Source organism: Scomber japonicus, chromosome 4, assembly GCF_027409825.1.
Source record: "Scomber japonicus isolate fScoJap1 chromosome 4, fScoJap1.pri, whole genome shotgun sequence".
Classification (NCBI taxonomy): domain Eukaryota; kingdom Metazoa; phylum Chordata; class Actinopteri; order Scombriformes; family Scombridae; genus Scomber; species Scomber japonicus.
The window spans coordinates 6,172,926-6,295,731 of NC_070581.1; the positions used below are offsets into that span (position 1 = coordinate 6,172,926).

Genomic DNA, 122,806 nt, shown 5'->3' on the forward strand with positions numbered 1-122,806 from the left:
ACCACTGCACTGGTTTGCTCCAATCGTGATAGTAATAAGTACATCTATCAAGTTCAAGATGTTTTAATGTTTTCTGGAAGGTTTCTTTTCTAAACATCAACAACAAAACGACATTAACGACATTAACGACACAAAATTCAACCAATTCTTCTACAGGCCACTTTATGTCATGGTCGAGGTAAAAAAGGATCAGCTCCAGTTCCTTCTATTCCAGATGTAATAATGATAAAGATGCTGAGTGATTATTTTTCCCCTTCACTGGATAACTAACTAAGATTACGACCTCTCAGATTTACAATGCCTGTAGAGGTTTTGGCGCTGCTGAAATAACTGATCCAGCAAATCATTTCTGCTGATTATGAAAACTATGAATAAACATCTGATCTGCAGATATGGAGAAACGAGTGCAAGTTTAAATGTGTGTGTGTTTGGATCAGTGGCTGGAGGCATCTCAGCTGGAGCGTCCCATGTTAGATAATACACACACGCACACACACGCACACGCACACACACCCTTAGGGGCATATGGGCACATGCACACTAACACAACTTGGCAGCTGCAAACCTAAAAGACATACAACTGAGGGGGGAAACAAAAAAATTCAAGGAGAGAGTAAGAGAAAAAGAAAAAGAGGAAAAAATGCCCCCCCCATCAGCGTAGTGATGAACACATTCCAGAGACACGCAGGCGTGGATGCAATCACACACTGTTGTCTTCAGTCAACTACAGAGCTACCACATGGGGTGGGAGGGAGAGTGGTCACTGTGGAGTCGCCTCTATGGCTAGGCCTCATTGTTGGCTTGGCTACTGGAACTGTTTTTACACACACACACACACACACACGCACACACACACTCGGTTGGTCTCACATGTACAAACACAGTCGCAACACAGGACTCATTCTCCAACTGTTAACCCTTTACGAGTCCTGCTTACCTTTCCACTAACAGAGAGAGAGAGAGGTGCTTAGGGGGAAAAAAGCATGACTCACTCTACCAAAAACACACCTTAAAACTAAAAATCATCCATCATAGAAAGAAGAGCTCATCAGTTTGATCTTTATCAACACAAGTCAGTGAGATGAGCCTGGGTACCTCTGGCGCGATATCACTCTTGGAAGCGCTTTCTCTTTATGCTTGAAATAAAACGTCAACATCAGACTTGTTAGGAGGTGCAGTGCATCAGCTCTGCCAGGCACGCCGCGCCGTTTCTCAGCCCGCTATGACCAGAGAGGGCTGAGAGAGTGAAAATAGTCCTCGGGAGCAAAGCAGAGCTGCCAAATGTTATAATCAAAACCAGTATTTTTAGAGTTTGGCATTTAGTCTCAAGGACGAGGAAGCTACAAGCAAGGGGACACAGAAAGAGACAATAGCTGCTGTTCATTATAATAAACTTTGTTCTGAAAGCTTCTCCAAACTGCCACATAAAGATTTTCTACAATAAGATAAATAGCATTAGCGGCAAATTATTAAAAGTCTTTTTATGAGCAATAGATTATAAGAAATGATGGGGGGAAAAAAAAAAAAAACACACATACACAATTGAGTAAGTGTTGCTGTCAATACATACTGCTAGTGCCCCCCCCCCCCCCCTTTATACACACACACACACACACACACACACGTGTACACACTGCAGCCGTTCTGATGCTCAAACAGGACAGAGGGTAAAGTTTACTTACATCATATCTTGGGTCCTTGTAAAGCAGGAAAACCAGAATGCATCAACAGTTGAGAACAGCAGTCACCAGTCAGTATCAGCAGTGAAAGAAGAAGCAGACAGCAGCTCTAAACCTGAACTGCTTTCAGCTCCTACCAGCGCTAAAGTTGCCGTTATGTAGCGTGTGTGTGTGTGTGTAGTGTGTTCCCTGCAAGCCAAACAAGCACTAACCTGAGTCTCCTCTGCTTAGGCTCATATATTCTCCCCTGCGCTTCTCCTCCCACTGCTCAGGCTGACTCCACCCCCCTGTGTCTGTGAAGCAGGAAGGAGAGTTTATGGAGAGCAGGAAGCAGGAGCTTTTTCCCCACACAGCCACATGATCCTCCCCAAACACTTTCTCAGTCACCTGCGCTTTTCTTTTGAAGTGTTATTTCCACTAGCGGGGGAACTGGCACCAGTGATGCAGGAAATGGCCTACATCTTTTTTCTTTTCTTTTTTTGTGGGTATTGTATTAACTGTATGGATACATATCAAAGATCAGTTATATCACAGTTTCTGCAATGCACATTTGCGTGTGATTTCACAGCAATAATTGTAATGACATGTCATGATAACTTTTTCTGCTTATTCCAAATAAACAAAGAGCTGCTGAAAATAAACAACACGTCCTTCCTGTTCTCTAAAGACTTTTCCTGAGAAAGGTCTGGCAGCAGGTGCAGTTAAAGGGACATTAATTTAAAGAGGAACTCCACCAACTTCACCTGTCAAAGTGTGTTTACAGGAGTCTGAGAGTTCTACTGCGTGTGGAAAAAAAAAAAAAAAATATGAAAGGATTTTGTGTTTCCAGAGAAAGCAGTGGGAATTCTGATAAAGCCTCCAGTGATGTCGCTTGAGTCAGTGTCACTTGGGGCGGAAAACCACACGTTTGAAAATGAATGAATAAATGGTGGGATGAAGTAAAAAGGAGTGAGATTACCAGACCTCTGCAGCACACTCCTCATCAACATGGCTAGATCTATATGTGCAATCTGGGTAAGTGCCCAGGGCTCAACAGAAATACAACACAAGATTTGACTCTTTCTCTTGATGTTGAGAACTATCATCGCTGTAGATAACCAAGTATGTCCAAAATGAAGTATAGAGTTACAAATTTTCCACTGACAGCAGCATTGTCCGTTATAGCTGGCGTAAAAGGAAAGTTGTTTACAAGAAAATGAAGTGTTTTATTTGTCATCTGACAGCTGAGCAAGTGATGACTGGTCAGCAGACTGCAATTCTCTCTCTGTGGTTAGGTTGCAGCAATGAGTGTGTGAGAAAAATCAGTATCTCAGTTCAGTATCTTGCCCAAGGACACATCGACATGTGGACTGGAGGAGCAGGGAATTGAACCACAAGTCGTCTGATTGGAGGACGACTGCTCTACCTCGTAAGTCACAGCCGCCTTTACATCATGATGATGTCACAGACTTTTTAAATTGCTTTCCTCAGTTCAAGGAAAGTTATACAAATATAAACCCTCAATGGATCAAAAACTCAGAAATAGAAAGAGTCGTAATTGACCTTATTTGCTGTTTGGGGTGTCCTGTTTGCAATTTTACATACGTCCCTTATACAATGGTGGTCTGTGGGGAAATGTTTTGGGTTAGGGTTAGGGTTAGGGTTAGATCTGCAAGTGACCACTGGAAAAAATCTACTGCAAAGCTGAGCGGCAGCAACCTATCCAGCTCTTATATTACATCTGTGACCAGAATCTGTACAATCAGGGGGAATCAATTTGCATTGTGGGTAATGTAGGCACTAATTTTTGACAAGGTAGAAGTTTGCATAGAATAAAAATGATGATAAATCTGGTTCTGGTGCATCAATTTCTGCATTTTTGTAAAACTGTCAAGCGTCTGACAATCTTATGTGAGTGCAATATTAAAATCAGTGAATCAAGTTTTGCACTACTTCCCATGAATAAGAGCAGACGCATGACCTTATAAAACATTTACAGCACTATAAGAAAAGAGCAGTTATTGACTGACTGAGTTTAGGTATATTTACCATCTACTTCATCCCTGACAACGTCCAAATAAAACACCGGTAATGTTCCACAAGTAATTCCAGTGAACATTAGCCTTTCTCTTTCAAGGTAATAAACAATGCATTCTAGTAAGTGAGAAAAGACAGGGAAGGGAAGTGTGATAACATAGATGGCAGGCCATTGGGAGAAAAAAAAGAATATCATTATAAAAGGAGGTGTGGTTAAGGATATCCTGTTATTAGGGGCTACAAAGCGGTGGTTGAGGAGAGCCGTGACTACTGGAATACCTCTGTGACTTTTTATATAAAGGTTTGGGTGTAGTTAATAAAAAAATAAAAAAAGTCAGTGAGTGCACTTGTCTTCATTTCTGAGAGTAGTTTTTTTTTCGCTTCCTGCACTCCATGGCTGAGCTGCCCTTGCCCTTTACAGTCCAAACACCCAAACACACACACACGTATGTATACACACACACAGCAGTGCTTATTTAAAGGAGTCAGCAGGGCGGGGTGCCCCAGACAAACCTCCCTGTGGTACACACACACACACACACATTAAAACACATGTATACAAACCTGCACGCAGGTTCAGGCGATCACACCCATAGTATAAAGACACACACACACACACACACACACACACACACACACACACACACACACACAGTGGTCAGTGGCAGCAGGGAGCGGACTTCCACTCAGACTCCTGGCTGTAGAGGAACGCTACAGGTAGCTGTGGAGTTAAAAACATACACAGCTGAAGCGGACGGGATGGGACGGTAAATATTTCAGCCAGGTCAACAAAAATGCCAACACCTCCGTTAACACTGTGACCCACACTCCTCCTCCCTTCCTTCCTCCCTTCCTTCCTTAAAAACCTGACTGATAATCATAAATTGATCCCCTCAGAGTTCCCCCCTTTTCATTTTCTTCCAAATTCCGCCTTTCATGTTTTCTTTTCCACCTTTGCTCTCATTCTTTCTCGGCTACACGATCTGTGTGCCAGAGGGAAATATTCTCAACATAATACACTGAGAGCATCCTGGCCGGCCCTCTGGCAGCAGTAACGTGGCCCCATGAGAACACACACACACACACACACACAAACACACACACAAACACACACACACACACCTTCACTCTGAGACACAGAGGAGGCAGGTGGATTAAGAGCATTAGAGTGAGTGTGTGGTGGCGTCTCATTTAGCCAAATACTCAGTGATCCATAAGACACACACACACACACATACACTCATTTATCCACAATATGATGAGTCTCTATGGATACCCACTAGCACTATTCACAAATCTCTCTCTTTTTTTTTTTTGAGTCAGTCTTTTTATAGCGGCCGTTGGGTGTAAAGTTACGGCAGCTCCAGCTCCAAAATCATAAGCTCCGTGACTGGACGCACACAAATACACACACACACACACATTCACATACACATTCCACGAATGCAGCAACTCAACTCCGTCTTAACATCTCGCATTACTGCTCAAATTACACATCAGCGAGTCCGAGCAGGCCCTCGTCTGTGTCGCGCGGAAGATTTTAAAAAGGGGTAAGTGTCGTGAGAAAAAATAAAAAAAATCTAACTGAGCTGAACGAGAAGAAATGTCTTGAGAAAATGAGCTGAACTTCATGCCTGTGGTGCGAAAAATCTGCTCAAATTTGCAATTCATGTCTTGACTGTGGTTATGGAAATTGGATTAAGTGCAGATGATAATAGATGATAGTTCAAAATTCTAATTTCTAGAGGAGAGAGGAGGCTTCCTTCTTATCATTGGATTCATGTTGACGTTCACGTACTCGAACGTGCTGCGAACAGGCAGAGCAAATATTTTGGGCTTGTTTAAATATTAAGAGTTCTTAAGGGCAACATGTGACTTGTTTCAAAAGCCCCTGACCCCCCCCCCCCCCCTTTTTTAAATAAGTATGGTAGATAAACAAACTGCACAGCCCCGCAGCGCAGACAACTCAATGCAAATAAGGCGTGTTAATGTTTTAAAGAGAGAGAATGTGTCCCTGCTGGCCCCCTCGAAATGAACTTGATACCATGCAGAGTCCTCCAAGGGACGATGGGCTGCTATAAGCTCAAAAGATATTGTTGGCACAGTGAAGGACACCACAGAGTATCAGGATCACATCCTGTAGAGTTGGCAACGACTGAGACAAAGCTCTTCAACATGCTGTTTGTCCTTTTCTTTCCTCTGGTCTTCTTGATGGAGAGTAATCTCCACAAACTATTATTTTCATTATGGGTTCATCTGTTAATAACAAGGTTAACGTTTTATAATGTGAACATCTACCAGTCAGGCGGATACATGTTCAAATCCACCTGTCTGTCAATAGTAAATCATTATTTTGTGTGTGAAATCTATCAGCTCCTCTTATACTTAACCTGCATTTGGATAGTAGCTGGTGCTAATTTCACACCCTGGTCAATCAGTTTTGTTGTTTGTTCTATAAGGTGTTAAAAAATGTCACATGACAGATTACACTGATTACACTGCAACCTTAAGTTATTCACACCCCTGTCCAGTTGGTGGCAAGTGCACGTATCAATTATTCATTATCTAATCTTGTCTTAGGTCTCACGTGCATGACCTTGTTTAACCGTCACTACATGCGATAACAAAATGACCAGCTGAGTATCTGCAGTTTCCGATAATTGTGATGGCTGATAAACCAGGTGAAAAAAAAGGAGAGACTGATGCAGTGGAGGATGCAAGCGATAACAAGACCTGATGAATGTTGCAGGTGAGGCAGAAATGACATTCAGTGAGGCGTCACATGATGGCAAGTTCTGTGACATCACGCAGGAAGATGTGCCAACCTTCACGGAGGTAACTCAATCTATCAAAATCAGATCAGAACCCTGACCTTTATGTCATGCATATCTGATTCTTTGTCTTAACTCAAGTTTAACATGCATATTCAATTCTCAGTGAAGTTTACTCTTTCAGTGCAATGTCATTTTATAAAATTAGGTTTATTATTTAAAATAAATAAATAAAGTGTATTTATTTATATATTATGTATATGGGTCAATGACGTTATTTTGTGGACCTAGCAAAAAATGTCTGCTTTTAAACCATTTTGAGAGAATATATTAGAGGATTACGGCAAAAATGTATAAGTGGTGTAACCATAAAAAACTTTGTACCAAATAATTGATTTTATCTGGAGAATCATGTCAATCAGAAACCATTTACATTTTTATTTAATTTTATGAAGTCATTATTAGTATAAGTCCACTTAAATACACTGTAGGTGGAAAAAATATGTAATATTTATCATTCTTTTGTGGTTACACCATTTGACAACCAGTCTTACTTTTGGTAAAAAATGGTGCAAATGTCATTTCAAATGATATAAAAGCAACAAAAATACTAAATGTACATTTTAACAAACCTGATGTAGCTTCTAAAACTATTGTTTAAGATATTTTTGAATTGCTCATCTTGCCAACCCTTATTTGTGACCCATACATAAGATTATCAGCTGATATTTCAATATCGGAATTTATTTACTCCCCAATATCGGTGTCGTTCATACACACACCATATCTTGACCTTCTCCTGTCAGTTCAGCTGAAGTGTGACACCCTCACATGTACATAAAGATAGTATTGTACACATGATTCTGCAGGCAGCAGGGATCCATAACACACAGACATGTTAAAGTCAGTTTGTTTGAGCTCTCTGGTTAGTAGGTCAGGGAAGAGGGGGGCAGGGCAAATAATGGTTAAATCAGAAGCATGTTGCCTAACAGTGACCTCAAAAATAGCTAAAGGCACAGCTGACAGCAAGCAAAGGGCAGAGGGTGTCTCACGTGCAGGGAAGAAACATGGCCCTCTGGGAGGGGAAAAAAGAGAGTGAGAGAAGAGTTGGCAACTGCACTTTCATTTGTCTGGAAAAATGTTTTTTACATGATGAAACAGAGCCGTGTGTATTGACACAAACTTCCTAACACACAGTGTGGGTGTGTAAGGATTCACAAAGACAAACTGATGACTGCGCATTAAAACGACACACTAAAGCTCATCAAACCAGAAAGTCTATGTGTGTAGTCACTGTTGATTCACTCTTTAAGTGTCTGGTTCCCAGCCTAAGTCCCAATTATGATTAATGGCTCTATCTGTGTGGGAGCTGTTAGAGCAGAAACACAGCCAGCCTGATGACAAAACACCACATTTAGTTAGATCAGTGCAGGACTTATCTACTTCAATGTTTTCATCTCTACATCTCTACATTACCTCTCGTGAAGCTAAGTTAGTTTTCTCGCCAACTCATGACTTCCCAGAGTCGCACAAGATGAGCCGTTCACATGTGAGGAGTCTGCATGTGAGTCGTGGGTCGCTGACCTCCAGAGTTCAAAATAAAAAAAGTGAGAGAGAGAGAGAGAGAGAGAGAGAGAGAGAGAGAGAGAGAGAGAGAGAGACACAGCTCTGCAGAATGAGGAGCGAGGAGGCACACTGACCTCATTCCTCGGGGGGGCGGGACGACTCCAGCCACAGGACTCCTGCTGCCTGCTGTCGAGGATATTTGGGCCACAGAGAGCTTAACCTGAAGGCACTGGCAGGACTGCAAAGTGCTCTCTGTAAAAGTGAGACATCACATCTTTGAGGAAAGTTTGTTTTGCAGAATAAAGTCAGAATAAAACAGTCGGGTGACATTATGCATTAAAGTAAACACTCAATTTTATACTACTTTAAACTTCTACTTCACTGTATTTTATAATATAAGTACAAGCATGGTACTTTTTACTACTTTTACTTTTAACAGCTGCAGTTACTGGTTACTTTGAAAGTAGATTTGACATAGATAACATGAATCTAATATGAGGCTATCCAGCAGTATATACAGTAGTTAAAGTTAGCTCCACCCCCAGCAGCTACAATACTAAAGTCATTCTAACACATTGATTATTCTGAGTTTTTACATTTTTATCCTACCTCTACTTCTTTATCTGAGTTTTTAATTGATTAATTCATTATTTTTTTACTATGTAAAGCACAATATTACTATGCATGAAAAGTGCCATACAAATAAAGTCTGATTGATTGGTTACGTCACAGAGGAGAGGGAGTCACTCTCTTTGTCTCATTACAGTACATTGTGTGTTACTAGTACTAATCAGTCTTATTTAGTCTTTTTTTGCCAATATTCTTATTTTATTTTTCATCATCATTTTGCTGCTTCTATGTTGCTTAATGATATTATCATTGTGGGATTAGCACTTCTCATTAAAGATCTACTTCAGACATGTTTTATTATTTATATAAAATACTCAGATATACAGGGAATACTCAGTTTTGTTCGATTTGGTAAAACAAATAAAACATTTTTTTAAAAGTTCAATTATCTCATTAAAATCCTTAAATTGACTTCTTGTGTAAGATGTACACTGGATCACGATTGGCTCTAAATGAGTTGTGATGTCGCAAATCATGCTCATAGGCCCGCCCCCTTCAGATTGCACAAAGACACTTTCAACTTTCAGATGAATGCGTGTCAAACTCTGCACAGACATCATTTTGTACTGTGAAGCTCACAAACATCCAACTGAAGGAACAAGAAGTCTCAGTACTTGTTTCACCAATGTTCATGTACATATGTATTCAAAAAGTGTATCTCATTTAAATCAATAAATGTGGCAGCTGTGCAGAAAACATGAAGAATCTGTTACACTCACACTAAAATGAGTGCTTGAAACAGGGTTGCATAATGGGAGCATTGGCTCTGTGGCTCTTTCTGTGTGTGTGTGTGTGTGTGTGTGTGTGTGTAGTGTGTGTGTGCGTGTGCGTGTGTGTGCGCGCATGTGTGGTTGCGTGTTGCGTACTCCGGCCAAGTGGAGCAGATTACTTTGCCCGCTCTGAAAAAGGATTGGCAACATAAGATGACTTCATCATCACACAGCAGCGCAGGATAAAAACCTGCAGAGAAAGCTCCTTCAGAGGAGAGAGATGAAGGCCCGAAATAAAAGGTAGCAGAGGAGAACTGATGACAGGAAAACAGAGACAGATAAACAGACGAGACAGACGGGAAAATAGAGGAAGAGAGAGACGGGAAGAGAAACACAGAGAGACAGACAACAGCGAGACTTGGCACTGTCGGCAAAACAACTCAGCAGTCAGACAGCAAGTGTGAGAACTGAGTCAACATGATAATTAATAATACTTATCTCTGCAACACAACACACCGACCACTTTACTGGAAACATTAAATAACACTGTGTGCATTCTATACTAAAAAAAAGGGATACATTTATGTGTTAAATATGTGTAAAAAAAACACACTTTCCTATGTTGTTCTGCGACAATTACTATGATATTATATGCCACAGCCTGTAGAGCATAATCTAGTTTAGGCTACACTGTTATTAGCTGGCTATTCATTGTGATGGATAGTATGGAGGTTTTGAGGGAAAAAATGATATTTTCTAGTTAATCACAGGCTTGCTGTCATGTAAAACAGAGAGCATCACCAGCATTAGCCACACAGTGGTTAGTTACTGTGTTATGTGTGCCGTGTGTGTGTGTTGCAGCTATGTAAGGCACCGACTGTAAATATTACCGCCGCTGACATCTACCGAAGTCCTTCATTAGTAAAGGATTCCCTCTTTTTTATTTTTTAGCAGCCAAATTCACGACGAGGCATCATCACCGCCGGTGGGATGAAAATACTGAAAAGTAAACAACAGGAATGAGAGACTAAAAAGAAAAAGAAAAAAAGATACTCAAGAGACAGCAGACCTCTGGAACCAAACCTCAGACTTACAGGAGAATAGCTTCAGTCTACAATACAAAAGACTGAACAAGTACACACACACACACACACACACACACACACACATATATTATAATGTTATGTGTTTGTTTGCTTTAAAAGATGCAAACAAACACAGGGTGTAGAATTTAGTGGCATTTAAAGGGACAGACATGGCAGAAATAGACTATTCAAAAAGGATGTTTTAATTAGAGTATAAGTCCACAAAAATAAGAATTATGGTGGTTTTGTTACTTTAGAATGAGCCCTTTTTTGATCCACCATGTTTTTACAGTAGCCCAGAACAAACAAACCAAACTGTGGCTCTAGAGAGGGACTTTAACATTTTATTGAGAGTTTAGCATAGAGAGGCTACAGTAGGTTCTCCTACACGATTGGAAGGGGAGGGGCAGGGGGTATTCACTACAGGGCAATAAATCATATACACTGCACCTTTAAAGTTATTCATATCTGACTTCTACTTTTGAGCCCTAACATGTAAGAAGTGTTACCTCTTACTACACAAGTCAGCAACATGTGTTCATGTTAATTTTCTCCTTAAGCTGTTGGTTAGTTGTCATTGTTTCCTACACTTACTACTGGCTGCTAAGAGGCGTAAGTGTTAATGAGTCACAGTAATTCACATGTACTGCACTGATTTTCTTACTGATGTCCACCTAATATATTATAGATCACTTTTCATTCAGCTTCAGCAGGAAAACAAACACAGCCCAACATTAGACCTGTCACAATAACTTATTTGTTGGAGGATATATTGTCTCAGAAATAATGATAAATGATATTATTGTTATTTGAAGATCATTTTATACCACTGATATAATAATAATATAATAGCATAATTATGCAAGAGGGGCAGGGGGTGGGATTGTGCACTACACTTCAGTAAAAACACAGACTGTCATTATGGTTGGGGACAGAGTTATTTACCTTTAATTCTTCTACAGTCTCCACTCAGGACGTACACAGTGAGGAATGGAGGACACTACTTGTTTAGCCAATGTGTCATGAATAGCCTCTTAGCTGCTAATGTGAAGCGTGGGAAATCTGCCCTTGATTTGGAGGCTGAGGAAGAGTGGGCTTAAGGCGCCATCTTCCCCCTTTTTTAAATTTTAACAGCAGGAGTGAAAACTTTTTTTAGACAGATGTGAACACAGTGGGCAATATCAAGGTAAAAAAAAAAAAAGATATGATAAGTCCATATATAGACATGATGATGTTGATAATTACATTATTGTCTGATTAGTTGATAATGTAATTATTGTGACAGGCCTAACCAATGTCCATGTTAGGTACTGTCTGTCCCTTTTTATTAACCTTTCCACTTAAAACTAAAACAAATGCAGCACAGTCAAAAACTGTTTGCCTTCTTCAGACTCAATGCCATGAACTTAAATCACCTGAATCCAGCCGAGCCTTTAACATGCACCCCCTATTGTTTGGGGGGAATATTACACTTAACCCAAATTAAATAGACAGGTCATACAATCTTAAAAGTGTCTTGTTTTGTTTGATCAAACATTCCAAACTCCCCCAAAATATTCAACTGATGGTGATTTTTAAAAACTGAGAAAAGCAGCAAAGACTAGTGAAGATGGATTATTAAAAAGTTTTGCGTTTGCCTGGAAAAAACCTGCTCCAATCGATCATCAGAACAGTTACAGATAGATTTTGCTGTGCTGTTAACGACAAGTCAAGACGGATCAAGACATGGAGGCAACAGAACTGACAGGAAACTGAACAGATATAGAAATGAAATCAGGTACTAATCAGTGAATGAATAATCAATCAGTTGCAAAGAAATGAAATTGATTTAAAAATAATCCCTCTCTTACATTTCCTTTTTCACTGTAATATTAAAATAAAGGAGTAAAGCACATCCATGAGACCATAGTGGTAGATATAAAAAAGAACTAGATAGAAAAAGTACCAGCGCTCCTTTTATATGTTAGTAATGTTTCAACCAGCTACAGGTCCTCCTCGAGCAAATCACTGTAACATTAATCAGGAGTAGTTCAACGTAACTTGAATTTCGTGCCCACCGGCGCTGTGAAGCTGCTGATCGAGCCAATTTCAGCTCTTGAATTAGACAAAAGGCTCTGCTGGAGTATAATCAGCCAACATTACATAAGCAGAAGAAGTTCAGTTCAGCACGGATAGCACTGATGTAAAAGCAACCCCCCCCCCCGACCCTCCCCCCAAAACCCCTTTAGACAGCACACTAGCGGGTTGTGGTGGGCCCTCTGTCTTCAGTTCAAACCCCCATAATCTTCTTTCCAGACATCACCAAGCCATGCTCTCTTCCTCCCATCTGATGGATCCCCTCGTCTGAACGGAGGAAACCAAGTCTCACTGCTGCATGCAATCTGACACAAGCTGTTATTAACATTTTGAAAAGCGGTGTGTTTTTTCCATTAAGACATAAGAAACAGAGTCAGAGTTCCTGTCAGAGTGAGGCTAACTGTTATTCTTGTTTTCCCCCCCAAGATGAACGCTAGCTGACTGAGGGGGCCCGTAAAAATAATACAAAAAAAAAAAAAAAAGACTCCACGCCATAACAAGCAAACTGACTTCTCTAAGCTGGAGGATGCACATTCCTGGACTGGGAATGATTAAGAATGGAAATTACAAGGTGGTGTTTTTTGTTGTTGTTGCCCAAGGTGAACAGCTTTTGCACATCAAGTACACTCTTTGGCGAGTATGAGCCAATTATCAAACCAATATATTGCTGTTGTTCTCATGCTATACTCAGCAGTGGGAGAAATTAGAACACGAGTACAGAACAAGCAAAAGCCAGACGTTAGACTGATATATTAGTCAGCTGATTTTATTGGCCGATATTGACCTATAACAGATATATCGGTGCCGATATTTTCTAAATGTTTTATTCATAGCTAATTCTAATGATTACATTTCCAGTGTAGTTTACTGTTTAAGAGCACTGATGTCATTTTATACAATTAAGTTTATTGTCTCCAAGTAAATCAAGTGTTTGGTTATCAAGTGTTTGATAACCACATTTGAGGGATCATTGCAAAAAAAAAAAAAAGTGTGTTCATGTATATATTCTGTATATATAATGTTATCAGCCAATATATGGATATGCAAATTATTTTACTCCCTTGTATCATTATCAGCCCTAAAAATGCAGTAATAGTCAGGCCCTAATGTATAAGGTAGGGTAGGTTAAGGTATTTTTATTGATACCAAGGAGAATTTCAAAATTGACACAACAGTAGCGGTATACCCTAACGCATAATGGTGAAAGTGATAAAAATAGTAAATAGTAAAAAGTAAATAGAATAAAATACTATATACAATAAACAATCTCTATGTAAAATAATCTGCAATTATATAAATATACAATATACATACATTCCTGATGTTCATATAGCATGTTTTGTATAGTATCCTAATAAAAATAGTAATTCTGCAGAAATACAGCTCCCGTGACATTATTTAGAATGGGAAAGCAAACCCTAACGAAAACAGACAGTCCTGCTATATTAATTTGTTTTTATTGTTTGGAATTTTCTCAATTTATGAAATAATTCGACTTCTTTGGACTTCAAACTGTTATTTAAATGAAACCATCTCACACGTTTTGAGGGGAAATCAAATGCAACAAGTAACTCCAAGTAAACACTGTTTCTTTCTGTTTTTTTGAAAGGGTGCCAAAAAGGTTGGAAGTCAGTGGTTTATCCTTAACAATGAATTGTATTTTATAGGCTGATCCAATATAATTGTAGCTGTCAATTAAATGTAATATTTCCCTCTGAAATGTAGGGAAGTACAAATATAAAGACGAAGAAAAATAGCAGAATTATACTCAAGTATTGTATTTGTGTTAATGTACTTAGTTACAGTATATCCAATGGGGGGGTATCTTATAATAAGATGAAAGGATGGAGAAGTGACTCAGACAGCAGAATGACCAAGGCACCATGGTCAACTAAATGACAATGTCTGATAATCATGAGGAGCAAAAGAACTACAGATCTTTCCTGCAGAATTCAGCTGTTTTAAAATATATATAATTGACCGGTGTAATCAGCTGCTCAAAGAACAACATTTTGAAGCAGACAATGGACTTAGACTCAACCCCCTGACTCAAAGAGAAAGCAGCCAGGCCAATACAGGAAGGACATCCAGTCTGACAGCAGTGCATTTGAGGTCCGAACTTCCTCCTCTGGAAAAAAAGGAACTGCTATGTCCCCCTCTGATAAAAACTTGAGTGTAAATATATCATCAGCCAAAGAGTGTGAAGCCTTGTGTGACCTTTAAACCAGACTAGACTCATATCCTCTGATGCCCAAGCGCTCTGCTGATTTCTTTTTATGCAACAGGCCTAACAATGTTACCTCACAGCTTTTTAACACTCTTCTGGGAATCAGTCCAGCTCAAACAAGCCTAATTTCCCAACATTACTACCCCAGTAAAATCATGAACAGGGGATTACAGAAGAACTGAGGTGGTCCCAGAGAGATTACAGACCCACTGGGGCCTGAATGGGACATGAATGAACATTTCTGAGCACGTTTGAGTCACTAACCTTACAGTAGTCTATTTATCATAGGTTCCTTCCACAGTAGTCACTGGCCTAACAATAGTCATGTTGTACACCTTGGAGCAATAAAGCAGAAAACAAACTATATAATAGTATAATATTTACCAGAATATTTCGTCAAAAGAAACTTTACCAATATTCAAGCTAGTTTCTCTGAACTGTTGCGTCCAAAGACACATGTACAAGGAGCCAGTTCAACCCCGTTTCTTTTAATTTTGTCGTTCAGCTTGCGTTATATTTTTCGTTATGCTTACTGTTATTGTTTTTAAAAAAAATCCTTACCTGTAAACACTGATATTTATCACGGTCAAACGAAGAAGGCCTGTTTAAATGTCGTATAAGTTGTGTCGAGTCCAGTATTTCTGGATACAAGTAAACGTTAATCAATAACCAGCATTCACTTTCACAGAAACATTCAATGTTGGCGCGGTTGATACCATAAAATAGCTTCAACCACGCTGTAATAATTAGGGTTTTTTAAAGTACACTTAAAGCGTTATAGTCTTGCACGTGGTGAATACATGAATGAGCTCACGTAAATGTCGATTCAGTGGTTGTAAAATGTTAAATTCTTTCACATTACGTAGTTTCTTTAAGAAAGCTAGTCAGCGCACCCCTAAAATGATCCCCCACTTTGGTACGGTCGCGGTTCCCCTCATTGGTCAGTGTGGGCCATTTACACTTTTGAAGGGACGCTGCGTGCCCCGTTCCTTGGCAACCACTTTTTCTCGCGAGAACAAAGGTGGGGGACGGGATAGTCCAAAATTTGAACCTGAAGAAAACAGACTCTTTTGTCAGACTTTCACTCATGCTCATGATGATTTAATTGGTAGATAAAATTGGTTATTTGCAGAATATATTAGTGTAATGTAAACATTCAAAAACATAAAATAATTTGAGGAGTTCACTGGAATAGTAAAACTCAAAACAAATGCATTACAGCACATTTTGTGGACCAAAATGAGGATGAAATAGTTCTATTCAGGGCCCAAGAACAAGAGAGTTTAATTTAATAGGTTTTACACATTAACAGATCATATACAGACCAAATATTTATCATTTCCCATTATGACTAAATGCAAAGACACTTCGCACAAATGAATGAAATATACCCTATCCCTCAGAACAATATATATAGACATAGATTTAGTGTAGATGTAAATAATGTGATGTTATGTTATGTTATGTTGTTATACTAAATTAACATGACATTGTGGTAGACGAAAGCTAGTTTTTTATATATAAATTTACTACTTTATCTGTTTTTATGAACATTATATTTCATCTTAAGGTTTGATGCTTGGACTCAGTTTGTTAGAAATTGTTTGTTAGAAATGCTGTACATCAATAAAGCTGTTTTGTCCTCTGAATGTTGAAAATCAAGTGGGTCTTATCAAACAACAATCGTTTTACCACAGTATAGATGTATTCTGAAACAGTCAATCAACTGAATTTAGTGAGTAAAAGTCTGTTCATCTGTAATCTTCTATACTACTTCTATACTCTTACCATAATATTGTAATACCTGTAGGGATAATATTCTTAATCCCTATAGTATATGAATAGGGAAGCAAACTGACTCACACCAATAGGCCTCAATGAGTGAAAACTCATTTGGATATACAGGAGAAAAAACAGCCTATAATAAAGCGAATAAAAACAACAAAATTTATAGCTGAATGATGGGCAGGAAAGGTTACAGCTCTACCGCAGTTATTCTTAAATGAAGGCATGCTCTGCCTCCTTCATGTTCTCCTCCTCTAAAAAGAGGGGGCCAGTGGAGGGGCTTGGGCTTCAGCTAATGACAAAACAAGCTGGGGGATGATCTAATGTTTTGGCAACAACCTGCTTTAATTAACTAATTCAGGATGACCTCAGCTCTAAGAGGAGAAGGAGTGTTTTTCTCTCTTTCTCCACGTGCGTGCAGAGGAGGATGCAACACTTACCGCACTGTTCCCATGAGGACAATAATTGTTTTCTTCTCCACAGAAAACCCTCCACACATCCTCATTTGAGTTAAAGAGGAGTGCCTAAATGTCTGGATAAGTGTCGATAAGAGTAAGAGTGATGCAATGAGAATAGTTACCGCACATCAAAGAGCAGCCAATAGCAGCGTGTGAGGCACACATAGCACAATCACATTAAAACTGCGGGTGTTGTTTAGTTTCCATGGATTTAACAGGAATATGGTTAAGTGTGAACAGAATTTTGTTCACTTTATATAAAAAGAAAAACAAAACTATTGACCTGTGAACGGTAATCCTTTATCCTGTCATGCTATCTTGAGAAAACAAGCATGTATAGTGCTGGAAAGATTTAAGAGAGGAGGGAGACAGACTCTCAGATGATAAGCAGTATCAGCTGCACAGTATCACTTTTCCTTTCCTGGAGCTAAGTATTCTTGTTAGGATGGAAAGAACATTATACCAGATTCATTAAAAAGGTATCATTCTTACACACATATGTTTTTATGAATCCATCTTATGTACCAGTGGATTTGGCACACACAGATCCACCAAACATTACTTATTTCGGTCGACTTTCGGAGTTGGTATGCACTGTCCGCTATTGCCCACAACAACTACTGTGTGTATGATAAAGAAAGGGCAGGTGGAACGATAAGGTACAATGGTCAAAGTACCTGACCACCCACCACCTTCACCCCCTTCTTTAAAGTTCAAATGCACCCAATCCAAACCATGGTTAAGTTAAAGATCAAGTGTTTATATGCAAAATATGACAGGACATTGGAAATCAGGCCTGCTGCTTACATATACATTACATATGTCATTAATGAAAATTGTGGAAAATATCCATCATAATTTCCCAGAGTCCAAGGTGGCATCTTCACATATTTTGCCCAACCAAAAACAGGGCCAAAGTAGTTAACCCTTGGCCAACCTACTCCAACATTGAAACGCTGATTACATGTCAATGCATCATTAATAATAACCAGTCCATTCTGCCTTCATAACAATTTATTTTATTGGTGATATGAGTACTTTTACGATGGTAAGACTTCAGGCTTCTACTTGTAGAGGAGAGTTTTTACATTGTAGTATTGCTACCTTTAAATTGGTAAAGGATCAGGTTATTTCTTCAACCATTCTTCAACAACAGTGTAATTATACTGTTATTAGAGGTGTGAAATCTCTCTATTATTCAGAATGGACTTGCTGGATCTGATTTCCTCCTGTCATCTCCACCTGAAACAACATGTTGACAACATTATTTAATAGAGCAGATGTTCATAATGTCAACATATTTGATTGCCTTCACTGGATATCGTCCAATTGCATTACAACAAAAGTTGAGCCAGCTTCAAGGTTCAATGTTTTTTGCCATATGTGTTTAATTATGTCAGCACCTGTACTAAGCCAACACAATGGTCCATTTCAAATGAATGAGGGGGCAACGTTTTTCAGTATTTTTTGCAGTGCTGTTGCGTGTCTGAACGCTGCCTAAGGTATGGTCACATTACACCTGCGAATATTTCCCTCAGCTCCAACTCATTTCTAATTAAATCTTCCACCCCACTTTTTTTGGTGAGTCTCTGGCAGACTCAGTTCACAGTTCACAGTTATTCAACTTTGAGTGTGCACAGTTGGACTATAGAACACTGATATAGCCTACTGTTTTGTAAATAGAGGAGTCATTATTTTAGCCTATGCCATCAGACTGTTTAGTACAATATTACTCTACTAACTGCAACATTGCTGTCACACATTTATAGTCTGTGGTTATTTTGGTCAATATGTATTTATTATCCATGTGTCTGAACGTTTTTCAGGCTTGGATAAAAGTTGTAGTGTTATGACAGGCAAACACTCTCAAGTGACAGTCAGGCCACAAAGAGTCATACCATGAACCAAGCAGATAGTTCTGGGTCTGAGGCCAATGCAGAAGATCCTTAAACCTGCATTCTTTTCAATGGCCATCAGGGGGCCAAGAAGTCTAATTATATGGAAGTCTATGAGAAAATCCTACTCACTTGATTTATTTATCTCAGTATACAGTTTCCTAATGAGTTTATTGTCTAAATGGCTAGTTTCATGTCTTGTATGATGTTTATTTGGAAAATGATGGTCTTCAATTTAATTTGACAATAGAGTATGCTTTAGGCTGCAGCTGCATTATGATAGACAAGCTGCTACTACAGCAACAACGCTGGTTAGCTAACATAACCATGATGTAACCCCAGGTTAAAAGACTATAGGCATAGCCATAGTCATTACTACTGCAGTGTGTTTCTGTTCATGAAAGCCAACCAAATTTTGCAGTATCACCCCACTCCTGTTAAACTGTTGTAGCAGTCGAGTTAGTTTCTAACTCATTAGCCAGTCTAGCGGGCCTAGTAATCCACAGTATGTCCCAGAGCTTCTATCTATTTTTCTCTAATGTTCTGGATTATTTTTCACTATTGCACACCAGTTTGTTCAAAAAATAGAAGGGATTGAAAAGGGACAATAAAGCTTTCCAAGTTTACACGTTCGTTAAAGGTCAGTTATCAAACACATTAGCTTACCTCGGTTGTTAACAAACAATAAGTTCACACAGTATTCAATAGACATGTTATACCATCAACTTATGTCTCATAACTTTCTGCAAACAGTGAACATTGAACTCAGACAGAGGAGGTTAAGAATGGTGCAACACAGCTAAAGCTACCTCCACTTTGCTCTCCATCCACTTTATCCAGTGCACTGTTAAGACGGTTTGCTATTGGTCAATGGCCCATGTGTCCACGCCTTGTGATTAATGTATTACGCAAAAATTACTCCTACACTCCTACACAAATATGATTTGGAAACATACTGCTTTGTCGTTCTTTTCTGCATAAAGCTGGCTGTGTAATTCTGAAAAAAAAACTTTTTAGCACTTAATTCTAAAGTTATTACCAGGATCCAATCAAGATATCAGACATAAAAAGAAGTGAAATTAATACAAATAAGATAAAGCAGTCTTTTATATTTCTGTTTTATACACACAGTCTATGGTACTTAAACTGAGGCCTCAGAAATGAAAAAGCTTTGGCATCTAACTACAAGACTGTGCCTTTTTTTAGTAAATCTGGAGCAGGGGGATGCACTTCCTTCTGCTTTGCACACTTTGGGGGCTGGCAGGTCCTCATTTCTCAGATTGCATAACTGTCTTATCTCTTTTATCTGCTACCTGAGCCCTGGGTATCAAAACACACCTCTACCCACCACACCTTAAACACAAACTCTCAAAGTGCATCTATTTAAAAAGTGAAACTGCTCTGAGCACTTGGCTTATCTATTAATGTTTATTTTACTTGAGCATTTGCCAGAACGCCATTACATTCATAAACATTGCTATTGCCGTCCTTATGTAACATAACAAACATTTCCCTTGCTGAGTAACATATTTTCCACAGCTTCACATTTAATAGTGTCTATCAAGTAGCAGACTGCCGTTGTTTACAGCACCTGTGCTGCTTGATTGTCCTTTCACTTCCAGTTAAGGAGGAGGAAGTTCATGAAGGCTCAGACTATGACCTCAATTCGAACCACTGGACTTCAGAGCAGAGGAAATCATTCAGGGGGCCCCTGGAAGACACAATGTCATTAGTTGCTTGATTGTTTTTGGTTACATAGGGTGTAACATACAGTAAAGCAGGACGTAGACCAGATGAGAAACCTTTTACAATTAATGCTACATCATTAATACACATGAGTTGTGAACTATAATTTCCATTTCCTTCAAGGAGGATTCTTGGGGTCCCTCAGTAATGATGCTTTCATTGCAGTGGGACTCAAATGTAAAGATTGGATGAAAACAATGGTTAACCTCATAGTTTAGAGTATTAAATCAGTGATTCACAACCTTGGTGGTTTCAAGGACCCCCAAATTCATACGCAGCAGGCCACAGACCTAAATTCGATTAGATGTAGTCTCAGGGATCCCCATCTGATCCCAGTCAATAAAATGATAATGATTTGAAAACATTCTCTATTTTTGTGTTCCTATTTTTGTGTTCCTATTCAGAGTGTCAGTCACTAGGTTCAATTATGTAGCTAATTATTTTAATCAATCAAAACTAATGGTGCTTTTCCACTACACAGTTCCAGCACGACTCGACTCGCCTCGGCTCACCTCGACTCGGGTCGGTTCCAGGAACGACCTTTTCCATTACAAAAACGTACCTACTAAACGTGGGCAGGGTCGTCATAGCACGGCTCCGCGAAACTGCCATGACTTCATTTTATACGCGACACAAACACATAAACAATGGAGGACATGGAGGCAGTGGTGTACTTGCTGCTGTATGTGGCTTTCTGTCACACACAAAGCAAGAAAATTGAGCCGTATGGCTGTAACGCTGTTGCCGGTATTTAAAAATGCCGGGTTTGATTCTTGTGTGGGACGGCTCATGACTCTTCCAGCGACAACTTTTCTGACCAATCAGCGGCCGACAGTCTGTTGACGTCACATTTAGTATGGGCTCGGCTCGCTTGGAACCTCAGCAGAGCAGGTACTAAAAAAGTACTAGGTACCAGGTACTATCCCTAGTGGAAACGCAAAAAAAGAGTCGAGGCAAGCCGAGCCGAGGCGAGTCGAGTCGTGCTGGAACTGTGTAGTGGAAAAGCCCCATAATACATTCCAAAGCTATATTAAACCTGCAATAACTGATTTTTTGACCACTTATCAGATATTATCATTTAGTAAAGTTGCTACAGTATAAACTTCTTAGCAAATAATTGCCCATTATTGTTAATTAAGAGTGATGTTTGTAAATCCAATATTTGCTCTGGTTTGCTTTCCATCATTAAAAATATCTGGCTTTTTAGCTGCTTTTGCTTCACTTAGTTCACCAGCTAGTTGCTGGCCTGGTAGTGTATAGCCGCCTTTTAGAGCTTTTTTCATTGAAAACAGCTGATGAGAGCTGTGAGAGTCAATTGAAAACCAAAACAATGAGCTGAAAGACCTAAATACTTTGTAGAGCTGAAAAGAACTGCAAAGTCGGCCGATAATTCTCTGTGTCACTACAAGCAACACCTTTCACATAATGCATATTTGAAACATTAACATAAACATCTTGATTACAGCAGCTTTAAAATATCATTATAAAGCACAGAAAGACCTAAGAATTGAAGCAGAGAGCATTACGACAGTTATTCATATTGATTCGTATCAGTTTTTATCCTCATCTTCATCCCAGTTCAGTTCAGGTTAAACATGTTTTCTTTAAATTGAGGTCTGTTAAAAGGGAGCTGTCTCCTAGAACACCAATGGAAAAATTGACAAAGGTTTGTGTAATTCAAGGAAGTCAACAGAGTAAACTTGCGTTTTCCTCTAAGAGTTCTTCCTCATTTCTCAGAACTGCGAGGGAGGAGTACACCATCAAGTGACACCCAACTTGCCCTGGTAGTTCCTTGCAAGGTCTCCGGGACAATTATTAACAGCCAATCAACAGCACTAAGATTTGTATTAGTGAGGTGAAAAACAATATTTTACGGTGTCACAGCGGTCTAAATAAGACTGCTCAGACGCTGGTTTGTTTTTATATTCAGTGCACCTCGGAAAATAAAAAGTTAGCTCTGCTGATGTGTTGGAAATGTCCAGCCAGCTACTTTTATGGCAACATAGAACATTTCCTTCATGGCTTGACCATATATGTTGATTTGTGTTGTGTTTATCGGCTTTCTCCATCAGCCATAGAGCTATTTATATGGCTGGTTTCCTGCTATTCAGAGGCAGCAAGGCTGCTGTTTGAGAAAAGGCTGGCCTGGATACAGGTAGTCTATCACAGTTGACAGCTCCACTCTTCCACTTGGATCATCCAACTGGTTGGCTAACTCCTCATCAACACTCTGCAGTTTCCTTCACTATTTGTGGAACTTGACAGGAAGTTAGGAGTTCAAAAATAGCACCACGCTGCTTTTGTTGATCTCTTATTTGAATTCATGTAATCATGTTATTTAAACAGCGTGAGGGAATTTTTCCTTCATATTGTTCTGTTGTTGTTGTTCATTTGACGCATGATAAATCAAGCGCAGACAAGAGCTATATTATATACACACAGAACTTATAATGCAATCAGTGTAAGGCAAAACCAAACCAGTGCACCAAAAGAGAAGTGGAGAAAGTCATGAACCGCTGGGGAGAAGTAGTCACAGAAACAGGATCGGGTGAAGTCTCCAGCAGCAGGATAAGTCTGGTTTGCCTTGGCGCTCCAGTTAAAACGTGAGCTGCGGACAGAGCAAACGCCCGGGCAGCAGACGTGACTTCCAGCGAAGCCAACCACAGCGTTCCTCTGGGTTTTATAATGGTAGTGTACAGCTGTGTTACCTCCACTCCCTGGAATGTGAGAAAAACGGAAAAACTGACACACGCATATAAAAAGGCAGTTGCTAAATAACCACATTCAGCTCCTCGGTGAGCTCGTGATAAAGTCGACAAGTTTCTACTCACATGTGGCAACAACCACCAAGGTCACTCTGGATACGCTCACGTGGTTCTTATTATTTACTGGGTATAAAACTCATTTTATTTGAAGACTTGATTACAATGGAATATACTGCAAGATAAATATAAACTATTAACACAAACACACAACACATTTCTGTCCCTTTTAACTTGCTTCATTTTCCCTAAATGTTTCCTTTAGAAAGGTCCTATAAAGGGTTATTTCACACAAATCACACCAAAAACAGGTAAAATTTATAGATGAAGACAACGGGTGTGCAGCCACAATGGCAGCACTATGAGGCTATAATGACCTTTGTAAATAAAACAGAACAATGTAACAATTGGTAAGAGGGTGGTCTCAGAATAATGTGCTCTAATTTTGCATAAATCTCTAAAGATAGAGCCTAGTCCTTAAATACTTACATACTTACAGTTATGACATAATTTTTTTTAATGGTTCATGTGTCATTTATTATGAAATTCCGTGTTTCTGTTTAGCATGTAACCATTTGCTAACAAGCAAAGTGGCACTCAACCCTAAATACAGCTACGCTGATGGTAATGTCATTGGTTTTGTTGATATTTGGTATTAAACCAAAGTTTTGAAATTTTGATGCACAAGTTCACAAAAACCATGAATATCACCATCCAATAGTTGTCAAGACATTCCACACTGAACAACAGATGTCAACCTGGTTGTGGTATTAGAGGAATAGTCAGGGGATCACCGAACTCAGTAGGTTTCATCTACTCTGGACCATGAGTGTTTGCACAAAATTTAATGCAACCTATCCACTTTGCATTTGGACATTTCAGTCTGCATCAAAGTGGTTGACTGACCAAACATTGCCATACGTGGCCCTGCATGCAAATGGGAACAATGTCCCAGTTACTTAGACTAATCTATAGATCAAAATGACAGCTTGAAGTTTTAATTGGGGTTATTTCTTAGGAAGGAAGTAGTTCCAGTGAAATGTATTGATAGCAAGCTCCAGGGACTAATTTGTAACCAGGACATAGTTTAGAGCGAGAAATATCGCTGTTGAGTTTTTCAAATATAATGATTTGCTGATTTTAGCTCAATTTTCTTCCATTGTGTTAGAATTTTGGCAGAAGTCTTGTGGTGAGTATCTCTAAACCTCTGCATGGCTAGATATCATTAGTGGTAAGGGAGAACATTTCTTTAGTTTTCTTTTTTTTATTATTATTATAGAAATTCGGGTGAACCAAACATTTCAACTTAATGGGAAAGGAGGAAGGATATATATGTGTCTATGTCTGTTTATTAGAGGCAGTGAAATGTAACTGGTGGCAGATGTCTTGCTGCCAAAGCTGTTAATGAAAAAACACACCCAGTGTCCTAAAGAGCACTCAGCATAGAGATAGAGAGATTGGCTTTGAAGTTCATATGATTATGTATACGATTAGTCTTCGTGTATAGGCTTATGTGTTCAATATGTTGTGCATTTGTGTGTGTGTGTGTGTGTGTGTTAGCGTAGCGTAACAGGCCAGCAGGCACGTGTGGGGGTGGAGGGCTAAAGGTCAAGGTTGACAATTTCAGGTCAGGTGATCACACAGTTGAGACAGATGGTGATTTACCACCGTTAGGCAGCAGGTTCCCTCTGGGACTCCACAGACACCCTTAGAGGGGGCCAGGTGCAAGACAATAGGCATAAAGACATGAGGGAAAAAGAGCAAAATTGAGAAGCTCAGGAAGACATAGGGGCTAAGAAAACAAAAAACGTAGCAAAATAAGAGGAAAAGGAAGTTCTACTCTTTGTTTCTCTTTTGTTGGCATGTCTCCTTTATATGACTCATCTATATTAGTAGACCCTGAGTATTGCACTCCTTACAATTGGTTACGTGTGATGGTCATGGTGTTTTTAACTGTGTCATGGTTAGGAAAGTGTGTGTCACCATTGAATGAACAGTTTAGAGACATTTTAGGGAAATATGTTTTCTTCCTGAACATCAGATGAATAGTTTGATACTGTGTAGCACAAAGACTGGAAAGAGAAACAGCTAGCTTGGCATTTTACAAAGATAAACAAACATTGCAGATACTAACACCTAAAGCTCTGTAATTAACATGTTACATAATAATAACAGAAATGTAAAAAACACAAGTGGGGTTTTTTAATCTGTGTTGTGGTTCTGCACTGTCAGGCTAGTTAGCTTGTTTGGTCTCGTTAAAAAAAATAGTACCACAGCAGATAAACAAGATGTAATGTGTTAATTACTGAGCTTTAGAGGCAATATGTATTATTTTTGATTGGGATGTTTACAGAGCCATGCTTGCAGTTTCACCCTTTTCTATAATCTTTTGGCTAGGCTTAGCTAACTGGTTGTAGCTTCATACAGAGCCATGCTAGCAGTTTCACTTCTTTCTAGTCTTTGTGCTAAGCTAACTGCCTGTGGCGTCATATAGAGCCATGCTAGCAGTTTCGCCTCTTTCTAGTCTTTGTGCTAGGCTAAGCTAACTGCCTGTGGCTTCATACAGAGCCATGTTAGCAGTTTCACCTCTATCTAGTCTTCGTGCTAGGCTAAGCTAACTGGCTGTAGCTTCATATTTAACAGACAGATATGAGAGTGAAAGTGATCCTCTCATCTAGCTCTCTGCAGGAGAGCGAATACGTTTATTCCTCAAAATGTCAAATTATGTAATAAATCTACAACTAATTTGCCAAAACTGCTGCTGATGTCAAAGACATCTGACGATAATGCAAATCTGTGCCAAAGGTTACAGATAACTCATAAATAAAAATCAATTTTGCTTTTTTTCTATGCTTTCCTCCCTCTTCTCTTTATTCACGCCTTTACCAACTCCACTTCCCTTCTTTGCAGACAACCAGCTGCTGCTCCACACCTCCATCTGAGAGAGGGATGATCCCCAGAGAGGAAAAGAGGGGATAGAGGTAGATGAGAGGTGGAGGAAGAAGGGCTGGCAGGATGGAGGGAGGGAGCGGATGGGCGCGACTAGACGTTTGGGGTCGTAGGTCAGGCCTGCATGTGCCGGGATCTTTTGTGTTGAATCCTCCTCCGTCACCACCACCGCTGTTGTTATAATGCAAGCTCATGGTTTGGCGTGAGCGCACACACATTTTCTAATGGTCTCTGGAGGTCTCTGTCACACACCCAACCCTCTAACTGCCTTTGGGGGTCCCAGTTCAACAGACCCCCACCCATACACTCATTATAGGGTTTAACTGCGGACGTATGATATAAGGTTTGAGTTTAACAGCGGAGTTTGGGTCAGAGCCCAGGGGAAAAAGTCTCTGACCTCAACCTCCACCCTCAAAACACACAGGCCCATGTCAGATGATAAGTCATAAGCACTCCACTCCATCAACCCCTTTTTCTCCAAACGCACCCCCCAGCACCTGAAATATTCCTCCATTCCAACTATCTCTTCTCCTTCATCCCTTTTAAGGTTGTAAGGCTTTTTCTTTTCTAGAAAAGCACTGCTTCAAACACATTTTTGTTTCTACATAGGAGTCAAGCTGCTGCCATTAATGGTAATAATGTAAAAAACTGCTGAAACACTTACAGCAGTTTCCAGGACACTGCACTTGGATAATGCTACTGTTAGGTGCATTAAAAAGAAACAGACCTTGTAAATATATTCTTTTGGGAGAAAGAAAGATTACAAATTCAAATTGTTGTTTAGTGGGAGTGAAAGAGATTTTAATGGTTTGATAATAGTGTAGTATTGTGAACGCACCCTTTCTGAAGAAGAGGGCAGGGCAGGTGTCATGGGAACTGAAATGGCTGGCGATGGAGACACTGCATGAATCAAATTTGTGATATTTGGGACAGTAAAGGACCATTCTATTATTTTATAATATTGTTCAGTCCATCCCTCCTGCTGCTTTTACAGACATGTCCAAACTAATAATGGAACCTCAACTCGCTCTCATGGATTTGCCTATTTTGATGAGTTGTTATTGTTCAACCGGCAATGGTCTGAGGCTTACAGGAAAATGCTGTTGGTTAAAGGCAGCTATAAAAAGAAACACGGAGTAAACAACAACATCCAATTGTTATTTTTTATTACTGTCCTCATCTAAAACACATGGATTGAACAACACAACTATTGAGAAAGGTTCCGTTCCAAACCTGAACTTTTAGTTATTTGAATCATTACAAATGTCAAATGCTTTCTTACTTGTGGAGCAGAACCAAGAACTTCTGGTTTAACTTCATCTGAACAATCCAGCAAATTCAACTTGTCATGTTTACACGTTGGTTTCTGTATGAATTAAACATATGAGATATAATGTGTTACTCAGTGAGCTTTACCGGTGCCAGTATGGAGATTTTTTTTTTTTTAACTTTAGACCAAGGCAGGCTAAGTGTTTCCCCTTACTTCCAGTCTTTATGTTAAGGTACCAGCTCCGGGCTGTAGCTTAATTTTTAATGTGGTCTCAATCTTCTCACCTAACTCTTGGCAAGAAACCATATGAACTACTCCTTTAATTTTTAATCATGTATTTAGTTGATTTTTGGGCATTTTTGCTTTTATTGGCCAGTGGGCAGCAAAGAGACAGACATGAAAGAAGGATGTTACTGTTATGTGGCATGCACAGTCACCATTCAGCTAATTGGTTGCTCCAAATCTTTATTGTTGACATTATCAGCTTTTGTTCCTCTAGTCTGTACCTCATCAATAATGCTCTATCTCATTATGTTTCACAGCTCTGCAAAAGTCACCCTCGCCCACCAGTAAATCAGCCCACTCATTGCTTACTCCTCACCCCCAACCCCATCTATCTTCACTTCCTTCCATGTTCTATACCCACACTTCCCCTCCCAAAACACACACGCACACACACACACACACACACCTCCTCTTCCCTCATAATCTGGGACAGATGATCCAGAGTGTGTGGCACGAGTCAGACTGCAGAAGCGGCAGTGTGGAAGCCCCCGTGGACTCTCTCAGCTGTACGCATATAGAGGCACTTCACCAAAGTATGAATTATGGATCATACGGAAATGAATAATGAAAGGAAGATAATAAACCTAGCTGCTGGTGGAAATTGTGCAACCAGGAATAAGAAAGGAAGACATGAATCATCCCAGAGAGGTAGTCGTTAGATTCGACAAAGCGTTTGCGATGTCGACGTGTTACCCAACTTTAGCATTAAGAGTGCAAAATTATAATAATTTAAACGTCTGTGGTTTGATAGTCTTTACTGTGATGTTGCATGTCTACTGAGGCAGGCAATGATGATGAATCACATGCTGTTACGTGACATATAATATACTGTAATATCATCATTGTCAAATTAAAATGATTTCAATATCAATTTAAAATGTCTTTTCAATATTTTGCACAGAACATTTTTTTGTCTTTAAACAAAGGTGTCTTTGGCATAAAGAAGTGCACTACAGAAGACTGGATGCATAAGAGAAATACACTATATTCTGAGAATGAACTTTCTCTTACCTTACATATGGTGATTACAATGTCTGAGCTGTCTGCACCTTGGGAAAAAAGGGAATGTGAAGTAAGATAAAAGGATGTAGGAGACAGAAGAATGCAGTGAACAAAAGCATGAATAAAAAATTAACTAAACGCTCGCAAAGTTGTCAAAGTTCACATCACGAGAGTCAAATCACCAGAGGTCAAAGAAAGTTTATCGGGTTATTTGTGAGAAAGCAGAACAGTGTCACTTCTATGTCAAGCCCCACAGTGCTCAATAGTACTTAAATAGAGAGACATTATGAAGCAATTATTACATGCAGAGCTGCTGTTCAGTCTTTTGGATCAAATCCAAGTCTATGAGTTGTGACTTGCAAGTCAAAAAGCAGATCTTTCCACTCTATTACTGCTAATTATGTCACAATGGGCAAAATTACACCAAATACTTGCTAATTGAAACTGTGCATTTGAACTTTCAGTTGCATGAAGTGAATCAAAGCATCTATCCGTATCAAATAATTCAATGAGATCTCTTGCAGAGAAGGTATAAACATGTTTACTTGTGCGATGCCCTGCGGATGAGTTTCTGTCTTGTTGGAACAATGTCATGTTGTTTATACATCACTGCTCCTAGTTTTTTTTTTTTTTTTTTTGTATCTCTAGTCATTTCTGCTTCACTTTACAACCAGGATCAGTGTTGTGACAAAAGCTGTAATTATTAAGGAGGGATCAGACTTAAAACTGTTTTACTAGTGAAAAGATCAACATAGCTCAACTAGAAGAAACATTTATTCAACTAATGAACAAATTGGTGTGGTGGTAATTCAATTAACTTAAAAACATCTGGTCTGAATTCATCAAACTGCTAAAGTAACATTTTACATCTAATCACAATCTTAAGAACTAGTTATGAAACTTATAACAATGTAATTTTGTTTATTTACATCTTCTGTCAGCTGAGACAGTCATTCACTATAAAAACAGTGATACACAGAGAGCTGTGGTAACTGCACCCCATTAACAATATATGTACAGTATGTAGATTAGTATCTACATCTGTTAGTGAGGACGTCCATGCTAATCCAGTGATCTTCTAGTATGACGTGTTTCATCATGGGAGTTTTGATATGAAGCAAGAGCACTGCAACATGTTGAAGGAGGTGAAATCTATCTGCTCTCACACAGCAGAAACAACATCAGGCAGCTCCGTCATTCACTTCTGGCTCTCTACAGGTCACCTGATTGGATACCAGGATATGAAGGCATTCCTTTAGAGAAATCCTGCTCTTTTCCGAGGGTGGGTTTGGAGTGTGTGTGTGTGTGTGTGTGTGTGTGCTGAGTGCCAACACGTGTCTGGCTGCGTTGAGAACTGTGGATTACAGTTTTTTTTTTCTGACTCATGTTGCTGCATTCGCTGCGATGGTGCAATGTAAACATGTACAACATCAACAGTGAAGTCCTCGCATGCGGAGATGTTGTAATGTGTGACAGTAACAACAACCCTTTTCAGTGAGATTTACTTCAGAAACACACACTGACTGATAATCGGAGGTTCTACCCTACAGCAGAGGTTACTTCAAACTGACAAAGTGTGCAGTTAGCGTACATGTCCTCTCCGTCTCCACAGGGTTGTGTTTGTAATTGAATCCAACCATATTATTCCAGCTGTGACCTGTCGCCTGATGCTGGGCAGGGGTTTCCTTTCAAATTTCCCCCCGAAGAAGTTTTAATCTTATGTAAACACGTCAATGCTTCTATATGTCAAAAGCTCATTGTTTGGGGTTTTTATAGATTACTTTTTTTATAGGAAAGGCAGTTCATAGTAGTTTACTTGTGTAAGAATAATGCTGATTAGGCACAACAGTCCCAAAATAAGTATATTTATCGACTATTAAAATGTTAACACAAATATTTCTTTTAGATTTTTAAAACTTCTGATCTAAAAACGCAATATTTTTGACAGTTAACACATTATTAAAACTTGAAAAATGTACATTTTGCTTCTTTGTGTCTTTAATACCAAACTATAGTTTCAGGGTGAATCAATTGTTATTGTTCTCATCATTTGTTATGTTGGTTTCTTTAAAAGGTATCTGCCATATTACCTCCATCAGTCTTCGCCTGAGTGATCACATTAAGTTGCCATGACGCTCTGACCTCATCCACCTCTACAAATGAATTGTTCAGAGAAACACACAGAAACACGCATAGCCTGGATCCAGCCATGAGCACGACTGAAACAACTAATGACTAACCAACATTCCCCTGTTTGCGTGTTGTCTATAGAAGAAAAACCATTAGCACCAATTACATAGAATAGGATCTGATTCATTCCTGTCACGTTTGCTGGGGGCCCCTGGCGATTTGAGCCCCTAAACAAAATAGACAGAGGTGATGGAGGAGAGCACAGTTTTGTAGATAAATTGGTATAAAGTTAATTAGAGTGTCTCTGGGAGCCCTATTGGGTTGGGGACCCCGGTATTATGTCTACAGGTGATCCATCATGGGAACTAAGGCCTTCCTGACAGACAGAGGAAGGCTCACAGCTTTCAGGGAATAGACAAAACCAACCCCTCGCTACCACGGTAACCAACCAACACAACAGAGCCCAAACAACCCCACAAGAATATTAACAGAGCAAAGAGAAACAGAGGAAACCAGCTAGTTTAGAGTCTAACTAAGATGTATAGGTACTTCAGTTCCTGTCTTCCACCAGTGTGCCAGCTTAAATGGATTTTTAAAGTGTTTCCTATTCATGTCAGCTGCATCAGAACATTTAAATGAGAAACCTTGATGAAAAGAGAGGCCGTTAACACAATTACTACTTACTATTGGCATATTAAAAGAAAATCCTGAATAAATGAGAAATGCAGATTCCTCCATATAGGGCAGAAGGTCAGTGAACATTTTAATGAGAGTGAAAAAGATGTGAAGCATTTTGCTGTGGCCTTCGCAGTCACCACATCTCAACCCAGTTTAACGTTTATAAGATATTTTAGAGCCTCTTGTTAAACAGCTCTACCACAAACATTAAAAAACACAAAAGAGAGAGTATATTTTAGAGGAACACTGATGTTTCGCAAACTATTTTATATATTAGTCATACCTGTCATTATCACTAGTCTGTAATTGAATGGCTGTGTTAGTATACACTGACCTGGATTCTGACAATGTAACACTGTGACAGCGTTGAGGGATGAAGAAAGGATCATGAATTGTAACAGTATGTTCTTCTCCAAAAACAAAAAGTCGAAGACTGAAAACAAAATGAATTCAACAATTAACCCTGCTTTCCTAGATGATACTAAAACTGCAAACTGGGGGCGAGACATCTTTCCTACTGAAAACATGACAGTGGCAAGTGTACAAAAACATACAATCTTATCACACCTCACCAGACCTCTACTTCAGAAACTTACTATCAGTAGAGGAACTGAGAGGAGACAAGGGAGGGAGAGAGAGAAAAAGTGAGTAGGACAAAACAAAGAGGAGAAGCCTCAGTGCTGATTGGGCACATATTATCCAGGTCAGCAAAAGAAAAACAAACAGTGGATGTCTTTCCCCGGGTGAATGGACATATGGAATATGACTTGATAATTATGTGTGCCACTGGGTGTTAGTGAACAACCTACTGATGAACACGATTTCTAATCTGGAGAGTTGAACCCGAAGTTTTCCAAAGTTTATGCAAAGGAAATTCCAGAGAATGTTTTTTTATTCCAAAACTCAACCAAAGGTTCACGTGATGAATATGCTGAAGGACGTTAAAACTAGGATGAACGACCACATGTGATATATATATATATATAATTATTCTGTGAAAGCTCATGCCAGGGGGGTAGAAAGGAGAAGCAGTTGGAGGACAGTTGTGAGGATACTTGAAGGGTCACAAGAGTTTGCCCATCCAGTCAACATGTGTTTTGTGAAATCAGAGAAGGTTTATATCCATGTCCCCTGGGGTATTTTGTGAGGAGCACTAAGGAAGTATTGGGTACTGGGGAGGGTTACTAGGAGTCATGGTCCTCATATAACCTCACCAATCCTGTGGGATTTTTGGGAGAGCACGGTGGCCTCAGGATTGGATCACCTCTTTTTTGCGGATAACACGATCCTGCTGGCTTCACCAGAACTCCTCCAGTGCACATTGGAACAGTTTGCAGTCAAGTGTGAAGCTGCAGAGATGAGAGTCAGAACCTCCATGTCTGAAGCCATGGTACCCTGCCAAAAAATGGTGGATTGTTCCATTTGGATTGGGAATGAGTCACTGCCCCAACTGAAGAAGTTGAGGGAGGGTAAGAAGGAGGTTGATATAATATACTAATGTGGACCATGTACCAGACTGGAGGCTCTCAATTTACCAATTGGCCTACGTTCTAACCCCTAGCTATGGTCATAAACTATGCATAACGACTGAAGGAGTGAGATCAGGGTTACAAGTGACCAAAATGGGGTTTTCACCCCCATTTGACTGGGCTGACACTTCAACAGAGGGTAGGAGCTCAGACACCGAAAAGGAGCTCAGAATAGAACCAGTACTCCTTCACGTTGTAGGAGTCATTAGAGGTAGTTCGGGCATTTGATTAGCATGCCTCCTGGACACCTCCTTGTGGAGTTATTCCAGGCATGTCCAACTGGAAGGAAACCAAAGGCCAGACCCAGAACCCGACAGAGGGGTTACATCTCCAATCTGGCCCGGGATCAGGATACCTCAAAACAGTTGGAGGGTGTGGTTAGGGAGAGGAACGTATGAGATACTTTAGTTGGCCTGCTGCTACTGTGACCCAAACCCAATTAGGCAGCAAAAAAATCAATGGATGCATTATACATGTAGAATTAAGCATGCTGAAATGATGAGTATTCTCTACGCACTGCAGTAAAAGATCAAATAATGACATGTAGGCTGTATGTTTGGCTACTATTATGGATTATGCATGCAGGGTGAGCTCTCAAATCACAGCCACTTCCCGATCCCTTTCATCCTTAGTTATGCATCGGTGTTCTCTTTGAGGGGATGCCAATAAAGGGGGAGAGGGCAGAGGGCCCACCGATACAACACAAAGCAACAGAGCAGATATGGCAGCAGCGATTGGGAAGAGGATGAGGGAATGATGAGGAGTAGAGGAGGAGGAGCAACGTCGTTAAGCATGGGAGTGATGGGAGCATGACCCAGTTACACACAATGCCTCAAGGGTGGAAGTGGAGGGGACAGACAATTGGGCAAACTAACATGCCAACACACACGCACACGCACACACACACACTACACACACTCATATTGTGCCAAGCTGCAGACAAGATCTACTGGAGGTACCAGGCCAAGGACTACAAGCCCGTACATGTAGAGGTTAGGCAGCGACAGGCACAAGCTTTTCACACATAGAAAATACACAAGAGCACGAGGCCAAGCGGTGACAGAAAGATCTGAGGCCACACATCATCCGGCTGGGTTTTTGCTTTCCGTGACCTACATTTGCCATGTTAGAGGAATTAAGGGTTTGTTGCAGATGCTTTCTCGTGACTGACAAGCAGACGCTCGGTCCCGTCTCCTTCTGTTTCTCTGCCCTGCGGTTTCCCCACAGCTGAATAAGCTGTAGCTCTGTTATATATGCTGTATATGAAGAGATGAAAGAGAAACTTGAGAGTAGAAAACTTGCAAAGCACAAGCGGACTCAAAGGAAACCGAGCCACCCTCAGAATCACTTTCCTGCAGGGTTCGCTAAATTTATTAAAACGATGTGACGAAGCATTCATCTCGACAAATGAAGATGGTGAGGGATGACAAAGCACTCTCCCAGGCACTTTCTTTGTTGCCATCAATACCGCGAGGCATCAGTGTCACTGTCAGCAAGCGGTGGGCTGAATCTGCCTTTTGTCGGGATGTCAGATGGGGTACATGTTCCGAGTGGGCTGCTGAGAGATCTGCCGTTAGGGCCGTTTTAAGGAGGCGTATCGCTTTGTGTGCGTCATTCGGTTAACGTGCCAGATTGACTACAAGCTGACGCTCGGAGGGCTGATTCCCTCCCTTCAATCCTCGATCCTGCTGCTTTATTGTATAAAAAGAGACGATGGGTGAGAGCTAAACAAAGGGGAGAAGAGAAATGACGGATGGCAAATGTTTCCTCAAGAGAGATGGAGAAAACATCTCCAATTCTAATGGGACAGAAGAGGGCGGCTCTGGGTCAGAGTGGGGTGAAACACTGCAGGGGATTAAGGACAAAGTGCGTGCAGGAGGAGGGGAGAGGGTGGTAGATTTGGGGTTATTTGCACTGTCACGGTCCTCGCCTAATTTCCATAAATGAATCAGGGACGCGTGCCCTCCTGTGCTTATGTTGTACTGGCAGCTGCTGTCTTGTTTGACAGACGCAATGTCTCTGCTACATGTCAGCTAGGGAAAAGCTTCAGAACATTTATTTTTGTCCCAGGGAGATAAACGCATTTCATCAAGCCCGACTTTTCAATCATTTAATCGTTGGTGAGGTTGCTTTGGAAGTATTTCTGGAAAATCTGCTGCATGCCAATCGTGTTTGTGTTTCTTTGCATCAGATGACTTTCCAGAAAAGAAAACCCAACTGGTCGGGCAGCATTCGGCTGGTTAATGATATTGACAGAAAACGGCTCTCACAAGAAGTTAGAGTGCTCACTGATGCATCTGTGTTAACCATTAAGTCCATGAAGAAAAACAGGACAGGCAATGTACTTTGGGGAAATATTCCACTGAGTATTGTTGAGTATGTATTATTAAAGTTCAGGAACCACCAACATCTGAAGTCTCAACTATCCAGTAAAAGGTTTATTGTGCTTTAATAGGTCTGGACATAGGTTTAAGCTGTTTTATACAGTGTATTTCATTTTGATCCATTGTGCAAGTGGTCATACTTCCAATGCCAGATGTAGACTCACATCATGCTTTGATTTTTTTACTTTTCAAAAGTAAATCTTTTGGCCTGTTTCTACTTCTTGTGTAGTTAAATGATGTTGTAACAGACAACCCACTATCATTATTGTGCACACCTGGGTGAACTGTTCCATGAACTGATAGCATGGTCGTCCCACCCCAGTGAAATATGGCCTGGACCAGTTTCAGCAAGATCAGCGCCAACAACATTACTGTTTTGTTTTTGAAATGCTTTCACTTTTTTTTTGTTATGTGTACCATCTGAGAGCTTCTGCCTGCCACTACTACAAACCTTTGCATGATGCTGCCATCTAATGGAGATATTTGGTCATTTCAATTGAGTGAACGTACCTAGTCCAACCAAATACACAGTTTCTTATTTACCCTTCAGTATCTAACAATGCATAAAAGTTTTTGGTTGTTTTGAGTTTTGTTACCAAAGTGTCCTCTTCCAGCAAAAAAAAAAAAGAACCGTTGAATGATTTTCAATTTATTGCACTGTAGCTGTACACTAAACTATTCACAAAAGGAAATCTCTCCAGATGGAGTCCTGCATCCAAATTTTACTTAAAGCAGCTTTAATTACTTAATTTCATATTAACAGTGACTAAAGTGACGAATGACTATGTAATGTAATCTGAGCGGGGTCACTCCTCTCTGGCCTTGAACCCACAGAGCAATAACTGACTCTGCAGTTTCTCAGTTCTACTTTTTTGTCTTTTTTTTTAGCCCATGACATTTCAATGGTCCCTTCAATCCCCTTCCAATATTTTTGACAAAAAAAATCTCTGATAAACCCTCTGCAAACTATCTGTCCAGTACAAAACAGGGGACAGACAAAGTTAGCAACTAGCTGATGAATATTTAGCAGCTAAAATACACTGCTCAAAAAATGTAAGGAAACAGTTAAATCATACATCAGATCTTTATAAACAAATTATTCAAGTTGAAATCTTTACTAACGTCCATTATATCATCTTTTGGGAACAAAATGACATAACAACGGTCAATGGAAACCAAAATTATCAACGAACTGAGGGCTCGATTCATCACACTGAAAATGAAAGTAAAAAATTGAAAATAACAGACAGATCCAACTTGCATGGATTTCATAACACAGTGGTGTGTATGGTCCTTGCATGCCAGTATGCACCTCTGACAACGTCTGGACATGGTCCTGATGAGTTAGCAGATGGGGGATCTCCTCCCAGACCTGGATCAGGGCAGCAGTGAGCTTCTGGACAGTCTGTGGTGGTACTTGGCAGCATCGGATACACAGAAACATAACATCCCACAGATGCGCAATTGGATTTAGGTCTGGGGAATGTGAGGACCAGTCAATGGAATCAATGCCCTCATCATCTAGGAATTGCCTACACACTCTGACCACATGAGGCCGGAAATTGTCCTGCACCAGGAGGAACCCAGGGCCCACTGCACCAGCGTATGGTATGACAATGGCTCTGAGGATTTCATCCGGGAGCTGCATGAAGGTGGGTTATTCAGATTCAGATTCATTTTGAATGGTGGGTTATGAGCATAGATCCCCCAATGCCGCCCTCATGGAGTCTGATTCTGATAGTTTGGTCAGAAACATACACACCAGTAGCCTGCTGGAGGTCAATTTGTAGGACTCTGGCAGTGCTCCTCCTGTTCCTTCTCACACAAAGGAACAGATACCAGTCCTGCTGCTGGGTTGATGTCCTTCTACAGCCCTAATCCAGCTCTCCTTCTGTATAGGCCGGTCTCCTGGTATCTCCTCCGTACTTTTGAGACTGTGCTGGGAGACACAGAGCAAACCTTCCATCCATACCCACATGTATGGATGTGCCATCCTGGAGGAGTTCGACTACCTGTGTAACCTGATTGGGATGCAGGTACTGCCTCATGCTACTGGTAGTAACAAGGACACTAGCAGAACACAAAACTAAAGAATCAGTCAGGAATGATAAGGAGAAAGCTGTCTGTGGCCCCCTTTTTGGAGGTTGTCTTTGGTTCTCCATTGCTCCTGTTGTTTTCAAAACACCAAAGCAGCTGAAACCGATTCTCAATCACTTGTGCTTCCCAAATGGACAGATTGATATCCCTGAAGTTTAACTGACTTGGTGTTATACTGTGATGATTAAGTGTTCCCTTATATTTTGAGCAGTGTTGAGTCCTAAATGTGGAATAACAAGAGGCTGAATATGGGCCTTACATTTCGAAAGTGGACACAAACACAACCTAAAATGCTAATGTTTTTTTGCTACAGTAATGTATTTTATAAGTTGTTTATATCTTAAAGACAGGCATATTATCTGAAAAAGTACTTCATTGTCAAAATTAAAAGTATTTATTGTAGGAAGAACAGCCTCTGTCTTTATTATAGTACACAACTGGATTGTTAATACTGATTATATGTTGTTCAGTAGTTTCTTTTCTTCTGAGAGAAAAAAACACTGCAGGAAATCCAACCTTCACTATAATTATAGAGAGATGCTGATTAAACTTAATGCTTATTTTGGAGGCTATAGTTTGGAGGTGCTGTTGTTGAATTACATTGCAGTTATACAAAGAACTAGCTGTCAGATAAGTGTAGTGGAGGTAATTAAATGATGTCCCTCTGAAATATAGTTGATATGATTTGAGAAGTATAATGGAAACTTCAAAGTAAAAGAACTGTAACACATGCTTTATCTGCTCAGGTGGAGCATAACAAATCATAAAAGAGATAATTTAACAGCATTTGTCTGTCTGTCAGTCTGCCAAAAAAAGTGTTACTCTGACTGTACTTTGAGCTCTGCTGGGGGAGGGGAAGCAGGTGAATATGCAGACTGTGGAGGCAGGCAGGGTTTGTGAGTGATAGCACATATTCTTATGGTTACATAAGGCAACACTGATGTTGAACAATAACACAAAAGGGTGTTAATGCAGCTGCGGCCTGCTACATTCCCCAACCACAAATAATACAAGCCGAATACTGAGAACTAATTTTAAGTGGAGAATCAGATCACACACCTGTTGCTTGTATGACAGGATAAAGTTCTATTAATATTAATAAAAGTCACAAAAACAACATAAGTCGAGTTGCTTTATGGTTGAGAAATTCAGTCATGCCTACAGACTTACTGGATTAAGTTGAACAGTGTATGAAAGCTCAAAAATATTTTAATACTATCTAATAAGTGTACTGGGTTACAGTGCTTTGAAAAGCTCTTACAGTCGACCAGTATGGGGTTACTATGAACAAGTGTGTCCTTATCTGACCCCTCTGACTCTACTCCCCTTCCACACTCTCTCCGCTGTACTGCTGGTGACTGTTGGCTGCCTTCTGTACCACATACCACCCACAGCCAGTCAACCTCTGGGCTGAGGGATAACAGTGGCCTTGGGCCAACCTGCATTTGTCCAGGCTTTAGAAAGGGTAAAATGTGGCTTCTTATCTCTGGTTGAGTCTCTGTCATTTTCATAAACCTTCATCTCAGCACACAAATGCGCACACTCTTCCATTGCCTGGCCAATGTAAAATATAGTTCTGTCTGTGCCCTCGTTTAACCTGACCTAAAGTGACTCCAACGTCTCTGCTTTCTCTGAACAGTACAGCTTCACAGAATGTGGAGGAGACTGAAGAGAAGGGAAAAGGGAGGAGAGGGAAAAAAAAAGAAAAAGTGACGTTGTTCCTTCCTGCTCTCAACCAATTTGCTCTCAAACTCAACCCAATCTCTCTCACTCTGACTGTCCTATCACATTGCTTTGCTAGGTTGTTTACATGCACCGATTTGGTCCGTTTCCTTTCTGAGCCCCCCCCCCCCCCCCCCCTGTCTCCCATCCAAGCCTTCTCGCCCGCCCACTAGTTGATTCCTGCTCAGTGTTTGGCGACAAGAGCAGTGAGGAAACTAGATAGAAGCTCCAAACTGCCCTTTTCTCCTTTTTCTCAAGATTGGGTCTCTTGCTGGTGCAACTTTTCATCCTGCAGTTTCACTCTCTTAGGACCACTGTAAGTATCGATCTTTGGCATATCAGTCTAGAAGTTGAGGAACTGACCGAGGAATAGAGCCCCCCCCCAAAAATTATTCCACTAGGCTAGGGAGAGTGGTGGACGTGCAGAAAAGGTAGTTAACTATGACACAGATCGAACCGAGAGATTTCTAAATCTGGCATAATGTGCAGCAGTTCTGTTAGTGTGGGAAACTAAAGAATGCTTGTGAGACATAATGACGTTTTTCAAACCGGATAGTTCTACAGTATATTTACACAAGAAATAAAGCAGGATTAAGTACTCTTTACTTAATATTTTCTCATGCTGTTTTCCTCTCCCTGCAGAAATAAAAACAACTGTACCAATAAGGCATGCAACATTACAGCAGAACGATATTCCTTATCAGAAATATTGCACTTTTTCTTACGCAATAAAAATGACTCAGAGCAAAAACAAAGTGGCTCAAAATAGGTCACTTATTTTTTCTTTACTATGATTTTAATAAAGCAGGTTAAATGTTTCTATTTACTTGTGTCCCTGTGGGAAGGTCAGCTCGGACTCTAAATTTGTCAAACTGCCAGTTTCCGCCATTTTCACTCACTGTCTGTGCATGCGCGTGTGTGTGTGTGTGTGTGTGTGTGTGTGTGTGTGTGTGTGTGTGTCTGTGTGTGTGTATAATAAAGGGACACAAGAGCAATCTGCAAACATACTTTAAACATTACTCCTCCCCTCTTAAAAAACTAAAAAAGGTGCAACTTTTTCCAAAATCAATGCAAGCTTTATGCAAGTTTTGTACTTGTTGATTTTCAATCCATCTGGTACTTATACATAGGGAACAATTTTTCTTTTATACCTAAATTTGCTTAATTTTACTGTAATACCAATACAGTAAAATATACAAAGACAGAGAATCTGTCTGTGTCCCTGCAAAATAAAAAAGACCTGGTAACTTTCACTGTGACCTCAAAGCCATCTTAATTTCTTCTATAATGCAGTTGTATCCAAATATTTTTTGGAAAGATTTGTTTTATATTCATTTTATGGTACACTGCAGCATATTTATTAGTAAAAGATAATGAGGCAGCCAAACTGGCAAAGAACTGATATGGCATTCATCCCAGGCAACCTTTATATAGAGAGATCTTCTGATTCACTGTTGTGAATAACAACAAGCCTTTCCAGCCTTCTTTAAAAACAGCATCAACGACCAATTAAAGGACCAGTTTGTAGGATTTAGTGGCGTTTAGCAGTGAGTTTGCAGATTGCCCCCCCCCCCCCCCTCCATTCTGAGCATGACCACAAAAGGCGCTCTCTAGAGACAGGGTTTGGTTTGACCATTATGGGCTACTGTAGAAACATGGCGGTGCAACATGGTGGCGTCCGTGGAAGAGGACACGCTCCCCATATAGACATGAAGGGCTCATTCAAAAGTTATGAAGATACAACAATTCTTATTTTTGGGTGATTCAACACTAACTAAAACATACTTATGGATATTATATTCCATTATATTCCATTTCTTTATTCCAAGTCCATTCTGCAAGATGCCCCTAAACTTTACAGACTGCAACTTTAAATGTTCAGACTACTGCTACATAAAACCTAATGTGCAATAGATACTCAGATACTGTGTGTGTGTGTGTGTGTGTGTGTGTGTGTGTGTGTGTGTGTGTGTGTGAGGGAAAACAAAAATACTTACAACAATACAGTTTACTGGCATTTCCTACACCTCCTTATGGGACATTTGCATTTAAAACATAAAACCCAGTAAATTTGGGTTGAAATTAATTTTATTCCTGCTTTACTAAATAAAGTTGAGTGCCATGGAAGAATGTACAAACTACAATTTAACATTTTAAAGTTATTTTTCCAGTGGCAGCTGAACTCATGGCAGCAGCTGACATTAATTACTTAATTAGTCCAAATAACTTTCCAAATTAGATTATTATTTGTCCTCTCAAAGAATTTGCCCCTAACAAAACAGACTCATTTCATAGGCAGGTTTATTTGTTCTTTTATAAAACCTAAACACCATATCCGGTAAACAATAAAAGTGGGTCACAGCTTTCCGGTGGTCTATATGTCCGTTTATTTATGCTTGTTGTTTACATTACATGGCTAATCGCTATAATCATGCTAACTGTGACCAGTTCTTCATGTTAAGCACGTATTAAACACAGAAATGCGTGTGGTAAAGTGACATTTGTATGACTGCTCACCTGTTTACAGATGCTCCACTTGACTACAGTGCGCGTGGGGAGCCTCATGGCCAGGCGCGCGACTGCCGCCTTTACCACCAGCAGCGCGAGGATGTCGAGCCACGGTACAGGTATCATGCATGACATTAAGTATCTTTCAAATGCGCCAGTTCTCTGACATGTATACGTTCATCATGTAGGCCAGTAGGTCTTTACTTGAGTAACTCTGAAAAATAAAACAATCTTTTTGTTTGTTTGTTTGTTTGTTTGAATCAAATTAATCAAAAATAAAACATGGTAAGAACTACACTTGTGGCCATCTCACCTGTCTACTATCTTCTAATGTCACAGAATCTAATGAGTCACACAGTTTGGTGTAACACCTACATATTAACAAAAATAAAAAAAAGCTTACCTGAATCTCTATGTATGTTATACAAACACTGGGAATGCTACAAGTCAACAATTCTCACTTAGATTTCTGTACCTTATTCCTTATTTCTGTACCTTATTCCAGGTTGAGGCGTCTGTCTATAGTGAGCTCGACCCAGCAGATGGCGCTGTTGACCCAGCAGATGGCGCTGTTGAGCCATCATGACAATTTTTACAACGTTGCAGCATGTTTTCAAAATAAAAAAAACTTTATTAACAACAAATTTACATTACAGATCGATGTCAAAGAACACAAAAAAACACACATTACGTTACACTAGCGGGCGAGCACGTGCACACACACACATTTAAATGCAGACAGACATGAAGGAAAACCATTGGCTGTATATCAATACTATAAATATTAATAGGTGATAATACAGAACACAATAATGCCAACCATTCATACATTCTACATAATCAGTCATTTTTTCTATTTCAAATAATACTGACACAAATCCTTAATAAATTAAAATAATTTAATATATGGGTTTGGTTTTTTAGTTTTGATCTTGTTTGTTACACATTTAAGTGATTTGAATATATATGATTTGAATATAATGAGATTAAACAAATTATTTAATTGTCTGGTGTTTGTACTATTTAACCCTTGCTGTCTCTGTCCCCCCCCCCCCCCCCCAGAGGTGGCAGAGAGTGAGGACATGTCTAAACCAATGTACTGGGACCGTCGAGCCATCCCTCTACCTGACAGAGCCTACAAACAAGACCTGACTGCTGCTGACAAGAGTCTGAAACAGAAGGAGAAGGGACCCTGGGGCCAGCTGTCTAAAGAGGAGAAGATTGCCTGTAGGTTGAGCTCAAAAGCACATATTAGATGTTTAAGATTCATTTTGCACATTTGATATCAATACAAGATCACAATTCATAATAAGGAACTATACATATATATATATAATATAATACACTATGATTTTTTTCCTGGTGATTATGGAGATGTTGACAGTTGAGTTGTTATGTGTTCATATGTGCACTTCTCACCCATCACTCCTGTCCTTCAATCTTTCTCTCTAAACCTCCTGCAGTGTACCGGCTGAAGTTTGATAAGACCTTCCCAGAGATGAAGCAGGGGTCGGCAGAGTGGAAGACAGTGGTCGCAGGTTTTTTCTTCTTTGTGGGATTAACCGGTTTGGTGGTCTTGTGGCAGGCACACTATGGTGAGTAGGGCTGGGTATGGGTACTAGATACCTTTAAGGTATCGACTACAATAAATCAATACCAAGTAGAATCGAAACATCTCCTGTCAAATGATACCTGCAATCCTTTTTGCACCCAGAGCTACTTGCTCACAGCCAATCAATGCAAGCGTTCTGCATTTTAATGTGACATGTGATTGGTCCACTGCCACAGTAGATACAACCTGTATGTGGTGGTGAAGATGCAGTGAATTTGAGTTAGCGCACTAACAGCAGTTCAGCAGCCAAGATGCCAATGTGTGATGGGTATCGAATGACGTACTCAATTGGTTTTGTTATTACTTTAAGGGTACTTCCATTGGTACTGGTATTGTAATTTTTTAAACAATACCCAGGTTTAATGGTGAGTCAGCCTTCATGATCTTTACATTGGAATCAGTTATTGTAGTGGTTTCTACAGAATCGGGGAAATCCTTGAAGTGGGGTTTTTTGGGTCGTGTTTGACTAAAATTGGCTCCAGAGAATCTCCAGATTGAATCTCATTTGACTTGTTTTCACAACAGACATTTTGACTTGAAAAAGCCCAGCTGTAACTTATCACATGCTTCAGTTCCTTTTAAGGGTCCCGGGAAAGCCTATGCACAGTACCACAGTCCTGAAACTGGCTGATCTATCACATGCCACAATTTTATTTGTAGATGAAATATTGATACCTTTGAGACCTGATTTTTTTATATTGATTGCAGAGTCCTTTGACATGATGTGTGTCTCTCCTTTTTTGCTCCAGTCTATCCTCCACGTCCCAGGACCTTTGATGAAGAATGGAAGGCCAAACAGCTAAAGAGGATGCTGGACATGAAGGTAAACCAAATCGAGGGCTTCGCCACCCACTGGGATTACGAAAAGGGCCAGTGGAAGTAAAGAGACTGCGGCTGAGGCGGCACAGAGTTTGGACCTGTCCCCTCGGAGCTGTGCTGCTACCATCGAAGTAAAACTGATTTTAAATGTTGTATTATCAGTGTCCAAAGCAGGAGAAAGATTTAGTCCCGCAGTCAGCAACTTTCCTCTGTGCCGCCTCCGGCTTGATCTGTAGCCTCTTGACCAAACACTACAGCCTTTAGTCATGGTGATAACTGTATCCGTCCTGTTGTAACCATATCTTAATAAAAAAGTTTTGCTTATGTCTCTGTCTCCATGTTTATTATGCAGAGTATGTTCTGCTCAGCTGCTATTCTGTTTACTTCTTTAGTGGTGAGGTCGTCTTTGTTCAAATGCAAAGCAGTCAATGAAAAAAATCATCCAGCTGAGTGTTTGACCATTAAGTTATTACATTTCACCAGTGGTGGAAAGTGACTAAATACATTTATGATGTACTTGTACACTACTTTTTACTTTTATATATGTCTGTCTTAATAATCATTCCTCCTGTTCATACTGACTATTAGAAGATCTCTTCATAATAAACTTACAATGTAAGTGATGGAGGACAAAATCCACAGTCCTCCTGTTCAAAAAATGTATTTAAAAGTTGGTCAGAAGCTAATATGAAGCTTCAGTCGTTCAAATGAGTCAAATCAAGTACATATGTTTTCAACATTAGTGTCAAAGTCCCTTTTACTATACTTCCACCACAGCTCATCAGATTAAATGTGGATACACAAAGACAGACATATTTTTGAGTAGAGGGAGACTTCAACTTTTTATTCCCATTTCCTCTCATCAGTCCATGTGCTCAAACATGATTAACTTTCTTCGGGCTCATTTCAGCTCTTGGAAATACCTTTTAATATTTAACTAGTGTCTTAATAGGCAACTCTTCATGCATGCGTGTCATCTAAGACTTTTCAGAAGGAGACAGACTCAGTACATCTTCCAACATGGTCTTTATTAGGTTCAATGTAATTGGAAAATTGTACAATGGCATTCTAAGACATACAAACAGACCATTTGATTTGACTGTGATCTTTAATTTTGGAATTCCAACAAGAACGAACCAGAAACCAAACTTTTTGAAAATATCCTCTTGTTTTGTTTGCTTTTTCTTGTCTAGTGGCAGTCCAATAATACTAAAAAAAACACAACGAATGACAATGCACATCAATAAAAAGATGGAATTTAAGGCCATTTGAAGGGGCACAATTATGTTTTTTTTTTTTACACCAAATATAAATAATAAAAAGCCATCAGTTCGGTTTTTTCTTAAATATGTTACTAAGCTAACGTGCTATTCTAATCAGTTTAAATAACTAGCATATATATATCTATATATATGTATATAAGATCGTGCCAATGCTTTCACACTTCCTTCATTTGTGCCTCCTTCAAGAAACATTTTTGCTAAGACAGAAAAAAATCACACACATGCACACACACACTCACTCAAACACACACACGCACACACATACATACACCCACACACACACACACACGCTCACATATGTGTAAGAAGGGAACTTGTTTGAATAAGGGCCTGGACAGCAGAGAAAAAGCCTGCGAGCAGCTTCTTGGTGGTGGGGGGGTGGGGGGGGGGGGGCAATACACTAGAAAAATATATATATACTGTACTGGAATGTATGAGAGAAGAGACCTTGGCTAAGAAGATGCTGAAGACACAAGCATTAACAAGATGATATTGATGAAGAGTCAATGCAGGGTTTTTTTTTTTTCTTATTTTTGAATTTATTTGGTGAAATATTTTTTCCAAGGATGACAATGAAGGACTGAGAGAGAAATCCATGTAGGCAAACATGCATGATTATTGTGAAATGTGGATGTGAGGATGAAAAAGAAGCAAAAATGAAAACACTGATGAAAAGATGATGAGAGTTCTGCTTTGAAGATGGAGGCAAAGCCGGACCCTCGGACTGACAATGCAATGGTGGATGTTTCACGCAGAAATCCAGATGTTTTTTTTATTTATTTTGTTTGAAATTTTTTTACACAGTCCACGCCTTTAATGTTTTCTCTCTACGGTTCCACATGGCTCAATTTAGTGCCGAACCCTTCTTCTTTTGATAAGAAAATACACCAAGGCTGTTATTGTGCTTTATTGTGCTGCTGTAACACACATGAATGGAACCCGGGGCACACTGGAGACAGTAATTGGAATAAGATCTGGATGGGTGGGTGGATGGGGTGATAGGGGAGTGCCTTCCCCTCCCTTCCCGGTAAATCAGTGGAGCTGCCAGTTCTCAACCGGGCGACAAACACTCCTCCGATTTCAAATTAAAGACGGGAAGATGTTTAGAGACAAAGACGTGGTTCTCTTTCCCCTTCAGTCTGACTGGCAGGTGCGTAGTTTGTGTGTGCTAGCCGAGGTGTGTTTGCGTGAAAGCAGCAGGTGGGCCAGCTGTGACTGACACACGTGACTAGGTACAGTGACAGCAAGGGGACCGCAGAGGAAGGGAGGTGGAGTTGGGAGAAGAGGAGGAGAGACGGATTGGAGATTTGACAGATATGAGGTGTCTGGGGAGGAAAGGGGAGGGGGGACGGTGAAAATGATGCATGGATAACGTGGAGCGAGTGTGTGTGAGAGTGAGATATGAAGGTTGGTGTGTTTAGTTTTTTACGGTCCTACAGCTGCTGACAGTCAAGATGGTAAACAGACACGATGTGAGACGACTCCAATCAAACTGAACTCAAATAACTTGCGATGCAGAACCGAAAGACAGCTGCTGCATCAGTTTGCTACATAAATGTTTAAAAGGCGTCGTCGTTTACAGCGGCGGTAAAGAAGCATGACTGTCAGATTGTTGAAGAAAAAACAGTTAAAATAGTTTTGTTGAAGCATCACAGCACAAGATTGTGACTTTATTGCAAGATGATCCACAGAAAATGACAGACTTTATTTTAACCTCTGCTAGAGATCCAACTAACTTATTCTGAACAATTCTTTCTTAATCACTCGATTCAACTTTAAAAAGGTGTGAAAATACTTCCCACACAAAGCAAAGTCTTCTTTTAGTCCAATAAACAGACTCAAAGACAAAATGTACCCTTATAAAAAAGAGAAAAGCAGTAAATTGTCAGATTTGAGAAGCTGGAAGCAAATTCTTCCTGTTGTTTTTGATTGGTCACAATGATTAAAATCAGCAATAAATCTGTTGAAGTTGGCTTTAATGTAGTGGGTAGATTTGACATGTTCAAGTGTCTATTCATGTTATCTGTTAACAGTTTAAAAACAAGAAATTCTTCCTACAAGGCAAAGTCAAAGTGTGGTGCATGAATGAATGATTGACAGTCCAATGTAACACAAAGGAACTATAAAATATATATATATCTTCACACTCAAATGAAATTTAAAAAAAGTGTATTATATTTATTAACTTAGTATTGGTAACACTTTTTTAAAAAGCCCCCCTGTTTAGCATTTATAAACAGTACAGCCATTTAGTATAAAATGTTATTATAATGTAGTGTAAAGACATTATAAGACTTACTGTGTAGTATTTGTTAAAAATCAAACTTCTATGGAGACATTTGTACTTAATGGTGTGTTATAAACCAACTGTTAACCATCAACTATTAACAGAATGCTTATAAAATGCTTACATCTCCTTTAGTCTCCATGGCAACTGAGAAGGCCATGATACACACTGGAAAGCTCTGGGGGAAGTGGACTTTGAGTGAAGACTATTTAACATGTCTTGATGAGTTTTGGACATTCTGAAACCTGCTTGTATGTGATTTGCACACGTTAAAAGGTTTATTCATGTATGTAATATTGTAATGTTATTTATTATCGCGCATGGATGCTTTATAGGAGAAGTTATATTATTTAACATATACATTCAGAAGTGCTTCGTAATGTTTTTACATCTGCATCTTTTTATGTTATAACCAAAGCTTATTATTATTCTGCTTGTAAATGCTAAACACCGGGGTGGTTAAAGGAAAGTGTCACCAAAATAATACAGTTTCACATCCAAATATCCAAACCGTAAGACTGTTTTATTATGGATTCTGAGACATCTCCTCTGGCGCCGCTCTATGTGTTGCATGTGTTGCTACAATTTTTGCTGCATTCTTTAGCTACTGTGTGTGTGATAAACAAGGATGGTCTGAGCGGTGGCGCCACCGCTTGTATGCGAAATGCAGTTTACACGGATTGGAGCGGTGGTGGATGGCAGTGGGGGTTTTAATGGTTGAGAAATCCAGAGAATGCACAGGCAAATACAAACAAGCAGAGGATTTAGTTCCATATATTGTTTTTTTTTAAGTTTAAGACTCTCATGATTCATCAGCTAAAAACATCTTGATCCACCTTTCAAAGAAAATGCTGATAACGATAAACATGAAGGACAAAAACTATCAGTGTGTGTGAGTGAATGCAGCATGACGTTGAAAGTGTATGTGTGGCTTGGCAGGAAGTAGGACCTACAGAGGCTGTGGAGAGACAGGTGTTACATCCTCTCCCCTGCCTTCACTCTCCCATATGGCACATACGAAGCTATTGTTGAAGCTGACCGCGAGACCAAAAGCCTGGCAACAAAAACAAGCTTCAACACAAGACGTATAGAGCAACCCAGCAGCCCCCCCCCCACCCACCCACCCACCCCCCCACACAACACACTCGACTCTTTACATAAGACAACTTTTGGGGGGTTATGGGTGGGGTTGGAGGGGTAAAATCGTTTAGACTGGAATCCGATTTAACCTTTTCTTCTGTGGATTGGTACAATTACAACGAAAAAATTTGTTAAAACTAATATATACAAAACAGAACCAAACATGATATAAGAACCAGTGGAGAGAGAGAGAGAGAGTGTGAATAAGACTTGCTCTTCTGGGAATTTTTCCAATGAGCTTAAAAACCATGAAGTTTCTCAGTTCGGTTGTGCGATGCGCTTAGGGTTAAAAAAGAAAAATAAAGAAAAAAAAAAGAAGGAAAAAAAGTAAACAGCATCAGCAGTTTATGAGACAAACAGGACCTTCATGTTTTACTTCCATGGTTGTGTTGTGTGCGTTGAAGGGGAGGTGGGGGGGGGGGGGGTAGTGAAGGAGGCGGGCGGGGACAGAGGAGCGTTCGGAATGGTTATCCCCCCCTCCTCCCTCCTCACAGGCGTTTCTGGGCGATGAGTGACCCCACCACGACCCCAGTGAACAGCGTCATCCCCGCCAGCAGCCACTTCTTAAAGCTCTCCTGAGACCGCCTGCTCTCCGCCGCCGCGTCCTGCCCGAAGATTTCAGCGAAGCGTTCCTGGGAGAGAGAGAAAAAGAAGGGAAAAGAAAGGGTTAACTCCAAAAGTGTAGGTGGTTTGCTGATTATCTGTATTCAAATCTGAAAGAAAAAAAAACCCCACTTCCCAAAAACTCCCCATTCAAAAAGAACACAAGTGTAGCAGGTAGATTCCCTCCTGTAAAGGTCTCTTGTCCTCAAGACAGGCAGACTGCTGCTGTGCCGCCCACAGTTGGGTATCCGTATGACTGTCAGAGCCCACACGGCCACATGTGGAAATTTCCATCCACCGCAGCCGTCGTACAGGTAAGACATGACCACAGGAAAAAAAAAAAAAGAAAGCCCAAAAAGCCACCTGCATCCACGCTGTGCACAAGTCACAACAAGATCTGATTGATTATAAAAAGGAGAGAAAAAAAGAAGCTACTGTGTTAAAAGCCTGTGACGGCACCTCCCTCTCCTCCCTTTCCCTGCCAGCATCCCACCAGTCCTGCCTCAGATTCCTGCGGAACCGTTATTGCCGTCGCTGACATTCTTTCGCACCGTTGTCCTCAGATTGCCGAGCCTTGCATAGCCGCCCACTGAAATCATTTCCTGGAAATGGGGATGAAAGAGCGCAGTGCCCGTTTTCCGCCACAAGGAGGTGCCAGTGGGGATCAAATCATATAAACGCAAGGACACGGTGGATCAGCTGAGGTGGACATGGCCCACACTGAGTCACCCCCTGATGATGCTGGTGCTGTGTAGTGTCAAAGCTTTCACTCAGTAAACATGAACTGTGAGGCCTGTGTTCTCTTTACTGAAAGCATTTTATATCAGATGAAAATGTGAAATGACTGGTGGAAAGCTGTTAGTGAGTCTTAGTCAGAGGTGGATTTAACAGGCAGGACAGATGGTCTTTTACAGAAGGGGGGTGGGAGGGGGGTTACTGGAAACTCTGATAAAGGGGCAAGACTTTGAAAGAACTGAGAGGTAACCACTGAAACACAGAAAGAATGCAAAATGAAAGAGGTGGGAGTGATAAAGTAGAGGATATGATGGTATCAGTATTGAAGGAGTTATAGGAAGCTGGGGGGGGGGGGGGGTTCCTTCCAGAAAGCAAGTTTAACTCTGAACTGAGTTTGAACTCTGAGTTGACAGACCATGACGTAGCAAAATGCCTTTTTTCCGGAACAGCTGATTAAAGCCAGTACAATCAACTCTGAGTGAACTGCTTGCAATCGCTGTCAACGGAGCTCAAATAACACAATTCACCATGGCAACAAGTAAATAAAAAGGTGGTATTATGAAAGATATGTAGAGACAGAGTGGAGAAAGTGTCAAAAGGAGAAATATCTATAGTATGTTGGGTTTTAGCCTTGTTTTACATATTAATCTTAGCTCAACAGCATTCAATTATATTTCAATGTATGGTCAATTTAAATAAAGTCAATTAAATGCTGTTAAAACTATATTAAAAGAAAGGTTCCTGGTAAACTACATTTAAAATCTTCTCAGCAGAGTTATAAATCATGCTAACGAAATATGTTCAAGGTTTTGGAATATTAACATAGAAATTCCAACATGACGTGATATGCCAGGAATGAAGACTGATAAAATGAGCATAAAAGCACTGATGTTATTTAATTTAGTCCTCGGGGAATGAGTTAATATCCATACCGGATTATGATCGCCCCTGAATTAACAAGCTACCATATCGACTGGATTAATAAGGAAATTAAACGGCGTGTCCGACAGATCTTTCGGGCTAGGCTGGAGGGGAGGAGGCCAAGAGAAACAGGTGAGCTTCATGGAGGTCTTTGAGCTTGCTACTCTGAAGAAGAAAGCTTGTGATATATTGTCTCTTACTGCCAACAAATCCCATAAAAAAGATGAAAAACCAACATAAACTGATCTACTAACAAGTACTGTGTGCATCCAAAGCCTGATATACACATATTATTCCTCCATTGTTTTCCAAAGGCTAATAAAAAACACTGTGGCTAACATGTTCCATGTCCCACACCCACTGGACTAGTCCACCGCTGAAAATAGTCCCTGAACAAATGTAGTTCCTGCTGGGCCAGGATTTACCAAGAGACTAATGATTATTTTCATTATTGATGAATCTGTCTTTTTTTCTTCTTGATTAATCGGAGGAGGAATAAATTGATTATCAAAAAATATCAATCTAATAGTTGGAAGCTAATCTATTAATTGTAAATCTAAAGTCACTCTTAACTGACCAAAAATTCTCAGTGAGGCAAATCTGGTCCTTCTGGAAGTAAAAACTTTTATTAGTTTCTCAATCAGGAAAAAAACTTGTGTCTCAGCCAATGGTCAGCTTAGCTCCAGAGGTATATAAGCCATATATGTGTTATTTTTAACGTAGGCTACATAACAGCCATAAATGCATAAGACTGAAGCAAACAAGCACTGATTTACTTGTTTACAGCAACATTTTGTTGACAGCACTGCCTCAAGTACTTTCTGCTCTGTAGTTCAGAGAGGCAGTTTGAGGCCTCTTAGAGGGCCAAACCTTAGTCTCACAGTAGCTCTTTTCATTCATGGTTTGGCTCTAAATAAACACACACATGCTCCTACTGTAAAATACTTGCCCCGAGTGAGCAAACATTTGTGCTGGAGCTGGTACACTGCTGTGTTTCCTAGTCAATGAATAGACTCTGAGGAATTTGTAAATATGTAACTTAAAGTGCAATGCAGAGGCAAGGTTAAAAAGCTTGGAATACAAGGTTCACTCAAAGCGAGAATTTGGCCTTCAACCCACATCATTCCTCATCTGTTACTCACCAGAACAATGTGAGCTTATTTTGCCATCCTGTCGCGTTTGGAAGAGTCCTTGTTATGACTGTGACGAATCAAAGAGTCTCTTTACTGCACGTGAGGAAGCTGATGAGTAAATGTTTAACTTCAGCCTCGCCTTGACTTCCTCCGGGCCTTGCTACAGTGCATCAGCAGTTAAACATGAATCTAATATGGACCATCCCAGTAACTTTCGACACAGTTGGAAACATGGACTGTGATAAGTGAGGCAAAACAGAGCCACAGTCTGTTGAAATATTTGCTGCTCATAAGTGCAGTAACTGAACTGCATTAATGGAAAGCAGTTGAAACTAGCCACGAGGGATTGATGAATGCTGTTAGAGTAAATAATGACGTAGTGTTATCAGTGTGTACTGTACATCATGTAATATGAGTCAGTTTACTGTGGCCTGACAAAAAACAAACAAAAGGAGTTGGCTGACTATCCCTTCCTTTGAACATTCCCAGAACAATGTGAGGAATTTGGGTGTCGAGGCGATACTTAGGTACCTTGCAATGATGACTGACATCTGTTCAGCGGACAAGTTAGGACATGTCATTCAGTGGAGACATTTATGAAGATACAGGTGTATTGATTGATGATGTGATAGTGTTTAGCGATGCGAAGGAAAGCTCTTTCAGAAGCTGTCAACTGTGGGTAAGTGGGCGAAGGTAAACATGCTTGAGCATTTTTATATTATTGATAATGATAATGCACTTCCAAGTCCACAGTCCTCCTTCTGTGCTACTATATATTTAAAAGTTGATCACTTCCATTGAAAGCACATTTAAAGATCTTTCAATAGTCAGTATGAACAGGAGGAATGATTACAGCGAGGAACACCTCCTTGAACTGTTCATATGGACTGCTGGTTTAAGACAGACAGACTTGGAAAAACTGTGAACCTGCCCTGACCAAAACTCTTCTTAATAAAATATGCTGCTGAACAGAAGATGTAGGGAGGTTAGAACAACCTCGACCAGAATCCCCAACAAACATTGCCTGTGAGGGGATAAATCTCTCATACCACTAGGGTTTGCTAAAGCAGGCTTTACAGCAGCACACAGGCTCAAATTAGAGTCCACATGGACCAATGGGTACATAATGACTGGAAGGATAAAGCTGGTGATAATCTATGTTTTTGTTATTGCCAACAAATCGTATAAAAAGTCCAAAAAACCAACAGTGCATTAATCCGTGTCTATGTTTTCTTTGACCTCCCCACTAGCTGTCACTAAAGCTCAGCCACAAACATTTATTTCTACTAGAGCCATACATTTTTAAAAACATGTCACAAATATATAGTTTAATTCTTTAAAGAAGAAAAAAGGCTTAAATCATTTCCTTAAACAGTTGGGCACAGTAGTATTTAGCAAACGTCACTCAAACAGTAAATAACTGCGGACTATTTTCAGCTGCGGATTAACACGCATTTAGTGCTCTAGTCTAGAGAGCATATTTTCATGAGAGCATGTGTGTGTGTGTGTGTGTGTGTGTGTGTGTGTGTGTGTGTGTGTGTGTGTGTGTGTGTGTGTGTGTGTGTGTGTGTGTGTGTGTGTGTGTATGTGAGACTGATTTCAAATAAACTACAGTGCACATTGTAATGAAGGAACATGTCAGCCAGTGCAACAGCTCAGCAGCTCAGAGGAATAACATCTATCAGCCTCTGAATCACTGAGAGAACACATGGGGCTGTTGGGGCTATTCTAATTGACTTTTTATGCTAAGGCTGAACTATTTTGAAAAAATATATCATTGTGATTATTTTGACTGATATTGCAATTGTGATATGATTTGGAATATTAGAGGGAATGATCTTTTGTTTTTTTTGTTTTTTTACATGTTTTCTTAAGTCTGTAGAGCATGTGGCATTCTGCAGCACCACAATATCTAATTTTGATGTTATATCGACACACATTTTGACTTTTTAATATTGGGCGTCCTATTTGATATAATTTGATCATTTGCAATATCAAGAAAATTCTGATTAGTTAGTGATTTACTTTTTTTTAATCTATTGTCATTTTTTCTATTTTTACATGTCTGAATTATTATATTTGTGTTATGTGAACATGAAATATAAATATGTAGTTATGAATGGTGTAAAATGTCAAAACATGTTAAAAGTAATAACATTTAAACAACAAAACAATAGACATTTAAAACTTATGGATGTGATTTTTTTCATATCTATTGAAGTATCCTTTTCTTTTAACAAGCAGCATGAGAAGCTCATCATCTTCTGATAGTATCATTACATTTCCCCTGAGACTGCTTCTTGTTTACTATGCAGGACATGTGCTTCCAGGCTTGGAAAACATACTCAATCCAGTAGTATCATAATGGATCATCTTTAGCTTTCATATCCATTTCCACAGTCTTTTATTTTAATTTTAACATATTCTTAAGTGGTCATTAGTGTTTGTAATGAGATGTCTAACACAAACAAGGACACACACACACACACACACACACACACACACACACACACACACACACACACACACACACACACACACAATCATTCGTCACTCTAGCAACAGTGCCTGCAGCTTTCCAGGATCCACCTGTGCTTCATCTTCTCAGCATTTGTTCACATAATTCAAAATAATAAAGAAAAGAATCACTCTTCTGTTTCAATACCTCCACGCTCTCTGCTCATAAACTTCACTTCTTCACTTGGGAACGCCTGAGGGGGGCCTCGCTTTATTTCTTCACCTGGCGTTACAGCTCGGTTCAGTATGTGCATGTCAAAGCTGCGCTGCTGGTTTTTTTGATACAGTCAATCTCCCTTAGTCCCACCTGGCAGGTAAACCCAGTCTTTATCTGCCTTCTACTTCACTCTCTCTCACTCTCTCTCTCCCTTTCGTTCCCTTTTACCCCTTTCACACGGTCACGCCTTTATTTCTTTATCTCTGCTCTGTTCCCAGAGGAAATCAGGTGCTCGGCAGCGGCCTGGAGAGAGCTTTCAGCCCTCCTTTTTCTTTTTTTCTTCCTGCTTTTCTGTCTTAAACTTTCTCTTTTCTTCGTTAGCCAGGGAGAGAAAAAAAAGAAGGACGAGGGGCGGATTAGCTCATGAAAGCAAAAAAAAAAATAAAAAAAAAGGTTGGATGGAGAAATAGTGAAAAGGGGTGCAGGGAGGGAAGGGGATCCTGCAGTTGGTTGCCAAGGCTACTGGAAAGCAGCTGATTAGCGTGTGTGTGATGTGATGTGTGTGAGTGTGTCTGGGCCTGTAGGAGCATCTTCTTGGCTGATAAATGGCCCCAATACTGCATGTGGAGAAAAGCAGCATTGTAACGATCATTAGCAGCAGCTTCCCATTCATCAGCTCTGACTCGACGGTTGCGCCAGTGTTGCACCATAACAAGTTGCAACGCTAAAAATCCCCCCCGACGGTTGAAGCCCCTGACCACGACACAAACACACACACATACACGCATACAACATTGATTAATGCCTCATATCCTTTTCAGTTTGAAGGACAGAAAGTTCAATACATTATGGACACTTTGATTAAAGGACAACGTGTTAACACAAGCAACTACTCTGCAAGTATCTGAAGTCAAGCTGAATCCAGTGTCAGTATGTGTGAGCAAACTGCTAAATCTCTTTCATCAGTCAACGGAACTGAGATCAACATTTTGATTAGTGATACATTCATTTTTTTTTATGAAGACTTGTTGCATCATTTTGAATATTTTTTGAGGTATAGACTGTGGACCTGACAGAAGCAATCTGAAGACTAGCGGTCTAAAATACACCTGTCACAATAACTACGTTTATTGGAGGATATATTGTCTCAGAAATAATCGAGATAAACAATATTATTGTCATTTGAAGATCATTTTATACCACTGATAAAATAATAATATAATAGCATAATTATGCAAGGGGGTGGGGGTGGGATTGGAGAGTGGGTGCTACTCTTCTGTCATTATGGTTGGGGACAGAGTTATTTACCTTTAATTCTTCTACAGTCTCCACTCAGGACGTACACAGTGAGGAATGGAGGACACTACTTGTTTAGCCAATGTGACATGAATAGCCTCTTAGCTGCTAATGTGAAGTGTGGCAGGATTGCTGTCAAAATCATAAGATCATAAGTCAATATATAGACAGGATCAGGTTATTGTATGAGAAGTGGAAGATGTAATTATTGTGACAGGTTTAGTCTAAACAGCCCACGCAGATACATCAGACATGTGTCAAAGAAACTGCAGAATAGAAATGCTAAAAGTTAACATATGTTTGAGGTATAGTACAGTACTGCTCAGTACATGTTTGGCTCACAAATCTTGTGATCTCATTTAAAATGTTCACAGCTTGTCATGTTGGTCTCAAGTTGCTTTTTTTGCGTGGTGTAATCATTCCTCCTCCTCATACCAGACATTCCTAACATGCTTCCCATGTAAGTGAATCCACAGTCCTCATTTTGTGTAGGAATGTTCTAAAGTCTATCTGAAGACCTTAAGAAGTTACAGTAGTGTCTGTTCAAATCAAGTGTTATTTTTTCAGTATCAAAGCCTCTCTTTCTGATACTAGTATCTCTCCACTAAAGTAGCACACGAACACCATCAGTCTTTGAAACAGACTAACTTTACTAGATATGTTCTTGTTCTGACTAATTCACACTGTTGTTGAAACCTCATATTAGCTTTACATACTTGAGAACAGAACCAGGGATGTAGATTTTGTCCTCCATCACTTACATGGGAAGCATAGGAGGAGACTTCTGACTGTCCAGCAAGAACAGGAAGAATGACTATAGCAAGCAAAACCTGTTTCAGTGCTCACATGGAGACCTGACTGTTGTTTTAAGACTTGTCAATTGCAAACCTGACCTTTAATGGATCCTTATGTGTTTATGTTACAAATATTGCCCAATATACCAGATTGTTTAAACCCTAAATAAGAATATTATAACAGTAAATGTGTAAGTTGGTTATCATGCTTGGCTTTCTTTAATAAATGGTAATATATATCTAAAAACAATGTTGATATTATGTCATATGATGATAAATGTTGTATTTGTCCTTTACTGTCTTATATGTACTTTCTCAAAAGTAGTTTTTTCAGTTCTCAGTGGTCTATTAATAAGAAGGGGGGGGGGGGGGGGTAAAAGGAAGGTTTGAGAATCACTCCCTGCTGCTCATAAAAGCAACTGCAGGAGGCTCAGATGAGTGATGACGATTTTAACACTTTTCCAGCACCTTCCTCTTTTCTCTCATCTTGATTTCAGCAGCTCGATAGTCGTAATTTGATCACATCAAAATGAAACTGTAAAACACTATTATTGCTAGCAGCAGCTCTGCTATTCGTGTCTCAATACATGTAGAGGTTTCTCTAAAAAAGATGAGAGTCCTTCTGTGTCCGTGTCTGTTTGAGGACTTTGCAACATCTGATCCAGACAGCTTCCTCTCAACAGAAGAGGACGTGACATTCAGGCCACGGCGGCCACACGCACACGCTGAAAATTGCTTGGTGGTGCTGGCGGTGACGAGACTGTGCTGACGCTATACAAAGAGGACGATCAAGGTTCATTCACATGCAGAGAGTTCAGGAAAGTTCCTCTGATAGAAAGCTGACAAAGGCTCTTCACCCCGGATATATATACACACACTCACTCTAACCCTCCCTCTGACAAAAGCAATCTAGATGAACCAGCTTTGAACCAATCTCATCCAGAGAGAGGAGATAAATGAGCTCATGAGGTGATGTGGAAAGTTACCGGATGTGCAGGAGGTCATGCTCTGCGGGAAGCCAGGAATCACAAATGAAAGAACAGATCACTCAATAACAGACAAAGAGATGCGGGCAGTTTTTAGCCTTTTAAAAGACATTTGATTGTGTTTATTGATTCCCAATAAACACAATCTATTAGGGAATGGGAATCTTTGAAAAATGCTCAACCCACAACACCATAGACCAAAGACAATTTTGAGACTTGAAAGAAAATCTAATAACACAGTTTTTATAACAGGTTGATGCAAAACTAATACATTTAAAACCATTTACTGCATTCAAATGATGACGATGCTCATTTACATTCATTTTTATCTTGTGTGACTGTTTTCAAATCAGAAGAGCCCCTATGATACCAAACCCTGAATGAGAAACACACACACACACACACACACACACACACACACACACACACACACACACACACACACACACACACACACACACACACACACACACACACACACACACACACACACACACACACACACACACACACACACACACACACATACACACACACACACTCTCCAGACCGTACCCTGTGCAGTTTTTGAATTCCGGGCGTATCAGTTCAGTGTTCGTGAATGAGCGTGACAAGTGTGCTGAGTCATGATAAAGGCCACATCCTTACTATCGGTCAATGAACTGGCAGAAAAGAATGTGAGGAAATTTAGGTTCTTTTTTAGTTGTCCGGTTTCGAGGAGAAAAATTTAAGGTGGATATCCTTACAGACAGGAAATGGCGGACCTTTCTGCATGTCACATCCCCGTCTCTCTCCCGTAATTTCCTGTCTCTCTCCACTGTCAAATAAAAAGGTGTCTATGCCAGAAAAAATGATTTCACTATAAACTAAATAACCTCGGGTTTCGGACAAAACAGGACTTCCTATTCTACGACATTTATTAAACTAAATGATGAATTGACTGATCTTGAATATAGCCTCCAGTAGCGACCCTGAAATAATACCAGGATATTTCAGGGTATTTCTGCAAGAATGATATTCTTGAGAATTTGACAAAATACGCCTGGCGGGATTTTAGGTTCTCCCCGTACTCAGCCGGGTGTTTTTGCTTGAGGTGGTGAAATAAGTTTGTTGTACTGCCCCTCCTAGTGTTGTTGTTACAGTCTTCTTGTACATCTGATGTCAACTCCCTTCATTGAAACTAACTCCTCCACCAGGGAGGCGGTATCAATATTATCTTTCCCTTTCATTCATGCTCATTGGTATCCGGTATGACGTCAATATGTCAATAAGTGGGAATGCTATCATGTTTAAAGTTACACTGGTATTGTGGTTAATGGCCAATATGGCACTCACCTGGTCTTCGGATTAATTGATAATGAAAGTAAATCATTAGGTGCTGCCCTAGATGCTTTAAAAAACATTTTAAAAAGCAGAACACAATACTTTATTCAACCTCACAGTGAGTGAGGTGTGATATTTTGTGATATTTATAAACTAAAATTCACTGGAAGCCGGTGACCCAAAGTCTGACAGTCCCAAAGAGTCACAAGCTGGCTCTTAATGCACTTAACACATGTCAACTGTTCTGGCTGCAGCTGAGCAACACTTCCTGTAAGTTGCAACACTTGGGATGTGTACACACGAAGGCCGCATGGCTGACACACACACACACACTGTGGCGTCCCTGGGCCCTGAGCACACTGTGTGGAACAAACTGTGTGTTTTTGTTTATTGAGTCAACTCACAGGTTGCATCCTTGTGACTGATGAAACACTGTTTACAGAGCGGCTCTACAAAGTGACAACATCATGTTCTGGCTGGTGAAATGATTTCATGAAAGCAAAAAGGGTGTAGAGTTCCAAGAACAGTGTGTGTGTGTGTGCAATGACCTCTGCCTTGCACTGTGATAAACAGACCATGTGCAGATCATAAGCTCACAGTGACTCGGCGGGATCAAAAGGAAACTGTAGATTAACGTCCAAGATGCAGATAACCCAACACACTCGTGGCCGCACGCGCTCTAAAAACTTGCGTCAAGCTGGATGACAGACTGTATGTGAGATGATAACTCCAATCACATCATTCACATTTTTAACATCTATGACCACATTAATGAACTTTGTAGAGAATGAATATTGTTTACACATGTAATCAGACTCAAACTGAGGTCAGGTGCATTCTTCCTGCTTTGATTAGCCTTGAGATTATGTGACTTGAGTCCACCTGTGGCAAATCCTATTGATTAGACATGGTTTAAAAAGACACACACACACACACACACACAGCTGTATATAATTACATAATTAACAGCGTCTGACAGATCAAAAACTGAGCCAATGGAATTCTCTGTTGACAGTCCTAATCAACTTGCACCAAGGCATAGATCTGTGCAAGGCTGTAAAAACATTTCTTCAATAAATGGAAGAAGTTTGGATCAACCAGGTCCAGGACTTTGAGCTTCACAACTCCTCTGCAGAGTTGGACGAACCTTCCGGAAGGACAACCATCTCTGTCAGTCAGACCTTTACGGTAGAGTGGCCAAGAGGAAGCAATTCTTGAGTAAAAGACGTAAGACAGCATGTCTGGATTTCGTCAAAAGGGCACTAAAAGGAGTCTGAGAGTATGATGAAAAGGATTCTTTGTTGTAAAACGAGACAAAAATGTAAACATGTCTAGAACTCTAAGAGCTGGGAGTAGCAAGAACCAGGTACAGCTCATCATCTGGCTGGTACTATTCCTACTGTGAGGAATGGTGGTGGCATCATCGTGCTTATGGGGCTTATGGGGATTTTCCTTAAAGATCCTTAAAGACAATTTGCTCCAGACTCTACACAACCTCAGATTGGGGTGATGGTATACTTCTCAGCATGACCGGAATCACACAACAGAGGCAACAGCTTTGGGAGAGTAGAGTAGATTTGGAAGTTCATGAATGTTCGAACGTCCGGGGAGAGAACAGAAGACGGTAGTCCATAAAGGCTCCTCAACCAATCAGAATCTGAGCTTGAAAGAGAAAGAATAGTAGAAACTTCCGAAATCTAGGAGTATAGAGACTTACCCAAGAAGACTGGAAGCTGTAACTGCTTACATAAACTTTATCTACAAAGTAATGAATAACTGCTTTCAATGAATGAGCCCCCTCATTTATTGAAATGCAGTACAAATGTCAGTCGTCCTAAAGCTTCAAAACTTGCATGACGTCCTGGTTTCGATCCAATTTAAGAAGAAAAAACAAATGCAGACAATACGATAGCCTGTTCCTCCTTATCAACGTCCTCATCATCTCCACGAGTTTCATCTCCTCTTCCTGCTCCTCCTCAAGGCCGCCTTCTACTTTCTCATCCTTATCACAACTGCCATGGCATTTTAAGGAACAAGGGGAGTCTGACCGGTTGCCAGAGATCCAGTATGACCCAGATAGGAACGACTTAAAAGTAGAGATGAGCTCAGAGTGGACTGGCACGTTAGATCTTACAAGAATTTAACTGATACCCTTTATCTGATACCCTTTTATGAGCAAATATGGTAGCTCGCGGATTACTTTGGTGAGTGACACGGGTGTTGAGAAAGATGAAAATGCAGCCACTGTGGGAGGAAAATATGGAAAGTACATATTAGAATTGCTGATGCCTGAAGAAGGGGGCACCCATTTGAATCCTGTTGCTTAAAAATGTGCATGTTTCATATAGTAGAAGTTGTTCGATGTAGCTCGTTTATATATTTAAGTGCTCGCTTGAATAAACGGGGGTCCTTTTTGTGCCAGATGTGGTTCCTCTCCACTACTTTTTGGGATGCGTTGCTAGTAATAATAAAACATGACATTTTGAACGACGGGCACATAAAACTGAGCTGTCCCTGACTTTGAAACAAGTTTAGGGTCAAATAGACAGTTTGGGAGAGAGAGAGAGAGGGTGTTGTGATCTTCCTCTGGGTGGTCCTTATGGAAAACTTGGAGTTCAGCCAGACAGCAGGACTTCTAAAAACTGTTCCAATCAGTTGCAGGAATAAGAACTGACACTGCGTGGTAGGTTAGTTGTTAATCGGCTGTTAAGCTATTTCCCCCTGTCCTTGGCTTCATCGCTGCCACCCAAAGCATGAGATCCGTGCTGGTGTTGGGGGGAGGGGAGGGGTGGGAAGAACTGTTTTGAAGTTCGATGGATCGTTTCCAAGCGGTGGAAGGCAAACGAGAAAGGGGGGGGGGGGGTGTGTGTGAGGAAATTGAATCATTAAACCTTCCCATCGGAGGTGACACTTGCTGGCGTTCGTGCCAACGCCGATGTGTGTTTCGTATGTACTCTTTCGTGTCGTTTTGGACCTTGGAGGTGCCTCTGTATGTGAGTGTGTGTGTGTCTGTTTGTTGTGTGTGTGCGCACGTGTTGAGCCGGCGGTGGGGCCATGAATTAAAGAGGAGATTAATGAGTCAGGACATGGTGGCTCAGACTCCAATCTGTTCCCTGTCCCACTCTGGGGGCCGTCTCTCTACAAAAACCCCATTCTGTCAGCACACACACACACACATACACACATACGTACATGCCAAAAACACACCAGGTTATCCAGGAACTTAGGACTGTGTGTCTGGCAGAGAGAGCACCTGTTTATGAAATACGGAAAGATAGAAAGAAGGAAGGACAGAGAAAGAGGTAGTTAAATCAGAAAAAGACAACAAAAAAAAACTCTCTCTGACTGTAGCTAACCCTCCGCCCTGTAGGCCATCACCCCACCCAGACACCTCACCATGACCCCGAGACCTGCCATCTGTCAGATGAAACTCGAAAGAGAGGAAGACCAAGAGAAGGAGAGAGAGAGGCAGAGTAAGTAAAAATGAAAGAAAAATGAGAGGAAACTAGAACAAAAGAACAAGAGTGAAGCATGCTGCAGGGACTGGGGGTGTGTAGGGGAAAGGGAGGGGGGGGCGGTAGGCTGACGAAAAGGACTGGAAACTGAAACCAAAAAGAGGAGTGAGAGGTGTATCTCTCACTCTTCCATCAGTAGGGAGGTTTTCTTTGAATCCACGCTCCCGTCTCCTTACTGTACGTCTTCATAAAAGTCGTGATTTCGACGACATGAAAGAAACTGATTTAGAAAATGAAGATCCATGTCCTGCTCCCCTTTTTCCATCACCCCCCCCCCCCTCCCTCTCTCCCTCCCCCCCTCCATCTCTCTCTCTGTTATTACAGAGCCTCCAAAGATATCTATCATATCGTCTTTTATTGCTTTAACCCCCCTCGGCCTCTCAAACAAGCCCGTGATGAATATGACGATGGCGGCCTCGGTTGTTCTTTATCATCATTTAGCCCCCCCCCCCCCTTCGCCCCCCTGTGCTGTATGAGCTTGGGCGCACCATTACCATGAAATACTCATCATCAACTCTCTCCCATCCATCCCTCAGCTCGCCCATTTTTTAATACATGCCATGAGACTCGCTAATCCCATGATATGCCTCATAATCTGATCACCGATATGAGCATGGTGAGAGAGAGGGACGAGAGATAGAAGGATGGAGAGAGAAAGAGAGAGATGGAGAGAGGGATGAAATGTAATCAGAGAGGAGAGGCGTTTGGGTTGGGGTTTGTTTTTTAAAAAATGTGTCGCAGGAGAATGGGTAAGGATGTGGGCTGGAGGAGGAGAAGAAGAAGAAGAAGAAGCAGACAGAGGGAGAAGGGAGAGAGAATGGAGAGGAAGATGAAAGGAGGAGGAGGAGGATGGAAGAGGAGGTGGGGTGGTGGTTTTGGTGGTGGGGGGGGGGACTTGCTCGTGACCTGATTTCACCGCTAAGCCTTGGAGAAGTGGAGCAGAGCGCGCGCTTGTGTGGCGTCTTCTCCGCTCCATGACAAAAAAAAAGAAGAATAAGAAGAAGAAAAAAAAAAGGCGTACAGCTGCTGCGTCGACACGCAAACTAAAAAACCGCAACATGCATGCAGCGGAAAAATTTGTCGACCTACATACTGCACCCTCATCTAGCTGAGTCATCAGCCGCCATCCCCCGCCTGCATTCGCCTCTCCGTCCCGTCGTCCCTCTTCTCTGTACCTGTCGTCCCTCCGCCGGATGCTGCATTACAGTCTACCAGATTTGCAGAGGCGCTCTATCTAATAGCTCAGTGCTCTGCAGACACACGCACACTCATCTATTACACAGCTGGATATCTGGCCTGTATACGTAAACAGTGTCTAGATGTGGAAAATACTGACACCCCGCTGCTGTAGCACGAGTGTGTATGTGTGAGTGTGTGTGTTTCTAAATGAAAGGGAAGGCACAGATAGATGCTGTCTAATAGTCATTACAGACTGTACTGATGTGTAACTGCTGTTTATGTTTTCCTCTCTCTCTCTCTGTGTGCGTGTGTGTGTGCGTGTGCGTGTGTGTAATGCTCCAGGGCTACAGGTCTTGTCTTTCACGTGACAAACTGATGATCTGACAGAAGCTGTAAACATACACATACACATACACACACACACACACACACAGCTCACTTTTGGGGACTGACTTACTTTTTATTCCCTATCTTTCATATTACTATACAATTTTTTTTAAATTGATGCTATTCTATTTTTACTAGCCACTTTACTGCTGTGACGCACTAGCACAAATTTCCCCATCATGGGACTAAAAAAGGATCTTATTTTATCCTGACCCTATCTATCACCACTACTTGTCTAACCCTTAACCTTAACCACTGACCCAAAAACCAGCCTTTGCCCAATAGGGAACACAGCTTTTGTCCTCAATTGCACAAGCCGTTCCCATTTAACTGGTCCTATAATGTGTCCCCAAAAGTAGCCTATGACAGAGCACACACACACACAGACAAGAGAGTTGTTGTTTAAAGATCTCCATGTTCAGCTATATAGACTTGCTGTATCAGATTGGTCTCAAGTGCTTCTCAAGAGTGTCTTTCCTGGATTTTTATAACTGGATGGGCCATGATGTCATGCCAGATTAATATTTCATGAGTTTAAATACCTTTAAGCACCAGCATATATAATTATTCTCTATTATTAATCACAACAAATTGATTGCAAATAAATTCTCGGAGCTCTAGTGTCACATAAATCCACTCGACTCTCTCTAATTGCCCTTTGCACCAGTTTGTCTAAAAAGCAGAGCAAAAGGCAGACTGGGTGAACTGGGAGTCCCGTGTGTGTACACAGGCATGAACACACACACACACACACTTAAAAAAAACAACACCAAAAAACCCCAGACACAACCATGATGTTCTCTCTCTCTCTTTCGAGTAGAGCTGGAGGCGACCGGATCACACAATCTGTTTGCTGCCATTTACAAGCTGTGACTCTGACACACACCATTAAGTAAAAACACACACACACACGTATATACAGACATACATGCGCCAAATCTTATGGATAACAACAACAGACTTGCGCGCATTTAAAAAAACAAAAAAACAATAGACTCTTCCTCGCATGAACAGCAACATTCAGGGATCAATCTGCATAGAGACGCCCACCTCACAGAGGCGCTTATTGACTGTGCTACAACAAAAGTGGCCGCCATTGATCCGATGCAGAAAGGGTTTTTGGGGGGGGGGGGGGGGGGGCATTGTGCATATATATGTGTGTGTGTTGAGATTTGATTTGTCTGTAAAAGAATGAGACCAGTGACAAAGTCGTTTTTCAGATCAGCGTTAGTTTTGTGTGCGTAGCGACGACGGCACACCTGTGGGCACAACTGAAAAGCCAGTGAAGCAAATTCCTCTGTGTGTGTGTGTGTGTGTGTGTGGCCCCAGGTTCTTTGTTTGAGATAGTCACATGACCAGTCTGACTTGGCGCCGTCCCCTCCCCTCTGCAGTGCGCCACCATACAATAAAATGTTATTCGACGGGATAACAACAACAACACATGCGTCATCACACATATATACACACACACACACACACACACACACAATAATCAATTTGTGGTGACTTTGAAACACTACAACTAAAACTACAAAAATAAAAAAAATAAAAAAAACCCACCCCACTTCTGCTAATTAGCCACACGTGAGCCATTAGTGATAAAGGGGAAGATGAGGAGGATGATGGGATGGAAGGATAAGCAGGGATGAAGGAGGAAAGATGAAGGGACAGTGGAAGCTGCAGGGGCGAGGAGGGTGGTGGGGAGGTGGTGGTAGGGGCGGGTCAAGTCAGAGGGAATCGATAGCGCTGATGGCGATGTTACGGGCGATGGCGTGTGTTTGCGAGCGCCTTCTGTAAACAAACGCGTTGTGACGTGGGTGCGACGGGGGCTAACGGCGAGATTGACGAGGCGTGCGGCCGAATATCTGGCGCGTTAACATGTGTAAGCCACTGTGATTTGGAGAGGAGATGGATGGATGAGGACAGAGGAGGGAAAAGGAGATGAAAGGAAGGGCAATAAAGGAGCTCAAAAATGATTAATAGAGATGGAGGAGGAAAAGAGGTATAGATAGAAAAATAAGGGACAAAAATCGATTGGTGGCAGGCGGGGGGGGGGGGGTACGGGGGGGTACGGGGGGGCGGGGGTGTGTGCGTAGAGGAGATGGAGGATGAAGGAGACACGTATAGAAGATGAAGGATAGAGAGAGAGAGGGAGAGATGGAGGCGGGCTGGATAGGTCCCAAGGGTGAGATTTCCTGCTCGTCTCTGGTAGGGCAGTCTGACAGACGACTCTGCGGATCTAACTGACTATCCTATGTGCATGTTAATTACAGAGAGAGAGAGGGAGGAGAGAGAGAGAGAGAGTGAGAGTGAGAGAGGGAGGAGGAGATAGAGTACATAAGTCAGTCAAGGAGAATGGCACAAAGGAAGCTCAGGTGTTTCCCTTGTCAAAACAAGTCAATGGTCTGGCCTCCATAGGATTTTAATTACAGCATCGGTGTCTAACCCACTTTACTACACAGCCAGCCCTCCTTATTCATCATATATAAACACACTGTTAATGTCACCTTCCACTAGTCTAACACTGGCAATATTCTACAACAACAACCTATCAGTCCATCTTTCCATACTTTCATATCTCCACAGTCTGTCTGTAGCTCTCAGTGCCAAACACACTGCTTCCTATAGGAGACATCAATCTTTGGTTCATATTGTTTCTCTTTTTTTATATTTATTTATTTTTTATCTCTTTTATTTCTTAAAGGCTCGGTGATTTCCCACAGAACAGCTGGGCACTGCAGTTTTTGGCAAACCTTACTTAAAGTAGAGGAAACAGAGCGTTTGTTTGGGGGACTATTTTCGGTGGCAGATTAATCCACCTTTGGTACTTTAGTGAGTACTTTCTACAGTGGGATGGTGTGTGTGTGAGAAAAGAAATGTTGCCCTGTTTAAACATTACTTAAACAGGAGGGAATAGTGCACTTGTTTGGGGGACTACTTTCAGCAGCGGATTAATCCACATTTGCTGCTTTTAGTGAGTATTTCCTCTAAGTGGGATAGTGTTAGTGAGAAAAGAAATGTCCTCCAGTTTAAATGTTATTTAAACGGGAGGAAAAAACGCATTTCTTTTGGGGGACTACTTTCAGTGGCGGATTAATCCACATCTGCTGCTTTAGTGTGTGCTTACTGCAGGAGGACAGTGTTAGTGAGAGTAGACAGGTCACCCACTTTAACAGTGTGGCTCAATGGAGCTCTATAGACTCTTTGGATACTTGTTAGTAAAAGCAATTCATTGTTAGTTTTGTTTTTTAATGAGATTATTATTACTATTACTATAAGGAGAATAATATGAGATATCAGCACCTGTTTTTTTAAGTGACAGAGGCGATAAAAAAAAAACAACACACAATAGGCTACGAAAACAAGGCAATCTAGACTGCTAGAGGACATTTTTCTTGTACTTAACTTTTCCCTGACCTTATCGAGACCGTCGACAGCACAGAGCAACACAACTGGGCTAATGGTCTCTTTTTTTCCTTGTTTCTCTCCCTCCTCCCTCCTCCTCCTCCCTCCATCCCCATCCAAGCTTCCCCAGACCGTAGCAGAGAAGCTCTTCTAAATGAGTTTAGCTTTTATTAGTCTGTCAAACGGGGGAAAAAAAGAACACAGTTTCCCCCCTGGTAGCGGGTGGAGATATTATTCATCTATAATTGGTAATGACCCCCCCCCCCCCCCCCCCCGTACCCCCACCTTGAGCTTGAGGCGGTCCAATCTCCACTGAGTAATCACTGGCATCGCCTGCTCTGCTGGAAACAACGTTATTATTAGGTCGACGGCAGCGTCTCTACCTCTGCTTGTCTGCTGAGGAGGTTTATTATGTGAAAATATATGACTTTACTCCTCTGAGCTTGTGAAGCTAGCGAGCTAAAAGATATCTAAGCAATCCTGGGCAGCTCAGCCTCTGAAATGAGCTCCGGAGGGATCGTTTAGTGCTGAGGCGTTATCAGTGTTTTGTGACAGTGAGGTTTGCTGTGCCGCGCTCTGCAGACAACACCTTTCACTGTCACCTCAACTATTTCACCACATCAAAAAAATAAAAAAGCCGTCTCACACTGTGGGTTTTAGAAGCCCGCAGCTCTATGTGACAGGTTACAAGGTGACCTCAGCTTAAAACTGCTCATTTATTTAATAACTATTATTTTATTCAGATTAGGATGAGATCAAGTCAGGAGATTTTTTGTGTGGATATTAGATAAACTGAGCGGTCTAAACTGAACCCTCATTTTTCCTATGATGTTTCTGACACATAACCCCCCCCAAAAATGTTTGAACTATTCCTTTAAAATGTATTTATCTTTATATTAAAAATTCTGTGTAGATGTATTGAAAATCTACATAGACTGATTGATAGTGCTGCCACTCATGATTATTTATTAACCCTGAAATATTCTTCATATTCTGACTCATTATTAGTCCAGACACCAATTCACATTCATAAATTCCCCATCAGTCATTAATAAATGATTGATTAATCTTATGGTGAGAAAAAAAAAAAGACATTCATGATCACTACTGTATGATCCAGGAGAACATTTTATAGAATCTGATGAATACAGCAACATGTTTATGCAAAAGATGCATTTTATTTCCATTTCTGTATATTCTGGGTCACATTAGGAAAAGTACGGCTAAAAGAAATGTGTATAGGGTATTTTTACAGCTCTTCAATGTAAAAAAAAAGGTCAAATTTGACCCTGAACAGTATGTAAAGGGTTAATTGAGAAAATAATGTTATAAATCAAATGATTTGCTTGTGAGAAATACTCACAATGTCAGAAAACTGTTAAAAGAATGTCGCTCAAGATGTATTAAAATCCTCACCTTTGGAAATTTGCTACTATTATTATTATTATTATTGGCATTTTCGTGAAAAATGTATAAAATAATGAATTGAGGATTTAATTTTTTGTCAATTTACTCATCCATTAAATCGACAAATCCCAATCATGTGCAGAAGCATAGCAGAAAATGAACCTCTCTGATGAGATGGTATAGTTTTGGGATGCTGCTGTTTTATAATCAGCTCTACAGTGTCAGAATATTGGACTTCACTGAACTACAAATACTGTAAACTACCAAGTTATTTGTGTAACGCCTCTGGAGATGAAATCACTCAGGTTTATAATGTCGACACTTTTTTTCTTTCTTTTTTAAAAAAAAACTTGAGTTGAGAAAGTGACCTTGCTGCCGCGGTGCAGACTTAATATTTCATCATCGAGTTAACAGCGAGGGGAGCACCTGCCTCACAGCTACACTCTGCTTCCCCACATCTGCCAACGGCTCTGCGATTCATCCCCGGGAGGAAGAGGAGGAGGGAGGGAGGGAGGGAGGCACCAGGGGAGGGAGGGAAGAAAGAAAGAAAAGAAAAGAAAAAAAAAAGTAAAAAGAAAAACAACAGCGTCTCATGTGGGTTTCGTTGATACCTTTCAGGGAGAAAAGTGTAGGCTGACTTTGAACAGAGAGAGAGAAAAAGTGATGGAGGAAGAGATATCGAGATAAAAAAGCGACAGAGTGATGGAAGAGATGACAGGACTCTGGCGGTAAAACACCTACTGCATCTATTTCAGTTTGCCGCTGTGGTTCGGGACAACCCCTTGTTGGGGCAGGTGTGTGCGTCAACTTGCCGACACACACACACACACACACACACACACACAGTGAGCCTGTGACATCAATGTCAATTGGATCCAAAACTGCATAAAAATGAATTATATACACAGAAAGAGAGAGAGAGGGGGGCGGGGGGTATCATGTGATGATTTGGAGAAGTGAAACTTGTAACAGCTCCATTCAACATTTCACATCCAGTCATTCATTTCTTCTCCATGTCTTACCCTCACATGCACAACCACAACGCTAACAACTTCTTGTACAAGGGTGTTAAAATGATGTAGGAGGAAGAGCATGTGTGTGTGTGTGTGTGCTTAGATCATTTTGACCGTATGAGATCATAGACATCAACGTTGCGACGGATGTGTTGATGGCTGTTTTGACAACAGCTACGGTAAAATATGTATTTGTGGTCAGGATGAGAATGATGTAAGCTAATTAGATCAGCTCCCTCGTGTGTTCACACTGAATACGTCTTCAGTTTGGGTGATAAACACTCAATAGTCTTTTCTAAGAACCAATAAGATTCATATCCTGAGCAGCCTTCAACAAATAATAACCAATTAAACATCAGTATTTCATAGAGCTTGAGCCTTTAGTAACTTCCTCATGATTCCATCCTCTCTCATCCTTCCATCCTCTTTACCTCCAGGTTTCAGTCCATCGCTAAAATATATAAAATCTCCATCTGCAGAGCAAACAACAGCAACGCCACAATCCACCCAATCAGATTGTTCCCTCTAGGTATGCTTTCCAGCCACTAGGATGTCAGTTTCCATAGGACTGACCTATGACCTGGTGTGTTATATAGAGCGGGAGAGAACACAAACAGCCCCTCCCCTCCTCTTCCTGTCGCTCCTGCTCGCCTTCATACCATCACCATCAAATGGCCAGCACAAAGAGAAAGAGCTGACCTTAACTGTCCCACACACACACACACACACACACACACACACACACACACACACACACACACACACACACACACACACACACACACACACACACACACACACACACACACACACACGCTGGCACTATCAGTACCAGGACGGCCCACTTGGAGCTCACCCCGGAGAAAACAGGCCTTTCATCTGTAGGCAGCTGTCTTGGTGAACAACATGACACAAACAGAAAAAAAGGGGACAGAGGCAGGACAAGGGGAGGAGGAAAAAATGGACAGATAGTGGTGGAAAAAAAAAAAAGAAAAAAAAAGCACAAAGCTCACAGAGCCAATCAACTGACCGGAGTGAAACAAAGCGCTATCTGTTAAGCGCCCTGGACTTCATCCCGCTCTGTGATGAGAGAACTTCGATCCCCGGGCGGGTTGGGCAGCAGGCAGCAAAGCCCCTGATGTAGACTGTTAAGCTCCCACTTCGATTCAGCTCATTGAGCTCCGTGCTGCTGATCAATTAGAGAACAGCTGAACCAGCTGCTGACCACACAAACATTCTGCTTTTTTACTGGTTTCCAGCACAGACGCTGTTTTTCACCCCATAAGTGCGTGTGTTGCCTTTTATCTACGTCTTCTCTGTTTTATCTAATCTGAAGGTCTATTTTTCTCCTCTCCTCTGGTTCCACCCCTCACTGTGTCATGTCACTATCTCACACAGGATGATCCACTATTGTATTGCTGGCGTGCTGGCTTATCTGAGGCCAGTCACAACCTATATATGATGGAGTGATGAAATCATAGAAGTCATACACCTCTGAGACTGAGAGTCTCTGGAGCTTGTTCAGATAGAAACTGACCAACAGGGCAGGATATCAACACACCTCAGAATGTCTGCTATAAATATTTAACCGACAGGAAACCACACGTTTGTCAGCACATACGACCAAAAGAGGACATCACAGCATCTCTACACTTTTATCTACAACTAGATATAAAAATAAAGATGGAATTTACCCTTTATTTCAGACACTGACCGCTGTCAGCTGTGGTGTTTGTGGGAAAAAAACCCATCTTATTCATCTTCAAGTGTCTACATTGTAATTTTCCATCCACCTCAGCTCATTTACTCATCTAATTGAACCCAGTAATGAAGGGTGCTTGTGTGAAAAGAAAGCAGCATCACATTAAAAGCACTCCAAACACATTTTTCTCTGTGTGTCATTTCTGTGAGTATGTGTGTATATGTGTGTGTGTGTGTGTGTGTGTGTGTGTGTGTGTGTGTGTGTGTGTGTGTGTGTGTGTGTGTGTGTGTGTGTGTGTGTGTGTTAAGGAAAGACTCACCCATCCTCCTTGGCTCTGGATCCAGGGCTCAATGTGGTTGTCCAGGTAGACCGTCATCCACTCTATGATCCTGCCCACCAGCGGGCTCATCTCCTTCTCCACGCACTCGACACACAGCGCCCCGCCGAAAGCAAAAAGCCCTACGATGCGCCCCCAGTTGACTCCGTCCCGGAACACCTCGTCCATGACGTTCTCGAAGCTTTGGTAGGCTGTGGCCGGTGTGATGTGCAGCTGGTTGTGCAGGTCGCTGAAGGCGCGGGCGTAGCGCAGCTCGAACTCGTTGGCCGAGTCCCTAAGCGCCTCTTTCACCGCTTCCAGACTCGTCGTCGATGGCAACCGCTGCTCCCTCAGCGGGGATGCCGGCGGGGTCCCGGGACTCGTGCCGTTAAACGTCCCATTGGCGTGCGTCGCTACCCTCGGCTGCTGCTCCTCCTCCCCCGACCCCGCCTCATTCCCCTCAGTCCTGTTGGGGGCCTCTACGAGTCCCATGTGGTTGAGAGGGTAGTTCCTCTGGGAGAGTTTATATTTAATGTAGGAAATCACCAGTTCTCTGTTCCGAGACATTTTTGAATTTAAAAATATCAGCTTCTTTTTCGTCGTCTTCGTCTTCTTCGCTCTGGTCCGTCTCTGCTCCTCTCTCGTTCGAGCCTCCTTGTGTTACAGCGATTACACTTTGTGCCAGGCTGTCTCCCTGTGGTCTCTACGTTCAGACCACCATCATCAGCTGATACCCAGAGGACACTTGGGGGGGGGGGGGGGGGTAAAAACCAAACCTACACAAGGCTGACCAATCAGCTCAGACCCTGTAGAGAGAAAACAATGAAAAAGGTCAAAGTCTGGATAGTCTATAGCACATGATGTGTATGATGTGTATGGTGTGTGTGTGTTAGGAAAAAAGGGGAAAGTCAGCGGGGGGACGGCTGCAGATTTTCAAATTAAATTTGGACAGGTGGGGTCAAAGTGCATCTCTCTAATTGGGCTGTTACATATGGAGCAGATGGCAACGATATTAATGAGACAGTAGCGGAGCGAGCGTGTGTGCGTACGTGTGTGAGAGAAATAAGAGGACGAGAGAGAGAGAGAGAGGAGAGAGAGAGAGAGAGAGAGAGAGAGAGAGAGAGAGAGAGAGAGAGAGAGAGAGAGAGAGAGAGAGAGAGAGAGAGAGAGAGGAGGAGGTGTGAGGAAGGTGAGATTGAGGTGAGAGGAGATCAGAGGGACACACAGACAGACACAGTCTCCCCCTGATCAGCCACTTCTGACCATCAGTCTGAGCTTTTTAGGCACTGGGCTTGTCTGGGCTCCAGACTGTCACACATAACTGACTTTACTGTGTTATTATCTCATTATCAGTCAGCTAAAGCTTTCATTACTATTATTATTGTAATTATAAGCTGTAGGTGTAGATATTAGTTGCTCTGCTTTCCATCTTAACTACAGCTTTTACAGTTCAGTCTCATTCAGCTGCATTTGAGTTTCAATGACCAAATAAAGAAAGTGAATGTGATGAAAGTTTTACCACTTAGTCACTGAATTCAAGTGGAATGAACAACTAATGAACTGACAGCCAGAAATTAAAGTCTGTTGTCAAATGGGTTCGAACACAGTTACGAATCCTGCGTCAGACACAGTTAACCTGTACATGTGTTATTAAGTAATAAGAGATAATAGGTACAAAATAAAAAGGGATGACAAGAGCAGGAGAGAACAACAGAATGGTAAAAAGAAACAAAAAACTGTTCATCATTTCAGTCATTCGTGGAGCAGAAAACTGTTCCCAGCTTGTCAAAATGTGAGTATTTGATGCTTTTCTTTGCCATATATGATAATAAGATGAACTAGTAAAAGTGGTAAAATAAAGGAAGTTATTTGAATACATCTCCTTAAGCTCAGGGAGATATGTCACTTTTTTTTTAAATGGCTTAAAAATTAAGAGTATTAGAAAAAAAAAGGTCTTAATTAGTGGTTACATTCCACCATCTGCTTGCTGTCACTGTCTAAAAATATTGTGCTAATGTTACCCTCAGACACCAGCTCAAGATTAAATCATGATGTACAGTAAACACTGACTTCATTAAACATTCATGTCCATATCTCTTAGCCTGTAAATTGACTTTGAGTGGCTCTACACCCTTGAAACAAAAGACAATGTTACAGAGCAATTGTCTGACAAAGCCTGTCCCTCATCTTCTTTCTGCTGTCACCATCCCATAACTACTGCAGCAGCCACACACACACACACACACACACAAACACACAAAGATGTGGGAGGACAATGACCTACAGCTGATTCAAAAACTGAACCTGACCTTTCCTGTAACAATACTGACATTTAAAGCTGATAAGTAGTTGTACCTAATAATTAGGCAGTGAGGCGGTTAGAAGGGGAGCTCCATGCAAATAGTAGCGGAAACATTACATAATATATGACTACACATCATAACAGCACAATGGAAAAGCCCGTCCCAGACAAACCTGACTGCTGTTTAAATCAAGCTCGACTTTAAAATTAAACCCAATACTTCTTACTCTGTTACGTTCAGGAGCATAATTAGTTATATTTCGCGGTCAAAAGACGTAGAAACACCCTCTTATTGCGGATAAAAAGACGCACAAGGCGCTAGTGTTTACAATGGCCACATGGTCTCTCGAGCCACCAGCACGTGGCTCCAGCTTTAAGCAGCCCAACACTGATGTAAACACCACGATGCTCCTACGGCGAAGGGAAGCCTGAACGCCTCATCTGTACGTGACAAACGCTCAAATATTAACTCCTATGAATAAAACGGAAAGGCTGTGCGGGTGTTTATTACGGTGGAATCTGTACTGTAACTTATAGATAAAGCTATGCTGTCTGTGTAGGCTTTGAGAGAGAGACAGAGAGTGAGAGTGTATGTGTGTGTGCGTTAGTACAGACATGAACACGCGTACACACACATGCTCACTTAGATATAAATTTGTATTCCTGTTTTTAGCGCATACAAAGACTAAAAACAGCGTCTTACCAGCAGTATAACTTCAAAATAAAAGCACACTGAGTAAAATCCTCGTTTCGTTCACCGTTTTCCCGTAGTTAAAACGTCCCGTTGCTGTCAAGTCTGCGTGTCGGTAGAAAAAAAACTGTCAAAATCCACGACTATAAGACATCCACTGTGGTCTCTGGAATGTTATGAGTGTGTGCTGGTTTGTGTTTGTGTGTTTTCACGTATCCTCCCACGCCCCCCCCTCCCTCTCTCGCTCGCTCTCTCGCTCTCTCTCTCCACTTAGTGCATGCCCAGCCCTCCTTATTACGTAACAAGACCTTTAAGAGGTATTCACGGGTATCGTCGTCATATATATGTATACACATATACATATAAAAACACACAAATTATATTTAAATTCACCCGACACTAAAAATTACACAGTTTCCTAAACTGAACACCGTGCAAATGAACAGTGACATGAAAATAAAGGGTTAATTCATTTGGCTAACCGTGTGTACACAGCTGCTTTGTTTACGTTGAATCTATTATTTTGTGTAGCTACATGCTAACAACACGCCTCCTCCTTTCTTAAAAAAAAGTCAGTTAAAATGGACGCATATTTTTTATTCCACATCCACATTTAAAATTAGCGTCTCTCATAAGAAGCACACCCCCTCTTAACTTACATATCATTTAACTAATGAGCGGACTGGTTTTACCTGAAGGAGCCTGAACGCAGCATCAGCCCTTTCTCCAGTCAGGGGATAAATAAGACCTTTAACCTCAACGCATAAAAATGCCTTGTGTGCAACTCCACCACACATAGTAATCATCATTACAAAGCATTACCAGACAAGGCAGCTCCCTCCTCAGCCTGCCTTAACATTACTGTGGCTGCCTGCCTGAATATGGCTGTCACTGTCATTGAAGGCGTAATGTAGTCGCATATTCACAGACCGTGAAAGCACGAATGTGAAATTAACTGTTTCCTAAAGCTTAGAAATGTTTTAAGGATATAAAAAAATGATATTTGACGCTGGAGGGAGAAGAAAAGCTCACAGGAAACACATTTACGGATACGCGTTCTTCCCAATCTGTCGAGCTCCTTCCTCTCGCTGGATTCAGAGAGGAAAAGCCTTCCTCTCCCGTTTCTCTTCTCCCCCCCAAAACCTCGTTTTAACCAACGCTACAGCAGGTATCCACTATTTTACAATTCACACGACCGCCAGAGACTCTTACTTGCAGGGTGGTCTCCATAAAATCATGTCTGTTGGTTCGCAGTCCACAGCTCGGCAGGGATAAATCCAGCAGTCATAATGCTAGCCTGTCAGGCTAAAACGCCGACACGTCGATGACGCCCCGCCTCCTGTCTATGGTCACGTCTTTTACGTCATGTACACACACACAGAGCAGTGATCACTAATGGTTAAAATAGGCTAATGCAAAGTCTACTTAGGACCATACAGTCTATGCTTAGGACCCCTCCTCACATGTTGCAAGTTACTCACTTGATTAATCGGTTAATTGTTTTGGTAGTAAAATCCAAAACTCCAGAAAATAGTCGGTTTGGTTTTGCCTTACATTCTAAATTCTCAAAATATTCAGTTTCTCATCATATTCCACAAAGAAAAGCAATAAATCATCACATATGAGAAGCTCAAACCTGCTCATTACCATCTTTGCTTAAAAATGAAAAAAAGAGAAAAGATTATACAATTATCATAGTTGATTAATCATAGATGAATCAACGAACCTTGCAGCTCTAGAAAGAGTATTTAAGTATTCGAATCACGTTTAGAGGCTTAATGAGGTCAAACACAGAAATCCACATGAAGTAAAGCAAAAAATAGAAAAAGGCTAAAACAAAATTCCAGAAAATAGTCGGTTTAGTTTTGCCTTACATTCTAAATTCTCAAAATATTCAGTTTCTCATCATATTCCATAAAGAAATCAATAAATTGTCACATATTAGAAGCTCAAACCTTTTTTTTCCATCTCTGCTTAAAAAAGAAAAGTAAAGATTATTCAATTATCAAAATAGTCGATTCATCTTCTGTCCATCCACTCATTGATTAATCGACGAACCTTGCAGCTAAAGAGTATTTAATTATTTGAATCACTTTTAGAGGCTTGATGAGGTCAAACAAAGAAATCGAGTAGCCCACAAGAAGTCAAGCAAAAAAATAGAAAAAAAGCTAAAAAAAATAAATAAATAAAAAAAATAAAAATAAAAAATCAGTTTCGTTTCCCCTCTAGTATCATATCCTATGTTATCATCTCGCGACCCCTTGTGGGGGTCACGACCCCCAGGTTGCCAGCTTCAACCCAATGTGAAGAGTTTGCAATAAAGCTTCTCGCCTGACCCGCAAATGAATTATTGAAGGTGCTGGGTGTTGTCTCATTGTTACTGGGTTATGAATTATGGTGTTTTTTCTTAACAGGGACGTATGCAGCAGCTGTTTAGCAGCTTTCCACTTTACTTGCCAAAACAAAGGATGCGAGAGGTCTCCATGGTAACCTTTGTTACCCCAAAATCTAGCGAGCTTCAGCAGGGAGAGTACCAGTTGGAATGAAGCGCCACCCTGTGGACATGTGAGGTAAAGACACTGGAAATCACTAACTTCCAACTAAATGACTTATTTTAAATAATCACGAGGGTCAGTGAGGCAGATAATGATGAACAGATGATGATAATGATGAACAGATTTAGGATAAAGGTTAAATTCTTTGATATTTGCAGACATGCAGGATTAAAACTGTATTTAGTCTCTCTGAGCAAGTCACTGAACCCTTCCCAGCTGAAAGAATCTCCTTAAAATAACTCACTAAATCTCTTTATATCATTTCATTAATATACCACCCATGACATAAACGGCTTTAATGTTATTAACTCAATCAATAATCAATGGAGTGGATCAGAATTCAGGTTTATTGATTACTTCACCAAATGCTTGGAAGATTACATCACAATATTATGTATAGAACAGTATAGCGCTTTCATTTCTATGTATCTTACATTGAAAACTTTACAGTCTGCATTTTTTTTCATTTACTGTATATATATATTTATATGTTCCCTAAGCTTTAGGGAAGAAAAGTAGACATCCATAGTAGCGAGGGAAGGAATGCTTCTCAAAAAGAAAAAAAAATATATTTAAATGCACTTTAAATAATTACATACATCCTTCTTTTTTTAATTAAAAAAAAGGCATGAAATAAAGGAGGACTCAGGAATGCAGAGATTTTCCAGTTATCTCTATAGATGCGAGCTTTGGTTTCGCTCCATTCCTGAACCCTTTTTTTTTTTTTCACTGTTGAACGTGACACAACACTGACGGGCGTTCCAACTATCCGAGTTGGTACACTGAGCGGTGTTTTAATACAGGAGCATCTGTCTTGATGTGCAAAAAGAGTTTGGGGGGGGGGGGGGGGGCAGACAACCGCTCTGTCACCTTTACAGGGGGCCAGCTGATGGATTAGTGAAGCGTTTAATTGTTAAAGTTGACACCGTGTTCGATCCTTCATTTGTAAGGCAGGTCAACATACAAAGGAATGCATGACAGAGGGGAAGCAGCCAAGTCTTTCAACCATCCTTTCATTGTAAACCACCGATTATCCTCGAGAAAAAAAAATAAAAATAATAATAATAATCATCATAAAACAAATTAAAGCAGGTGAGAAAAATAAATAAGTAAAAATCTCGTCGACAGGAGAGACAGATGAAGGCGACGGGACAGTTGGTTGTGTCGCTGAGATGAAGCCGCAGTAGATCTTTGATAGTGTTGTAAGACATGCAGATAGTTGTCACCTGCAGCTGAGAGTTTCAGTCTCTTTAAGCCCCGCCACCTAATAACACAAGACATAAGAGGAGGGGAACATAAAACATTAAAGTGACGAGAACAATGCTTTGGGGATTTGATACACTAGGGTTCAAGATAGAATGATATATCTTCAATCACTGATGGTGTCGTCGTTTTCTAACAGGCACAGGTTGGCCGATGGAGATTTTTTTTTCCCGCAAAGGGCAAATGTTAAAGTTCGTCCAATTCACTGCAATTGTTCATTTGCTTTCAGCATTTTGATTAAGTATTTTTTTAAAAGAAAGAAAAACAACAAAAAACAAACAAAAAAAACCAAACCATCAAAAAATCAGATACAGGGTTTTGCGACAATATCAATAAATTATTTGTTTACAGTTCTTTTTCTAGTTATTACAGGTTTTTGCGGTGAGAGTCAAGGGGATGATGAATGACAACAGTCAGCAGAGAGAGAGTGCTGGTCACAGTGCTGTTCATCCCCGAGAGAAAAAGGAGGAAGAAAGGACAGGAAGCTTTTTCTACGAGTAGAAAAAGCTCAACATTTTAAATGCTGAAGTCCTGAACCGACACAGAAAGGCTACAGTCTTCTTCTTCATCGTCGTCGTTTGCTTCAGTCCAAAAAGAGGGAGGGAAAAGTCTCTCATCCCAACCCGCACACCCAAAGTTTTCCCCCTGTCCTTCCCTCCACCCCCGTTCCCACAAATCCTCCCCCCCACAACCCCCGTTCTAAGACGTGGGACTCCAGGCGGACGCCCCGTCGTGAGCGGCGATGTGGAAGACGGAGCCGATCCGCAGGAAGAAGCGCCTGAGGACGGCCCGCAGCTCTGGGATCAGGTCAAACTGCATCATTTCACACAGGTGGGGGTAGTAGCAGGAAGCGTGGGGCTTGAACTGGAAGACAAGGAAAAAAGGAAAAGGTGAGAAACTGTAAATCAGCACCATGATTCAAACAAGTGACACGTCGTGCTTTAATCCCATTATTTTGAAATATTTAGAATAGAAAAAGAAAGCACTGTTCCTTTTAGAAAAGCTATTTTTTTAATATTTTGGTGTTTTCTTTAAAGTCCAAATTTTTACTGCATCACACATTCAGGCAAATAAACGCAATTTACACCACGAGACCCTCGCGTAAGAGCATGGTGCCAGCCTGTCCACACTTTTTACAACACTGCTGTGATTCTTGTTGATGCAGTGGTTTGTGTGGTGCTGGCGTTTTCTTTTGAAGCTCGGGCTGCACGGCGCCAATATTTCCTGCCGTTATGAGAGCTGAGCTGTGTGCCGGGGTTGTTTTCAGAGTCTAGTTTTTGGCCTGATGTGTCCCCTTGGAAAAAAACAAAAAAAACCCTGAGTAACGGACGGCTGTGAGTCATCTGTGAATCATGGCATCACGCAGAGAAGGCATGATTCATAGGTGACAGCTCAGGAAAGTGTCTAACTGGAAAATATGTGATATGAATAAATAAAAAGGCATTGAAATAAATAATAATCATCTTTTTGTAATAGGTTTGAAATTTCAAGTCCTGATTGTGATTCATAAAGCTCATTTACATAATGTTGTAAATATAGGTTTGGATCCTCTTCATTTACAAACCCTTGCACGGTGTACGGTGTGTGTGTGTTTGTGTGTGTGTCTGTGTGTGTGTTCCTGCCTTGTCATCAGGCAGCCGTAGCGTCCTGGTGAGCAGCAGCATCAGCAGGCTGTTCCACGCCTCTCTGTGGCTCTCCGAGGTCAGACTGATGAAGTAGGCCAAAGCTTCGCTGCACACCCTGAGAGGGACCACACACACACACACACCATACAAATCATTATTATTATTATAGTAGATGAGCTGCGCATCTTGTACTGAAGTCACCAAACACCAACCATTTAATCATTAACACCACACATACGTATTCTTGATGTAATACATGAGTCAACTGCTCCGTTGCAGCTGCTCAGTGACCAAAAAAGGTGATTTGTGCTCCTGTGTATTCGATGAAAAACACACACACACACACACACACACACACACACACACACACACACACACACACACACTCAGAGTGTACAGTTCATAAATACATAGTGTAATGAGGTATGAGCCGTATATCAGAACACAGCTCTCTTGACTTGAACAAACAGATGGTGACACAATCTGTGCTTCTTTATCTAAAGGTTTAACATTTAACCAGGCGGTGGTGACATGCTGGAAACATTTTGAGGTAGCACACAGCAGCTGTGATAATGCTACTGTCAGCTTTAACTTTGAAAAACAGAAAAGAAAAAAAACATTTTTTAAGAGACAAGTGGTGATATTCCATAATTTTCTTATTGTCAACAAATTCCATGAAAAGACCAACAATACAACAATAAGTATTGTGTGTGCATCCAAAGTCTGGTTTATCTTATTCCTCTGTGCCACTGAGCTCTATTGTTGTCTTAAAATAGTTTTTAAAAAACACATTAAAAGAGCCACAAGCTGCATTGAGTGACATTTATTACCATGAACACACATACTTCAATTTATTTCGAGTCAATCTGTACATGCACTGTTTTTACTTCCAATACTTCAAATTAAAAGTCTATTTTTGTGACCTGTTTTTAAAGATTTTCAGTAGGAATGGAAACCACTAACTAGGAAGGTTTTTTTTGTCTTCCGTGGGATTTGAGGACAGTAACAAAAAATATACAACCTACTTTAATACAGTACACTGGTTGTCCTAACTGTGGTGATGTAGTAGATGTTGTACTCACAGCAGCAGGCGGGTTTGGATGTCAGGCCACGAGACCTGCAGTTGACGATCAGAGTACATCCTGAACAAGATCCTCAGGCTGCAGGCCAGACTGCTAGTCTCCTGCTTCAACAGGTTGGGTTTGGATTTCCCTTTAAAACCTGAGGGCGAAAAGAGGGAAATGATTGTTTATAGGCAAAGATCTCCCTTCAGTTAATTGTATCTCTGCTGTCTATTAAACTAAAGCTGCTTTCCCCCTCTTTTTTTATGTACCTGCCCTCCAGAGTGCCGTCCTTTGCTCGTTGTTGGAGTTGAAGTCCTTGGCGAAGGTGTGCGACTCCAGCAGACAGTCAAGCAGCTTGAAGAGGTGCGCGGAGGTCATGTGTTTGTACATGCCCTGATCCAGGCCCGACTCGCCTCCCTCGGCCTCAGACTCTTCCAAAGCGTCTCTCTATAACAGAGGGTAATGATAGTTTAGAGACATTTATTGGAATGATCCAACACTGATTCTTCTTCTATTTCTCTCAGTAAACAGGTGTACATGTGCACTAAATGTTATGTATATGTTGTGTTATTTAAATTAAGATAAAAAATAAGTCAATTAGTGTAGAAAACTAGAAAACCATACTCTAACCTGGATATGCATTTATGATTTCAGCATTTACTAACCCTGTCACAATAACTACTTTAATTGGATGATATATCGTCTCAGAAATAATCACAATAAACAATATTATAGTCATTTGAAGATTATTTTATAATTATATATATATTATATATATATTTAATATGATTGCATAATAATGGTGGGATTGGAGAGTGGGTGCTACACTTCTGTAAAAACACATACTGCCATTATGGGCCAGGACAGAGTTATTTACCTTTAATTCCATATAAGCAAAGCATGAAGTCCACAGTGAGGAATGGAGGACAATACTTGTTTAGCTAATGTGACACGAATAGCCTCTTAGGTAATGTGAAGTGTGGCAATATTGAGGTAAAAAAATGATCAAGGTCATGTCCATGTTGATGATGATGATGATGATGTTGATAATTAGGTTATTGTGCAATAAGTGGATAATTACTGTGACAGGCCTGGCATTTACTACTCAAGGGAACAACAGTGTGGTTTAATCGATTCTAGACTTTGTGGGATCAGAGGTGATTTCCAGCCCTGCACGGTGCTGCCCTTTTTAGATGAACGCACTTCCCCGTATTTTCCAGATTAGTGAGCACCGTTTCCATGAAGTCAAAGAAGCAACATATCAACTTTCAATACCATTTTCTTTGTTCCTTTTTTGACTGGCACATTTCTTTCAATACAAATTAAATCAACATTTAAATTTGAGACTGACGGTGGATGCTGTCGTCAAACCTGTGCAGCAGCCATGTTCTCAGCATCCTCCTTCTTGCTGGTTGCCGGAAAGAAGACAATGTTGTCTATGGTCTGGATCAGTTCCAGCTGCACCACACATTTAATCAACAGGCCTGCAAACAGCTTCTGGTCTGAAACTCCTGTAAGCATGAAAAAAAAAACAAACACAAGATGTGAGCCAACATGTGATATTTGAAAGTGTTTTTTTTTTTTTTTTGCTTTGGGGATGTAAATGATGCGTGTGTGTTTTTTGCTTGTGTACTCACTAGCGTTGGATTTCCCCTTCCAGGTGTCGTCACTGGACATCTGGCTGTGTCCCCTCTCAGACAGAGCTCTGTCGTAACTGCTTTGGGACTGGGTGTCGAAATCAGCGTCCTGCGTACAACAATAACAGGTTAATTTCATTCTTCTGATGCAGTGGAAAGATAATTAAGACCTACAGCAGCTCTCTCATTGGCTAAAAAGCCTCTTATTACGTTGGAGGCAGAGTATGAAACATCTGCTTATGCGTTATTACTGTTTAGTCAATGAGCGTCTGTTTATTTTCTTACAAAATGTTTGCCATCAGCAGCTTCCTCGTCCTGTCCGGCCGGTCGCCAAGTCAACAAGCTGATGTGAAAAGCAAAGAGAGAGGCACATTATGAATGAAGTGTGGTGATAAGCAACATCCTGTCATACAATTAGCTGTACATCTGCGCTAAAGTGTAACAGCTGTGACGTGCATTTGCCTTAATTGATACATTTCCATTGATTCCCTCTGACTAAATGTGTGCCATCATACAGATATTCATAAGCACTTTCATTCATGTGTTTGAGACTGAATAGAGCTGATCTCTGGGTTCAAAGTACATTAATATGAGGCGTCAAAGTTGACAAAAGTTGAGCTAAAATTGTGAGGAAATGGGGAAACACAGGCAGCGTGAGAAATACTGAGTTATGCTGCGTGAGAGAGGACGAGTTACTGCGCCAGAGAGACCAAATTATACTTTGTGAGAAATACCAAGTTATGTGAGAGAGAAGTTCAATTGTGCGACAAAGGATGAGTTCTTCAAAAGGAAGGGCCTTCAAAATAAAAGTTCCCTACTTCCCTTTTTTGCCAGCAGGTTTTCAGCCTCATCTAGTTATGAAAATGTATCAATCTTAGAATAAAATAACAAAGATGACTTACCATAAATTTAAATTAAAATAAAGCACCTTATCTATTTTCAAAATTCAAAAGAATGAGCTTGATTTGATTCTCATTAACACTGTTAGTCAGTTAAGAACAGTGTTTGACAGCATTTCAATGTGTATGTAAATTTCATTTTATCTTGTTCTCGTTCTCTCTCACGCAGCTTCAACATTTCTCGCATCCGTTAATTTCCTCATGCAATGTTCGCTCAGCTTCTGTCCACTTTGGCCACTCATACGCTGGTTGCAGACTTACACGTGAGGGCTGGTGTTTTGGAAGATCTCCAGCATGCAGGAGCAGGTGATGTTCCAGACTGTGGGGCTGAACTTCTCCCCGTTCAGAATCACCAGGTTCTCCAGACAGTTGGTCCCTGACCGAGCCAGCTGCTCGTTGTCTGTGGAAGAAGAGTAACGAGTTAAAAACACAGCTGCTGCGTGAACTTCACTGAGGTTCATGACGTGCTTGTCAAGGCCTGGAATCTAAAAAGATGTTAGAGTTGCTGAATGTTGTAGGCTTGTGATGCTGTGAAGTGTGTGGACAGTTTCTTTCTTGATATTTTATAAACACTACTTCATTCATGGTTGTGGTGGATACATTTGTACCATGTCTACATTCTAATCCAAATCTGTTATTGAGGATTTTCTCAGGTTAGGCTTTCTTTGACACGCCTTCATAAAGCTATTACTGAGGTGTTCTGGGTCAATAACTGTGGACCTGTAACCTTAATTATATATCACATATCATCCCCATCCCCTCCCATCTCTCTGCTATCTGAAAAATGGCCCAAAAAACCCTTAAAAAAAATCTATTACTTAGGGACTGTATGTTAATTTTTTTTCTTTTTGCTGAAGGAAATGGTAGTCTGACTTTTCTTTGGCAAAGTCTTTAACCTTTTCTCATCCAAGATTTAAATTTCATTACGTTTTTTGGGGGGTGTTTTTCCCGGCTATCTGATCTAACTTTAGCATCTGGAATCTGATACAGGATCTCATTCCATTAGCTTGCCCATCACAAATTCAGTGACTGACATTTAAAAAAAAGTGATAATCATGGTTAATTCACGAGAATTCTGTAAGAAAAACTGAGTAGCTTATTAACATTTCGCTCTGCTCTCCACAACAATAATTTTTCTACAGTCCCTTACTAATATCCCTCACTACAAGCTTGCTGTTCCCTCTATGCTAAAAATCTAGCCTTTGTGTGAAAAGATGAATACTGTAAGTGTTGTGCTTTTACCCGTCTACGTGATTTTGGACACCCACCTTGCCTCACACACCACTGTAACTGTGTGAAAATGTCAGCCAGCAGGATTTCACTGAGAGGCTCGTAAAACTGGGTGAAGACGTCGCAGATGGCGTATAGCGCGTGGTTGCATGTTGTTGTCATCCACTCAGTTTTCTGGAAAAAATGAACATGAGAAGATATAAGTAAAGTCACATTTTTAAAAAACTGCATGTACACATACATTTTGACAGTTTTCAGTTATTTTGCCTCTTATAGATCACACGTGTAAGTGACTTGTTTAAATATAAAACAGGTATGGGACTTGTCGGCCCTGCTATCAGTGACCTCTGACCTCTGTCTGCTGCTCGGGGAGCTTCATGTTGTCAAAGATGCGGAAGACGATTCTGAAGAGGTCGTGCCACCAGTGCTTCTCAAAGGTGTGGCCGTAACTCTTCATGATCTCAAACATGACTGTGAGCCCCCTGTGGGAAGCAAAGACAAATAGTTTAGCTCAGCAACAAAAACACAGACACAATGTGAGATCACCAACAATATATTATAATCCTGCATTGATTGATTTATTGTGATCGTATTTGTCTAACCAAGCAAAACTAAAGATATTTCCTCCTTTAGTTCAGATTTTGCAGGTCCTTTTCTAGACAATTAAGAACATGACTCATAAGTCTCCAACTCTGTCAGGACTAGTCTGGGTGTATTCGTCACCTGACCTCTTTTACGCATTCCTGCTTGTCTGTCTTTGTTTCTGCTGCTAAATTGCCTTATTGCTTGACCTGCCTAAGTGCTGCTGTCATCATCTTACTTACACCTGGTTTTTTTTTTTGTCACGTCTGTATTTATTTATGGTGCTAAATGGTGCTGTTGTGTGACTGTTGTCCTGCTGCTCATATTGATTCTTGCTCATATCTGAAACTGTCCTGTTTATTTGTTGCCTTGTTCAATCGTAGTTTGCTTTGCTTTTTATTGTGTTCTGCTCATGTCACTCTGACATGTCTTACAGTCTAACAGTGTTTTAAATGTGTTTCTTGATTTTAGGCTGTCGTTTCACCCCTGGCCAGGCCTTTCCTGACCGGCTGAGAGCACCACAGACTATTGAGTGTTTTAAAAAAGGACTTAAAACATTTCTTTTTAGCAGTACCATTGACTTTTAAAGACCTTGCTGGTTGCTGCTTTTATGCTCTTATGATGTTTTATGTTTTTTATCTATCTATATTGATGATTCTACCTTGTAGCACCTTAATATTTTCTTCAAATGTAAAGTGCATTACAAATGAAATGTATTATTATTGTCATTATTATTATTAAAACTAGCCTTTGGGCTCATTCTGGCAAATTTACGGTTCTGTTTATTAATATGAACTGTTCCTGACAAATAAACTATTAAATAAATTCAAAAATACTCAAATGCAGGCAGGTGAAGCATCAAAAAGAGACATTTGTGCGTGTGTGTGTGTGTGTGTGTGGTCAAATATTTTATGAACCGACTTAGTTGAGGGAAATATTCTCAAAATTAGTTATACAAACAGGAAGTATAATGTTGCCATGAGTCAGTGAATTTGCCGTTTTCTTGACCTGTATTTCCAGTTTGGTGGTTTTATACACGGTAAATGTCATGCTACATTAGGTTTGAGCAGTTCCTGTTTTGCAGGGATGTACAGGAGACAATAGATAGCTGTAATATTGGAAAAAACATTTCCTTATATTATTTGGTAATATCTGGTGTATTTTTAAGATTTATAAGTAGATTTCAGGATATTAATGTGTAGATATGTAAAATCCCTGTAAAGTGCTGAGTTATATATATGATTGAATCTTTATGTTAAACTTCATGCTGAGGTGGTTTTGCTACCTGGTTCGGACATCCAGCTTGCAGCGATTGATGATGCAAGAGAGCTCAAACAGGATGGGGAACCAGCCGCGGACCCACACCCGGTCGCCGGGGGCAACGTTCATGTCATCGCTGGTGTATTCTCTCAGCGACTGGACGGAGACATGGCACAACGGAAAGCAATACATTTCAGAATAAAACCACACAAATAATATTTGCACGTTTTATTTTGAAACGCAGATGCCGTTTTACCTGCGGCCTTTCCGAGACGTATTTAGCGCAGTGTCGTATGAGTCTAATGGCCTCCATGCTGGTGTCGGGAAAAGCTGCGTTACACACAAACTCCGACAGACACTTCACCGCATCCTGGAATGAATCGATGGCGGCTGCGAAGTAATTCTGGAAGGTGTTCACTGATGGAAGAGGAGGAAAGAAAGTGAGGAAACAGGAATTAATCCCTCCTCACAGAAAGCTGCTGAATGAGAATCTGCGTCGGGTTGATACTCACTGACGATGTGGCCGGTGGTCTGGAAGGCCAGCTCCACAATGGTCTCGTCGTGGTCGGAGGCCGCCTGGTGAAACACTGAGAAGATGTTCTTCCAGCCTGAACGGATGTTGGCCGCCTGGGAGTTCACCATCTGAGCCACGCACCTGATCACCATGTCTCTGATAGTGGGTGACCTGAGGGGAGGGGGCGGTGTGTATTAACATGGTGTAATGTAGTGTATCTTTAAGAGCTAGTATTTAAGAGCTAGTATATAGTAATACTGTATTTATTTGCTTTTGTAGTGAGAAAAAAGCAGTCTCTCATCTCTCACCTGTTCTTCTTCATGATGTGCTCAAAAGGCCTGAGGAAGTCTTTTTGGAAGCGGAAGTTTGCCAACTCTCCTTTCTCCAAGAACTTCATGGAGAGCTGCCTCAGAGAGTCCACAGCAAAGATGGCTACATCCTCGTTGGGGTTACAGCCCACCTAAAGACGAGACAATGCAATTAAAGCAATGCATTTATGTAGCTTGGTAACTCAGTGTACAGTCAACAGTCAGGTGTGCATATTTCCTCACTGTAATTATTCCTCCTGTTCATACTGACTATTACAAGATCTCCTTCAAATGTGCTTTTAATGGAAGTGATGGAGGACAAAATCCACAGTGAGTCCACACAGTCATTTAAAAGTAGATGTGAAGCTTCTATTCAGCTTCAGCAGTGTGAGTTAGTCATATCAAGTGATATCTGACACATTTACAGTCTTTTTAGCATCTAATTCCCTCTTTGTGTTTCCTGTTGAGCTGTGTTGAAAGTATAGTAACAAAAAGAGGAACATTGGCACTAAAAACACTAACATTGAAACATAAAACTTTTATTTGACTTATTTGGATGACTGAAGCTTCATATTAGCTTCAGATCAACTTTTAAATGTATTTTTCCACAGGAGGAGGACTGTGGACTTTGTCCTCCATCACTTACATTGTAAGTGCATTATGAAGGGATCTTCTAATGGTCAGTATGAACAAGAGGAATGATAACAGCAAGAAAAACAGGTTTCAGTGTTCATTTTGGCACCTGACAAAATTTTTTTTAAAATGTGAATATGTCCTTTAAAAGATTGTTTGATGATTTAATGATGCTAAAATGTTACATAAGAACTGAGGGGAGCCACACCGGGTGGCAATTCTAATGTTGTCTCATCACCACAAGCAACTTCTCTCACATTTCATCCATTGCTGATGTAACATTATAAACTTTACATTTGAATTAAAACATGAAATTCCAGTAAATGTTGTCCTCTTAACAGCAGAGTGTACTAGAAGTTATTCCATTATGTCAGGTCTAATATGGCGTTACTGACAAATGAGGCATACAATATACTGTGTTTGGGAAATAAAAACTAAAAACTATCCACCTGTATTTTCAATGACAAATGACTTAGTTTTTCAAGGGTTTGGAACTTGGATATACAGTCTGGGGTCCAATTCATGCCTGACTTACTTACTTACAACAGAATGACTAATGTGCAGTGTGCATACTGTAAACACAGCCTGAGATATAATTAAAGAGCCTTGTTATGTCACTGTAGTGCTAATAAATCAGGGTCCTCAGGAGGGAAATAGACCAAAAAGTGTGTGGAACAGCAGAGAGAACAGCGGGAAAACCCCTGCATCGTCCCTCTGCTGGAAATACCGACTTCTTCCTCGTTCTAAACTTTCAGGTGATATATTTTTAGAACACAGCCCCTGATATCAGCTTTGCATAGTTCTGTTTTTGCATACTTGCACACAGAGATTATGTAAAAGTAACCTATGGAGCGCAGTATGGAGGATATTCACCATCTGCTGCAGATCAAACTGACCTTGTTAAAGTGGTCTCCTATGACCTGCCAGATTCGAGACCACTGCAGCCTGATGCGGTTCATGTTGTAGTAGGAGATTTCCACGATCTTCTGCAGGCTGAACATCCTCGGCTGGTGCGTTGAGGCCAGCTCGTCCATGGACACGGCGCACAGCCACCGCACGAAGTCCACTGGAGACGATTAAATCAGCGTCAGCCTATCAGTAACTCCTATTTCTTTATAGCATAACATAGTGGCATGTGAGAGATGTGGAGAAATAACACTCACCTATAGCATTTCCATCTAATCTGGTGGAGCCAGTGAAGATCCTGTAAAATATTTGTAGACAACAGAGACATTAACAAAGTGGACGAGACACTTTGACACTTGTATTATTATGTTATCAATGTCCTGCGTCTCACCTGTCCACAGCTACCACTACACTCTGAGAACTGGTCTCTCCTACTGACTCCTGGATGTGAGCCATCTGTCTCTTGTCCTGACTTCCCACCAGGTTACCTGCAACACAGAGACACAGTTAACAAGAGCTCAGACAACAGATGTCATGTGACTTTTAGAAGCATGATGAAACAGGTATGGATGGAGAATTTATGTGTGATGTTGTTTACTTAACAGAAAGAAAGCAAGAGGATAAACTGTGTGTGTGTGTGTGTGTGTGTGTGTGTGTGTGTGTGTGTGTGTGTGTGTGTGTGTACCTAGTCCCAGGGGCATGAACTCTTCTGTGCCGGTGGGTAAACCCTTGAGGCCCCCCTCTTTGTCCCGGACCACCCCCGAGATGTAACGCGTCTTCACCCCGGTGCCGATCAGCTGGGCGAGCTCCAGCTGACTGATGCACCTCAGGATCTACAGCACAAAAACATCAAGCACCAATCAGTAACTTCACAGGGGTTCTACATTTTATTATCCTTTCAAACTGCATTTTTCTGTTTGCAAGTGCTTTTTGTCTTGATGCATTTTATGTTTATGTGAAGCACTTTGAATTGCCTTGTTGTTATTTATGTGCTTTATAATAAATTTGCCTTGTCTTGCTGAACAGTGAACACTTTAAAGAACAGCTGAACTTGTGGGGCTTTAACAGTATATGTATATGCAATATAAAACAGTATATGACTTGACTCAGCTATCCAATCACATTGTTCCTCATGCCTATAACAGTGCTGCTAAATATAATACAATATGAACTCTTGCAGTGACATTAGGGATTTATAACTCCCACTTGTAAGGCCAAAAACTCAACTGCGCTATTAAATGAGCAAGTTAATTGGATTCTAGTTTTTTCCTGATTTTCAATAAACCTCATATTATTTAGGGAGTCACCTCATGCCAGGAGTTTCCCAGGTAGTTTCCGTCAGTGTGGGCCACAGTGATCAGGGTCTTGATGGTGTCGATGTTCTTCTGCTTCATCTCAGTGATGCTGGAGCTGGCTGTCAGCAGGGTGAACCTGGCTAACGCCTGGACGTATGCGTCTCGTTCCAACTGCAGACAGATGAACTCAGTCATTATACACACTAAGAACACTATTAAAAAGAAATAGGATAGAATTGAAGGAATAGGTGACTGGTGTGACTACAAACATTAAAATAATAATAATAATTTCTATATAATAATTTATATAGAAATGTTACAAAATGCTTCACAGAGTAATAAAACTGAACAGATTACATAAGAGTAGAGACAGGAAGAATAGCTACTAAAAACAGAACAGTGCTGAGGTAGATCAACAACAAATAAAACAACAGAATATAAATCCTTACATACTGTTTGGGGTCAAATTTAACCCTGTTTTAACATTTGAGAGCTGTAAAAACATTCTATACACAGCCACAGTATACAAAAATGGCCTGTGTTTATTAAAATAAAAATCAGCATTCAAAGATGTTGTATTCATCATATTCTATCAAATGTTCTCATGTAGCATAAAATAGTGATTGTGAATGTCTTTTTTAATCAAATATTTATTAATGAGTGATGTGGAATTACTGAATGTGAAGTGGTGTAGAGACTAATAATGAGTCAGTATATGAACGATATGTTAGGGTTAAAGAGAGTACTATGGGGATCCAATAAGTAAAATCAATTAAAAACAAAACAGTTAAATCTTTAAAAAATAAAAAACACTAAATATTGATGTGTGGTGGATGAAGCTGGATCTGGGAACAATGAAGAGTGCTTGATTGAAAGATCTAAAATCACATACAGGCTCATAGAATGTTAAAAGTTGTTATTTATTCTGCGGCCAGTCCAAGTTGGGCTTTCAAAATAAGCATCATTGGGCTCACTGTGTGTGGAAAACATCATCGTACCTGCATGCTGAAGATGCAGGCAATCCTGATGGCGCATCGGATGCCTTCCAAACACAGCGAGGCCACTTCTGGATCGTCACAGTCCTGCAGTCCCACGCTAAACGCTGCCAGCAGGGGGGTCCACGCCAGCTGCAACACACAAAACCATCATATGAAGTTTTTTTCATTCTTCCAAATGCTTCTTATTCATTCATATATTGTTCTGCGTCATACCTTGAACATGGGTCTGACGTGCTCTAGGTGTGTAGCGCTGAAGAACGGGGCCTGAGCGTGGCTGACGGCCTCCATCAGAGCTTTGGCCGTCTTCGCCATCTGCTCCATCTCCACGTTGTACAGCAGGCGGCGCTGTTTCTCATTGGGCACGCCTGATGAGAGGCAGACATCCATGTGTTGTTGTTGTTGTTGTTTCAGCAAACGGAGAACAGTTTTCGAGAAAGATGATGATGATGTGTGACAAGATGGTGAGTTTTATTTGAGTACTCACTCTGCTTGGTGGATTTGGGCGTGATTGAAAACTCTTTGCTCTCCTTCATGGCGATCTTCTTGCCCGCAATCTCGTCATATATGGAGGATAGATACTCTTCTGGCAGGTCCTTGCTGTCGTTAATACCGCGGTTCATCTTGATGTACTGCTCCTTTGTCATCTTGTTCTTCACCTTCATGAACAAGGATGAGGGGGGGGAAAAAGACATTCAGGAGTGATTAAAAAAGGGGAAAGAATAGTGTCTGGAAATAATTATTTTCTGTCAGGCTATTCAAGTTTTGCCTGAGTTTGCACAACCACACACACATTAACTATCCTAGATTGGTCTTTAAACATATTCTACGCTTAATTGAATTTAGCAGGATTTTCTGCTGCTCAACTTTTTGTTGGAAAAAAGACATTTTTGGATGAAATATGTGTTGAAAAAGTCAGTTTTCAGCTCGACAAAAAGATCCCTGATTGATTGATGTTTGAGAATCAATGCGGGAGAAATTTGCTAAAACTTTAAAACTAGAGTATTACTGGATCTTCATGATGTTGCACAGGACCGGAGGGAAACAGGAAGGTAAAAAGGAGGAAAATGAACTGTAGTGCTATATGGAATACAATCCATCTTTTAATATACTGTAATATTTTTTTTTACCACTGTCAACTGAGTGCTTTTCATTATCTGGCGTTCACCATCTCTCTCTGTTTCTCCTCCGGCTATAGCCTGTGTGTGTGTGTGTGTGTGTGTGTGAGTGTGCAAGTATCACACAGAGACCTGCCTTTCCCCAGACTTTAAATTACAGGAGCAATTTCCCCTGTCAGAGTGCTCTGTCGGCCGTGATAAATCAGGTGCATTCAGACAGATAAAACCCCTCACTCATTTAAATAGGGATGAAAATGTACGCAAAAAAAAAAAAAATGCTGTGGTGAATAAAATACAGGCGAGCACACAACATGAACACTGTATTTCTACTGCTTCCTTTTGGACTGGCTGGCAAAAAAAATAAAAAGATTGTTGCTGTGATAACATAGCAGTAAGTGCAAACAGCTGTACTCTGTTTTGGTATCTGATAAGTTCCTGGTTAGTCAAAGTGGACTTCCTGGATCATCTTTTATGTTCTTTCTGATACCTGAGCGCCACCACTAGTGCAAAAGAGCCGTTTTTGAACTAAACCCTAAAATACATATATTGCCTGAACCTAAAACATGTAATTTTGTAGAGGTTGTTTTCTATTTCACCAGCACTATTTAACCTGAAAAAGGGCACCGAACCCTTAATAAATATCCTGCTGACAAACAAGACGGAAGTTAGATCTTGATCATATTGACAGGATATAAAGTAGAATGAGTAGTTCTTACCTGAGGACTGTGCAGGTCTGTAGTGAGCATAATGATGGAGTATGCCAGCACGTATGCAGTGTCTGCGCTGGCGAACAGAGTCTGTCTGTAAAAGGAAGACACACATCAGAGCAGCAGTTAGTGAGATTTTTAATGGTGTAGCTTTTATTTTGAATACATTAATACTTGTGGTTAAAGATAATATAATTACATGACTCTGGTGCAGTAAAGATGATGATGATGATGATGATGACGATAATGAGACTTACCCCTGGTTGCACTCCAGGTATCGAGCAGCGAACTTCTCCATCAGCCTGTCGATCTTCTGCGCCTCTCCTGGCAGCCTGAAGCCTTCCAGAAACGCTCGCAGTGCCGAGACAAAGTCCCGCCCACAGAAGTCCAGCTGGTCCACGTAGCCGTACATCACCTCTTTGTTGAACTTGATGTTCTCTCCCAGGTACTCTCCCACTTGGGTCTGTGGATGCACAAGTAGGTGTGGTCACTAATGAACTTTTCTGCTAGCGTTGCCTTTTTAGAGTTAGAATAAGCTCGTGTGATCTCCTCACCGTGTCCAGCCTGTCCTCCTGGTGGAGGAACTGGGCGATGTCCTCGGCTGTGGAGCCCAGCATGCCCTGGTCCTGCAGGTACTGGATACCTCGCTTCGGCTTCTTGTTGAAGCTGGAGAGAGAATAGAAGAACAAATCTAACCCCGTCCTCTCTAAACAGGAACTAACTGTTCTATCAATAAAGACCAAATCCTAATTAATCCCCATGTAAATCCTAACAAGGATGAAGAGGAAAAAAGAAAAAGGGAGGGGCTCACAGTTCGATGCCGTGCTCGATGATGTCCTTCTGCTGCTTGATGACCTCATACTGCTCCGGGTGGTCTGCCTGGGAGGTGGCGACGCTGGAGGAGACGGTGGAGTCCAGCGAGCTGATGCTGTCTCGACGTCCCGCCAGCTGCTCCGGGAGCTTCAGCTCTCCGCCCTCGTTATCCGACGGATGCTCCTGGCCTGAAAACACACAAACACACACACACACACACACATTGATTACACACGTTTAGACTTTACCCCTCTCCTGTGTGTTGTTCACATTCATCCCTCACACTACACACTTACCCAGGTTAGCTTGAAGGTTTGGATTCACATACATGTCTTTGCTCCACTCCACCATACATTTGAGGATGGACACCAGACACTCCAAACCCTTCTTACGTAGGCTCAGCTCCTATAGATATCACAACATACACACACACACTTATACTGGTGTAATATGCAAAACATGACTGAAGCTTGATTGTTAAAATATAAATATGAAACACTGAGGTGGCTATTGTCTGTGTCTGACCAGGAAGATGTGCTATTATAATAAACACCTGTTCTCCTGTCACTGAATTCCTGGGGTACCTACCTGCAGTGGGGTCATCCCAAGCTCCTGACCGCTCCTGCCCATAGCGATTTTAGACAGGTCGTTGACGAGGCGCTCGAAGATGTTGGCGGCGTTTAAGTCGCAGTCGTAGTTGACGTAGATGTCGACGACGCACTGGGCATCTAGGGGGCAGATGTCAGGAAAAAAATGAGTATCGATCACAAAGATGTACATTTTTAAACAATACCAAGTAAGAAGAAACTTAAAAGGTGAATGCTTAAATTTTCCCAAAGTCTAACCATGCTGTCAAGGATAAAATGTATTCATCTTTTATATAAAATGCATCGATGCCAACTGAAATAACAGCAGAATCACTCCAAGACTGCACTGAAAAAAAAGATACACTAGCGGCTAGTACCAACCACCATCTGCCCTCTGGTGTTCTGTCAACAGAAACGTTTCTCACATTGTATGGATGTGACTCATGCCGTGATACTGGTGTAGAGCCAGCAGTGGTTAATACACTGATGGTAATATTTAGAAGCTTAGTGTGACTGTGTGTTTAACTTAGAGAGAAGCGGACCTGCACAGATGCGTGTTAGTGTTTGGATAACCATCCACTTGTGTTCAAAGGAGCTGGTCGACGTCTCCAAGATGGTCAGAAAGATCTCCCGAAAAAACACCTGTGGCGAGCAAAAAGAGAGGTAAGAGTGAGTGTGATGGATGTTTAATATATCACAACTCTAAGTCTAAGGTTTCTAAGGATCACCGTCTCGTACCTCGATCTGCATCTTCAGGTGAACCTTGAAGTGGGAAAGCAAGGTGAGGAAGATGGCGAGCGAGAGTTCAAAGACCTCAGGCACGGAGGAGACGCCGTTTTTCGACAGCGCCACGCAGAGGTACTGTTTGATGGCGTTGACGAACATCTCGTGAGTGCGGAACACGGGTCCGGCTCCCTGCAGCACAGACAGCAGCAGCTGGAGGGAGACTATCTTGGACCTCAACTCGTGGGACCTGAAGAGGAGAAGAATAGTACGGGCATTAATTAGTGTAGGAGGCCTATGTAGTAATATGCACAGTAGAAATGAATGTCCTATCTTTAAATAATGTTCCACAGTCTGCTCCTAGATATTTGGGTATAATAGTGATGCATTGTTGTGTTTCATGTAGGCCAGATTGACTTGTCTGTGAGCTTCTTTCTGGGCTCAGTTTACTCTGGTCTATTCACACTGTCTGTTCCAGGGTGTAATGTTACAGTAACCAGAGATGACAGGACCACACCGGGATGGAAAAGGGCACATTAACCTGTCGAGACTGAGACGAAGGGCAGCTCTGTGTATTTTGGCAAACCGTAGCACGATAAAAACAAGTCATTGAATAAAAAGAGTGAAAAAGTGTATTAAGGCAGGTTTTTTAAAAGTGGAGTGCTGGATGATTGACGACCCATGTCACCATGGTGACCCGTGGGGCGAATCGGGCACTGCGGACAAAATAATTGGCCCCCTGATGAAAGTTTTGACTGCATCATCATTTTTCACAAACCTGCATTAGATAAAGTAAAACACAAAGGCTCCTGCATAACCTTGTTAAAGCTTATAACTTCCCATCAAAAGCATTAAAACTATAGTGGTCTTATTGTATTTGAACAGGTGGCGCTGAAATTATGTCTAATAAACCTACAAGAAACTACAATTTTAATCAATTAGTCAAATTTTATTTATATAGCAGCTTTCATACAGGTTAATTTAGTTCAAAGTGCTTCACGGTTGGTCCTGATAATAAGACAGAAGAAGTGTAGAACAAGGACAGAAACATAAAGAAAAGGAATAAAAATGATAGATGAACAAAAAACAGAACAAATTATGAAGAATATTTAAAAAAGCAAAAAATTGAGACCAGGGCATGCAAGAGAAAATATTTATATAATATACTTTTTCTAAAAATTATAAATTAGGATTTATAATACAAATCTAAAATTAAATAAAGGAAAATGAATAAGGGAAAATAAAAAAATAATAATCAGATAACATAAAATTAAAAAAAACAAATAAAATAAAAATACTATAAAAATACTATAAAATATTCTTAATTTAAAGCCAGTGTTACAAATCTATTTTATTCTTAAATTAATTTTAAAAAATAAACAAAAATATATAGGCCTGTGTTTACATTGCACTGGTTAACGCCCCCTACTGTAAAAACCTGCAATAGTGGTTTGTATAATCATCCTCTGAAATGATTCAAGACCTTTTGTGGTATATTTAAAATAAATGTGACCCATTAGGATATGATAAAAACCTCATGCAACCTATCATGCATTTAAAGGTGGGGTTCGTACATGTATAAAACAAAACACTCACTTTGGATCTGGAGGTCCGTCTGCGAGGGGCTTCATGGAGAGTTTGCACAGTGAACGAAACACCAGGAAGGCGTCCTTCTGCAGGATGTGAGAGAAGCGGGCTGCGTTGTGGGGTCCCTGCAGGGCCTCGGCATCCTGATACAAGATGAAGACAGTTTTCATTTATGTGCAAATGCAAATGACTAGTCTAGACTTAAATATGTCTCTGCGGTGGGACACTAACATATTGATTGGGCTTTTCATGGCAGAACTCCAGATGTGAAGCCAAGAGTCACTTCTGCTTGTCATGTACAGTTATTGACAGTTATTGATCTGATTCTGGTCATTTCTATCTCATTTTAAATTAAGTTTTTCTATCATACTAACAGAACTTGAGTCAGCATTTCATTCTAAGCATCTAAATATTTAATTTGCCCCGGCTGTGTACGAGTGTAACTGATGAGAGGAACTAAACTAGAAGAAGAAAAAAGTCTACACAAAGGAAGTTAACTTTCTAGCCATGTAAGAAATGTAGCACTGTAGGGGCATTTTTTTTAAATATAGTTTTTAAATAATTCAACTTCCACAGAAGGGGGTGAGAACGAGACCCAAAAAAAAGTAGTAACATTAGGGTCTCATGCTTTAATTCATTGCACTGCTAGTTAATAATTCACAGTGCTCACCAGCATATCTGCTGATGAAACAGAGGAGCGGTCCTCGATGATGCCGTTCATCTGCTGACTCTCCGCTCTGACTCTGGAGGGGGCTGCTTCTGTCTGCTCGGTGACGGGGTGGGCTGGGTGCTCGCCTCCTGGAGGAGAAGAGTCAACATGGAAAATTTTGGAGTCACGACTATGGAAGGAGAAGGCTGCCGCTGACATTTAGAGAAGAAGAAAAGAAAAAAAAAGGATGACTGAAACAAAAAAAGGCTAGTGAGTTCTGACCTATTCCAGTGTGAGTCTGTGTTGGCGGTGGCTCTTCCTCCTCTACTTCGGGCACCGCTTCTGCTTCCACTTCCCCTTCCCCTTCCCCTTCCTCCTCTGGCTGAGAGGATACAGGAGGCGTCTCTGCTCCTTCATCTTCAAAAACTGAATCTGATGTAAAAAAACAACAACAAAAGATTTCAGGCTTTGATTAAAAGCTGTGAGATGGAAGTAAATATTTCACCGGAAAGCTGGAGATGACTGGTACCTCTTGTTGGTGTGACTTGTTCCTCTCCTCCGTTCATCGGAGCGTTGCCCCCCTCAGGCTCTCCGTTGACTGACGGTGTGTCCGGAGCTTGGTCCTGGTCCAAGTCCGGAGCTGGGGGTGGGGGCGTTGAGCTGGTGGTGGTAGTAGTAGTAGTAGTAGTAGTAGTAGTGGTAGTGAGGTCTGGAGTACTAGCTGCTGGGGACGGGGAACTCTGGGGTTCGGGAGTGGGGGTGCGGTCAGACCGTGGGGAGCCGGATCGCCTGCTACCTGGGACCGGGGACGGGTTCTGCTGGGGGAGACGCAGCCGGTCCTTCTCCTGCTCCTGGGCCTCCAGAGCCTGAGGAGGGAGCAGGTGGTTAAGATGTGGAGGCAGAACACTTCTGAATCAAAAGTTCACATGTCACATTTGTTCAGCTACTTCAGGTCTGCTGATCGCTTTTCTACAAACTGAAACTAGATGGTTGAATGAGTAATTGCTTATTTACACATTCAACAGATATGGAGCAACGATAGCATTCGTTTGGGGTTATGTTTCTGACCACATGATGACTTTTAGCTACGTTTTTTGTCTCCATTAACTCCTGAGGGTTTATAAGAGCTTTTTCCGTTGCCTGTTGATGCTCAAAATGACACTAATGAAAGCAGTGAGAATGAACCACAACAGTAAAGACTGTTCTTATCCCAACTTTGGCTAACTGAGTTGCATTAGAAAACATATTAGAAACAACTACTTCATAGAAAAACAAAGGAACTTAATCCCTTAAATGAATGTTCTGCTGCCTGAAATACTCACTAGAGCACAAAACGTGTATCAATCCACAGCTGAAAATAGTCCCCAACATAGGCACTATTTTCTCCAGTTTGACTGACGTTTGCTAAAAACTACAGTGCCCAGCTGCTGTAGGAGATTATTTACAGCAGTCAGAATTTACCAAAACAAGCTGAGTCACATTAGAAAGCATATCTGCAAAGTACTATAAACAACTTTTGTTCCTCCTATTTTAAATAAAAACTAAGGAATTTAATCGCTAAATGACATGTTCTTAGACTTTGAGTTGGTGTTTGAGTCAATCCAACACACACTAACTGCCCTGCTGCCTGTAATACTCATTAGAACACAAAATGTGTATTAATCCACAGCTGAAAATAGTCCCTAACACATGCACTTCTCACAGAATTTTCTCCTGTTTGATTAATATATGCTACAAACTACAGTGCCCAGCTGTTCTTTATTTTTTAAGTGATAGTATATAGTTGTGAGATGTTTTTTCAGTTTCTTATTAAAGATTGAAGTCTTAAGTAGGAATGAGTAGGTTTGGAGCTGAGTGCCATAGACAAGCTGGATAAGTCTGAAACTATTGAGAGACTAGTTTTGGTTTAAAATATAGAATATATTGAGAGGCAAAAGCTATAATTCTCTCATGCAGCGATGTATCATAAAACTGTTAAATTGAACTAACGGCCTGGTTCTCCATGCGTGTGAAGATGACATTGAGCATCTGCGTGAGCGTGGCTTTAGCAGTGGTCTGGTTGATGAGGTTGCGGCTGGCCAGGTAGATGTTGTAGCAGGTCCTGACGGTGAGGAGGATGGTGCCCTCGTGAATCTCTATGTGCGGGGAGGTCACCGCCGTCAGCAGCGCCTGGATGGAGAGAAAAGGAAGTATAGTACTTATCAGACAGGATGTCTTGTTGAGAGGATGAACCTGCTGAATCACCACTCAACTTCCCTTCTTCACGTTAAACCCGCAACTGTGTAGTTCTCATACTCTGCTGCTGCATACTTGGTGAACAACTCAACTGTAGATATTCAAATTAAAGAAAAAAAAGAACAATATCCCCAAGGCTGATTCATTTAATACTGTTTAAGGTTCAATCTGTTTTGCATTAATCAGTCTTTAATAGACTTCAGTGACTTTCAGGTCTCCTTCAGTGGTGAATAAAAGCCAAAGCAGATGTTGACAATCTGTCCTATCAATCTTTTGTCAACAGTCATAAAAGTGCGTGCTCCTTATAACGGCGGACTTTGCCCTTCACCGCCGTCCAACAACGTGTTTTTCATTCAGAAAAAGGAAACTTGAGTAAGCAGCTGCAAAGATACTAACTGCACGAACCCAACTTATGGTTTGAAGCCAAACAAGAGATCAGGAAATGTAAATGAATGTGATGAGAAGCCAGAGAAAGATGGTTTGAAAGTGTGCACTAATGAGGATGCTTCATTATAAATTTAACAGGCTCTAAAGTTAAAAGTTCCACACAAATGCAAAAACGACAATAGTGGATATTAGACGCTTTTTAAGTATGATAGATATGGAAGTAATATTTGCAGGTTTCATACGGAACAAATGTTGTGAGTGTTAGTGTGACAATCCTTTAGTTTTGTTTTTTTGGAGGGGGAAAAAACTGCCTCAAGAAATAGCACAACTAGTTAGTGAGAAGAGGTGCCCTTTGTAACAGAAACTCACAATGTGGTTTCGTTTTATGCTCAAATATTTATGGGATCATAGAAATCAAATCTTAAAAGATGGATGAAATATTCTGTAGCAGAATAGTAGTTGACAATGTAATCAAGGAGCAAAACAAGGCATAGCATAGGCATGACTGTATGAAATTCTATATGATTACTATATATAACTATTATATCACTAATCCTGGCATGAGGAAAAGACTGTGAACCGTGACTGAAAGCACTCAAGTATGGAGAGAAGCGACAGTTTGACCCCCAATGGCTCTCGATGCTTAAATAAACAACAACAACGATGACAGCTGGAGGATCTGAAGGGCTGCCAGATGACGGAGGAAGGGGGGGGGGGGACCGGTACGTACCTTGATGATCTGGAGCTGGACTCCCTCGTCGGTCTGCGGGCCCTGGAAGCAGTTGCAGATGGTCTCCACCAGCCGGTCGATCAGCCTCTTGCCCGGGGTTCTGCTGTCCGGGGCGTTGCCTGTGATGTGGCCGTACGCTATCAGCTTCTACGGTCAGACGGTGCGACAGGTGTGTGTTAGTGTGTGTGTGTCACTTTTGGAGTAAGTTTTGTTTTATTTGAGAGTTGATTTTCTATTTCATTAAAAACAGGAACGACGACATGAGTAGAATACGGCTATTAAGAGTATTAAACTTAAATGAAATGAAATAAATAACTGTTATAAATAAATACGTTTGTTTTAAAGCCTGTGGGTATGTGTGTGAGTGTGTGTGTTCCTCCAAGATTCACTGACAGTCTCAAATTGCTTATCATCAATAGTGCGCTGAATGTACTTAATAGATTAGAATGTGACCATATAAGTGTACTTAAGTGCATGTGTGTGTAGTGATGTGTGTGTACTTTCCTCCATGATTCACTGACAGTCTCTATTTGCTTTTCATTAATAGTGCACTGAATGTACTTAACAGATTATACCTAATGTGACTATATGAGTGTACTTGTGTGTGTTTAGTTTAGTTTAGTTTACTTGGATCCCCATTAGCTGTTACCCAGGCAACAGCTACTCTTCCTGGGGTCCATGTGTATGTGTATGTGTATGTGTGTGTGTGTGTGTGCGCGCGTGTAGTCCTCCAAAATTCACTGACCGTCCCAATTTGCTTTTCAACAACAGTGCACTGAATGTACTTAACAGATTATAACAAATATGACCATACGAGTGTACGTAAGTGAGTGTGTGTGTATGCGTGCATGTGCGTGTGTGTGGAATGTTGAGTCATTGCCTGGAGTGCGCGTTCGATGCGTTAAACAGGTGTTGCAAGTTTTCACCCCCTCCACCCCACGCAGGTAATACAACTAAACAATAGTTGAATGCTTTGAGAGAGTGAAAGACTCATGAAGGATTCAAAAGAGGGAGTGTTTATTTAACTGCTCTGTGTGAGTGTGTGAGTGTGAGTGTGTGTGTGTGTGTGTGGGGGGGGGGGGGCAGTGTATATTAACCTGCAGACAGTCCAGAGAGGTGCTAACTATCCGGGGGGACTTAGACTGACAGGCCAACTCGAAGGGAAGCACGTATTTGTCAGCCTCGATGTAGTTGGCTCTGGGTGGGACCACTGTGCCATCCCTGCAGTGACGGAGAGGAGAGCAAACACGGATTATTCAAATATTTTTAAAAAACAAAACACTGGGATTAACATAACTCCAATAAGTCATGTTAATACACCAAGGTCTATCATGCTGCAGAAATGAACAGGGCATTGAAGCTTTGCATGTAAAACCTTAGAAAAGCATATTAACACATTGTTAGATTAACAGCTTCCTTATAGCAGCAGACCTACAGTATTACCTGAAGCCTGTTTGAAGTGCTGCTGATATACAAAGCAGCACTTCAAGCAGCAAATCACCTCAGTGAGCAGCCAGGCTTTACTGCAGACTGCTGCGGGGCGACTATTACCTCCACGTCTCACCTCACATCACATCACAAGAAGAGGGGGGAAAAAAATTTCAGGGTAATTTAGGGTAATCATTCATTTACTTACTTTTGTTTCTCAAGCTCTGCCTTGATTTCATCTATGAAGGGAGATAAAAGGAGATCAAACGTTAGTCAGAGCCCGAACTTCGACCCTCGCAGCTCATAGCAGCGTGACATCATTTGACTCCAACATGTGGGGGGCTGACCACAGCAGCAGGTCGTGTTTACTTGCAAGCAGTATTTTCTATCCTATCATGCATTCAACAGGATTTACCCCAATGTTTTATTTCTATTGACTTCAACTGAACAGCCTCCTTCAGATATTTCCTCTCCTTCTCTTTCGTACCCTTGCATTCACCGGTCCGTACCTATCTGCAACTTCAATCAATTTCCATTTCTTCTTTTTTCCCCCCTTACCCACATTGATCTATACATAGCTAACACACACACGCGTGCACTCTGTCTCTCTTATAGACTAATGGTTTATATTCAGTCTGCCAGATGTGACCGACCAAAATCGATTGGATTCACATGGACTCACAAACTCCCCCCATATCACAGAGGAAATGAGCAAATGCAATACCCACAAGAAATGTCACAATCACAGAGTTATGGTTATGATCAACTCACTGCTAAGAATGTATGACCTGTCATTTCCATTTTATATTCGGTTTGCTTTCTCTACGATGCTGAACAGACACATTAGGGAAAGAACTAACTATAGAAAGGTATTAATAATACTGCTTTTTTACTTAGGGACCTGGCTAAGCTCTGGTGTTTCTCTGCTCTGGTAAAAGAGCCATTAACAAGTAATCTCCCTTTCCACTGCATGCTTAATTACTCATGGCTGCAACAGATGAAAGGGCCGGCAATCCGCGGCATAACAATTTAGGTATTTGAGTAGAGAAGTCGGTTTGTGCTGGAAAAGATGAGAGCTTGTATGAGAATAGGCTAAAGCACTACATAGTAATACAGTAGTAGTGTGAGGAGTTAGAAGGAGGGTTGTGTTCTCTGGGTATCATGAATAATGAGAGAGTGTCTCTAGCAGCTCAGTGACATTTATATCTAGGGTTAGGTTAGGTCAACTTTGTAGTCTAACAGTTGCACTTTAAAGACAACAATGTTTTAAGCTGTATAAGACAATAATCTACTTAATAATAGTGAATCTGATGTGTTTGTTTTCCACAAGCTAAGTCTTTATCCTTAAAATGGCATCAAACTCTTCCCTCTTCCTCATTGAAAATCCTGGAAGCTATAAATATGTAAACCATTTAACTTCTGGACAAAAGACGTCTTCTACTTCACTGTAAAAGTCCAGTGTCAGTTGCGTTGGAAGCTTCCTGTTTCTACATCATTCTTGTGTAAATTGAATATTTGACCAGGATTGACTTCCTGACTAGTTGTGATGTCACGAATGGTGCTCATAAGCCACGCCCCCTCAACACTGGCTTTTTCAATGACACAGAGGAACTTTCCAATTTTTCGGCAGGTGAATGTGTGTCAAACTCTGCACGTATATCATTCTGCACATTGAGGTTCAAACATATTACTGTAGGAACAAGGAGGAAAATACATTTTTGAGTGTTTGTTTGGGGGGGAGGGGGGGGGGGATTTAATAATGAAAACACCATGTGCATTCCTGAGCAGGTACAACTGTGAATCACATGTTTATGGAGCATAAATATTTTGCATCCTGTTTTCAAGCTGATGAATATGACAAGGAGAGAGGTGAGTGACACACACACACACACACACACACACACACACACACACACACTACAAGCCCAATATAAAGAAGAAAAAAGACACAATAAACTGAACAGCCTTAAGTGTGTGTTTGTGTGTGTGTGTGTGTGTTTATGTGTGTGTATCCTCCTCCATGATTCACTGACAGTCTCAATTTGCTTTTCATTAATAGTGCAGTGAATGTACTTAATAGATTATATGTGTGTGTGTGTAACTCTATCTGTAACTGAGTTGAATGGAAAAGCAGGGACGTCAGAGTATCCTGGAGTTTAGGTAGCCTGTGTGTGTGTGTGTGTGTGTGTGTCTGTCTATCTGTTTGACAGTGATACGTACAACACAGGGATTGGTCTGTTTAACCAGCTAACGACAGCTACCTGTTAGCTTGTTCACCTGCCAACATTAACAGCCTTTACCTTCACGTCAAGCCACTGTCAATATAAGCACTGCGTAAATGACACGAACCCACGAAAGTGATGCCGACACTCTATTAGCTACCTCTGCCTGTCAACGTCAACGGGCAGCTGTAAGCAGACGACGAAGGCCAATTCATAATGCTAACGCTAGCTAGCTCTCCTCTATCTCCAACATGACAGACGCGACAGAAATGTTACAATAAAGCTCCGAGTAACATGGTGTAGTTACTGAGCAGCACACTAAAACAAAACAAAACAAAAACACTCACCGAGAGCCACCTGACAGGCTTTACGCAGCTGGCTGTGCTGGCTCCTCTTCACCTCCTTATCCGAGAGGATTTTCTCCAGCGCCCGAGACAGAAACATGCTCTTAGTTTTACTGTTTTCTACCCTCTGCTGGTGCTGCTGCTGCTGCTGTGGAGGCCCGTGTTGCTGCGGCTGCCGCTGCTGCTGCATCTCTCGGTTTTAGTTCCCGCTACTCTCTCAGGCCGTCATCTTCGGCCTGTGCCCTGCGAATAAGCAGCAGGTAACACGGGAAGCTAACCAAAGCCAAGGCTATCGGTGTCAGTCCCGTAGTAGCGCCGCTGCTAACCTCAGCTCAGCACCGCCATGCTTGGTGACACGTCATGTCACGTGACGCTCAGCTGTCTAGGCGTGTTTTGACTACAGCGCCCAAGAGGAGACATAGGAAACGTCCCTCAACAGGGTTAAAATAGTCAGACTGGTTATTAGTGGTGATTTTAGGAATAGTTTGAAGCCAATATTGGACAACCCCGCCCCCCCGGATAAGTGTGTCATGAATGAGCTTTAAACCTTTCTACCGCGGGACGTTACGAGAGTTGAGCAACAGTTCGCCGTTTTCACCGTGTGACATATCAAGCGCTCCCGAGAAGAAGCAGCACTGTTCACTAAATGTTCTGCAGGTGGCGCCAAATCACCGCAGAAACAATGAAGCTAAAGGGCAGTTTCAAATTTTTTTAAGTTGGTCTTAAAACAGTCAGGTGTCTAAATGATCACTGAAACGGGTTATTCTTGCTCTAGTCAGTCGGAAGCCAAGAACAGCCATGCTTTTTTAATGTCGTTATCTAGAGATAACAAAGCTGGCATTCTTGTGATAACAGGTTCATATCCTGAGATCAGTTAACGACTTTTGTTTTCTCTAGATCACTGGATAATTATGGAGTAGCCTACTTGATTTCAGTCTTCAAGAGGAATATCATGGATGAATCCCTAATTCATCAGAATCTATAAAAGTAGTAAGGGCTTATTATATGCCTTGTTAACAAATTACTAATTCTCTCCTTTCATATTTGTACATTATCATACTGAGACAGTTTTTGGTAAATACATTTATTGAATACAATATGACAAAACATGACGGCAGTGGTTTTACATTTTATGATGTTTTGCTCTTCACCTTATATATATAGCAATGTCAAAGTTGCCCTGCAGATTTCACTATTGTGACTGTATCAAATGCTACGAAACCATTTTCAACACAGTTGCTTCATATGATTAACTGCTTCAGGAAGCTTTGTTTCTCTCAACACTCCTGATCTCTGATAATAAGAGGAAACTACCTTTTGTTTTCATGTAATAACAGGTTGGTTATCTCTTTATCTTCGAGATAACAAAGCTAGATTTTTCAAGATGGCGTTGTTAAAACAAATACTGCAAGTATGGCTGTTCTCATCTTCCATACCTCCTGTTCATACTGAACATTAGAAGATCCCTTCATAATGCATTTACATTGTAAGTGATGGGAGACAAAATCCACAGTCCTCCTTCTGTGCTAAAATGTATGTAAAAGTTAATCAGAAGCTAATATGAAGTTTCTACTTTTACTGATTGTGTGCATACGATGTGGATTTTGGCCCTCCCCATCATTTACATTGAAAGCACAAGGAGATCTTTTAATAGTCAGCATGAACAGGAGGAATGATCCTCGAATGATAATGTTCATATGGACACCTGACTGACCTGACCTGCTATTAAACTTGAAAAATTGTAAACCTGCCCTTTAAATCAACCACTTTTAATATAGCATTGTTATCCAAGCTTGTAGCTTTTAATGGAAAGTGAAGTAATAGTGACACCAGACAATGAAGATTGCTACATATTAGTTTATTTTATCCAGCTCCTCCAATCAGCAATTACATGTGTACATCTATTTATTTATTTATACATATCTCCAGTTGAATCTTAAAACATCTTCATTATGTGATAAAAATGTACATCATATATAGCATCAATATGAAAATACTGACAATCTTCATTACAAATCTATACCATAGAATTTATCTGGCAAGCAAAAGTCATTGCTCGATCACTTATAAAAACAAACAAACAAAAAAACAAAAACAAAACAAAAAATTGGACTCAAAGAGAAAACATGAAACCTGTTTTGAGGTTCCGCTGATAAAAACTGTTTGTCTCCCACAAAATCATAATTCACAGTATTGGAAAAAAAAACTAGTGTCATGCCTTGCAGATACTGAAATCATCTCTAAAAGGGCAAAACATCTACCATGAGATTTATGACAAAAACAACAATCACAAATAAACAAAAAACATATCAGTTATAAAAATAAAGTAATAAAATGTGTACAAAGAAAAGAAAATATGCGGACGCATGATTAGAGAATAAATAACACAATGTTGCTGTGGTTACAATCCCAGTGTCCTGTGGTACAGTTAAAGGAAAAAGAAAATAAATTAACATCGATTTCTAAAAGTCTTCCATTCAGATTACCATTCATTACTGTGTTTAATGCAGAGAATTAAAAAAAAAGAAGACAGAATCCCATCAGTACCTGCTGTACCATAAAAAGGCCAAAAAAAGAGAAAAAAAGACAGTACCATATACATGTACAGTAATACAATAGTGGACGCACATACACCAGCTGTGTGTTGAAGTGGTTTCCAGTCACAGATATTCACTGTCTGATAGGCTACTCAGATATTCAAACAATAAGCAGAATGAAATAGCAGTGATGCCGATCTGTATGAGTGTGTGTTTCATTATGAGTGCACAAGAGGCCCAAACAAAGCCAATAAAACATTACCGTGAAAGTGTCGGTTAATGAGTGTGTCAACCACATTTTAGTGAGTGAGCTAAAGTCTGTGTCGACGCTTTTAACAGAAAGGGCAAACGCAAAAAAAAAAAAAAAAAAAAATCAATAAGAGAAATAATAGACCATCTGCTCTCACTTCAGGGAGGCAGTTAGCAGCAGTGTGTGAGGGTAATGGATATACTCTGTACCTCCGATAAATGCGTCAAGAAGAGGGATTAAAACGTGCCAGGTTGACTTGTTTCACACATTTTTAATCAGCAAATTAACTCAGGTTAAGTGCAATTCAATACAACTTACATGATGGTGGATAAACTCCACTCCACAAAATTTAACTGAAAGGTCAATCTTTTTTTTTTTATTCAAAATCATAAATTTACCTCTAACAGCCTTTTTAGGGACTTTTTCAAGGAGAGCAATAACTTCAGTGGAAATTCCAGATGCAGGCTAGAGTCAAGGCATGCTGTGAATAAGACATACTGGCCTCACCTTTATCAAATATAGAGACTGAATAGGTCTGTGTGCCAAGCGTACCTGCATGTGTGTTTGTTTCAATATGACTCAGTCTGACCAGGAATCTTACATCACTGCTCATTTCTTTCCACTCACTTCTGTGGTCGATTTGGTTTTATTCTCCGAAACTGTTAGAGTCCAGCTATCGACATCCAATTTAGGCCCAAAGTCGATGTTCACAATCTATTTTGAATACAGTTATTGTGTTACATTCTCTTTTAGTGTAACACTAGCAAGAATACTTGAGAACACTTTTCATATGTGAATGATCTCGGGACACATCCAAGTGAACTCTGGACCTGACTGGAAAACAACAGAGATGAATATTACTGTGCAGTACTGAGATTAGATATTAAGTTGTGGTCCAGGAAAGAATGCAGTGAGAAAGAGAGAGAGTGAGAAACCAAAAAACAAAATAAAATCACATTCACATTTTGTCATTTGTACACATGCAGCAGGGGAAATAGCCCTTGTCACGGAAAGGAGAGGGGAGTGCAATATGATGGAAAGATGTGAGGGGAAATTAATTCTAACACGTCCCGTTCCCAGGTGGGATGAGTGACTCGCAGCTTGCCATTGGTCAGACGGAAACTGGTCATAAAGTCACTTGTGAGATACAAGTATTGTTAAAAAAAGAAAAAGAAACAATATAAAGCACAGGCCTGATGGTAAAGGGATTTTCAAAAGCTGCTCCCGAGAATGATTAAAATCATCAACCTTTCATGATCAGTCAGTTATTAACACAGCTATGAGACCAGTGGTTAAAAGCATCTGAGCTGACGCAAAAAAGACCCAGACTTGTTTTAAGGTGGTTTCTCCTCCAATAAAAACAGTATTATTGCAAATCTCAGCACTTGGTAGATTGTTTTGGTACCTCACTCGGTGGAGAGTATCGCAACGGTTTACCAATCACGTGCTGTGGTCACTTATGGGGAAGGGGGGAGAAGGGGAAGGTGGTGGTAGTGTGGTGCAGAGAGAGGGGGGTGGGTGGGTTGGTGGGCTGACACAAGGCCAAAAACATCTACAGATTGTCATCAAGAGCCTTCATCTATTCATTGGACTGATTTAAAGAAATGGGGAGGATTGAGTGTCTCATCTTCGCCATCTAGTGGAAGCTCGTAGTAACAACAGTTTTTGGAATAAAACAAGTGCTGCTAGTGGTTTGGAAATAAGGTACATTTAAGTGAGGGGGGGGGGGGGGGTTGTGTCGCCACTATGGCACACATGCATGTCATTGGCATGTAGAGGAGCGAATCCTGGGGTGCAGTGTTTTACATGTAAATGTTAGGACGTACAAAGGTTTAGGTGTCAGTGTTGTTGTGTTGACTTAATATGTACACATATTGTGCTTCTCAGATACAGTCATCGTATGGATGTATGTGTTTAATGGAAAAAGGATGGTCCTGTGTTTTATCTGGTGGTCCATAACTCCCCCCCAAGTGTGGGTGGAAGTATCTGAGTGTGTGTCTACTTCAGGTTTCCAGTGTTTAGTGTGTGAATGCCCAGTCTACAGAGTTATAACAGTGCCATCCTCCTCCAGACTCCGCCTATCCATTGCTCTGTCTGGCGACGGCGTAGTCGACGTCACATTGGCGTTGCTTAGTGATCCGCTGCTGGCGCTGGCTTGCAGGGTCCCGTTGGCGTTGATTGAGAGATTGGACGTGGATGTGGTGGTAACTCGGAGGTTGAGGTGCGGCTCGTAGCGAGGCAGAGAGGGCATGCTGTAGTTGGAGGGGGCGCGTCTGATGGGCTCGGCGTCGCCTCCCGCCTCGATCACTAGGTCCTCGTCGTCCTCGTCGCTCTCCAGTTCCCCGACAGGGAAATTCTGGATGATATGCGATGGCATGGAGGCCGCTGCGCCGACCACACCCTGCGATGAGTAGCCGTAATAGCTGGCTCCGCTGTCCGATGAGCGCCCCGAGCTACCGGACGCTGCACCCCCTCCTCCACTGCGAACAATATTGTTCCGCTGGTTGGCAGGCTTCACGGTGATGATGAGGTTGTGGCTGTTGGCGATCATCATGTCCGTCACCTGGTCCAGAGACTTCCCAGCCACCTCGATACCATTCACCTCCAGCACCTCGTCATTTACTGCTAGCAGGCCGGTGCTCTCTGCCAGCCCGCCGGGCACCATACGAGAGATGAAAATGCCCGGGACCTTCTCCAGACCCTGCGGTGTGACCCGCACACTGGAGCCGTCACGAATGTAGAAGCCCAATGGCTTCTCCTGGCCGTGCTTGTATAGACGCACACGTCGGTGCGTCTCAGGCAGGATGTCCACATCGATGATGGAGGAGACGGGGCGGAAGTCCCTCGGGAGACTGATGATAACTGGAGGTTTTTTCCTGTTGGCATCAGGCCGCAAAAGAACTGCCGAAAGCACCGTGTTTTTCTTCCTGGTCAGAGAATCGGTACCAAACGTTGAGTAATCAGCTTCCTCTGCAAAGTAAAAGATAGAGGAAGTAGAGAAAGAGAAGCACAGAAGAGGAAGATGTGACAGGGAGACAAAAAGGGGAAAGGGTGACAGAAAGAAGGGGAAGAGGGAAACAACACGTGTTATCAAATGCTGGTTAATTTTCCATTAATATCCTGCTGGGCTCATTACACACCAAGTCGTTATTCAGGCTGACATTCTGTTGCATCATGTACTTTCAGGAGAATGAACAATGCTTTGCAATGGAGCAGCTCTCAGCTGGAGGCATCACTGCAGGGCGTCTGTGCTGAACGTACATACACACACACACACACACATTCACACACGATGCAAGTCCCCAGAACTCCCCTCAGGTCGTACTGATGCAAAATACCACACCAGCCAGGCACTGGGTCCAACTCCTAGTCCTTCATCAGCACTCTCTGATACACTGCCACCCTCAAATTAGCCTACATATGCTGCGTACAGCCTCGCAAGTGCATATGGCGAGCAGAGATACTGTAGTATAGATTTAATGAGCATATGGTTGGTGTCACAGATTGTCCATGTGGATTCTTCATACTCAGAAAAAAAAAGACCAATGAAGACATTTCTACTAAATGAAACCAACTGCTTTTTAGGGAGCAGCTTGACATTGTAAAAATACGTTTAATCTGTTTTATTCCAGAGAGTTAGATGAGAATATTGATACATACTCATATATAATTTTGAAGCTAGAGTTAGCAGACAATTAGCTTACTATAGCAAAAATTAGGGAAATGCAAAAAAAAAACCTTAGAGGTGCTGGTAGGGTAAGTTTCTTAGCTTTGGACAGAACTAAGCAAGCTCCTTCTCCATTTTGAAATTTGTATGCTACGCTAAGCTAACAGGCGGATATAAAGTGATATCAATCTTCTCACTATACTCCAACAAGAAAACAAATAAGTGTGTTTCCCCAAATGTCAAAACCACTCAGTTAACATTTGACATTTCTGTTTCAGATAAGAGATAAAGTAGGTTTGGCATGCCGAAAGGTCACATTTGACCAAAGAATATTGTGGCCACATTTTAGCTGCATGAGTCACAGGGATGCTATGAAACACTGCCCATTTTGTCAAGTGTTACTCACACTGTCAAGCTACTATATACTTTAACCCAGCATGGCTGTTGTGAACACTAGAACCAGAGATGGGCAGGTAACAGGGACAAAAACTGGAACCTCAGCTCTCCAATAGTTAACCAGTGAAATGCAAGTAGCTAAATATTAACATCTATGGGATTCAACCTGATTCAGTCAAGTTTTTGTCTATTTCTGTTGTTATTATAAAACAACTTTCTATTGAATACATCTTCAACTTTTTCACCTTTTGTCATATTTTGCCGTTTTCAAAGCACTTTGTCAAGTCTTTTCTTCTGTTATTGATGAAAGTGCTCTATAAATAAAGCTCTGGCAATCTTACACTGAATACTTCTCTCACTATTTTTCCCTCTCAGTGTGTGTGTGTGTGTGTGTGTGTGTGTGTGTGTGTGTGTGTGTGTGTGTGTGTGTGTGTGTGTGTGTGTGTGTAATCTGGGAAAATATCCACTCAGGTGGCTGATAAAGATTCCAGCTCTCAGGTTCTGACAGGTACGCACCCCACCACTCCCCTCTCCATCTCAAAAACCAAAACAAAGGATCAATTGTCTCGAGAAAGAGCGGAGGTCTCGCGTTTCAGTTCCCATGGGGCACAAGTCCAGTGTATACACACTGACTATACCTTTGCCAGCCCTGACCTTATAGGGCAGCCCCACATGAGGAAAATATAGCAACAGCAGCTTCACACAAGTCGGTGAGGTCAAAAATGCAAACGTTTTATCAGTTTTGTTCCTGTTCAAACAGTTTTCTCTGCACGCCATGCCCTTGTCACGCACATAAACACTGTTCTAAAAAGGAGCATTATGCTAAAAAGGGTGTACAGGTGGATATTTCAAAGCACCTGCACACCTCCATTGCTGACACAAGGCTTGTTCTCACAGTGCAGTCATGCATAGTAGGAGGCGACGATGCTCCACATCTCATTTCATTCTTTACAGACTTTCTTTTCATCTAAACTATCCCTCTCTCTGCAGAAGCATATAAAAAGGCTGGACTTGACAATAGAGTTATAGTCGAGAAAAAGGAGAATAGGATGTTCCCTCAGGGCCACTCACTGGCGCACACACGGCAGAAAGAGATGCAGTTCCGGCAGCGGATGCGATGCGCAAGGATGCGGCTTCCTGATCGCAGCACACACACACACACACACACACACACACACACACACACACACACACACACACACACACACACACACACACACACACACACACACACACACACACACACACACACACACACACACACACACACACACACACACACACACACACACACACACACACACACACACACACACACACACGGAAACAACATATGCAAGCATCTGCAAGCACACACAAGCAGACGTTCATTTAAAAGAAATACACACACGTATTAGGCTTATCTATGGTTAGAGATGAGGCCCTAATGAACAGCAGCACAGAGAAACCCAATACCCTGGAAACCCATAGCTACATTATAGCTCATTAGAGCACAGAAACAAAGCTCTCAGTTTAATTGGCTACAAAGGCCTATAGGCAAGTCACAATATAAATATACACGCTCGTACAAAGGGGTTTTTTTCCCTACTGTTTAAATTTAGGGCTAAGGAATAAGCAGCTGAGATGAATTGATCATGGAGGCATAAATATTTCAACTGCTTAAATATCAGACTTGGGATCTTAAAAAGTTATTTCATATTTGCAATGTTCAGTGTGTGTGTGTGTATGTTCAGGTGTTGCAAAAAAAAAAAGATATTACATTTAAAGATGTACTATATATGCTGTATGCTCATATGGTGTGTGTATATATGTGTGTAAATATATATATATATATGTATATGTCTGCAATCTGGGTCATAGATTGCATAGTGAAAAACATTTTTTAAATCATTTTTAAAATCTGTTAATCCTATTATTTTGATCAGTTATTGCCATTTATATTTAACATTGTAATATCGGTGCTTATAGCATTTGACATAAGCATGCACAGCAAGTGTTTCACCACTGTTGCATTGTGGAAATCGCTGGTCTATCAGTTAAATCAATGGTGCAATAATCACAACTGGCTGGCACGGAATGGCTGGCTTGTGTCCCATTATAGCGAATTACCAATTGGTTAGTCATTACTGTCAACTTTTAGGAGAGGTTTAACACTTTAATAACCAGACAAACATGCCAACAGGAAAGAAGGGGCTGAATAATCTGCATGGCTAATGGTTGAAGCAATGGGACGTTAATGTCTAACTGAGACAAAAATTTTACATGCAGTTATGAGGTTATTTGTTGCCTGTTGTTGTGTGGGTTTGCATATGTAGCACATATAATATACATAGCATATAACACTTTTACTTCCTCAGTGCTAGGTAAACACATAAAGCTTGACTGAGCAGTCAAAGCGTAGATAAATGCAGCTGGTTCAGCTAATGATTAATTGAGACAATCAGAGGTCAACTGTGGGAAGATACAAGAGTTTTATAATGCCAACATTTGAGAACTAACAATTTATGGACCAGTTTACAACAAATCCATGCCAATATGCCACGTCATTGTATTCTTACTTCATACTTCATTGTATTCTACCACAGCTTTTCCGCTAATTCTACTTTTTCTTCAAAAAAGTGCAATTCTTCACAACTCTTTTAAGGCATACTATGCAAGATTTTCCTAAAAATAATAAATAGACTTACACAAAAATAGTCCCTCTCAATCATCACGAATGAATGTTTTGTGGTGTCTGTACCTACAGAAACCCTGCCCTCTGTAGGTATTTTTTTTAATTTTGCTATGCTGTGGACGTTTCTGTATGTGAACCTTTGGTCACTGGGTGTGTAGCCACCAGCTACAGGGTGTGACGTTGGGACTTTATAAAAACGTAACCAGATTACATTGCTACCTACGAGGGGAGCGGCTGTGCTCCACACACACACACACGCTGCCTTCATACAAAACCCGGCATTGCGGTACCTTCCTGTAGGGTTGTGTGGAGGTCTGGGTGTGTACATTTGTACTTTAGAACATAACCACTGTGAAACAATCAGAAAAAAATGTTTTATTGATCTTTGACTAGCGCCGCTCACTCTCTTCAATCGCTCTCTAGCTTGCTTGACCATCGCTGCTCGCTCTTGTCTGGCGTCATTGAGACAGGGAGGAGGGGCCAACTTTGAATGTTGTGTTTACAAACACCAGTCAACAAATCCTTCATAGAGTGCCTTTAAGTTCCCTACAAATGAGCTCATGGCTCATATCTCCATTATAGGTGTACTCCAGGACCTTTGTTGTATGTATCTATCACCCTTTGTTGCCTGTCTGTTTCTTCCCTGCCAACTATAAAGGTAAACAGTAAAGGTGGAAAATAACAGAAAATCAATATTTAATAAAACAATTAAGTGTTATCCACCTCCCTGATGTACATGTAAAACTTTCTGTTTTCACATATTATGAACAATAGAAACAGTGGCAGATTGAATGTTTTTCTCACTCTGGCATCCATTTGCCAGCTGAAGAAAAAACTACTAGCAACAGTTGTCAACAACTAGGTAATTAAGCTAACATTAGCTCCATGAGGTAATTGAGAAACACTCTCTCCAGCTAACTCTTCTATGGGTCTGTTATAAAACTAGAATCCTTTGAAAGGCTCTTGAATATGCACTTTATAGCTATATACATGATATTGACCTAAAAGACTGAGGCAACCAGTCAGCATCCTCACTAGTTGATGTTTCATATATAAGACATGGAAATAAAGAAGAGGCACTGCTTGTGTATTACAGTGTAGGGATAGTAACTCCTAGTATTATAAGTATGATGAGGAAGATGGAGTATAATGTTCCTCCATAGTGATGCTAATGTTTCCCTACATTGGGAAGAGTATACAATTCTCCTTGGCCTTTGGAGGGAACAAGCTAATGTTTGCATCTTGTGGCACAGACAAACATGCCAATTTAATCCATTTCCTACACCTTTGCTCATCTATTTTTGGTGTTAGAAAGGCTGAAAAAAAGAAACACCGCCCTTCAAACTCTTGAGAGAATCTATTTTTACTACAGCTCCATGCACAATTTCTTGGCACGTTGACAAATGCCAAGCTTGACAGGCCTGCAAAGCCAAGTCATGGTTACAAAACTATGATTGGACAATATGAATTCAGGGCAGAGGTTTAGCAAACTGTCAGTTTGGACTTTCCCTGTGATACACATCCTGTGAAAAACAGTTGCATAATCTCTTCAGTGGCTCTGAAGGAGGTTTGTCAAGTCTATGAAGATGTCAGTGATGTTATCAAGGTTATCTCACCTGGGTGTGGACTACAAATTTGTATAGGATGCAAATTGGGGATGTTGAATTTGAAAGATAAGCAGAGAGGGTCCAATGAAAAGACACTGTTTGTTGCATTATGGGAAATGTAGGATCCCATGGTTTTGCTTGATCCATACATAGCTGGGACGTTAAATCAGGATATCTCTGCCTCTGCTTGTTTTTCTTTTTACATTTTCTTTTTTAATCTGTCTCTTGTGAGCATCTTAATTTAATAAAAGTGAATTATAAATTACTGGAGGCCAATTTAATTCCTCATACAAATTACTAACCATGTTAAATATCTGACAGCAGCTGTGTTGTTAACCATTCCCAAAGCGGCTCATCTCCACAGGCGACAACCACAATCACACACACACCTGCAAGTGTGTCGAAATCAGTGTTCATACATAATTCACAAACGTTGAGTAAAAACATAACACCGCCGCCGCCCGCCCCCTCCCCTCCACCCCATCCCCAGCCTAACACTTGCCACGGCTCTGCACAGGTTAGGTATTCCAGCTATGTGAGTGGCTGCTTTGATTTTCCCACACTTTGAATGGAGTCAGTGAGGAGCAAAGGAAGCGAAGCAATGGAGGAGAAAATGACAACCTGACATACACTGACACGAATGAGGACACACAGTGGTACTTCTCTGTATATAACTAACACACACGCACACACACGGGATGAACAACTAATGCATCTCCATCACAACACTGAAGGGAATTCACTCTAAGACAAGTATGCCTAAGGAGAGGAAACCACTTGTGCAAAGTGGCATGCATTGGTTGGACACGTCATCTCTCTCAGTGCTCTATTCTTCACACTCTCTGGGTGCATCATGCTCCAACTCCAGCTTTTTAAAAAAGAGAGGCAATGTTAATGGCTCAGAATAAGTGGGATGTGCAGGCATTCAGAGCATGCCACAGCTATTGACACCATTATTTCTGTCAGTGACACTTCCTGCTTGCTTCCGACTAAAACTATTACATGAAGTTTATTTTGAAAGTCTAAACCACAAGTGTACACCTGTAGTGCTCTGTCTTTTACAACTGGACATTTGTTCTCATCTGCTCCAGCGCTCTCATTAACAGAGGATTATTCATACTGCTCTACTACACCCACTTCTTCGGTAACTGCTACACCCCTGGTTACACAGTACTAAAATGAGGATGATAAAGGATGACGGTTCTCTGCCTTTTCTTGTAACATAATGATCCCTGTCGACGACGGTGTCACTGACAATCCATTACTTCCTGGTGCTTGTCCCGATTGCCGCGTCGGGGAAACCTGATACTGTGTGCAGGTGACACAACACGATCAGGAAGGAGCATAACTACTAACACTACTACTTCAGCTGTTTTTGAAAGTGATACAGAAATCTTTAATTGTATGGTCACCAAATGTAACTGTAGCTATTTCTAGGCCATTATTAATTACAGCTACAGGGATAAGAGTGACTGATTAGTGCGTATTATGAACTAGGTCAGAAATATTAATCACTGCACAAGCAGAAGATTTTCATTTATTTGTAAAAAATAACATGAAACACGTCTAGAGTATCCGAACATGACACACGTCTCCAGTAACTGAGTGAGGAAAAACTCAAAGAGAAAGACGTTGAAGTTGAAGGTTGTGGTGTTCTGGAAACAGTCAGGTTTGTTGATGACAAGTCCACCACACAGTCCGTGCCACGGTGTTCCTGACACAGAACGATACAAGGAGGAGGAGGAGGAGAATGGGAAGGAGGAGGAGGGGGAGCGATTGTGTATGTGTGTCAGTGTGAACTTGTGCAGATGAGAAAAACCAGGGGTGGCGTAAAACCAAAAAAAAAGAAAATAGACGAGAAACAGGCAAGAAAGACAGGAATACGGCAAATACTGTCAGAGTAGAAAGAGAGAAAGATAAAGAGAGAGATAGAGGTGATAAAAAAAACTTTGAAAAGGAGTAAATTCCCGGAGGGTTACTATTCCTGGTGTGGTGAGCATAACTCCCTGGCACAGCCCAGATAAAAGCGCCTTAATGCTGCTGATAAGAGAGAGAGAAAGAAATGGAAGGAGGGGGGAGGGAGGAGAGAGAGAGAGAGAGAGGGTGGGGGTCAAAGGGAGAGAAAGCGTTGAGCTGAAAGGACGGAATAGGGACAGCAAAGAAAAACAGAGAGCGGTGTACTGATAGGAGGCGTTGATAGATGCTGTGCTGTAGAAACCTGCTGTAGAGGTGGAGCAAAGACAAAAGCTTTAATGTGTAATGGAGCTGACACATTTGAAGAATTACTTATTAAATCCATAATTCAAAAGAGTCTGGTCATGAACATTAGCCTGCTGCTAGGCCTCTTCGTACACCTCATCTCACTCATCAGTCCTGCTTTATTACCCTGTCTTGACTGCAGCTATTTATCAAATCATACAGACATTAAAATCTATATTGTATAGTTTAATGTGGCTGCATGTAAACAATGAATGCATTTCATTTGCTGGTCTACAATCATGTACAGCCATTTCCTGTCTGTCTCATCACTGCGGTATGAAGCAATTCCATCAATTCCCTTTTTTGTGCTGACACAGACACCTCTCTACACTCCTTCCTGCAATGCCCCCTCTCTTCCCCGCCCTTCCTTTTTTTTTTTTTCCTTTCTCCTTCCCCTGTGCCCTTCACTCAATCTGTCACTTGGGTCCATCTCTCAGCAGGAGAAGGGTTTTTTTTTTGGTCTGTCCCTCATGGTCTTGCGGTCTTTCCTCTCTCTCTCTCTCTCTCTCTCTCTGCCTCTGTTATCCTTCTCTTTGCTTGTAGCTGTCAGGGTGGACTGTCTTTCCTCTCTCTCTCTCTCTGTATCTCTCTCTCTCTCCTGTGATTTTTCCAGCTCGAGCACAAGTTCATCAAGCACAGGACTCAAAAGCCGAAGTTAAGACAATACATGTAGCACCTGGTTTGGAAAGACAAGTGCAGCTCTGATGAGGGGAGTGAGTCATACAGTTAAGAGTCAGCATGGGGGCATGTGTGCTGGACTGGTAGCGGAGGGACTACGGCTGGTGCTTGGACTTGGCCTGTCTCTTGATGTAGCTATGGAAACGGAGCCAAGAGCGAAGATGTGCCTGGGGCTGAGGCTGGATTTGAGCTTGGGGCAGGGCCGGGTAGGGGACTGGAGCGGGTGACTTGAGGATGTAGGTGTCGGCACCATGTTACGAGAAGGAAGGCGAGTCTGGGATGGGATGCTTAGATCTGGGTTTGATAAGCAGAGCATTCGGCGCATCCTTGCTACATTTAGCCTCCAGGGGGAGAGAGTCGGAGAAGAGGGAGGAGGACTAGACGTCGGGGAGGACGGGGGAGTAGAAGGGAGGGAGGAGCAACGGCGTGGGCTGGAGGAGACCAAGTCTTGCCTCACGATTCTGTCGCTCATACGTCTGAATAGGGACTTTACCGGGGAGGGGCTGGGAGGGGGAGTCTGTGCTTCTGGCTCTGTCCTGCGTTCATTTGACCCTGGAAGACAACACAGCCGACCTACAGTTAGACCTGGACTCTGAGGCGTAGTTCACATTGGCACTGACAAAACTGACAGAACATGCACTGAACACATTCTGACATGTCACAGTAAGAAAATCACAAGTGTAAAAATGAATGAAGCCTAAGTTCCATTGAGCTGTGTCAGTTTCATGCTGGCTCACTGTCACACTGTAATAAATTACTGGGACACCTGAACAGACTCGTTGTTACTGTTGTTAGTAACACCTGTGCTTTCCCATCCATGACATAAGTCAAAGCATCTACTGTGAAAAAGGCTTGTCGGGACAATATCATAAGATTAAGTTTAATTGCCAAATGCGTGCTAATTCATTTAAAGTCTCCAATTCATGACTTCAAATTTGCACTTTATTCATTATTTCAATGACAAACATTCAGGAGGAGACTTTTTTTAACCCTTTACTTTAAATCTCCCTTAGCAGAGCTGGGCAATATGGACATAATATATCAAAATACCTCGATATTGTTATTGTGAGAATGATTAATTGGTGCTATCACAAAATATTGAAAAAATTGGATTTTTGATAAATAATCATCATTAATTTGGATATAATGACTAAATGGGTAAACGGTAAATAACAGTCTGGTAAGTTTAGAAAATACATCATTTTACTTGCCCAAACCTAGCCATTAACATTCATAAGCTGTATATAAACATGTAATAAATGGTTAATAACACACTAATGTTGTAAGCAGATATAAGGACATTGTTATCTCCTCCTATGAAGACATATAGTGTGTTTGACTACATTGTCATTCAGTATAACCAAGAAGCGGAGTTATAGTTGTTGACAGTTACATTATAGTTATATAAACCTTTTATTATACATTTAAATAATGCTTATAAACTTAGAGTAAAGTATTACCACATCAACAGTTGTATACAGTTTGAAAGAAAGTCATAAAGACTGTAGTTTAACTTGGTACAAACAGTGATAGTAGTTAGGCAACAGTGTTAGGGAGCGGCGTGTCGGAGCCTGCTGACTATGTGCTCTGCAGGCCAGGGTAAATATGCTGCAATGCTGTACTGGAAGAAATTCACAGATAAGCGTATCAGTTATCACACTTCATATCAATAATCGCTGTAACGCGCAAAACCCAGAGGACAGAAAGAATGTTTTTTAATTACAAAACCCTGGCCGGGAAAAAAAAAAAAAAAAAGTGTCTGCTAGCAGGCCGAAATGAAAAAGATAGTCAACACAGGTGGTGATAAGAAAGAGAAAATGATGTATTCTGATCTATGTTTAGATTTGCTAGACATAAGATGACTATCATTTATTTGAATATTTTCTTTCTTCTCTTGGCGTCTCTGATTTTCTTTTTTTTTTTTTCAAACACATAACCTCCCACTCTTTTCTTCTTGTGACAGTATGATGGGGATTTCTCCCATAGTATTTATGACAGGGCTTTAAATCCCGAGCTGACGAAGTTCAACAGTATCTATGACAGCGCGTCACACATTCACCTGACCTGCCTACACTCCTTCATGTTGCGTTCGTTCCAAAGTGCAGCTTGCTATCTTTCTTTCTTTCTTTCCCTCTCTTTTTTTTTGTTTCTCACTTTCTCGAAGTGGTTAAGAGTCTGCTTTCTTTTCTTTTTTTTCCTCTGCTTGCTCTGCCAGTTTGCACCCTCTCTCTTTCTCTGTATGCTGTTTCTCTCTCATCCAGTCTCTGTTTTTCTTTTTCATATATTTTTTTCTTCCCCCTCTCTCTCTCTCTCCTTCTATCCATTCATCTTTCCTAACCAACTGAGCTGAGAAATCTGACAGTACAGCCTGGACTGCAACTGCCCCCCTCTTCCCCTTCTATCCAAACCACCCATCCTCCCTCCCTCTCTCTCTCTCTCTCTCTCTCTCTCTCTCTCCTTCCATCGTCTTTCAGCAAACTCCAGCCAGGTCTGACAGAGGGGGTAAAGAGTGATGTTTTTAGCTTGCCAGGCTGTGTATTTTAAACCTTCTTTTTGGCTCTTTCTTTATTTTACTCTTTCTTTCTCTCTCTGTCGTTCACCCTCTCTTTCTCTTCCTCTGTCTATTGTTGCTGGAGGCCGGGGCTCTGTAGCGGTAGGGTCCGGTCTGACCTGCTGTCCTGTCTAATCTATCCGGCAGACGTGATCACAGGCTGGCCACATTCCACCCAAAATGCCCTCCCCTCTCTCCCCTCCATCTCTCTCTCTCTCTCTTTCACTCTCTCTCTCTCTCTCTCCCACCCTCCCCAGCTTGGGCCTCATTCTACATTCCTCCCTCACTAATACTATTCCCACTATCCTCTCTCTCTCTTTCTCTCTCTTGTTGCATTCCTACCACACACTTTACACTACTCCCTCTACTTTCTCCACATCTCTAATTACATGCCCTCGCCTAAACAAT

The 122,806-nt window shown here is 41.1% G+C and overlaps 4 protein-coding genes across 4 annotated transcripts in view; 1 reads left to right on the forward strand and 3 right to left on the reverse strand.

The window, feature by feature from the left end:
* The first annotated feature begins 39,615 nt into the window (after window positions 1-39,615).
* Window positions 39,616-44,717, forward strand: LOC128357298 (cytochrome c oxidase subunit 4 isoform 2, mitochondrial). Its single transcript, XM_053317615.1, has 5 exons — window positions 39,616-39,768; window positions 41,980-42,079; window positions 43,023-43,187; window positions 43,424-43,555; window positions 44,322-44,717. Exons 2-5 carry the CDS (start codon window positions 41,980-41,982, stop codon window positions 44,453-44,455), a joined length of 531 nt encoding a protein of 176 aa, XP_053173590.1. The 5' UTR covers window positions 39,616-39,768; the 3' UTR covers window positions 44,456-44,717.
* Window positions 44,718-49,465: 4,748 nt separating this feature from the next.
* Window positions 49,466-76,224, reverse strand: bcl2l1 (BCL2 like 1). Its single transcript, XM_053317613.1, has 3 exons — window positions 76,176-76,224; window positions 72,494-73,296; window positions 49,466-49,733 (listed from the first exon to the last, which is right to left on the reverse strand). Exons 2-3 carry the CDS (start codon window positions 73,055-73,057, stop codon window positions 49,590-49,592), a joined length of 708 nt encoding a protein of 235 aa, XP_053173588.1. The 5' UTR covers window positions 73,058-73,296; window positions 76,176-76,224; the 3' UTR covers window positions 49,466-49,589.
* Window positions 76,225-80,000: 3,776 nt separating this feature from the next.
* Window positions 80,001-106,120, reverse strand: arfgef2 (ADP-ribosylation factor guanine nucleotide-exchange factor 2 (brefeldin A-inhibited)). The gene is made up of 39 exons (XM_053317607.1): window positions 105,783-106,120; window positions 103,422-103,452; window positions 102,883-103,006; window positions 101,786-101,932; window positions 100,423-100,602; window positions 98,963-99,299; window positions 98,716-98,865; window positions 98,455-98,582; window positions 97,794-97,927; window positions 96,213-96,447; window positions 96,017-96,116; window positions 95,476-95,615; window positions 95,184-95,292; window positions 94,886-95,075; window positions 94,629-94,740; window positions 94,332-94,537; window positions 94,084-94,168; window positions 92,737-92,908; window positions 92,466-92,617; window positions 92,253-92,381; window positions 91,267-91,425; window positions 90,645-90,792; window positions 90,351-90,447; window positions 90,217-90,257; window positions 89,950-90,119; window positions 88,421-88,572; window positions 88,111-88,283; window positions 87,855-88,015; window positions 87,624-87,754; window positions 86,109-86,238; window positions 85,795-85,930; window positions 84,788-84,926; window positions 83,913-83,970; window positions 83,628-83,736; window positions 83,362-83,501; window positions 82,260-82,437; window positions 82,009-82,147; window positions 80,924-81,041; window positions 80,001-80,165 (listed from the first exon to the last, which is right to left on the reverse strand). The coding sequence occupies exons 1-39, from the start codon at window positions 105,967-105,969 to the stop codon at window positions 80,001-80,003; spliced, it is 5,592 nt and encodes a 1,863-aa protein (XP_053173582.1). The 5' UTR covers window positions 105,970-106,120.
* Window positions 106,121-107,641: 1,521 nt separating this feature from the next.
* pard6b (par-6 partitioning defective 6 homolog beta (C. elegans)) overlaps window positions 107,642-122,806 on the reverse strand; it is a 23,498-nt gene continuing 8,333 nt past the window's right edge. Inside the window, exon 3 of the mRNA XM_053317610.1 lies at window positions 107,642-111,536. Coding sequence (XP_053173585.1) covers window positions 110,605-111,536 — 932 coding nt within the window. The 3' untranslated portion in view covers window positions 107,642-110,604. The remainder of the gene's footprint in view (window positions 111,537-122,806) is intronic.

Coding starts and splice junctions, on each gene's coding strand:
- bcl2l1 (XM_053317613.1), bottom strand. CDS start 73,057: ATGTCTCGGAACAGAGAACTGGTGATTTCCTACATTAAATATAAACTC. Junction 49,734..72,493: donor TCCAGAGCCAAGGAGGATGG/GTGAGTCTTTCC, acceptor TCTCTCTCCCAG/GAACGCTTCGCTGAAATCTT.
- LOC128357298 (XM_053317615.1), top strand. CDS start 41,980: ATGCTCCACTTGACTACAGTGCGCGTGGGGAGCCTCATGGCCAGGCGC. Junction 43,188..43,423: donor TAAAGAGGAGAAGATTGCCT/GTAGGTTGAGCT, acceptor AACCTCCTGCAG/TGTACCGGCTGAAGTTTGAT. Junction 43,556..44,321: donor CTTGTGGCAGGCACACTATG/GTGAGTAGGGCT, acceptor TTTTTGCTCCAG/TCTATCCTCCACGTCCCAGG.
- arfgef2 (XM_053317607.1), bottom strand. CDS start 105,969: ATGCAGCAGCAGCGGCAGCCGCAGCAACACGGGCCTCCACAGCAGCAG. Junction 103,453..105,782: donor AGCCTGTCAGGTGGCTCTCG/GTGAGTGTTTTT, acceptor CTCCCTTCATAG/ATGAAATCAAGGCAGAGCTT. Junction 88,016..88,110: donor GACCACCGGCCACATCGTCA/GTGAGTATCAAC, acceptor CTCTTCCATCAG/TGAACACCTTCCAGAATTAC.